At 39.4% G+C, this 144,179-nt stretch overlaps 1 protein-coding gene across 2 annotated transcripts; it reads left to right on the top strand.

Moving 5' to 3' along the window:
- The first annotated feature begins 141,695 nt into the window (after positions 1 to 141,695).
- On the top strand, positions 141,696 to 142,745 carry LOC127119159 (endo-1,4-beta-xylanase 5-like). Of its 2 annotated transcripts, XR_007802683.1 has the most exons (4): positions 141,696 to 141,711; positions 141,822 to 142,044; positions 142,144 to 142,310; positions 142,606 to 142,710. XR_007802683.1 is itself a non-coding variant. In XM_051049343.1 (3 exons), exons 1-3 carry the CDS (start codon positions 141,816 to 141,818, stop codon positions 142,711 to 142,713), a joined length of 504 nt encoding a protein of 167 aa, XP_050905300.1. In that variant the 5' UTR covers positions 141,801 to 141,815; the 3' UTR covers positions 142,714 to 142,745. The 2 variants fall into 2 exon arrangements, 1 of the variants encoding a protein (XP_050905300.1); XM_051049343.1 differs by lacking the exon at positions 141,696 to 141,711 and having other exon boundaries at positions 141,801 to 142,044; positions 142,606 to 142,745.
- Positions 142,746 to 144,179: the final 1,434 nt, after the last annotated feature.

The raw sequence follows: 144,179 nt of genomic DNA, 5'->3' as shown, positions 1-144,179 counted from the left end.
TAGGGATGAAAATAAATCATCCAACTCTGAACATATCAACTCTGGCTGAGAAAGTCATGGAGAATATGCCTCCAATCAATCACAGCAAACTCTACGGGGAGAGAGATCACTTGCTGAAGGATAATAAACCAAACATGTCGAGGATAGAGAAAAGATCTTCTGAGGATCAAAATTGTCAATATTGCGGGGAATTTTAGGTCAACACCATATCAAATGGGAGATAACCCTGTAGGGGAAAAAAATAAATACTGCTCAGAATCCAATACTGACGAGAAGAAGGGATCTTCATGTCAGAAGATGAACTTTGTCGGGGGACACAAGAGATAAAACTCTTCATGGAAATTGTGAAATAAACCAATTCCAAGGGAAAGATAACCGGATCTGATTCACATAAAGGAGAAACTGCCAAAGTTATGCAACACAATCAAATGCAAAATGGAAACTAAATATAGGTTTCGGATCTCTAGGGTCTAATCACAAGATTGGGGAATACCAAACATGAGCACCACATCTGGGGAATACAGATTTGCAAAAAGGGATCAATCATCAGCTCAATTGGAGATGAGGCCCACTGAATTTACCGGGGATGATGAAATATTCAAGGAGAAACTCATCAACTAAGTCGAAGATAAATGACGAACTGTTGGGGAAAAGGAGTTACCAAAACAACTGCTTGGGGGAAGACCAACAATGCTTCACACTTCAAGACTTACCTGCTCTCAGATTGTTGTTGACATTCCTTGCCGAAATTGATTATTCTTAAAGTGATTATTTTTATTATTTTATTCATTAATTTATTTTAAAATTATCATCATAAAAATTTTATTTTATTTAGCAGAAGTAAATAAGAATAGAATCAATTGGATAAAAGCCCAACTCTATTTAAAAGAATGGTAGTCCGTAAATGACGAGACTCCATGGATCTTTACAAAGTTTGAAAATGGTAATTTACATGGAAAAGGGCTACATTGAATACAATGATCACTACTCTCCCTACCAACTTCAAAATCCATTTTCCTTGTCTTCATTTGAGAATGATGAATCAGAAACGAATGACTTGCTCAAAATTGCTTCTAGGACCAAACGTATGCAGTTACTTGCCATGATCCCTAATTTTTGCCTAGATTGCCCCAAGGTGGGGTACTCAATCTACCGGGATAATTTTTCTGTTTTATGTCTCTAATTTTTGCTTGGATCTCCCTTTTAGGTTTTCAATCCACCGAGACACTCCTTTTTTGCCTAAGCCGCTCTTTCGGGTTTTCAACTTAGCGAGCTGTTTTTTTTAGGCGAAGTATTTCTTGACTGCATCGGCGCTCACAGGATGCGTGAACTCTTCACCATCCCTAGTTGTAAGAATCAATGCACCGCCTGAAAAGGCTCTCATAACAACATATGGGCCTTCGTAATTAGGAGTCAATTTTCCCCTAGCATCGGGTTTGAAAGGTTAAATGTTCTTGAGCACGAGGTCACCTTCTCTAAACACACGAGGCCTGGCCTTTTTATCAAATTCTTTCTTCGTTCTCTGCTGATACAACTGACCATGAGACTTGGCAGTCAATCTTTTCTCTTCAATTAAATTCAACTGATTATATCTGGTCTGGCACCATTCAACTTCTGTCAACTTGGCTTCCATTAGCACACGCAGTGGCGGGATCTCAACCTCCACGGGGAGCACAACTTTCATACCCTAAACAAGAGAGAAAGGGGTTTCCCTTGTTGAAGTGCGGATGGATGTACGGTACCCATGCAAAGCAAATGGGATCATCTCATGCCAATATTTGTATGTCACAACCATCTTCTGGATGATCTTCTTAATGTTCTTATTTGCGGCTTCAACAACCCCATTCATCTTGGGCCTGTAGGGAGAAGAATTATGATGTGCAATCTTGAAGTATTTGCGAAGAGCTTCCACCATATTATTGTTCAAGTTCGATCCATTATCAGTAATGATCTTACTTGGCACACCATAACGAAATATAATTTGATTCTTGATAAACCTTAGAACAACTTGCTTGGTCACATTTGTGTACGATGTCGCTTCAACCCACTTTGTGAAGTAATCAATAGCCACCAGAATAAAACCATGTCTGTTTTAAGCTTTGGGCTCAATCATGCCAATCATATCAATTCCCCACATGGAGAAGGGTCGTGGAGAGGAAATGACATTCAATAGTGTCGGAGGAACATGAGTCTTATCTGCATAGTAACCTGCTCTCAACATCTTCTTTGCCATAGCATGTCCATTGGAATGGGTACGAAAGGAACCTTCACGGACTTCAGTCATAACAGGTATGCTTCGTGTCTATCCCCGCATATGAGCAAAACCATATCGAAGTTTCTCTTGTAAAGCATATCACCATTCAGGTAGAAGTTGACAGTTAATCTTCTCAAAGTCTTCTTATCTTGCAAAGATTCCCCATGCAGGTAAATTTGACTTTGGAGGAAACACTTCATATCATAATACCATGGTTTTTCATCTTTGACTTCTTCAACAGCAAACACATGAGCTTTCCTATCAAGACGCATCACGATCAAATTGGGAACTTCATTCCAAAATTTCACCATAATCATTGAAGCCAACTTTGCAAGAGCATCTGCCATCTGGCTTTCATCTCGAGGGATATGATGAAACTCAACCATTGTAAATAAAGTTGAAATCCTCCTCGCATAGTCTCTATATGGTATTAAACCGGGTTGATTTGTCTCCCATTCACCTTTGATATGATTCACAAACAAAGTTGAATCTCCATAGACGTCAAGATATTTAATTTTTATATCAATGGCATCTTCAAGCCCCATAATGCAAGCTTCATACTTAGCCATATTGTTTGTACATTTGAAGGTCAACCTAGCTGTAAATGGAAAATGAGTTCCATGAGGAGTAATAATCACTGCCCCAATGCCATTACCATATGAATTAACAACTCCATTAAATACCATGCCCCAACGAGAACCGGGCTCTGGCCCTTCTCTAAGCAATGGTTCATCACAATCCTTCATCTTCAAGTAAAAAATCTCTTCGTCAGGAAAATCGTACTACACTGACTGGTAATCTTCAATCGGTTGGTGAGCCAAATGGTCAGCCAAGACACTACCTTTAATAGCTTTCTAAGATCAGTATTCAATATCATACTCAGAAAACAACATCTGCCAACGGGCAATTCTCCCAGTTAAAGCAGGCTTCTCAAAAATGTACTTGATTGGATCCATTTTGGATATGAACCAAGTAGTATAATTCAACATATATTGGCACAGACTCTTAGCAGCCCAAGCCAATGCGCAACATGTCTTCTCAAGCATAGAATACCGAGTCTCACAGTCGGTGAACTTCTTACTGAGGTAGTAAATTGCATATTCTTTCTTTCTAGATTCATCTTGCTGACCAAGAACATAGCCCATAATATCATCAAGTACAGTTAAATACATGATCAAGGGTCTTCCTTCAACAGGCGGAGACAGAATCGGAGGCTCAAGCAGATACTCTTTAATACTATCAAAAGCTTTCTGGAAATCTTTGGTCCAATCACAAGACTTGTCTTTCCGAAGAAGCTTGCATATAGGTGCATTGTGGCAGTCATATGCGATATGAATCTTGAGATATAGTTCAAGCGGCCAAGAAAACCTCTAACTTGCTTCTCAGTTTTGGGCGCATGCATTTCTTGTATTGCTTTTACCTTGGCAGGATCAACTTCAATACCCTTCTCGCTGATAATAAAGCCCAACAACTTACCAGAACGAACACCAAAAGTACACTTATTGGGATTCAAGCGGAGTTTGTACTTCCTCAAACGCTGGAATAAGTTCAACAGATGCTCAACATGTTCTTCTTCATCACTTGATTTGGAAATCATATCATCAACATAAACTCCAATCTCTTTATGCATCATATCATGAAAAAGAGTGGTCATAGCTCTCTGGTACGTGGCACCAACATTCTTTAAACCGAAAGGCATCACTCTATATTAGAATGTGCCCTAGGGTTTAATGAATGTGGTCTTCTCCATATCTTCAGGTGCCATCTTGATTTTATTATAACCGGAAAATTCGTCCATAAATGAAAAGACTTTGAATTTAGTTGTATTTTGTTTACCAAAATACCAATGTGTGGCAGGGGGAAATCATCTTTCGGACTAGCTTTATTCAAATCTCTATAATCAACACACATGCGTACTTTTCCATCTTTCTTCGGAACAGGCACAATACTGGCCACCCATTGTGGATACTCGGAGGTAACAAGAAAACCAGGATCAATTTGTTTATGCACTTCCTCTTTTATCTTTACTGCCATATCAGGATGAGTTCTCCTCAACTTCTGCTTGATTAGCGAGCATTCTGGCTTCAACGGCAATTTATGCTCCACAATCTCAGAATCCAAACCAGGCATGTCTTGATAGGACCAAGCAAACACATCAGAATAGTCTCGAAGAAGATCAATCAACCCCTTCTTAGCTTCTGGACACAGTTAAGACCCAATCTTGACTTCCTTCACATCATCCTCGGAACCCAAGTTGACTAATTCAATCTGCTCTTCAAATGGATGAATGTCTTTTTCCTTATGCTCAAGTAAATGGGATAACTCATCAGATACTTCTTCATCATCAATCTCTTCCTCATCTTCAAACACAGGGAAATCAAAGTTTGGTTAGGGAGTAGGATCATTGTATTCAATGGGTTTGAGAACCAACCTGCATAATGATTTGATATTTTGATTTTAGAGAAGTGGAGTACGATCAAATATTATGCATATGGAAGATTATTATTTATTTATGTTTTTTGTGATTACCATTTTCAGAAAAAGCAAAAAGTAAAAATAAAAACATCATAGATGTGGATGAATAAAATTGTCTTTTATTGATGATAATAATAAAAATTCCCAACAATGTTCACTTCTCCCTTAGGCATAGGAGAAGGATTTTTCTTAAAACGAAAGAAAACAAATTACTTAGAATGATGAATGACGACAGGAACATTAACAGCAACCCAATTGTTGAAAGTCTGGCCACGCGTCACAAAGTTGGCGCAATTTTCATCTTCATCACCACTGTCTTCAATAATGGCAGCTGAGTGTTGATCATTCTCGTGAATGAACCCTCTATTGCAAAAAATTGGTTGCATGACTTTGTCTTTGGCGTTGAACGGCCCTGGTTGAAATCCCAGTCCTGCTCTATTCCTTTTCTTGGCAATCTCCACCACATGACCCCATTTGTCAGTGTTGCCAACTTGAATAGCCTTTTGTGCATCTTTCAAAGAAGACATGGGTGCCCTAGTTTTATTTAACTCATCAGCAATAGATAAGGCTTGGAACGGTGTTCCAACCTCCTCCTTAACATCAACGTACATGAAATATGACAAATGGCTCACCAACAATGCCTTCTCTCCACCAACAACAACAAGCTTGTCGTTCTTCACAGATTTCAGCTTCTGGTGTAGAGTAGACGTCACGACTCCTGCTTCATGAATCCATGGCCTTACCAACAAGCAACTGTAGGCCGGGTGGATATCCATTACCTGGAAAGTAATTTGGAAATCACTTGGACCTATCTTAACCGGAAGGTCCACTTCACCAATGACAGTTTTACGAGAACCGTCGAACGCTTTGATAATTACGCTGTTATACCTCATCGGACGCCTTGATAAGAGAGTCTTGATAATGTTTATTTCAGAAGCACATTCAAAGATGACCCAATGTCAACCAACACATTAGACAGAGCGTCCTCCTTGCAATTCATCGAAATATGTAATGCCAAATTGTGATTCATGTCTTCCTCAGGGAGCTCATCATCACAAAAACTCATATTGTTACAAGAAGTGATGTTGGCAACAATATGGTCAAACTGATCCACGATCACATCATGCTCAACATAAGCCTGCTCTAGCACTTTCTACAATGCCTCCCTATGTGCTTCAGAATTCATCAGTAGTGACAGCACAAAGATCTTTGACGGAGTCTGGAGCAGCTGCTCCACAATATTGAATTCACTCTTTTTAATCAACTTTAAAACATCATCATCATTGTCAGCCTTCAATTTGCTGGATTCACCAGACTGACACCTTGAAGCACTAACCAGATTCGCTACTGGAATCTCTGCCTTCTTGCTTGTGGAAAAATCTTCTACTTCTTTTGGGAACACTGGACCGAACACAGGACCGTTACGGGTTACCTTCGTAATATCTACAATATTCACCATGGAATATGTGATTGGTAGAGGAACCTATTGACCATCTTCGATCATTGTGGCACAACTTTATCAGATGCATACGAAACAAGGCTCGTTAACCGTATAACCAACGGTGATACCGATCTATTGACATTGTTGTTGTTGCTACTATCAAATTGAATAATTACCTGCTCAAGGGTCTTGAGCACTGGCACAATCACATTCATATCATCTATATCCCTCGACTGTTGAATCTGGATTACATTCTAATCCATCAACTTCTGGATATCTCTCTTAACAATGATACACCCACGGGGGTTCATGCTACAGATTGCACAACCATCATGGTCATGTTCACAGTCACTGATTAAACACAAGATCTTATGTATTTCCACCAACGACCTACGGATATGTCGCACATTAAATAATCATAAATTTCCCGGATAGCCGTCCACCATGTTGACAGAGGCGTTACCATGAGCAGGCAACGAACTGGCTTTCACATCCGGCGCTCTATCCTCAAAGGACATTGTTCCACTCTTCATAAGTTTCTGAACTTCATACTTTAATTCATAGCAGTTCTCTACATCATGGCCAGAGGCTCCCTGGTGAAAAGCACAATGAAGATCAGGCTTGAACCACCATGGTAATGGCTCAGGAATTTTCGGAGGATTTCATGGTTGGATGAGATTTTTTAGGATTAATGATGGATATAATTCTACATATGTCATAGGAATAGGGTCAAAGGATAACTTTTTCCTCTCGAAGCTTTGTTGATGATTATTCTTGTTATTGTAGTTGGTTCTTTGTTGTGGTTGTTGATGTTGTTGTTGTTGAATTGGAACTGGTTGTTTGGAATTGTTGGGAAAAACCGGAATTATTGAAGAAACTTGATACTGATGTTGACGAGGTTGAGTACTCTTTCTGACATGAGGCCTCCTCTACCTCCCTATTAACACTGAATTAGTTTCTCCTTCCTTCTTCTTGGAGAAACTCCCACCATATTTCTTGTTGGATGATGTTTCTTCTTTAGACATACGTCCTTCACGGGCTCCTTCTTCTAGCCTCATCCCCATGTTTACCATTTCGGTAAAATCATTGGGGGCACTCGTGATCATACATTCGTAATAAAATGAACTCAACGTCTTTAAGAAGATCTTCGTTATCTCTTTCTCTTCCAAAGGCGTCCTCCTTATCTTTCTGAGACATAGACCTCAACTGGTCTCTATCAGGCGCCATATCCATGTTGTACTTATGCTTCTTGACAAAGGCCTCGCCTAAGTCATTAAAAGTACGGATGCTTGCACTATCCAAACCCATATACCACCTTAAAGCAGCTCCAGTCAAACTGTCTTGGAAATAGTGAATCAGCAACTGATCATTATCAGTCCGAGTAGACATTTTTATGGCGTACATCACAATATGGCTTAGCGGGCAAGTATTCCCTTCGTACTTTTCAAAGTTGGGGACCTTGAATTTCACCGGGATCTTAACATTAGGGACCAGGCAGAGTTCAACAACACTCTTCCCAAACAAGCATTTCCCTTTCAGGCTTTTCAACTCTTTACGCAACTTGAGGAATTGATCTTTCATCTCATCTATCTTCTCATATACATCTGGGCCCTCAGACGGCTCAAAATGGTAGATAGTATCCTCAACACGAGGCATAATGTGAACAACAAAAGGTGGCACTGACATGACCGGGCTAGATGCCGGCAGAGAGACAAATGTGGGCGCATACCCCTCAGGCATAAAATTTGACGGCATTCCCCAAGGGAATCTAGCAGGCATAGAAGGAATGGATTGACTGGCAACAGTAACATGAACAGTTGAGGTAGCAACCTTAGAAATAACAGTCCTCTGGGGAGGAGTTACAGGAGTTGGTGAAGACTGATTATGTGCAACAATGACAGATTCCATCAAAGTTGTTAATTTGGGGATCTCGTCCTTCAGCTCTCGGTTCTCTTGCTCTAGATACTCCATGATTCTTGATTTATTAGTGCGAGTATTGTAACGGTGAGTCAGCTTGGCTAATGCATGGAAGAAGAACTGATAAGACATCTGGAGGAAGAAAACCTGCTATGCAAGTGATGCATGAAAATGCAACATTTTTTATTTGTTTTTAATTTCAAGGAACATACGAAGTTCTATTTGCAAATAATAATGATTATAACAATTTGATTGACCATAAAAATCTCTTTTTATTCATAAAATTTGGAAGGATTACACTGAGTACAATTTCAGAAACCAAAATACAAATACAAGAGAAAAGGAAACTATCATCCTAAGGATCCCTTAGCAACTGCATCAGACGATCTGGATGTGGGTGCAGACTTCCTTCGGGTGCGTCGAATCTTAGACTCAAAGGATGTCTTCATCTGAGCCTTCTCAAGAACTAGTTGATCAACAATCTTCTTCCAAGCACCAGAAGGTTGCGGCATACTAGAGGAAGATAGACCATCTGGCTCTCTCTTTCCCTTCACTGCTCGGTCTTCAAGAATCTCAATAAGTGCATCCTTGTCTTTCAACTCGAGCTGCAACTCTTCATGCTTTCGGCTCAAAGCATGGAACCACTCTTCCCACATGTCTTTCTCTTGCTTCATCTTGGCAAGTGCGTCTTCCAACTCCTCTACATCTTGGTTAGGGAGAGTTGATTGCTCAGCCACAACCAAAGACATAAGTCTTTCAGAAGCGTACGACATCTTGAGCTCCGAAGCTCTCTTCTTCATCCAAATAGTGTAAGCTTTCAAAGTTACACAATTGCATGGACCAAGCTCGGATCTTCCTCTTCTATACACATTATGCCAAGCATGTATCATCCTTTGCTTCAAATGTTGGGGATCTTTACCCTCTTGATAGAATATACCTTCTAACTGAGTGTTATTAGGATTATCTCTCAAGGGGATCCCAAGATAACGACGAGGCAAAACAGGGTTGTAGTTGATTCCTCCTTGTGTACCAATGAGAGTCACATTATAGAATTCACCAAAAATATCAATAATATCCACACAACTCAATGCAGAGTCATACCAAACAATATCATCATTATTGAGAGACATAAGTCTCTGAGACCACCGTAGACATTGCTTGCTCTCCAAGAAAGCAGGCGTCTGAGGCAAGTGCGAAATAAACCACTTATACAGAAGAGGAACACATCACACAATTGTCCCACCGCCTTTAGAATTACTTAAATGCAAAGAGAAATACATGTCACCTAACAGAGTCAGAATAGGATTCCCAATCAAGAAGATTCTAATGGCGTTAACATCAACGAAACTGTCAATGTTAGGGAACAAAGCTAAACCATAAATGAGCAAAACAAAGATGGCTTCAAAATCACCCATGCTACCGGCTTGAGCAAAAACAATAGCTTCACCAATGAGAAACTCAAAAGTCAACCCAAGAATACCTCCTTTCTTCACCAAATGAGCATCAATCTCAGATTTCTTCAAATGAAGAGCTTCAGCTATAACATGAGATCTGGGAATCTCTTCCAATCCCCTAAAGGGTACTTTGTCAGATACGGATATTACTAAGAGATGGGCATATTCTTCTAACGTAGGCACAAATTGATAATAGGGAAAAGTGAAGCACCGGTAGAGAGGATCATAAAATTGAACCAACACACTCATAAGTCATTCAACCATATCAGCAGATAACACAGATAAAAGCTTCCCGTGACGTTGCTTGAAGTCCAACGGATCTAACACAAAGGATGACAACTTCCTTAGCTCTTCCGAATCATGACGTCTGATACCGTACTTCTTAGTTTTTCTTCATCCACAATCCATGGTCTGAAAATATTTGCAAATAAGACCTCAGTTCCTTAAAATTTACTTTTCTGTGATAAATGTCATAATGCACATGTATGCATGAATGCAACAATCACAAGCAAGAGATCACACACAAGGCAATCATAAACCAAGGTCAAGGGATGGATCACGTCATCATCAAGATCAACCATCCATTTTGGTGGATTATGGTTTTCACCTTATCAACACCCAAGCTCCATTGATATTGACAAGACTTGATCTAATCAACTGCGAATCAAAGGGTTTGTTGTGAGTCACGAGCATGAAGTCAGGTTAAGAACCACCCCAAAGGAGTGTACTAAGGATAAAAACCTGTAGATCATGTTCTAAGAAGTTCCCAGAGTCTTAATCCCATCTATCGGATATTATAGGTTAGGATGACTAACTCATCAACCCATAATATTCTCAAGAGAACCTCGTCTGAGTGTAGTATCGTGTAACAACTGTTATCAGGTCTACACCTGAACAGTCTCCTCACTACGTCTTAAATAGACCAAGTTGGGTTAAATGTTCTACGGTCCTCAGCTTCTCGGACCCTAAATTATTGAAAGTAATGCCTATCCACAAATAACTTGTGTGACATTAGTAAATCCAAAAGGGTCTCCACTGAGTAGATGGGTCTCAAGCCAACTTGTTAAGGACTACTCTACACAAGTTGAACATGACTACACCATCCTCCTATCTTAATTGCACTCAAGTTCGGGTTAAAACTTATCTCACCACTCCGAGGTCACCAAGCACAACAGACATATTATATCACACAAACAATATACAAACATCAAATATACACATATATACACACATAAAAAAAGTAGGCTAAACCCACCGAGGACTACTCCCCAGTAGAGTCGCCATTTAATTTCTGTAGTAGTAAATTCATGACCATCAAGTTATGGATAAGTTTAACATCAATAAAACCAGAGTCGCCACCGTGCTTTTATTGTTTTTAAAGAAAAAGGGAAAAGTATGAACAAAAGCCAAAGATAAGAAGTTGTCAAATCAAAACTAATAAAACGCCGGAGATTGTAGGTAAGGGGGTTGGTTACACATAGGGAAGGTGTTAGCATCCAAAGTGTCTTGGGTACTCCTAGGGAGCCCTTTTTTATGTGTGCATATGTGTTTGGTATAAAAGATGTGTGAGAAAAATAGAGTGTCGGGATGAGAAAATAATTCATTGATTATATTTTTGTGTTTGACAAGACCTTCGTACTTGTGCCTACGTACCAACATAACAATGAGGGATCAAAACCTCGTAGTTCGTGGTAAAAATTTCAAAGAAGTTGGTGAATTGCTTTTAACAAAATTTTAATAAGAAAAGGCACAAAGGGCCAAAAGTTTGAATGGAGTGGTTAGTTATTTTTGTCTTTTGAAATTTTAAATCAATATTATTAAGTTTATTTACAAATTTTATTTAAGAAAGAGTTTTAAAATTCAATGGCATAAGGCCAAAGTTTCTAAGTATTAAAACAAAGTCTAAGTTTGAAACCATAAGTAAAGAAGTTTTTGAAAAGGGGGAGAGATTTTGAAATTTAAGAAGTGAAAGGAGATGAAGAGGTTATCCTAAGCATAAATTAAAATTTAAGAGTTGAAAATATCTGACCAATGGGATGCAATCCAACAGAGAAGAATGTCATATAGAAACTCATTTTCATTTGGACTTTAACAAAACAATAAGCAACAAGCAATAATTAATATCCAGACATCATGAATATCAAAGCATCAAATAAATATAGCCACATCCAAGCAAGCCATCCAAAAGCTAGCAGTCTTCTTTGTCTTCCCATGTATCAAATGAAATATTCCTTGATCAACTCAAAGAAAAGCATCAAACACAAGATCAAAATAACAATTAAGTACATAGATAGAGTAGCGGATAAATTCAAACAATTCCCAAGGCTTGAATCAGATAAAGACTCAATTGAAGATAGCTCAGTCTCAAAGTGTTGGCATTGGCCAAGTCCTTTTTGCACCAGGAATGTTGCCTAATCCTAAGTCCAAAGGTTCAGATCAAGATCAATAGTCCACCAGATGTTTTTTTGTGTTTTTGTTGTTATTAAGTTTTTTACGGTCCTAAGACCATAAACAAAACCAAAATACATAAACAATATATACAATCACAAGATATGGCTCAAATGAGCAAAGTGAAAATGACATAAACATAAACAAGTTAAATAAAATGTAAATGGCAATGAATGATGAATGTCTGAGATTTAAATTGCATAGAGTAAATGACTTCAAAGTAAAGCAATATTAACAAGAATTGGTCAAATGTTAGTCAAAAGTTAGTCAAGTGTTAGTGGTGTTAGTAATGTTTTTTAATTGATTAAGTCATTCTTTGGAGAACACTCAACCATTCATTCACAAGTATGAATCCTTAAACCAAGACATCTTGCATGAGAAGGGCTCCAACTTGGATAATTTCACAAGTATGCCACTAGCTCCCATGAAAGGAAAAAAGGTCAAGTCTCCACATAATGCCATGAAGAATGACAGACATACAATCTCACTTACTAGAATGTTATGCCTTGAGGGTCAAATTTAGCTCTATGTTAAGCAATCGTAATTGGACTTATGTAGAAGTCACAACTATCTGAGGCTGGGCAATAAAACTTTAGGTGTTAATGCATAAAGTAAATTACTTGAAAGTAAAAGCATAATGAATAAGAGTTAGTCAATGGTTATTCAAATGTTAGTGTTATGTTTTAATTGATTAAGTCATTCTTTAGAGAACACTCAACCATTCTGAAATTTTGGTATCAGATATGAGATATCGAAGGTAATGTCACGACACTAATATCTGAGTAAAACAAGCAGGATAAAGATTAAGAATGACAAAGCAAAAGACACAAGCAATTGTTAACCCAGTTCGGTGCAAGTCACCTACGTCTGGGGGCTACCATGCCAGGAAGGAAATCCACTAAATAGAATCAGTTCAAAGACTCTCAGTACACTTCAACAAGTTACAGTCTTTCTCACCTAATCTCTACCCGTGCAATTTCTACCTAAGCACTCTTAGATTTGAGAACCCACTCACTCCCCCTCAATCACACCTGTGATTTTAAACAACAATTCCTTGTGAAAAGAAGACACTTTTCAATAACATACACTTAATCTTACTTAGCAGTTTCAATCAAGTAGACACACACTTGATCTTGCTTAACAGCTTTGATCAAGTAGACACACACTTGATCTTGCTTCACAGCTTTGATCAAGTAGACACACACTCTTGCTTACAAGCTTAGAGTGACAAATTACAACCCACAAATCAGACCAATTCAATCATCTATGGATGACTTGAATGGCTTACAAGTCTCACGACTAAACAAGACACAAACCCTTATATTCTCTCAATATTTCGCTCAGTATTGGTTGTGTATTCAATCAGGTTTTCCAAGTTTTTTATAGAAGCTTTCAGCTGGGCTTGGACATCTTGAAAACCCTAAATCTATTTTCCAATTAAATCTTCTCATAACAGCTGGTTAGATCTCCTTGGAAAATAAGTAAATCAGGTTGTAATCAATGATTGAATGCGCCTGCAAATCATATCTTCAATCATACATAGATTGCCATTAAATGTGCAATCACATAACACATAACATTCACCCTGAATGTTCTGCGTACATGATGTCATGACGTCGGGTATGACATCCTGGAACAATCCTGCATAATTGCATAATTCCTTTTATAATTTCCAGCAGGTACATAATATCAGATGTCATGACATCGTGTATGACATCCTGAAACAATCCTGCATAATTATGTTTTCCATTTAAACTCCAACAGGTACATAGATATCTTATGTTAAGACATCACATACAACATCTTGTGAACACTATTTGTTTTACCAAAATTGCTGCCAACACTTAGAACCAACAAACTCCCCCTTTGGCAAATTTTGGCTAAAACATATATCTGTCCTTTTTGTTCACAAGAAAACTATCAGCAGTTAAACAACAGTTTAAACAGCAGCAGAAGCAAACGCAGAATTACTAGTTATAGAAGCAACTAGTAAAACACACAAATGCACAAGGGTACTTCTTCTCCCCCTAAGTCTGTACAACACAGACATCTCCTTTGACAATAATATCACTTGTAATAACAACACCTATAACAATCAAAATATCATTTTGACATCTGCTTCAACATCACCTGTGCACCACATAACATCACATGTGCAGACATCTGCTTCAACATCACCTGTGCACCACATAACATCACCTGTGCACCACATCAGACACCCCCGTTGACATCTGTAAACAGAACAACATTTTGTCTTACATCAAAAACATCTCCTTCAATAATAGTTGTTCATCTGTTCAGCTACACCAGCACATACATCTCCACACAGCTCCACATACTTAACTGCTCCACATAATCACTTCTCCCCCTTTTTAGTCAAAATTTTGACCAAAGGTGACCAATTAGACAAAATAAATGTCAATTAGCCTAGCAGAGAATGTCACAACAGATGTCATAACATATAAAATGTTAAAACATAATTGTTAGGAGATACAAACCATCATCATACACAGTTGTGACAGCTGAGACAATGAGAAATCCATGGAACTCATTAAGAGCCCAAATATTACATAAAGGCATAAGTAAGGACTGCCACAAATACACACATTTCAACAAAAAAAACAAATTCTTCAGCATCCAAAGTAGTCAAAACAGCAGGGGAACCAGTCTTCATAACAGCATGCGCAACAGCCAACCAACCCAGTCTTTATCACAACACATAGAGCCTTCATAACAGGGGGAACCATTACCATTTAATCTGAGGAAGAAGTATCATCTCCACCTTCAGAATCAGAGTTGCCACTAGATTGAGCATTGGACCTCTCACTTGAGGTATTGGCATCTGAATCTTTGATCTCACCAGCCTTCTCCATCTCTTCCTTCTCTAGGCTACTAATAAGAACCTCGAAAGCCTCTTTTCTTGCCTTGGCAACCCTAATACCATTATCCAGTTCTTTACAAGTTTCCTTTAGTTGATCAATCAAGCTACCTTGAGAGGCAGGCTCCTTTCTGGCATATGTCATGACAACATCATTGACATGGCTTCCTTCAAACAACTTGTAGTGAACGGATAGTGGAGGCTTTCTTCTACTAGGAATGTCACTTGTGTTGAGAATGCCTGGTTGCTGGCTCAAGATAATCCCACAGATGATAGATGGAAAGGCAATGGGCAGCTTCACTGCATTAGTGGAGGCATGTCTGACAATTTGATCAAACATAAACCTTCCAAAGTCAAAGTTTATCCTGGTTCCAATAGCATGAATGATTCTTCCAAGACCAATAGAGATGGTTGAGATATGATTAGTAGGCACCCAGTTGGCTGAACCAATCTTATGTAAGATGACATATTTGACAGTTAGCTCGCCAGCTGATAGGTGATTCCTACTAGGCCACTCCTTAACTTGGCCAACAGTAATAGTCCTACAGACTTCATTGTCTGTAGACTCTAAATCCACACCTCCTTCAGTTCCTCTCTATTGATTCTAAGTGTTGGCAGCAATTTTGGTAAAACAAAAAGAGTGTTCACAAGATGTTATGTGTGATCTCTTAACATGAGATATCCTATGTACCTGCTGGAGTTCAAGAACATATTCATGCAAGATTGTTTCAGAATGCCACATACAATGCCATGGCTTCTGATATTGGATGTACCTGCTGGAGCTTAAATGAAACACATGTTCATGCAGGATTGTTTTAGATGACATACACAAGGTCATGGCATCTGATATGGCTGTACCTGCTGGAAGTTATAAAAGGAATTATTGGATTATGCAGGATTTTTCCAGGATGTCAGACCCGATGTCATGACATCCTGTACATAGAACATTCAATATGAATGTCTGGTGTTTTGTGATTGCACAATTAATGTCAATCTTTGTATGATTGAAGATATGATTAGCTGGCGCATTCAATCATGGATTACAACCAGATTTACTTATTTTCCAAGGAGATCTAACCAGCTGTTATAAAAAGATTTGATTGGAAAATAGATTTAGGGTTTTCAAGATGTCCAACCCCAGCTGAATGCTTCTATAAATAGGACATGGAAAACCTGATTTGTTACACAACCAAGACTGAGCGAAATACAGAGAGAGGGCTAGGGTTTGTGTCTGTTTAGTCGTAAGACTTATAGGTCATTCAAGTCATCCGTTGATGATTGAATTGGACTGATTTGTGGTTGTAATTTGTCACTCTAAAGCTGTTAAGCAAGAGTGTGTGTCTTCTTGATCAAAGTTGTGAAGCAAGATCAAGAGTGTGTCTTCTTGATTGAAACTGTGAAGTAAAATCAAGAGTGTGTAATTGAAAATTATTTTCTTTTCTCAAGGGATTGTTGTTTAAAATCACTGGTGTGTGATTGTAGGGAAGTGAGTGGGTTCACATATCTAAGAGTGCTTAGGTAGAAATTGCACGGGTAGATATTATGTGAGAAAGACTATAACTTATTGATGTGTACGGAGAGTCTTTGAACTAATTCTATTTTAGTGAATTTCCTTCCTGGCTTGGTAGCCCCCAGACGTAGGTGAGTTGCACCGAACTGGGTTAACAATTGCTTGTGTTATTTGCTTTACCATTTTGTATTTTTTATCCATTGTGTGTTAACAGATATTAGTGTCGTAACATTACCTTCGACATCTTATATCTGATACCAGAATTTCAATTGGTATCAGAACAGGCATCCTGCTCTGGTTCTGGGTGAGATCTAGGGGCAATACTTTCTGGTACAATGGAGAGAGATGGAGGATCTGTTCATAGGCCACCAATTTTGGATGGTTCTAACTATGACTATTGGAAACCTCGAATGGTAGCGTTTCTGAAATCGCTTGATAACAAGTCTTGGAAAGTTGTGTTAACAGGTTGGGGGAATCCTGTCATCACTAAAGAAGGAGAAGCCACTACTGAGAAGAAACCTGAAGAACAATGGTCCAAGGAAGAGGATGATCTTGCTCTTAGAAACTCTAAAGCATTGAATGCAATATTCAATGGGGTAGACAAGAATATTTTCAGGCTGGTAAACAACTGTGAAGTGGCCAAAGATGCTTGGGACATTCTCAAGACCACTCATGAAGGCACCTCTAGGGTAAAGATGTCTAGACTTCAGCTGCTTACCTCCAAGTTTGAAAACTTAAGAATGAAAGAAGATGAAAATATTCATGAATTCTACATGAATATCCTTGAAATTGCCAATGCCTCTGGAGCCTTGGGTGAGAAGATGTCAGATGAAAAGTTAGTAAGAAAAATACTCAGATCACTCCCCAATAGATTTGCTATGAAAGTAACAGCCATAGAAGAATCTCAAGACATCTCAAATATGAGAGTTGATGAGCTAATTAGATCCCTCCAAACATTTGAGATGGGAATATGTGATGGAGCTGAAAAGAAAGCCAAGAGCATAGCATTTATGTCAAACACTGAAGAGGAAGATGAGGAAGGTGGTCAAGATATTGATGAAGACCTGGCAAATGAGATAGCAATGCTGGGAAGACAGTTCAACAGACTGATAAAAAAGGTAGATGTGAGAGCAAAGGGCAATGTCAAGAACATCACATCTGACATCAGTAAATCCAACAGCTTTGGTAAGAAACCAAAGTCTGAAGAAAAGCCCAAAGAAGTTTAGTGCTATGAGTGTAATGGGTATGGTCATATTAAAACTGAATGTGGGACCTACCTCAAGAAACAAAAGAGGAGTCTTGTGGCCTCTTGGTCTGATGGAAGTGAAACAGAAGAAGCCACAAACCATGTGACTGCATTGACAGGAAGATGGGGGTCTGAGGAAGAGTCAATTGATGATGAAAGAACCCTTAAAGAGTTGTGCCACAGAAGGGCATGAGTGTGCAGACAAGCTTAGAGCCAGAAGAAAGTGATAGCTCAGCTGGAAAATGAAAAGGTAGAGCTTGTGGAAACCATCTCAAAATTGAAGGTGGAAGCTGTATTCTTGAATTCCAAACTAGATTAGATGACTAAGTATGTAAAAATGCTTAACAATGGATCTGCCATCTTAGACAAGATTCTCCAGACTGGCCAAATAACAGGAAATAAATTTGGTAGTGGATTCAAGGCTGAGTGCAGTTACACTGGTTGCAAACCAAAATCCAAACCTAAGTGCAGCCATGTTAAAAGCAAACCTGAGATGTCACATCAGATGTCACAACAACAAAAAGGGAAGCATCAAAGATGGAAATGCCAATATTGTGGAAAATTTGGCCACCTGAAGCCCTTTTGCTATAAGCTATGTGGCTATCCTGGCCCTGTTCAGTCTCAATACCAATCAAGGTCCAAGCATCACAAGACTATCAACAAAAAGCAATGGGCTCCTAAGACAAAGGTCACAAGTCTCATAGCTCACACTTCCCTCAGAGTTTCAGCCAAAGAAGATTGGTATTTTGACAGTGGTTGCTCCAGACATATGACTGGGCACAAAAATCTGCTAACTGAACTTCATCCTCATGCCATGAGTTATGTTACCTTTGGTGATGGTGCAAAGGGGGAAATCAAGGGAATGGGTAGGCTGGATTGCCCTGGAGTTCCTGACCTTGATGATGTCCTACTTGTTAAGGGATTAACTGCTAATCTTATAAGCATCAGTCAACTATGTGATCAAGGTCTGAATGTAAACTTCACCAAAACTGAATGTCTGATTACTAACAAAGAAAATAAAGTAATCATGAAGGGAGTTAGGTCCAAAGACAACTGCTACATGTGGAGCTCTCAAGAAACTGGATACTCTTCAATATGTACCTTAGCCAAAGAAGAAGAGGTGAAGATATGGCATCAAAGATTGGGCCATCTGCACCTTAAAGGTATGAAAAGGATCATATCTGTTGAAGCTGTTAGAGGAATTCCCAACTTAAAGATTGATGAGGGAAAAATCTGTGGAGAATGTCAGATTGGAAAACAAACAAGGATGTCACTCCAGAGGCTTAGACATGACACAACTGCCAAAGTCCTGGAGCTACTTCATATGGACTTGATGGGACCCATGCAAGTAGAAAGCCTCGGTGGGAAGAAATATGCATATGTGGTGGTGGATGATTTCTCCAGATACACCTGGATCAATTTTATAAGAGAAAAATTTGATGTATTTGAAGTCTTTAAGGAGCTTTGTTTGAAACTTCAAAGGGAAAAAGAAAGTCCTGTTGTCAAAGTTAGAAGTGATCATGGGAAGGAGTGTGAGAACAACAAATTTGCTGAATTCTGCTCTTCAGAAGGAATTCATCATGAGTTCTCATCCCCCATCATTCCCAGCAAAATGGTGTGGTAGAAAGAAAAAATAGGACTCTTCAAGAATCAGCCAGAGCTATGATTCATGCTAAGAAATTGCCCTATCATTTTTGGGCTGAAGCCATGAACACAACCTGCTATGTTCACAACAGAGTGACATTGAAGAAAGGAACTCCCACAACCCTTTATGAAGTCTGGAAAGGAAGAAAACCCACAGTCAAATATTTCCATGTATTTGGTAGCAAATGCTATATCCTGGCTGATCGTGAGCAAAGAAGGAAGATGGATCCCAAAAGTGATGAAGGAATATTTCTGGGCTATTCAACAAACAGCAGAGCGTACATGGTCTTTAATTCCAGAACTAATGTATTGATGGAATCCATTAATGTTGTGGTTGATGACCAACAGACGGATGTCACAGACGATGTTGAGACATCTCTGAATGATTCTCCAGTTAACCTCTCTGACAAAAATAAGGAAGAAGAACCTCCTCAAGCTGAACCTGAAGATGACAAAATAAACAAGGGACCCTCTATCAGAATTCAGAAGGATCATCCCAAAGATCTTATCATAGGATATCCAGATAAAGGAGTCACTACTAGATCAAGGGAAGTGATCTCACATGGCTGCTTTGTGTCAAAGATTGAACCCAGAAATATCAAGGAAGCATTGACTGACGAGTTCTGGATCAATGCAATGCAAGAGGAGTTAGTCCAATTCAAGAGGAATGAAGTATGGGAATTAGTTCCTAGACCTGAAGGAGTAAATGTCATAGGAACAAAGTGGGTATATAAGAATAAATCTGATGAACAAGGGGTTGTTACTAAAAGCAAAGCTAGATTAGTAGCTCAAGGGTATACTCAAGTTGAAGGAGTAGACTTTGATGAAACATTTGCTCCTGTAGCTCGCCTGGAGTCCATTAGACTATTGCTTGGAGTGGCATGCATTCTGAAATTCAAGCTGTTTCAAATGGATGTAAAAAGTGCCTTCTTGAATGGCTACTTAAATGAAGAAGTATATGTTGAACAACCTAAAGGATTCACAGATCCAAATCTTCCACAACATGTGTACAGATTAAAGAAAGCCCTTTATGGGTTGAAGCAACCTCCCAGGGCTTGGTATGAGAGACTCACAGTGTTCCTCACTGACAATGGATATAAAAAGGGAGGTATTGACAAAACTCTGTTCGTGAAGAATTAAGTAGGGAAGCTCATGGTGGCACAAATATATGTAGATAACATTGTTTTTGGTGGGATGTCAGAACAGATGGTTGAACATTTTGTTAGACAAATGCAATCTGAGTTTGAGATGAGCCTTGTTGGAGAACTAACCTACTTTCTTGGGCTACAAGTCAAACAGATGGAAGACTCCATCTTTTTATCTGAAAGCAAGTATGCCAAGAACATTGTAAATAAGTTTGGAATGGAAAATGCAAGCCATAAAAGGACACCTGCTCCTACTCATGTGAAAATCTCCAAAGACGAAAATGGTGTCAGTGTAGATCAGAGTCTATACAGAAGCATGATAGGAAGTCTGCTATATCTCACAGCAAGCAGACCTGACATTGCAATTGTTGTAGATGTTTGTGCTAGGTATCAAGCTGAACCAAAACTCAGTCACATAAACCAAGTGAAGAGAATACTTAAATATGTCAATGGCACTAGTGACTATGGGATGTTGTATACTCATGGATCTGGATCCATGTTGACTGGTTATTGTGATCCTGACTGGGATGGAAGTGTTGATGATAGGAAAAGCACATCTGGGGGATGCTTCTTTTTGGGGAACAATCTGATTTCATGGTTTAGCAAGAAACAAAACTGTGTATCTCTATCCACTGCTGAAGCTGAATACATAGCATTTGGGAGTAGTTATTCTCAACTGGTCTGGATGAAGCAGATGTTGTTTGAATATAATGTCACACAAGAAGTCATGACATTATACTGTGATAACCTGAGTGCCATAAATATTTCCAAAAATCCTATTCAACATAGCAGGACAAAGCACATTGACATTCGTCATCACTTCATCAGAGAACTTGTAGAAGAGAAGATCATAACTCTGGAGCATGTTACTACTGAAAAGCAATTAGCAGACATTTTCACTAAAGCTTTGGATGCCAATCAATTTGAATGTTTAAGGGGGAAGTTGGGGATCTGTGTTCATGAGAACCTATAGCAAGTAAAGGAGTTTGTGGTTATCCCAGAGGATATTTCTGACTGGGTAAACTATGCTGAGGCAAGGACTAGACTGTGTGGCCGGAAGTTATTCTGATGCTGATGTTTGAAAGATTAAAGTTTTATTTTATCTAATTGGTCACCTTTAGTCAATTTTGACTAAAAAGGGGGAGAAGTGCTGATATGGAAGCTGTTGGGGAAGTTGTGATATGTATATAGCTGGAGGACAACTATTATTAAAGGAAGTGCACAGGTGTTAAAACAGAATGTTGTTCTGCTTACAGATGTCAAAGAGGATGTCTGATATGGTGCACAGGTGTTGTTGTTGAAGCAGATGTCTGAATGAGATTCCGGCTGGTACAGGTGTTGGACTTACAGTAGCTGTTATGTTCATGGAAACTGTTTGTTGTGTGCACAAATTTAGGGGGAGAAGGAGTACCCTTGTGCATTTGTGTGTCTTACTAGTTGCATCCATAACTAGTAATTTTGTTTCTGTTGCACAGATTTAGGGGGAGGAGAAGTAGCCTTGTGCATGTGTGCATTACTAGTAGCCATAGCTAGTAATTATTTTGCTTCTGCTGCTGATTAAACTACTGTTATGTTGTTTAACTGCTGATAGTTTTCCTTGTGAAAAAAAAGGACAGATATATGTTTTAGCCAAAATTTGCCAAAGGGGGAGTTTGTTGATTCTAAGTGTTGGCAGCAATTTTGGTAAAACAAAGAGTGTTCACAAGATGTTATGTGTGATGTCTTAACATGAGATATCCTATGTACCTGCTGGAGTTCAAGAACATGTTCATGCTGGATTGTTTCAGAATGCCACATACAATGCCATGGCTTCTGATATTGGATGTACCTGCTGGAGCTTAAATGAAAGACATGTTCATGCAGGATTGTTTCAGATGACATACACAAGGTCATGGCATCTGATATGGTTGTACCTGTTGGAAGTTATAAAAGGAATTATTGGATTATGCAGGATTTTTCCAGGATGTCATACCCGATGTCATGACATCCTGTACACAGAATATTCAGTATGAATGTCTGGTGTTTTGTGATTGCACAATTAATGGCAATCTTTGTATGATTGAAGATATGATTAGCTGGCGCATTCAATCATGGATTACAACCAGATTTACTTATTTTCCAAGGAGATCTAACCAGCTGTTATAAAAAGATTTGATTGGAAAATAGATTTAGGGTTTTCAAGATGTCCAAGCCCAGCTGAATGCTTCTATAAATAGGACATGGAAAACCTAATTTGTTACACAACCAAGACTGAGCGAAATACAGAGAGAGGGCTAGGGTTTGTGTCTGTTTAGTCGTAAGACTTGTAGGTCATTCAAGTCATCCGTTGATGATTGAATTGGATTGATTTGTGGTTGTAATTTGTCACTCTAAAGCTGTTAAGCAAGAGTGTGTGTCTTCTTGATCAAAGTTGTGAAGCAAGATCAAGAATGTGTCTTCTTGATTGAAACTGTGAAGTAAAATCAATAGTGTGTAATTGAAAAGTATTTTCTTTTCTCAAGGGATTGTTGTTTAAAATCACTGGTGTGTGATTGTAGGGAAGTGAGTGGGTTCTCATATCTAAGAGTGCTTAGGTAGAAATTGCACGGGTAGAGATTAGGTGAGAAAGACTGTAACTTGTTGAAGTGTACGGAGAGTCTTTGAACTAATTCTATTTTAGTGAATTTCCTTCCTGGCTTGGTAGCCCCCATACGTAGGTGAGTTGCACCGAACTGGGTTAACAATTGCTTGTGTTATTTGCTTTACCATTCTATATTTTTTATCCATTGTGTGTTAACAGATATTAGTGTCGTAACATTACCTTCGACATCTTATATCTGATACCAGAATTTCACTCTCCCTAGGAACTTGTTGATTATGGTTGGGGAGAATCTCACACATCTACCTCTTACAAAAACCTTGCAGAATTCCTTGCTGCTCTTTTCAGAAATATCCTCAGGGATATTTACAACAAACTTTTTTACTAACCCCTCATAACATTGGGGCAGAGCAACCACAGTCTTCATCTGTCCAACAACCCTAATCAATTCCATGACTTCCTTCACCTCTACAGCCTCATTTCCCAGCTCCCTTTCAATAGCAACCCTCCTTTGAATAACAAACTTCCACTTGGCAGCCCCATCTTCTAGATGGAAAGAGATGTTATCTAAGTGCACAACTGCAACTTTGCCTGGAGACTTCTTGACAGTCTGTCTTTTAGAAGGAGAGATGTCTGGGACATCGTCTTCGATATCATCATCAGAGTCAGAACTCTCTCTTGCTTTCCTCTTCCTAACCTCAACTTTACTCCATGATTTGGAGGGTCCTACACCAGCAGTCTTCTTCCTAGTCCTGGCTGTCATCATTTCAGCCACAGTCTTCCCTTTTCTGGTCTTCAATTTCCTAGCAGCACTTGGTTTACATGATGAACCAAGGTGTCATCCTCTGAACTCTGAACTCTCTTCCTCCAAATTAATAACATTCTCAGCAGGCTCATGAGAACCATCTATTGGTTTCTTACTAGGCAAGGTTTTACCTAGAGAGCATAATCCTTCAGCAGCCCCTTCTTTCTCTGATCTAGATGAGTCATCATCTTTCTCAGCTTGGGGTTCCACCTCAGGTGAGGGGTCCCTTCTAGACAGAGGGGTAGAAACACCCTTGACTGCATGCCCTTCATTCAGAATCCTAGTAACTAGGTTCCTAATGGTACAATCAATAAAGTGCATGTCATCTTTATGAGGGGATTTTTCAGGAATGTTACCTTGCTTACTTCCAGCCATGGAAGAAGGGCCAGGGGCGTCACCTGGTATCACACAAAGAGGAGTAACGTCCAACACGTCTTCATCTAGAAACTCCATGGAGGGAGTTCTTCCTTTGTGAGTGGGTTTTGATCCTGATGATGAGGGATGTTGTGACATTTTGTTGGACTTTTGGAAAGAATTTCTTTTCCCTAGCAGAGGTTTTCTGAGAAGTTGGATGAAGATGGAAATAGTTGTGTTTAGGTAGCGTGCGGAAATGGCATAGATACTAGTTCCAATACTAGGTAATGATTCATCATTAATGTGGCTCTTTCTTTTAAGTGGGCAGACAATATTTTTATTTCCTTTTCCACTCCACTTTAATTGCCATAATTTCACAAGAATCCAAATCCCCAATTTTCCTCTTACATATTCAAACTGATTATCATCTAAACCCCTTGCAAATTTGTTAGCTGATTTCATTTCATGCTTTAGAGCTATGAATTTGTCTTCCACAAATTTTCTAATGGAGTGATGACAGCAATTAATGTGCTTGGTCCAACTGTACTGAATAGGATTTTAGGACATAGTTGTAGCATTCAGGTTGTCATAGTACAATGTCATGACATCGTTTGTGACATTGTATGCAATCATCAGTAGTTTCAACCAACCCTGTTGAGAACAGCTACTTCCATCTGCTATATATTCAGCATAAACACCATTTTCATCTTTCAAATGTGTAGGAGTAGGTGTCCTTTCACTCTCCATCCCAATCTTCTCAACATTGTTCTTGGCACTTTTTCTTTGAGATAGACACATAGGCCCTTCTATCTGCTTGACTTGTAGCCCAAGTCCAAAAAAGCTCTTTCCAACTTCAGACTGCATATGACTAGTAACATGTTCAACCATCTGATCCAACCTCCTATCTATTTGAGCCATCATGAGCTTTTCTCCTTTGGAAGTGATGTTAAGTCTGAGTTTCTGGTGTGACATCCTTGTCTGACATTTCCCACAGACTTTTCTTTTAACACTCTTGAGAGTTCCTCTAGCTGATATACTCATCTTCATCCCTTTTTCTTTGACAAAGGTACACTTTGAGGAATAATCAATTTGAGAGCTCCACATGTAACAGTTGTCTTTGGTTCTGACTCCTTTCATAATCACTTCACTTTCTTTGTTAGTAATCAGACATTCAGTTTTAGTGAAGTTAACATTCAGACCTTGATCACATAGTTGACTGATGCTTATTAGATTTGCAGTCAAGCCCTTAACTAGTAGGACCTTGTCAAGTTCAGGAACTCCAGGACAATCAAGCTTACATATCCCCTTGATTTCACCCTTTGCTCCATCACCAAAGGTTACATAGCTTATGGCATGAGGATGAAGACCAGTTATCAGGTCTTTGTTTCCAGTCATGTGTCTGGAGCATCCACTATCAAAATACCACTCTTCTTTGGCTGAGACTCTGAGGGGAGTGTGAGCTATTAGACTTGTAACATTAGTCTTAGGAACCCATTGCTTCTTGTTGACAGGCCTGTGTTGTTTGGGTCTGGGTTGATAGTGAGTCTGATGATGAATAGGGCTAGGATAACCATACAACTTATAGCAGAAGGGCTTCAGGTGACCAAATTTCCCACAGTAATGGCATCTCCATCTTTGGTGTTTCCCTTTCTATTATCTTCTCTTCTGATGTTGTGACATATGATGTGACATCACAGGTTTGCTTTTGCTATGGCTGCACTTAGTTTTGGCTTTAGGTTTACAACCAGTGTAACTGCACTCAGGCTTAGATTCATTATACCCAATGCCAGATTTGTCTCTTATTATTTGTCTAGTTTGGAGAATCTTGTCTAAGGAGTCAGATCCATTGTTTAACATTCTTACATACTTGGTCATCTCTTCTAGTTTAGAATTCAAGAACATAGCTTCAATTTTTAACTTGGAGATGGTTTCCACATGGTCTGCCTTCTCATTCTCCAGCTATACTATCTTCTGGCTTTCAACTTGTTGACTTTCATCTAGCTTGGCATTCAGAATCACTGCTTCTATTTTTAATTTGGAGATGGTTTCCAAGTGTTCTACCTTCTCATTCTCAAGTTGAGTTATTTCCTTCTTCTGGCTTTCAACCTGTTTACACACCTCTACACTTTTGTGACACAGCTTTCTGTAGGTAGTGGCCAACTCTTCAAAGGTTACCTCATCATCACTTGAGTCTTCATCAGAACCCCATCTTCTAGTCAAGGCAGTTACCAGATTTGCAGATTCTTTTATTTCACTCTCATCAGACCAAGTGGCAGCAAGACTCATCTTCTGCTTCTTGAGGTAGGTTCTACATTCAGTTCTAATGTGTCCATACCCATCACATTCATAGCACTGTACTTCTCTTCCTTCTTTGGGCTTATCATCTGACCTTGCTCTTCTTCCAGCATTGTTGGATTTACTGATGTCATATGAGATGTTCTTGACATTAGCCTTAAATCTTACATTCATCTTTTTCAACAGTCTGTTGAACTGTCTTCCCAGCATTGCTACTTCATTGGCCAAATCTTCATCAACATCCTGACTATTTTCCTCTTCTGTGTTTGACATGAAGGTGATGCTTTTGGTTTTCTTTTCAGAACCATCATTCAATCCCATCTCAAATGTTGGGAGGGAACCAATTAGCTCATCAACTCTCATGTTGGAGATGTCTTGAGACTCTTCTATGGCAGTCACCTTCATAGCAAATCTCTTAGGGAGTGACCTGAGTATTTTTCTTACCAATTTTTCATCTGACATCTTCTCTCCTAGGGCTTCTGAGGCATTGGCAATTTCAAGGATACTCATATGAAATTCATGAATATTTTCATCTTCTTTCATCCTTAAAATTTCAAACTTGGAGGTGAGCAGCTGTAGTCTAGACATCTTTACTCTAGAGGTGCCTTCATGAGTGGTCTTTAGAATGTCCCAAGAATCTTTAGCCACTTCACAGTTGTTTACCAACCTGAAAATATTCTTGTCTACTCCATTGAATATTGCATTCAATGCTTTAGAATTTCCAAGGGCTAGATCATCCTCCTCCTTGGACCATTGTTCTTCAGGTTTCATATCAGTTGTGGCTTCTCCTTCTTTAGATATTACAGGATGTACCCAGCCTGTTAGCACAGCCTTCCAAGCCTTGTTATCAAGAGATTTTAGGAAAGCTACCATTCGAGGTTTCCAATAGTCATAGTTAGATCCATCCAAAATTGGTGGCCTGTGAACAGATCCTCCATCTCTCTCCAGAGTACCAGAAAGTATTGTCCCTAGATCTCACCAAGAACCAGAGCAGGATGCCTGCTCTGATACCAATTGAAATTCTGGTATCAGATATGAGATGTCGAAGGTAATGTCACGACACTAATATCTGAGTAAAACAAGCAGGATAAAGATTAAGAATGGTGAAGCAAAAGACACAAGCAATTGTTAACCCAGTTCGATGCAACTCACCTACGTCTGGGGGCAACCAAGCCAGGAAGGAAATCCACTAAATAGAATCAGTTCAAAGAGTCTCAGTACACTTCAACAAGTTACAGTCTTTCTCACCTAATCTCTACCCGTGCAATTTCTACCTAAGCACTCTTAGATATGAGAACCCACCCACTCCCCCTCAATCACACTTGTGATTTTAAACAACAATTCCTTGTGAAAAGAAGACACTTTTCAATAACATACACTTGATCTTACTTAGCAGTTTCAATCAAGTAAACACACGCTTGATCTTGCTTAAAAGCTTTGATCAAGTAGACACACACTTGATCTTGCTTCACAACTTTGATCAAGTAGACACACACTCTTACTTACAAGCTTAGAGTGACAAATTACAACCCATAAATCAGACCAATTCAATCATCTATGGATGACTTGAATGGCTTACAAGTCTCACGACTAAACAAGACACAAACCCTTATATTCTCTCAATATTTCGCTCAGTATTGGTTGTGTATTCAATCAGGTTTTCCAAGTCCCTTTTTATAGAAGCTTTCAGCTGGGCTTGGACATCTTGAAAACCCTAAATCTATTTTCTAATTAAATCTTCTCATAACAGCTGGTTAGATCTCCTTGGAAAATAAGAAATCAGGTTGTAATCAATGATTGAATGCGCCTGCAAATCACATAACACATAACATTCACCCTGAATGTTCTGTGTACAGGATGTCATGACATTGGGTCTGACATCCTGGAATAATCCTGCATAATTGCATAATTCCTTTTATAATTTCCAGCATGTACATAATATCAGATGTCATGACATCGTGTATGACATCCTGAAACAATCCTGTATAATTATGTTTTCCATTTAAACTCCAGCAGGTACATATATATCTTATGTTAAGACATCACATACAACATCTTATGAACACGCTTTGTTTTACAAAAATTGCTGCCAACACTTAGAACCAACAAATTCATTCACAAGTATGAATCCTTAAACCAAAACATCTTCCATGAGAAGGGCTCCAACTTGGATAATTCCACAAGTGTGCCACTAGCTCCCATGAAAGGAAAAAAGGTCAAGTCTCCACACAATGCCATGAAGAATGAGAGACTTACAATCTCACTTACTAGAATGCTATGCCTTGAGGGTCAAATTTAGCTCTATGTTAAGCAATCGTAATTGGACTTATGTAGAAGTCACAACTATCTGAGGTCGGGCAATAAAAATTTAGGTGTTAATGCATGTTAGAGATTTGGTAAGAAGAACCAAACTCCTAAAACATACCACACACTAAAAGAAAAAGATCCAAAGGGAAAGACCTATCTCAGTCACATTTGTATTGGTTCATCTGACACAAGGTCATTGATGAACCAATTAGCCTTTAGACATTAGAGATTTCATTGGTCAAATGAGGGAATGGGGAAGAATAGGGATGAAGTTGAAGAGGGAGGGGATGATAGAAACACAAATTGGTCATGGGAGGAACTTTATCAAATCAAAACCATCCATTCATTTTGGGAGATGAAATGTACATTTCATCAATCCCCTAAATCCAATGGTTTTGATCCAACAAAAGTCAAATCAACCTTGACTAAGGCCCAAATAGAAAGTCAAACATCACAAGACCAAAAAAATGGCTCAACACCATTTTTAAACATTTATTCAATTAAAAATTACATTAAAAATGAATTAAACTACATTTTAATTTGGACAAATCCTAAAATCCCTTTAAAACACCAAATGAATGGCCAAGGGATTTATCCTAGGTCAAATAAGGTCAAAGGACCTTAGACAAAAAAATTCACTATTTTTAAAAGGTCAGAAGTATTTTTAAACAATTAAAAAAATATGCATAAAAACATTTAATTCATGAAAAATATCAAAATTAATCCAAAAAATAATTTTAATTCAGAATATGGAACAGAAAAATATTTAAAATTTTTGGTGAAAGTCCCACATTTTTTGGATTAAAAGTGAAATTTCTATGAATTAAATAAATTAAATCAATTAAATAAAAATTTAGAAAATAAAAAGAAATTGGAAAAAACGAGGACCATCAGATCTCCCTCATTAATTGAGGTGGCAGATCCGACGGCCACACGCACGATCCACGATGCACCTCAGTCAAAGCATCACACGCGTGGTAATCAAAAAGAATTGCTCAGATTAAAACATTTGAACATTATCTGATGGTCAGGAGGCGTGCCAAAACACCACCGGAGCTAGGGTTTCGGTCTTCTTCTCAGGTGGACCTCACCGGACTGGTCCACCATCAACCACCACCAAAATGAAAAACAAGGACATGGATTTAAAGGAAAAATGCTCAGGAGCTCAAATCTAGCCTCAATTTTCTCCAATTCCAAGTATATTAAAAGATACAGGGATTTGAATTTTGAGGATCATGAACTAAGTTGCTTCGATTTGACCTTAAAGCAACTTAATCTTGTTGCCTACATTGGTAGGACTTCAGCCAACCAAAAATCAAAGAGAATGGTTAAGAATTGAGAGTGAATCGAAGAGATGAAGTTTCTGAAAAATCACTTTCGAAGGAGCTTGAAACTTGCTTGATCTTGCTTCCACTTGGCCTTGGCATGACTTCAGATGCTTGCATGAGCTCAATTGAATCAAGGAAGGGCTTGGATTCTTGGAGTTTCAACTTAAAAATTAAAGTGAAATTGAAAATCGATTTTCAATTGAAAACCTTCAAGTTTATCCTCTAATGGTGAAGGTTATGGTTACAGGATCAAATCTTGGGCAATGTGTCCCCAATTATGAGAAGAAGGGGTTGTATTTATAGGCTATGTACTTTCTTTCTACACACTTCCTTCAAAATGCCAAAAATAGAAATCCTTACTTGCATGGATGCATGGGCGTGTCATAGGCCCATCAAATGATGTCAAAAGATCCAACATTATATTCTATCCAACCTGAAATGATGTCACATAGCCATGCATAAAGGAAATGAATTTTGACCATAAATCTTACCAAATGGAACCTTGTGAAGAACTCATGTGAAAATCCCTCAATCTTGGTCCAAATGAGGTGATCTTGGACTTTCTGGAAATGTGAGATCAAGGGGAACACATTTCATGTTGAACACGTTACCATTTTAATCTTGGATCTTAATGAATTTTGATGTGGAAGTTTGGAAAATCAAACATAAATGAAATTTTTCTGACTACCAAGTCAAATGTTCACTTCTTCCACCTTGAATAACTTTTGCTATGAGCTTCAAATGGAAACTGCTTCTTCATCAAAGTTGTCTCTCTTTAAAACCTATTCAATTTGGTGACAAATATGACCTCATTTGGATTTGTCATGAAGGAGTTATTCATTTTATAAGTTGAGGAAAATCTCTTGTTCAATGGTAATGGGCCAAAATGACCTATAATGTTTCGTCTTGGCACATGCCCTTGCATGTTGAATTTGAAGTTTTTAAAAGAATAAAAGTTGAAAAGGACATATTGAAATTGATCATGAAAGTTTAATTGCCTTCATCTCAAAAAAATTGAGAAAGTTATGGTCCTTAGAAGTTGACCTCCTAACCAGGCTCAGATAAAATTACCTTTAATCTTTCACAATAAAAAATGACTTTCCCAGCAAAAATAGCTCTTGACCTTGTAGTACCTCAAATTTGCACCTACCATTTGTATATACATTTTCATTTTAGGTCATTAACATTGCATTGTCATTGGAGGGTTGCTGTATCCCCAGCGGAGGTGTCAGGTTGCTGTATCCCCAACGGAGGTGTCAGTGGAGTATTTTATTCCTCAGCAGTCTGGATTGAAGTGCTGATGTCCCCAGCATGGTCTGGTTTGTTATTTCCCCAACAGGGTTGTGAATGTTAACCCCCATCAGGATTGTGAAAGTTTTCCCCTAGTGGATCTCCCTAGCAGAGGGTTTGTGTTGATGGTTATCCCCAGCAGGTTCCCCGAGTGGATCGGGTTCGATGGAAATTATCGCCAGCAGTGGTTATCCTACCTGTGGATCGGATAGGTCGTCCCCAGTAAGTCGCTTTTGTTTGTTTCCTTAGCAGAGTCCCCGAGTGGATTGGGTCCGATGAAGGTTATCCCCGGTGGGATCTTTCCTTTCTCCAGCAGCAATGCTATTCTCCAGCATGAGTGAAAAGTTGGTGTTACTCCCCCGCAGAGCATTCCTCAGACAGAGTATCCCCACAGAGTTGGAGAATTTATTCAGTTTGTGGCTCAGCAGAGCAATCTGTTGGCTCCTCGGCAGGAGTTCATCATTTGCATTTTGCATGTAGTGATCATTGCATCCTCAAAACGCGTAGTATTTCCATTCAATATGGAGCATTACGCCATAGAAAAATTCAAACATATGCATTCATGTGTTGAAACCTAATCAGACCATATCCCCGGCAGAGGCGGATCAATGTTCAACACCTGTACGGCACATTTGCTACAGTTGCTCCTGACAGCATTCAGGATTGATAACCCCCCATAGAGGTTTATTTCCTCACTCGTCCGTGAAAGGAAGCTTGATTCTCCCCAGTGAGATCCCCAGCAAGTGTTTAGCCTTGCCTTGACGTGTTAAAGATGTCGTTCCTGTGATACCGGTAGGTGTCGTGTTTGCACCCGTGTGTGTCCTTTCTTTGGTGTCGGTAAACACCATTGTTTTGGTGTCGGTAAACATCGAGTCTCACCCCAGTCATCGGTAAATGTCTGGTCGTTCTTTTTTGGTGTCGGTAAACATCGAGTCCTATTCCAGTCATCGGTAAATGCCTGGTCGTCCCTTTATTGATGTTGGTAAACATCATCTTTCGATGTGCGTAACATCTATCCTTTCCCCAGGTCATCCGTTGATGTCTGGTCACCTCTCCGTTGGTGTCGATAAATGATGAGTTTTTCCCAATCGTCCGTTGATGTTTGGTTGTATTAAGCTTTTTTCCCCAGGATTCACCTCTCCGTTGGTGTCGATAAACGTTGAGTTTTTCCTATTCGTCGTTGACGTCTAGTTGTATCTCTTCCCCACAGGTCATCTGTTGATGTCTGTTCACCTCGCCGTTGGTGTCGATAAATGTTGAGTTTTTCCTATTCGTCCGTTGACGTCTGGTTGTATATCTTGTTCCCCAGTCATCGGTAAATGTCTGGTCGTCTTTTGTTTGATGTCGGTAAACATCATCTTTCGATGTCGGTAAACATCGAGTCTTATCCCAGTCATCGGTCAATGTCTGGTAGTTCCCCAGCTAGAAATCCCCAGTAGAGTCGTCGGTAAACGTCCTATCGGGTTTCCGGTTGCAAGTATTTGTTTTCCTTCCCCAGTGAAGTGTTCACCTCTCCGTTGGTGTCGATAAACGTCGAGCTTCTCCCGTTCGTCCGTTGACGTCTGGTCGAGTCCCTTCCCATTCATCCGTTGATGTCTGGTCACCTCTCTGTTGGTGTCGATAAACGATGAGTTTTTCCCTTTCGTCCGTTAACGTTTGGTTGTATCTTTCTTTTGATAACGAAATCAAAATCCCTAGTAGAGTCGTCGGTAAATGTCTTGTCTGGTTACTGTTGCAAATATCTTGTTCATACCCCGCGGAGTGCAAATTTCTACGGTTCTTTGGTATTCAATCCTTGTTTACCCTGAAGGTCTGACAGCCGTTGCTCTCATCCATTCAGGTTCCCAGTTGATTGAATAGGGGAAGTTGTAGTACCTCAAATTTGCACCTACCATTTGTATATACATTTTCATTTTAGGTCATTAACATTGCATTGTCATTGCATTGTCCATCATGTCATTAGGCAAGACTGGTCAGGAGATTCAGTTGTGCAAGGCAACCAGAGCATTCTCCATGAGATCAAAGCCCTAGGGTTGGTACAATGAGTTCATGTGACCCAAGGATCATTTTGAAGTGATTTGGCCAAGTGTTGAAGGCTCAGAATTCATCAGTCCATGTACAAGTCATCTGAAACCCTAAAAAGTCAACAAAAGTCAACTGTCAAGTTAATTGTGGATTTGGAGGTGGGAAATGGTTAGAGATGCCTCATTCATGTGCAAACAAGTCTCATTTGACATTTCAAACATCAACATTGAAGAATTTGAAGTCAGATCAAAACTTTCCAAAAATAGCAGGTGACATGTAATTTGAACTTTCCAAAAATGGAAAGGTTTTTGACCAACTTCAACTCAAGATTACATCATCAAGAAAGCTTCAAATGAAATTTTGTCCAACATGAAAGTTGAAGATCTTTCTCTCCCATTTCCAAAAAGTCCAAGATCATGGATTTCTCATGTGTGGTTGAGGAGATATGGTTCAATCATGGCAAAGTGTGGTTTAGACTTCAAATGAGCATAACTTCTCAACCAAAGCTCCAAATTGGATGGCTCTTTTTGCATTCTTCTCCTTTTGACCTCTAGTTTCCAAACCATGCCTTGCATTGCACAAATTATATTCACATGAGCATTTGGTAAATCATTGGATTTTTGGAGGGAAAATATGAAATTCAAATTTTGTGCACCATTTGAATATTTCACCATTGCCATTGGCTCCAAACTGATTTTTTAAGTGAAATTGAAGCAATTTTCGTGCACTATTCATGCATGCATTTCATGCATAGGGTGAAAAGGCCAATTTGCACTTACACTCCAAAATGACTAATCCACTTTGCATTTGAGTTAAGCATGATTAAAAGAGGATTAGCATGGCAAATATAAGCAAAACCCTAACAGTTTTCAGCATTAACAACAACTCATTTTTCAGATCTAGATCAAATTTCATCAAATTTTCTCTCAAAATTTTCTTGTAAATCTTCAAACAAGAACCATTTCCATTCCTTAATCCTTGGTCCTAAGGTGTTGTGGAGCAAGATTGCACGTGGAATCAAGAGAATTCATGCAAGATGGAAGCATGCTCGAAGCTTTGAACAACAATGGTGATTTCGGATTTTGTTGAATGCAAGCACAATTGAGCTTCAATCTTCCTTCCAATCACCTCAATAATCATTGTAGAGGAACTGTAAAGCATTGCCAAGGCCTATAGCTCGCGAATTCCAGATCTTCTCTTCAAGAGGTTACAAATCAATCCTCTTAATTCTCAAAATTCTTGTGATATTATTGTAGATCTTGTTGTTGTGGTCATGCTGAGCTTTAAATCGTGTGAAATGATGCATTGTACATGAAGATATGCTTGATTGAATTTTTGATGTTGATTCTTATTTCCTTCGATTCATGTGTATCTTGATGTTTCTTGATGGAATATTTGTGGATTCATGCTCTACGTTAAAGGACCTACACGATGCCATGCTTGTTTTTATTTTCTGGAGAATTTGTTCTTGGTGTTCTTGATTGCATAGTACTGTTCATGAACATGCGAGGAAGAAGATGATGATTTAGCTTTGGCCACGGTTTTGATTCATCAGAAACATTTTCCTGCGTTCTGCATGTGTTTAGTTAGGGCAAGGCCATGTACTGGTCCACATAGGCATGTGCGTGGAATTTTAATTGGCTCAGGTTCATTTGACTTGCACGCTCAGCATTGACCGTGCCAATTGGATAAATGAAACGCAGAGTTTCATGTTGGCGCTTCTTTTCATTCAAATTGTCACCTAGTTCGATTCCCAGCCACGCCAGTTTTTTCAAATGCTTTCATGATCTTCTCACTTTCCTTCCTATTTCATATGCTTGCTTCACATGCATTTTTTTATTTTTTCTTCAACTTCACAAAATCATATCAAATTGAAAATTGATCAAAAAATTATGAGGTTTTTTGCATTGTATTCTTTATTTTGTCTATTATTTTTTGATCATTAATTTCAAAATTGTGCTTGGCTGGATTATTTTTGGTGCTAGGATGTTTGAACATGTTTGCTTCCTTGACATTGCCTTGCTATATCATTTGTGAAATGCTTGATTTTTATCCAATGAATTTGAAAATTTGCATGCTATAACTAGACATGTTGCTTGACAATTTGGTGTTAATTTGGCATTTTTACCATTTATCATTTCTGTTTTATGATCATGTTAAGTTGGTGTGACAATTTGTGTCACACCTTTTGATGTTCAACTTATGTGATGTGTTTGCCATGCCAAATGATCTCCTATTGTCCTGATTTTATTTGTGTGATGCATGCTATAGATGTTGTGATTGGTCATGATTTTTTTTGGAATTTTTGGGATCATTTCTTATTTAATTGAGATTTTTCATTCTGGATGGTCACATTTGAGCTTCCAAATTGCCTTGAACTTCATTTGATCATGAAATGCTTTTTCCTTATCCAATGCTTATGAAATTTTGCATACTATTTCTAGAAATGTTGAGTGTTGTTTTGGCTTTGGTTTGAGGTTTTTACCATGATTCATCCCTGTTTTATGCCTATGCTAACTTGGTGTGACAATTTGTGTCACACATGTGCTTGTTGTGCTTGTCTTGACTTATGATATGTGATTGCCATGCCTAATGATGTCCAATGCCTCTAATTTTTTGTGTGATGACCATGTTGCATGTCCTGTTTACTCATGAATTTTGCCAAGATTATTTGAATCATTTTTGATTTAATGTACATTTATTTCTTCTGATGTCACAATGTGGTCACAATTTGCATACCTTGCCATGTTTGGTTCATGAAATGTTATTGGTTAATGATATTGATATGGGACCTTTTGAAATGTGTTCTTGATTGAATGAAGTTGATTCATGTTAAATTTCATGTTCTGTTTTGAATGTTTGACCTACTTTTGACCCTAGGCTTTGACCTAGTGGTTTGGACTCATTGTTTGGATTGTGGATTTCAGGTTAAGAAGCACATTACCATGGTTGAAGTGGTTCACTCATTTGGATTGATTAGTTGATTGATGTTGGCTAACCTTATGTTGCTTTGTAGGTTGATGCCAAGTCATTTGTGTTGTGCCAATTGGCTTGTGGCTTGCACATTGTTGCCTAATGCCTTATCTGTCGGATTGTATGGTTGACTGTTGTCTGTCTGTTTGTTTGAGTTGTAAGCTGATTGGTTTAGACTTTTTCAGGTACCTAAGTTGCTTTGAGTTATTTTGAACTTGCTTTTGCTTTGCTTGGTTGCTTAACCATTGAGGTATGACTCTCTGACTTCATGTAGTCTGGAAGACCTGTCCTGTTATGTGGGCAGGCACATGTCTGAAGCCCTCCTTAAGAGGCAATGCTTGTGTTTGTTTACTTTTGTGCCAAGCAGGAAAAGTCCTCTTATGAGGCAATTGGCAGATAAAAGAGATGTGCAATCCATCTCCTGCTATTCAGTGTGTCATCCACTTTGCTCACACATTGTGTTGATGCATTGTGGATATTAGCCCAAGATCTTTGTTGTGTCAGTCATATGTGGAGAAGAGTTCCTACTTTCTGAACTCCCACACCTTCTATTGTTTGAAGCTCTCCCAGGCCAGGGATAAGAGTTGTGAGGTCTTACCCTCACTTCCTATTTCATCTGCTTCACCCTAACTCTCAATGTTAGGGTTAAGAGCTAATCACACCCCATTCCAGTTGGCTTGTGTTTCACAGCCTAACCTTGTATGAGCCCAATTGTTTGCATATAGTGTGTGTGCTTGCCTTTTGTGCTTGTAAGTATTTGCCTGTGCTGTTTAGGATAGCTTGCTTCCTGTGCAAGTTAGATAGAAACCTTAACTTAGGGATTATATGCATGACAACTTCTAGGCTCGAGTCGTAGTCTCCCTAGTAGTTTGTGTCTCCCTTTGTATCTGGTTAGGCTAGTCCTTTTTCCCTGCGTAGGGGAACTACGTCGCCCTGATCCTCATACCAGATGAGGTACATAGGCAGGAGATGAGCTGATCTCTCTGGGCGCCCTTTTTGTTTTTTTCAACCCCTTTGTTGGTTCGGAGTCTGATGTAAGTCCATCGATTGGCATTCGGTTTCCATGTTTGCCTGTTTGTGTGGAGTCTGACGTAAGTCCAGCGATTGGCAGTCGGTTTCCTGTGTGGTTTTGTTTGGCGTGCGTTAGCCGAGCTACGAGTGCTCTGATTCTTCTTCTGTCAGAGAAGATACGTATGCATAGGATGCGACATCCTAGCGAGCACGTTTTCCCTTGTCCCAAACTACGTCAACTCTGATGTCTGTGCCTTACAGACTACGTAGGCCTAGGATGCGATATCCTGCCGAGTTAGTTTCTCTTGTCATTCTGTGTTTCCTTCCAGCCTTGTGTGCAGTTTGTGTGAGCAGTTTCTAGCAACCTTATCCTTTCTTTTGTGCGTGGATCCCGTCGAGTACGACGGATGCGTAGGGGTGCTAATACCTTCCCTTCGCATAAACGACTCTCGATCCCATCTCTCTCTGGTCGTGAGACTATGTCTTTTCTAGGTTTACTTCGAGCGTTTCCTTTCCCTCTTTTGGGATAAATAACGCACGGTGGCGGCTCTGTTGTTTCTTTTTCCCGCCGGTTTTTCGCGTAATGCGACAGCTGGCGACTCTGCTGGGGGCAAAAGAAGTTGACCTCTTGCTGGTCCATCTTCCCTAAGCGAGTCTCTCCTAGCGCTCTCTAGGATAGGGTTTGGTTGCTTTTGCTGTTTCATTTATTGCATTCATTTATTTATTATTTTTATTTATTGTTTGCATTTATGTTTGCATTTATGTTTGCATTTATGTTTGCATTCATTATATGCATCTGTGCTGGCTGTGCTGTGTTTGTCTCTCTGTTGGGGTGGGAGTTACATGAGGTAAAAGGCCCAATACCCAGGCTATGAGTGAAATCTAGGACACCTAGGAATAGAGTGATTCATGGAAAGCGGGTGGTATTGCGCCACTTAGCGGAACATTGATATCACGAGCAGTTCAGACTCTGATGGGGTATTATCGTTACATACTTCGGGTGTGTATATGATGATATTCTATGAAAGGGTTATTTATGTTGCGTTTCTCTCGACCTTACCCTGGCCTAGATGACACCCGTGAGTGGGGAGGGAATGATCATTATTACAGGTACAGTTGGTGACTTGTCGGTGACTTGTTGGTGACTTGTGGTCCTGTTGGTGACTTGGTTCAGATATTGGGTCTCAGATGACTTTGGGTCTCAGATGATTTTGTGGTTCCGAGTACAAGCCGAAGCTTTGATCCTGTGCTCCGAGATACACAGCCAGCCAGTCTTGTCTGCATCATTTGCATCATAGCATGTTTATTTTCGAAAAAATAATGCAAAAAAAATGGAAAAAATAGAAAAAAGAGAAGAAAGCTAATCTCTGCATGCATATCATTTCTCAGGTTCATTCAGGAGTCTATTCATTGTGAGAGATGGCATCCGTTCCAGAGTTGAAGCGGAAGACTTACACCTACAGTTTTCACCGTGAGCCTCTGACGTCTTTGATAGAGTTGAGCAACTTTGTGCCCGGTGGTAATCAGAAGGGGTTTGTTGATCAGTATGGGGATTTGTTGACACTGTTGAAGATGGTGGTAGACCCAGTGCCGTTGCAGACTCTTCTACAGTTCTACGACCCAGAGCTTCGTTGCTTCACCTTTCAGGATTATCAGCTAGCTCCTACTCTGGAGGAGTACTCCATTCTGATGAATGTCCCGATCCGGTATCAGGTTCCTTTCTTGGATGTGCCTAAGGAGGTTGATTTCAGAGTTGTTGCCAGAGCTCTTCATCTGAGTGTCAAAGAAGTGAGTGATAATTGGAAGTCCAGTGGGGATGTTGTAGGGTTGCCTCTGAAGTTTCTGTTGAGGATTGCTAAAGAAGAAGCTAAGAAGGGAAATTGGGAGGCTTTTCATGCTCAGTTGGCTATCATGATTTATGGGATTGTCTTGTTCCCGAGTATGCCCAACTTTGTGGACTATGCTGTAGTCACTATCTTCATTGGAGGAAACCCAGTTCCTACCTTGTTAGCTGACACTTACTATGCTATTCACAGTAGGCATGGTAAGGGTGGAGCTATCAGATGTTGTCTCCCTTTATTGCTCAGATGGTTCTTGTCTCTCCTGCCAGTCAGCGGACCTTTTGTGGATGCTCAGAGCACTCACAAGTGGACTCAGAGGATTATGTCTCTTACCTCTTATGATATCAGATGGCAATCTTACCGGATGGATGTGCGTAATGTCATTATGAGTTGTGGAGAGTTTCGTAATGTGCCACTTGTGGGGACTAAGGGTTGCATCAATTACAACCCGGTTCGTTCTCTTCGCCAGTTGGGGTTTGTGATGAATGGAAGACCACTTGATGCTGAGATAGCCGGAAGTGTGTATTTTGAGAAGGGAAGTGACCCTGCTAGATTGGAGCAGATAGGAAGAGCTTGGAAGACCATTGGTGTCAAGGATGGAGCTGTCCTGGGGAAAATTTTTGCCATAGCTATGCCTGACTACATTGATTGGGTCAGGAAGAGAGTGGAAACTTTGTTGTTGCCCTATGATAGGATGGAGTCTTTGCAAGTGCAACCACCTTTGATCCTTGCTGAGAGTGTACCTGCTGAGCAGTATAAGCAAGCCTTGATGGAGAATCGTCGGTTGAAGGAGAAGGAACAAGATACCCAGATGGAGCTTTACAAAGCCAAAGCTGATAGGTTGAACCTGGCTCATCAACTCAGGGATATGCAGGGTGAAGATGTTGCTAAGAGCAAGAAGAGGTCCTATGAGGAGATGGAGACCTTGTTGAATGCAGAACATCATGAGTGCTTGAGGTTGCAGAGAGCTGAAGCCAGCTACCAGAAGAAGATAAGAGACTTGGAGAAGCAACTCATAGACAAAGACATCCAACTGAAGAAGGAAGTTGACTTGAGACATGCATCAGAGAGCCAACTTGGAGGAGAAGTTGTGGAGCTCAGAAGACAATTGAAGGAGAAGCTCACTCCCTTGCCAGAATGTTCAGAGTGTGACCTGTTGATAGACCAGTGTCAGTACCTGAAGACGCTCATTCCTGGAAGCCATTTGTCTTAACTTGTATCTCTGTTGTGTATGTTGAGAATCACCTCCAGGCTTGTTGGATGGGATTCATTGTTGTACTCTGATCATTTGGATCTCTGAATATTGTTGTATGATCCTTGTTGCTCATATCTATAGATGAGATTGTTGATGTTTCACCTGGTGCTCAGTTATCTTGTGTTGCTTCCTTGTTGTTTGCTGCAGGTTGCCATTTCTTGAAAGTGAATAAGGCACTTGAATGCCTGAGAAATGAACATATCATGTGCATCATACGCATCATTAGCATGATACACATATCATTTTGCATAACAGGTGTTCTTGCTCGTGACTTCTCACTTTGGTTCCTGTGTTCAGGCAGGATAGCTGATCAACGACCGCACCGCTACGCAACCAGACTAAATCAACAGAGGAACATGGACCAGGTTCAAGCAGAATTGGCTGAGATGAGGGCTAACATGGCCCAATTTATGACCATGATGCAAGGGGTCGTTCAAGGGCAAGAGGAGCTGCGTGCCTTAGCCCAGAGACAGGAAGCCGTGATTCCGCCGTCCAACCGTGCTTCACCAGTGGGTGTACCCGTTCATGAGAATGTTGTTGCTGCCGCTCCCGTCAATGACTACACTGTAGGGGATGAATTGAGGGGTATTAGAATCAACGGACAACCTCTTGCTGCAGAGACTGTTAATGCCAGAGCTACCCGGGCTCCGATTCGCCATCCTGCTCCCCTGGTTGACAGGCAGGAAGACATGTTCACATTGCTTAGTGAAGACGATGATGTTGGAAGAGTTGAAGAGAGGGATCGGAAGGTTGATGCCCTTGTTGAAAAGATCAGAGCCATAGAGTGTCAGAACTCTTTGGGGTTTGATGTGACTAATATGGGTCTGGTGGAAGGTTTGAGAATTCCCTACAAATTCAAAGCGTCGTCTTTTGATAAATACAACGGTACATCTTGTCCTCGCACCCATGTGCAGGCCTACTACAGGAAGATCTCTGCTTATACAGATGACGAGAAAATATGGATGTACTTCTTCTAGGACAGCTTGTCTGGGGCTTCCTTGGATTGGTACATGGAATTGAAGAGAGATTCTATCCGAAGTTGGAGGGATCTAGGTGAGGCCTTCTTGAGGCAGTACAAACATAATATGGACATGGCGCCGAGCCGGACTCAGTTGCAGAGTCTTTGTCAGAAATCAGGGGAGAGTTTCAAGGAGTATGCCCAGAGGTGGCGTGAGTTGGCTGCACGAGTCCAACCCCCTATGCTGGAGAGGGAACTGACTGATATGTTTATCGGTACTTTACAAGGCGTGTTCATGGACCAGATGGGAAGTTGCCCATTCGGTAGTTTTTCAGATGTGGTGATTTGCGGGGAAAGGACTGAGAGTTTGATTAAAGCTGGGAAGATTCAGGATTCTAGTTCCTCATCTTCCAAGAAACCATTTGCTGGGGCACCTCGCAGGAGAGAAGGTGAAACCAATGCTGTGCAACACCGGAGAAGTACGAATAGAGGGCAATATCGCCAGGTTGCTGCTGTAACCATTCCAGCACCTCAACCTCGTCAACAGCAACAACAGAGAGTTCAACAACCACCACAACAACAACAACAGCAACGTCCGTATCAACCTAGACAGAGGATGCCGGATCGACGTTTCGACCCGTTGCCGATGACCTACGCTGAGTTATCGCCTGAATTGCTCAGATTGGGATTCGTGGAGTTGCGTACAATGGCTCCGTTGACAAAGATACCACCTGGGTATGATGCCAACGTGCGTTGTGATTTCCATTCTGGTGCACCGGGGCACCACATTGAGAACTGTCGGGCTTTTCATCATAAGATCCAGGACTTAATTGACGCCAAAACTATCAATTTTTCTCCTGTGCCTAATGTTGTGAACAACCCTATGCCTCAGCACGGTGCGCATAGAGTGAACAATTTGGAAGGCGGAGAAGCTGAAGACTTGGTGGTCAGTGTTGAGGAGATTCAGACTCCGTTGGGTGTTGTGAAGGATCGTTTGTTGAAAGGGGGAGTATACCCGGGTTGTGATCAAGACTGTTCAGATTGTGTCGGGTCAGAGAATGGTTGTGTACAGTTGAGGGCTGGTATTCAGAATCTGATCGATGAGGGTTGTTTACAGTTTGCTCGGGCTGATAGAGATCGTGGAGTGGTGTCAACCATCACTATCTATTTCAAACCGTCCGAGGGACGTGGCTAGATAATTGTTAATGCGCCTACAAGCAGTGGTACTCCTGTTACCATCTCTGCTCCTGTAACCGTCAGTGCTCCAACTACTATTGTTGTGACCGGTAGGAGGGCTGTTGAAAATAGTAGGGTTGTGCCATGGAAGTATGACAACGCTTATCGCAGTAACCGGAGGGCTGAAAGTCGGGTCAGGCCAGTGAACCAAGCTCCTGTGACGATTGGTGTGCCAGCTAGAGCTCCTGTGGTTGCGAGTCCAGTTGTGGACAATGTTGGGGGACCCGGAGGTTTCACCAGAAGCGGTCGTCTGTTTGCTCCGTAACCATTGAGAGATAACAATGCTGAGGCACTCGCCAAGGCTAAAGGTAAACAGGCCGTGGTTGATGAAGGACCTACTCAGAAGGAGGCGCCTAAGGGTTCGTTTGAGAAGGACGTGGAGGAGTTCATGAAGATTATAAAGAAGAGTGACTACAAGATTGTAGATCAGCTGAATCAGACTCCGTCCAAGATTTATATCCTCTCGTTGCTACTGTGCTCTGAGGCACATCGTAATGCCTTGTTGAAGATGCTGAATTTGGCTTATGTGCCTCAGGAGATTTCTGTCAACCAGTTGGAGGGTGTGATTGCCAACGTCAGTACCAAGCATGGTTTGGGGTTTACAGATTTGGACTTAACGCCTGAAGGTCGCAACCATAACAAGGCCCTGCATATCACTATGGAGTGTAAGGGTGTAGTGTTGTCACATGTGTTGGTAGACACTGGGTCGTCTTTGAATGTGCTGCCTAAGAAGACTCTAGGCAAGATTGATGTTGAGGGGGTTGTACTCACTTCGAGCGATCTGATTGTTTGTGCATTTGATGGATCCAAACGGTCCGTTTTTGGTGAAGTCACGTTGCCGGTGAAGATTGGCCCGGAGGTGTTCAGTATTGTCTTCTATGTGATGGATATCCAACCAGCATATAGTTGTTTATTGGGGCGTCCTTGGATTCACGCAGCTGGGGCAGTTTCGTCAACTCTCCACCAGAAACTGAAGTATGTCTGGAATGGTCAGATTGTGACTGTGTGCGGTGAAGAAGATATTCTGGTGAGTCATCTATCCTCTTTCAAGTATGTAGAGGTGGATGGCGAGATCCATGAAACTTTATGCCATGCATTTGAGACTGTTGCTCTTGAGAGGGTGGCTTTTGCTGAGTAGAAGAAGCCAAGTGCCTCAATTGCATCGTATAAGCAAGCTATGGAGGTTGTCAACTCCGGTAAAGCAGAAGGCTGGGGCAAGATGGTGGATTTGCCCGTGAAAGAAGACAAGTTCGGTATTGGCTATCAACCTCTGCAGGCGGAGCAGGGTGTGCGGACAGGTCCGAGTACCTTTACCAGCGCTGGGCTGATGAATCACGGTGATGTCTTTGCAACCAGTAGTGAAGACGGTGACAGTGATTGTGATCTAGACAACTGGGTTCGCCCGTGTGCACCAGGGGAGTCGATCAACAACTGGACGGCTGAAGATGTGGTCCAAGTTACTCTTCAAACAGAGTAATTTTCTTTTGTTTTTTCATTTTGCACAAAACCCTACGTTCTGCCCAAGGCGTAGTGGTTCATTGTAGGGCCTCATCATGTTTTTCAATGACATCATTAATAAAGGATGTTTTGCAAACAATTTTGTGATCCCTGTCTTTCTATTTTTGTTTTCATTTTTCAAAAAAATAAAAATGGCAATGTTTTGTTTTTTGTGACTTTCTTGAACTTTTTTTTCTAAAATAAAGCATTAAACATGCAGAAGTGATCTCACGGAAGCCACTATGAACAGTTCTGTTATGGCCCAGTATGATTTCAATAATCCCATCTACCAAGCTGAAGATGAGAGTGAGGAAGACTGTGAACTCCCCAAAGAATTGGTCAGATTGTTGAAGCAAGAGGAGAGGGTCATCCAACCTCATCAGGAGGAGTTGGAGATTGTTAATCTTGGTACTGAGGACGCCAGAAAAGATATTAAGATCGGGGATGCTTTGAAAGAGGATGTCAAGAGAAGGTTGATTGAGATGCTGAGAGAATATGTGGAGATATTCGCCTGGTCGTATCAAGATATGCCTGGGTTGGATACCGATATTGTGGTGCATAGACTACCTCTCAGGGAAGATTGTCCTTCAGTCAAGAAGAAGCTTCGGAGAACGAGTCCTGGCATGGCTGTTAAGATCAAGGAAGAAGTTCAGAAGCAATTGGATGCGGGTTTTCTGTCAGTAACTACTTATCCCCCGTGGGTGGCCAACATTGTTCCCGTGCCGAAGAAGGACGGTAAAGTCAGGATGTGTGTCGATTATCGGGATTTAAACAGAGCCAGTCCGAAAGATGATTTCCCATTACCTCACATTGATGTATTGGTTGATAATACGGCTCAGTCCTCGGTTTTCTCTTTCATGGATGGTTTTTCTGGGTATAATCAGATTAAGATGGCGCCAGAGGACATGGAAAAGACGACATTCATTACACCTTGGGGCACTTTCTGCTATAAGGTGATGCCATTTGGGCTGAAGAATGTCGGTGCTACCTATCAGAGGGCTATGACGACTCTCTTTCATGACGTGATGCACAAAGAGATTGAAGTGTACGTGGATGATATGATTGCGAAGTCGCAGACAGAAGAGGAGCACCTGGTAAATTTGCAGAAGTTGTTTGACAGATTGAGAAAGTTCAAACTGAGGCTGAATCCAAACAAGTGTACGTTTGGTGTGCGATCCGGGAAGCTGTTAGGCTTTATTGTTAGTGAGAAGGGGATTGAGGTTGATCCAGTGGAAGTAAAAGCTATTCAAGAGATGCCTGAACCAAAAACAGAAAAGAAGATTCGTGGGTTTTTAGGGAGATTGAACTACATTGCAAGGTTTGTATCTCACCTAACTGCCACGTGTGAACCGATGTTCAAATTGCTAAGAAAGAATCAAGCAATCAGGTGGAATGATGACTGTCATAAAGCTTTTGACAAGATAAAAGAGTATTTGCAAAAACCTCCAATCCTTATACCTCCAGTTCCAGGGAGACCTCTGATAATGTACCTGTCAGTAACTGAGAACTCGATGGGGTGTTGTCGCATCCGCGAAAAACAACCGGCGAGCTGAAACAAAAACAACACAGATCCGCCACCGTGCGTTATTTATCCCAAAAGAGGGAAAGGAAACGCTCAGAGTAAACCTGGGAAAAGCATGGTCTCGCGACCAAAGAGAAAGGGTACGGGAGTCGGTTACGCAAGGGGAAGGTATTAGCACCCCTCACGTCTGTCGTACTCGACGGGATCCACGCTCTGAAAGAAAGAAAAGGTTGCTAAACAAACATCACACACACACACGCCGAAGACAAACACAGATGGGGTTAAGAGGAAGAGGGCTCGCTAGGACATCGCATCCTATGCCTACGTATCTCGTCTGGAACGAGAATCAGAGCTGCCGTAGTTCGGCTCACGCACGCCAAACAAGACACATACAAACACCGGCAAACTTGGAACCCGAATGCCAATCGCTGGGCTTACATCGGCTTCCGAACCAAACAAACACAATCAGGATACGTACAGCCAATCGCTGGGCTTACGTCCATATCCTGACACACAACAAGGTTACAAGCAAACACACACAAAAAGAAAAAAAAGTGCCCGGAGAGACCTCGCACGGTCTCCTGCCTACGTACCTCATCTGGTATGAGGATCAGGGCGACGTAGTTCCCCTGAAATGGAAAGAAATTCTAGCCAGAGACAAAGGGAAGACACACTACCAGGGAGCTGTACTCGAGCCTAGTGTTATCATGCATCATTGCCCTATGTTATGGTTTCTACCTACTTGCACAACAGCAAGCTAATCCTATCCAGGAAAACAAGCATGCAAGCATCCACAGATCAAAACAAACATTTCAAACAAATATTCACAAAGCACACACTATATCCAGTCAAGTGGGCTCAAACAAAGGGTTCGACTGCCGAGGCAAGTCACCTGTACAAGGGTAGTGTTAGCTCTTAACCTTGCCATTGAGGGGCTAAGGTGAAGCTGATGAAAGGTGAGTAAAGATTAGACTTCACAGCTCTTATCCCTGGCCAGGGAGAGCTTCAGACAAAGGAGCGTGGGTTCAAAAAGGTGGAACCCTTCTACGCTCAAAGACTCTGACACAACTGTACAAAGTACAAGATCTTGGGTTTGTGTCCCAATGCATCAACACAGTGGTGTGAGCAGAGAGACGACTCAACAGAATAACGGGAGATAGATTGCTTATCTCTTTTATCCGTCAATTGCCTTAATCAAGGACTTTTCCTGCTTGGCACAAAAAGTAAACAAGCACAAACATCGCCTCTTAAGGAGGACTTCAGACAGTTGCCTGGCCAAGTAACAGGCCAGGTCTTCCAGACTACATGGAGAATAGAAATTCTACCTCAATTGGTTTAAAAACCAAGCAACAGCAAGCAAGTTCTCAAGGAACTGTAAGCAACTTAATGTACCTGAAATCAATCAAGTATCATCAGTACTCAGACAAACCAACAGTAAACAGCAAATGTTAATCTGTACAGGCAAACACAAGTTAATGCACACAAGTGCAAGCCATGAGCTCAAACTCAAGCATCAAACCCTACAACACAAAGTCAATGTTAGTCAAAAAAAATTCATAAGTCAACTCAAATTGACTTGAAGCAATCTCCTTAAGCATTGTGCATTTCATCCTGAAAATCCACACCAAACATGAGAAACTAGACCACTAGGCCAAGCCTAGGGTCCAAAGGAGATAAAAAATTCTAAACAGCAAGTGAAAACCAACCAAAATCACATTCAAACAAATTAGAAGCAAATGCAATTGGTCCCATACTCATATCAATCACCATTATCATTTCATGCACAAAATAGCATCAATCATGCAATTTGCAACTTCAAATGACCAAACAGAACTATCTCAATCAAAAGCATATCAAAACAATTCAATTAATTCCACAAAAATTCAAACCTAAACAGGACACATCCAAGGGATAGCACATCAAATTTCAGCTCAATTGGACAAAAGGAAGTAGGTCAATGAAAATCAAAAAGTTCAGACAATTCCAAGCAAGCCAACACAAGGCATCAACACAAGCATCAACTTCCGAAAATCATAAAACAGTGACAACAATTGAGAAATGAATGGGATCAAAAGCACAATGTCCTACAATGTGTTTAGAATGCACATGTCAAGTTTCATCTTCATCCAATACACCATGAGTATTTCACAAATGAAATACAAACATGTGTCACACAATGTCACAAAATGAGCACACAGAGAAGAAAATTATCAATCAATTAGAAAATGCAACCAATAAATCCAGAAAAATTCACATGTTATCTTGACATTCATATGTTCATTCATGCAAAATTTCAGCTCAATTCAACATCCCTAAGCCAGGCAAATAAAATCAGAAAGTTGACCTAGCTTGGTGTGACACAAATTGTCACACCCTTAATCAAAAATTCATATATTCTCAACCAAGTATCCAAAAATCATAAACTCTACATGAAAATCACCATCAAGATGTCCAGAACAAGCACAAAAATTTTCATCCATTTATTTGAAGGCATCATCATTTCATGAGAGATATGGCATGGCATACACAAATGTGACACATACAATCCAACCCTAGGCATTTTAATTTTCTACACATGCAAAAAATCTACAAATTTCATGATTAAATTCTACACATCATCAGGAGTATTATGAAAAAAATCTCACCAAAATTGGATAAAAAATGAGTGAGTTATGAATTTTACAAGTTCATGTGATCAAATGAAATAAAATAAGAAAAAGAAATGAAATAATAAATAAATTAAATCAGGAATGGCAAACTTGTAATTTCTGGAACGAAAGCCAAAACGACGTCGCTCCCATTTTTTCAGTGGCACGCGCTTATTGGTTAGAAACTAGCGGGAAACAACTTTCAAACGCAGGCAAACGGAATTATGGATCAAACGCATGTTTCATCGTGTTCTTCCTCAAAAATCTCCAGAAAATTTCCAGCAACGCTCAAGAACATTTTTCAACGAAACGCATCGTGCTTATAACCAATAGAACCGTCTTCCAACCTAGATTAAGAATATGCAATCTATTTCTCCTAACTCTCACTGTAGCGACGGGATCGAGCGAAAATAGAAACGAACACAAAACTTCAAATCGCGATTACTCTCTCCATACTCAACCAAATCATAAACTACAACTTGCATGATGTTCTACGTTGAATGATCTTTCTAAACCCTAGCTTAATTAGAGCAATGGTGAGATTCGAAAACTGACCTATTGGTTATGGCAGTGCTTGATCTTGATGTTTCAAGGTGTAAAAGCTCCAAACAGATTGAGATTGATGTATAGGAAGTTGAATGCAATGCCTAGCTCGATCCAAAACAGCTCCAATTGGAAGAAATCTCACTTTGCCATTAATGACCTTGCTTTGAACCGTCCTTGATCTTGAAGCTTTTGGCAATGATATAGCAAAACAGTTGCACAATGAGGTTTGTGGAGAATGAATCAAAGAAGAATCGTGCCAATTGATGAAGATTTGATGAAGAAATCTTGAAAAATGCTTGATGAAATTTGAGAGGATTTTGCAATTTTGGAGGGAAAGTTTGTTATGATTCTTGGAATATGAAATGTCATTAGCATTTCTGTTATGATTAGTGATTTATACCAATGCCTTAATCCAATTCTTAATCTCAATCATCAAAATTAGAAGTGATTAGTGAAAATGAGTTTCTTAATGCAAGGGTAAAAGTGACCTTTCCAAATTGTGCACTATGACAGCTCATGACAGCTCACACAACTTCTAAATGGTATTTGGAGTGTGTTGGAATTGGTTTCATGTCCATAGGCCTTGTTTTTCTCAATTTCACTATCTCACACCAAAAATGCACTTAAATCCACTTGAAATTTGACTTTTTGCATTGACCATTTTTGATGAATTTGGACCATACACCATGAAAGTACATGTGAAATGGGGTTTGCTCATAAAAAGATCACTCAATTTGGACATTCCATGTGAATGTTATGCCACTTTGATTATAGGCATTTTTGGAAAATGAATGGACCATAACTCGTCAACCATACATGGGAATTTCAAGTTCTTGGACTTTTTAGAAAGGTGAGAGCAATATCTACAACTTTCATGTTGGACAAATTTTAATTTGAGGCTTTTTTGGACATGTAATTTTGTGGTGAAAAACTTTCCATTTTTGGAAACTTCCATTACAAGTCACTTTCTATTTTTGGCAATTTTTGTCCTGACTTTATTTTCTTCATTCTTGAGCTTTGAAATGTCAAATGAAACTTGTTTCAACATGAATGAAGTGTATCCAACTCTCTCCCACCTCCAAATCATTAAAATCAAGCACAGTTGACCACAATTGACTTTTCAACTGATAGATGAATCTGGCAATGCACTGATCCAGTTGAACCCCAATTCTCTGATGAAATGGCTCGATGGTGAAACCCTAGCCTCCATAAGCTCAATACAATCATGAAATGATCCCCATATCCATTGTAGACCCCATCTCCTTGCTATGTGTAACACCCCGATAATAATAAAATAATTATTTAAATTGAGTTAATAATTTATTTATTAATTTAGTTAAATAATTGGAAATTTTATTATTATTATTTTTGGATTATTATTATTATTCGGAAAATATATATATGTTGGAAATAAGAGAAAGAATCCCATTTTGGTAAAAAGAAAGTTTCACGTGAAAACAGAGAGACGATCGTGAAAGAGGAAAAGGGCAAAGAGACAGAGCAAGGGCTGAAGGTTGAAGAGAGAAAAGCTTGGAGCTCAAAGATTTGCCGGATTAATCAGGTAAGGGGGTTTATCGTCGATTAATGGGTATTATGGGATAATATGTGATGGGTAGTGATAAGCCGTTAATTTGACCCTAATTGGGATTGTTGATGCTGAAGAATTATGTGGGATAAACTGTATTTAGACTGTAATTGAATCTGTGGTTGGGTTAGTTGTGAAATTCCGAACGTATAGCTTTTTACGGAATCGGAATCGGAGGTCCGGAAGTCCTCCAACGGCGGGAAATGCGGAGAATTCTGCATTCTGCCTTGTGTTAGCGCAGGAACTGCTGTTTTGTCTGCGTTAACCGGTTAACCCAGGGTGTTAACCGGTTAACACTGTTATAATTGGTGAAAATGTACTGTTTTGCCTGCGTTAACCGGTTAACCCAGGGCGTTAACCGGTTAACGCTGTTGCGTTTTGCCAGAAAATGTGTTTTTGCCTGCGTTAACCGGTTAACCCAGGGCGTTAACCGGTTAACACTGTTGCAGAGTGGAAAAATTGGCTTTTTAATGTTGTGTACATAATTGAGAGTTGGCCTATGTTGGCGTATGATGTAATAGGGATTAGATCCCGCTGTTTTGAGCAGTATCGGTATTAGTAGAGTGTGTTAATACTGTGTTTAATTGATTTACATGATAATGATGTGTTGATACATGTGTTGATGATGTATGATGATATGCATACTGACGTGAATGTATATATTATGCATGTATGTGTGAATGGACTGTTGTATGGCTTAGAGTGTGAGCATATGTCTATTCTTGAATTGTTGTTGATGTTGCATTGCTAGATGATTAGCGTGCATGGCATAGCCTCTGGGGCTGTAGCTAATTCCCATGGTGAGGAATTAGTGAGTGAATCATTGTGGATTTGTTGTTGATGTTTGCATACTAGATGATTAGTGTGCATAGTCTAGCCTTTGGGGCTGTAGCTAATTCCCATGGTGAGGAATTAGTGAGTGAGTCATTAGATCTCAAATGAGTGGGACTAGTGAGCTTAGTAGCCGCATCTGGATTGATCGGTGAGCTTGAACTATATGTTCAAGAATAGTCGGTACCGCATGCGTTGAGTCTCATTGCATAATGTATGTATGGCGTATAATATGAATGGATGTATTCCAACATTATACGTGTATTTGTGTTGTTGTAGAGTATGATTTGAGATTATACTTGTGTGTGATGGAATGTTGAGTATGATGTGAGCTGATGTGCTGTTACTGATTGTATGTTGTGATTAGGGTGATTAATGTGTTAAATTACTTAACATGACATTATATTCTATAATGCTTATTATATTGATTGAGGAACTCACCCTTACAACTATTTTTCAGGTAACGAGCAATGAGTTGAGTAGAAGCTAATGCTTGGAGTCTAGTGTAGTCTCCGTAGTGGGTCGTGCTCTGATAGATGTAACATCGGGATGGGATGTTTTAACTTGTTTTAAATGTTTTATTGTTGGTTGTGAACCATTTTACATGTAATATGTTACATGTTTTGAATGATCGATTTGATCTCTATCCGCTGTGTATTGTGCAATACTTTATGTTTTGAGTTAAATAATGAGCATGACTGAATATTATGGTGATTAGTGTGAAAGTAATTGTGTGACACCCTTGATTGCATATTTCTCTGACTGATATGTTGTTATTTTAATTAAATATTTGGGGTATTTTAGAAGGGTGTTACATTAGTGGTATCAGAGCCTGGTTGGTCGAGTCGAGTCGTAATTATTCTGTTTCCCCTGTACGGTATAGGTGTTGTGTGACCCTATCAGTACTCATTGTTTTAGTTTGTTTGGGTTTTCAGAATAGAGATGGCTGGAAGAGGTAGAGATGATGCTGCGATTGCTGAGGCTCTGGGTATGCTAGCTGGAGTACTTGGAGGAAATCCGAATGTTGTGGGAATGGGAGCTGCTCGTCAACTGAGTGAGTTCCAGAAGAACAATCCTCCAATGTTCAAGGGAGCATACGATCCAGATGGTGCTCAGAAGTGGTTGAAGGAGATAGAGAGAATCTTCCGAGTAACTGAGTGTGCCGATAACCAGAAGGTCAGGTTCGGTACGCATATGCTGTCAGAAGAGGCAGATGATTGGTGGGTTGCTACCCGCACTGAGTTGGAAAATGCTGGGAATGCTGAGATCACTTGGGCTGTATTCAGAGAGAGATTTCTAAGGAAGTACTTTCCAGAGGATGTCAGAGGAAAGAAAGAGATAGAGTTATTGGAATTGAAGCAGGGTAACAGGTCTGTTACTGAGTATGCTGCTAAGTTCACAGAGCTGTCAAAGTATTATACTCCCTATAATGAGGCTGCTGGAGAATTTTCGAAATGTGTGAAGTTTGAGAACGGGTTGCGTCCCGAGATCAAGCAGGCTATTGGATATCAGCGGATCAGAGTGTTTTCTGACTTGGTTGACTGTTGCAGGATTTTTGAACAGGATTCCAAAGCCAGAGCAGAGAGCTATCAGCAAAGGGTTGATAGGAAAGGCAAGAATCAGAATGATCGTGGAAAACCGTATGCAGCTGGCAAAGGTTTCCAGAAGCAGAGTGGGATGAAGAGGCCTAGTGGGGGAGACTCTAGTGCTCCTGCTAAGTGTTATAGATGTGGTCGGGCTGGACATCGTGTCCATGAGTGTACCAGTGCTGAGATGAAGTGTTTCAAGTGTGGCAAAGGTGGTCATTTGGCTGCAGAGTGCCGGTTGAAGACTGTAACTTGTTTCAACTGTGGAGAGTTGGGTCATATCAGTCCACAGTGTCCTAAGCCGAAGAAAGAGAATCAGTCAGGAGGCAAGGTCTTTGCTTTATCGGGTTCTGAGACTTCTGCAGATGATCGTTTGATCCGAGGTACGTGTTATATTAATGGCTTTCCTCTTGTAGCTATTATTGACACCGGTGCTACTCATTCCTTTATATCTTTGGATTGTGCTGTGAAACTTAAGTTAGAGATATCTGAGATGTATGGTAGTATGGTGATTGATACTCCTGCGAAGGGTTCAGTGACTACTACTTCAGTTTGTTTGAATTGTCCCTTGAGTATTTTTGGTAGAGACTTTGGGATAGACCTTGTGTGTCTTCCACTAGTGCAGATTGATGTTATTCTGGGTATGAACTGGTTGGTGTGTAACCGAGTTTATATCAACTGTTTTGATAAGACTGTGGTATTTCCTGAGATTGAGGAAGGTAAGGATTTGTTTCTATCAGCAAGGCAGGTGAATGAGGAAGTAGCAGGTGGGGCAGAGTTGTTTATGCTGTTAGCGACTTTAGAGGCTAAAGATAAACTGGTGATTGGCGATCTAGCCGTGGTGTGTGATTTTCCTGATGTGTTTCCGGAAGAGGTGAATGAATTGCCGCCAGAACGTGAAGTTGAGTTCTCGATTGAATTGGTACCTGGTACTAGACCGATATCGATGGCTCCGTATCGTATGTCTGCTGTTGAGTTAGCTGAATTGAAGAGTCAGCTGGAAGATCTGTTGGATAAGAAATTTATTCGTCCGAGTGTGTCACCGTGGGGTGCACCAGTGTTATTGGTTAAGAAGAAAGAAGGTACTATGAGGTTGTGTGTGGACTACAGGCAACTGAATAAAGTGACGATCAAGAATCGGTATCCTTTGCCGAGGATTGATGATTTGATGGATCAGTTGGTTGGTGCAAGTGTGTTCAGCAAGATAGATTTGAGATCGGGATATCATCAGATACGTGTGAAAACTGAGGATATTCAGAAGACTGCTTTCAGAACAAGGTATGGACATTATGAGTATTCTGTAATGCCTTTTGGTGTGACTAATGCGCCTGGAGTATTCATGGAGTATATGAATAGGATTTTCCACCCGTACCTAGATAAGTTTGTTGTGGTGTTTATTGATGATATTTTGGTGTATTCGAAATCTGAAGAAGAGCATGCTGAGCATTTGAGAGTGGTTTTAGAAGTCCTACGAGAAAAGAAGTTATTTGCTAAACTCTCTAAATGTGAATTTTGGTTAGAAGAGGTAAGTTTTCTTGGTCATGTGATTTCAAGAGGTGGTGTTGCTGTGGATCCTTCTAAGATAGAAGCGGTATCTAAGTGGGAAGCTCCGAAGTCTGTTGCTGAGATTCGAAGTTTCCTTGGTTTGGCTGGTTATTATAGGAAGTTTATTGAGGGATTTTCTAAGTTGGCGTTACCGTTGACGATGTTGACTAGAAAGGGGCAATCATTTGTTTGGGACTCAAAATGTGAAGGAGGTTTCCAAGAGTTAAAGAGAAGGTTGACTACTGCTCCTATTCTGATATTACCGAGTTCGTCGGAACCATTTGAGGTTTACTGTGATGCTTCATTGTTGGGTTTGGGTGGTGTGTTGATGCAGAATAAGCAGGTTATAGCTTATGCTTCGAGACAGCTGAGGGTTCATGAGAGGAACTATCCGACACACGATTTAGAGTTGGCAGCTGTGGTATTCGTTCTGAAATTGTGGAGACATTACTTGTACGGGTCGAGATTTGAGGTTTTCAGTGACCATAAAAGTTTAAAGTATTTGTTTGATCAGAAAGAACTGAATATGAGACAGAGGAGATGGTTAGAATTTCTAAAGGATTATGACTTTGGTTTGAATTACCATCCGGGTAAAGCAAACGTAGTGGCTGATGCGTTGAGTCGGAAATCATTACATATGTCTATGTTAATGGTTAGAGAATTGGATTTAATTGAGCAGTTTAGAGACTTGAGTTTAGTGTGTGAGAGTACTCACAATAGTGTTAAATTGGGAATGTTGAAGTTAACAAGTGGTATATTGGATGAGATCAGAGAGGGTCAGAAATCCGATGTGTTTTTGGTTGATAAGTTGACCTTAGTGAATCAAGGCCAAGGTGGTGAATTCAGAGTTGATGAGAATGGTGTTTTGAAATTTGGTAATCGGGTGTGTATTCCGGATGTTACCGAACTTAAGAAGAGTATTCTTGAAGAAGGACATCGTAGTGGCCTGAGTATTCATCCTGGAGCTACGAAGATGTATCATGATTTGAAAAAGTTATTTTGGTGGCCGGGGATGAAAAGAGAAATTGCGAGTTTTGTTTATTCCTGTTTGACTTGTCAGAAGTCAAAGATTGAGCATCAGAAGCCGTCTGGGCTAATGCAACCGTTGGCTATTCCAGAGTGGAAGTGGGATAGTATCAGTATGGATTTTGTTTCTGGTTTGCCGAGGACAAATAAGAATTTTGAAGCCATTTGGGTGATTGTTGACAGATTGACGAAATCGGCTCATTTCATTCCGATCAGAATGGATTATCCGTTAGAGAGATTAGCTGAGTTGTATATTGAGAAGGTTGTAAGTTTGCATGGTATTCCGTCGAGTATTGTTTCGGACAGAGATCCTAGATTTACATCGAAGTTCTGGGAAGGTTTGCAGAGGGCTTTGGGAACTAAGCTGAGATTGAGTTCTGCATATCATCCGCAGACTGATGGTCAGACTGAGAGGACGATTCAGTCATTAGAGGATCTTTTGAGAGCTTGTGTTTTGGAAAAAGGAGGTGCTTGGGATTGTTATTTACCTTTGATTGAGTTTACCTACAACAATAGTTTTCATTCGAGCATTGGTATGGCACCGTTTGAAGCTTTGTATGGTAGGAGATGTCGGACACCTTTGTGTTGGTATGAGTCCGGTGAGAGTGCTGTGGTTGGACCGGAGATTGTTCAACAGACTACGAAAAAGATTAAGATGATTCAGGAGAAGATGAGGATTGCTCAGAGTCGTCAGAAGAGTTATCATGATAAGAGGAGGAAGTCACTTGAGTTCCAAGAGGGAGATCATGTGTTTCTTCGTGTTACTCCGATAACTGGTGTTGGTCGAGCTTTGAAGTCGAAGAAGTTGACACCTCGATTTATTGGTCCTTATCAGATTTTGGAGAGGATAGGGGAAGTAGCCTATCGTATCGCTTTACCGCCGTCGCTTGCGAATTTGCATGAGGTTTTTCATGTGTCTCAGTTGAGGAGGTACATCCATGATCCGTCGCATGTAGTCCAAGTAGATGATGTACAGGTGAGAGATAACCTGACTGTTGAGACATCACCTATGAGGATCGAAGATCGAGAGTTGAAGCAGTTGCGGGGTAAAGAGATTGCCTTGGTGAAGGTAGCTTGGGGAGGACCAGCAGGTGGCAATGTGACTTGGGAACTGGAGAGTAAGATAAAGGAGTCTTACCCAGAGTTGTTCGCTTGAGGTATGTTTTCGAGGACGAAAACTCTTTTAGTGGGGGAGAGTTGTAACACCCCGATAATAATAAAATAATTATTTAAATTGAGTTAATAATTTATTTATTAATTTAGTTAAATAATTGGAAATTTTATTATTATTATTTTTGGATTATTATTATTATTCGGAAAATATATATATGTTGGAAATAAGAGAAAGAATCCCATTTTGGTAAAAAGAAAGTTTCACGTGAAAACAGAGAGACGATCGTGAAAGAGGAAAAGGGCAAAGAGACAGAGCAAGGGCTGAAGGTTGAAGAGAGAAAAGCTTGGAGCTCAAAGATTTGCCGGATTAATCAGGTAAGGGGGGTTTATCGTCGATTAATGGGTATTATGGGATAATATGTGATGGGTAGTGATAAGCCGTTAATTTGACCCTAATTGGGATTGTTGATGCTGAAGAATTATGTAGGATAAACTGTATTTAGACTGTAATTGAATCTGTGGTTGGGTTAGTTGTGAAATTCCGAACGTATAGCTTTTTACGGAATCGGAATCGGAGGTCCGGAAGTCCTCCAACGGCGGGAAATGCGGAGAATTCTGCATTCTGCCTTGTGTTAGCGCAGGAACTGCTGTTTTGTCTGCGTTAACCGGTTAACACTGTTATAATTGGTGAAAATGTACTGTTTTGCCTGCGTTAACCGGTTAACCCAGGGCGTTAACCGGTTAACGCTGTTGCGTTTTGCCAGAAAATGTGTTTTTGCCTGCGTTAACCGGTTAACCCAGGGCGTTAACCGGTTAACACTGTTGCAGAGTGGAAAAATTGGCTTTTTAATGTTGTGTACATAATTGAGAGTTGGCCTATGTTGGCGTATGATGTAATAGGGATTAGATCCCGCTGTTTTGAGCAGTATCGGTATTAGTAGAGTGTGTTAATACTGTGTTTAATTGATTTACATGATAATGATGTGTTGATACATGTGTTGATGATGTATGATGATATGCATACTGACGTGAATGTATATATTATGCATGTATGTGTGAATGGACTGTTGTATGGCTTAGAGTGTGAGCATATGTCTATTCTTGAATTGTTGTTGATGTTGCATTGCTAGATGATTAGCGTGCATGGCATAGCCTCTGGGGCTGTAGCTAATTCCCATGGTGAGGAATTAGTGAGTGAATCATTGTGGATTTGTTGTTGATGTTTGCATACTAGATGATTAGTGTGCATAGTCTAGCCTTTGGGGCTGTAGCTAATTCCCATGGTGAGGAATTAGTGAGTGAGTCATTAGATCTCAAATGAGTGGGACTAGTGAGCTTAGTAGCCACATCTGGATTGATCGGTGAGCTTGAACTATATGTTCAAGAATAGTCGGTACCGCATGCGTTGAGTCTCATTGCATAATGTATGTATGGCGTATAATATGAATGGATGTATTCCAACATTATACGTGTATTTGTGTTGTTGTAGAGTATGATTTGAGATTATACTTGTGTGTGATGGAATGTTGAGTATGATGTGAGCTGATGTGCTGTTACTGATTGTATGTTGTGATTAGGGTGATTAATGTGTTAAATTACTTAACATGACATTATATTCTATAATGCTTATTATATTGATTGAGGAACTCACCCTTACAACTATTTTTCAGGTAACGAGCAATGAGTTGAGTAGAAGCTAATGCTTGGAGTCTAGTGTAGTCTCCGTAGTGGGTCGTGCTCTGATAGATGTAACATCGGGATGGGATGTTTTAACTTGTTTTAAATGTTTTATTGTTGGTTGTGAACCATTTTACATGTAATATGTTACATGTTTTGAATGATCGATTTGATCTCTATCCGCTGTGTATTGTGCAATACTTTATGTTTTGAGTTAAATAATGAGCATGACTGAATATTATGGTGATTAGTGTGAAAGTAATTGTGTGACACCCTTGATTGCATATTTCTCTGACTGATATGTTGTTATTTTAATTAAATATTTGGGGTATTTTAGAAGGGTGTTACACTATGCCCTGATTGGCCCAATGCAACTGACTAGGGTTGACCAGTGGTCAAAACCCTAATCTCAAGATATCTGATCAATCTTCTGAACCTCTTGGATGATATCAAGACCATGATGATGATGATGTACCATTCCACCCAAGATCAAGACCAATCTCCCTGAGAAATCATGAAACCCTAATTCATAGCCCAATCCTCAGATGGCTAATGATCAGTCAAATGAAACCCTAGCTTGCATCATGACCTCTTCATCTTCTGATCAAGACCTAGGAGGATGACTTGCACAATGTAACCACATGATATGCAATTATGCTATGCCTAATGACCTAAGAAATGATATGCCATATGTTAGCTAGTCCCAAGAGAGGAGGGCAAATTTTGAGGTGTTACAGCTGCCCCTATTCAATCCACTGTGAACCTGTCGATATGAATAGCCTCGGCTTTCAGATGATCAGGATGAAGAGTGATTGAATACCAAGAACAGACGAACAATTTGCACTCTGATGGGAAAATAATTAACAATGCCTGTCAGAATCGGCAAAGAAACACAATCTTCTGAAAGAATCCGTCTGGAACGGAGAAAAGTCGGCCTGATCACCGAAACAACAACATCGACCTGGATACCAAAATAATTGGTAGCGCAGGGATAACCATGGCCTGAACACCACACATCCGCTGGGGATTATTATTTCTTTTTATGCTTTTCTTGAACCCCGAAATTTTTCTGATAATCTTTTTTATTTCATTTTCTTGAACCCTGAAATTTTTCTTTTTCCGCAAATGATCCCCGATCACTGCATTTGAACCCCGACATCTTGTTTGCCAAAATAATGAACCCCATTCTCCAGAAAACACCTCGTGTCTCCTTTTCTCCATTTGAACCCCAGTCGCCTGACGATAACTCGTGATCGCCATCGTGAACCCCATTCTCCAGAAAATGTCGCAACATTCCCCTTTCTCCATTTGAACCCCGATCTCCAGAAAATGCCTCAACACTTCCCTTTCTCCATTTGAACCCCGATCTCCAATTTCTCGTGATAATCCCGCTGGCACCGTCGGAAATAACACCAAACACCACTCTGAGGGCGACATATCAGAGGGTACACCTTCAACCAGGCACTGACTGATGACTGGGAAGAAACTCGACGTTTACTGGACATCGAACGATGATGTTTACTGACACCAAAGAAAACTCGACCAAACATTAAACAATGACTGGGAGAAAACTCGACGTTTACTGGACATCGAACAATGATGTTTACAGGCATCAAACAATGATGTTTACAGGCATCAAACAATGATGTTGACAGGCATCGAACAATGATGTTGACAGGCATCGAACAATGATGTTTACAGGACATCGAACAATGATGTTTACAGGACATCGAACAATGATGTTGACAGGCATCAAACAATGATGTTGACAGGCATCAAACAATGATGTTGATAGGACATCGAACAATGACTCGACCAGACATTAAACAATGACTGGGAAACAACTCGACGTTTACTGGACATCGAATGATGATGTTGACTAGACACCAAAGAAAGCTCGACCAGACACTTACTGATGACTGGGAAATACTGTTGCTCCAAAATCCCGATGCTGAACTCCTCAGAGTAACACCTTCCAACTTCTGTCGAAACCAAATCTCAAACGGTAACCACGGCTTGAGTCGCGCTGATCGCGTAATGATGTTAAACTCATCCGAGTAACATCTTCACCAACCAGTGAAACCAAATATCAAGCGGTATCCACGGCTTGAATCGCGCTGATCGCGTAACCTTTCCATCTCTGTCCGACGAAAAAAAATCTCCTCCAGTGTCGTACTACTGGGGAAATACCTTTGATCAAATCATGAGGCTAAACTCCTCGGAGTAACACCTTCAATGTCTGATAAAACCACCTCTCAAACGATAACCACAGCTTGAGACTAGCTTATGCGTGCAATATGATGCATGATTGATTTTTATGCGTAATGCTCCATACTTATGGAAATGCTACGCGATTTATTATGCAATATGCTATGCTTATTCTACATGATGAATGCATATAAAGTATCCCCCTCAAGGGACTCTTCCGGGGAGCTCGAGGCACTCTGCTGAGGAACTCGACCATACTCCAATTCCACCCTGATGGGGAATAACACTGTTGCTGGGAAAAGGTAACCCTTGCTGGGGAAAAACCTCCTTTGCACCCAATCCGCTTGGGGAATTGCTGGGGACGAACCACCAACACTCTGTGGGGATACAACTGTCTTTGACTTGCTGGGGATATAAATCCCAACTCTGCTTGGAGAACCCTCACAGATACCTGGCAACTTCACTGGGGAAATGCTCACAAATAGCTCCACTGGGAAACAACAACCTCCCGGCCTGTCGACTGGGGAAGCATCGATCTGACACCTGCCAGGGATAACCATCCTGACCCTGCTAGGGGAAACGAATGCCACTCCGCTGGGGACGGCCCATCCAATCCACATGTAGGATACACTGCTGGAGATATATTTCATTGAAACCCGCTCCACTCGGGGATAGCAACCTTCAGGCCTAGTTGCTGAGGAAACACCGTTTTAAACCTTCCTGGGATAACCATCCTGACTCGGCTAGGGGATCCACAGACCTGGGATCTGCTGGGGAGTTGGTTCTCACGACTCTGTTTGGAGATATAGTTGGGGAAATGAGAAAAGTTGGTACAGAACACCCGTCGACTCGTCGAACCAGGGTATCCACCTCCCAATCTCGTATCAGCTTTCCACTTTTGAGAACTCCCAGACTCGTCTGGACCTTTTCTGCTCCATCATCTTGTACTCCCAATCGCTCCACGCTCGACGGAGGTCGAACTCCTGGGATTTATACAGATTTTCAATCTTCCGACTTTGAAGAGTCTTCTTGATTAATTCCAAAGGTCGTCGTACGTCTCGACGTCTTCTCATCGCTCCTCTACCCATTCATTCGTCCTTGATTGGACCCTGCGGGGAATTTCTACAGACTTTCCAATCTTCCGACTTTGAAGAGTCTTCTTGATTATCATTCAAGGATCGTCGTACGTCTCAACGTCTCTTCGTCACCCCTTCATACTCATTCGTCCCTGATTGGACTCCCTGGGGATTGCTTTGCCAACAACTTCCACATCACAACCTGCAAGTGAGTGAAAAATATCTAACAGTTCCTGCAAAACAGATCGTTAGATAAAACCATGCCCCAGGCGTGTCAAGATTTCAACACTTGGGTCACTCAACCTTCCGAATAAGATTTCAAGCTTTCAATCTTATAAACATGCATTGGAAAGGACCTGTATGTCTTAAAATGCAAGATTCGTTATCAAAATAATCGGATGTTTTTGCAATCGAAGCGGTAATGAAAACAAAAAACAAAATTATTTGACTGAATATGCATTTTATTTGATTGGAAAAGTGTGGCTCAGATTGAGCGATACAAAGGAAGCAATTCCTGAAAAGAGGTAATTGCGCATAAAAGGAAAAATCTATCCTAATGGCAATGTGAACCCGTGATCTCATCGAGTTCCAACTCGATTACACCCCATATGTCCTCAGACTCTCCGTGCTTTCTGCCTTCTGAACAAGACGTTTCTGATCGATCCCCACCGGGTATTATCCATGATGCTTTAACCAAAGCGCAAACGATCATGCGGGACGCAGTTGTTCGTTTCAATCCCTCTTTTGCCTGGACCGCCCTTTCGGGTTTTCAGTCCACCGGGATACCCCTTTTTTGCCCAAGTCGCCTTTTCAGGTTTTCGACTTGCCGGGTGTATAATTTTTCATTTTATCCCTAATTTTTGCCCGAACCTTTTTCTGTTTCTTTGGTTCGCCGGGATGCCCATTTTTGCCTGGACTATTTTATTCTTTTCGTCCAGCGGGTCTCTTTATACGAAGTATTTTTTTAACTGCGTCCGCATTCACAGGGGATGGAAAATCCTCGCCATCCATGGTCGTTAACAACAAGGCTCCGCCAGAGAAGACCTTCTTGACCACGAATGGACCTTCATAATTGGGTGTCCACTTGCCCCTTCGATCGTTTTGAGGAGGAAGGATCCTTTTTAGCACCATATCACCCACGTGATACACCCGAGGTCGTACCTTTCAATCCACAACCCGCTTCATCCTTTGCTGGTATAACTGCCCATGACAGATGGTCGCCAGCCTCTTTTCCTCAGTCAGGCTCTCTGAGTGAGAAAGGCGTTTACCCCAGTTGATGCACACATCGAGGTCCGGCACCCAGGATACAAACTTCGTACTCAGCCACCATCGTTGGTGCATTCAAATGCTATCCGGGCAACAAAAAAACATGGGATTCTTTCGGCATTACCAAAGCAGCACTAACCCCTCCACATTAACCCCATCAGACATCAGAATCCGTTCGGATTCAGGGTCAGGCCCCTCCTCCGGGATCGGTTACTCTCAATCTTTCGATTAGAGCACCTCGAGATGTCCTCATCAGGGAACTCAAACTTCATCGGTTGACAATCCTCAATGGGTTGCAGAGCGATGTAATCAGACAATACACCCCTTTATTGCTTTCTGAGAGTATCACAAATCAGTCAACATTCTTTTGCACTCTCACAACCCGTCCGGTCAATGCTGGTTTATCAAACACATACTCGATCGGATCCGTCTTGGAAATCCACAAAGTGGTATGAACCAGCATACACTGTCTCAGTCGGCGAGCAGCCTATGCCAAAGTATAGCAAGTTTTCTCGAACAGTGAATGTATGGTTTCACAGTCGGTAAACTTTTTGCTAAGGTAAATTGCATGCTCTTTTCGACAAGACTTGTCATGCTGACCAATACACACCTCATAGACCCCTCGAGGCCTGTCAAGTACCAGATTAACAGTCTCTCTCCATAGGGAGGCAACAGAATCGGAGTTTCCTGCAACTTATTCTTTAATTTTTCAATGCCCCTTGGCAATCATTATTTCACCTGACCGTTTGATCTTTTTTTTTTCAACATCTTGAATATGGGTTCACACGTGGCCGTTAGATGAGATGTGAACCATGACATGTAGTTCAATCTATCTAAGAAACCACGAACCTCTCTTTTTTTTTCTCTCGGTTCAAGCGCTTTTTTTTTTAAGCAGGATCAACCTCGATTCCTCCTTTCCGCTTACAATAGGCCCAGCAGCTTACCGGATCGCACTCTGATATTGCACTTATCTGAATTCAACCTCAGTCTGAATTATCTCAACCAGTCAACCGACTTGCCCCGGTCTACCAAATGCCCCTCCTCTGTTTAGGACTTTGCTATCATGTCATCATCATAGCATTTGATTTCATGATGAATCATATCATGAAACAAAGTCACCATGGCTCCCTGATACATGGCACCGGCGTTCTGCTTCTTTAGAGGACAGTCTTCTCTCCATGGTAGCTCGTGGCACAACGACATCGGTATCCTACCCTGGCATATCCTGACATGACCAGGCTAATGTATCCACATGCTCTTTCAACAAGGCTACCATCTGCTCTCGACTCGCCTCTGAAACGACCCCAATTTTCACTTCCTTTCCGACCTCAGCGGCGCTTGGAATAACCATCTCAACCCGCTCCTCATGCGGCTGAATCACCTTCTCCTCTAGTTTCAACAACCTGGCTAATCCCAGTAGATCACAATCTTCTTCGCCTTCTTCTTCGGCATGATAGATCGGATTGTCGAAGTCATATGAGGTGTAACCAAATTGTTATCAACGAGATCCGGAGAATTATTTTTGAATTCGGAACGAGACAAATCAAAAAGGAAAAAAACAAACATTGCCATTTTTATTTGTTTTTAAACTGCAAAAATAAATGAAAAACAGGGAACACCGCTTTTTGACTGAAAAACATCCATTTATTTATGATGCAAAATGTTGCAAAATGAAACATGAGGTGGCCCTTACAATGAACCATTACGTGTCGGGCAACACATATGGCTTTCATGCAAATAAAGCTGAAAACAAGAAACATTACTCCTCAAGTAGAGTGACAGTGATGATCTTTTTTAGGCCTTCCATTTCTGGACTTCCATCCCTGGTGCGCACGGCTTTATCCAACCACTGAACTTGCAGTCACTGTCAGTCTCTCCACCTACCGCACAGGCGTAATCTGAATCTTCAGCAATTGCACCCACCATCGCCTGACCATGTGCCGGCATGGGATTAGCATTAACATTCAGAGATGGTGCAAAATTGATGGCCTTGGAGTCTACCAGATCCTGGACAACATGCTTAAAAGCTCTGCAGCCCTCAATGTTATGCCCCGGTGTACCAGAATGGAATTCACACTGGGCGTTCTCATCATAATTAGGAGGCCTCTGATCTGATCTCATCGGAACCATCGTCCTCGGCTGAACCAACCCAAGATCCATCAATTTCTTAAACAGCACAGCATATGTCACGGGCGGCCTGTCAAAATGGCGATCAATCCCTTTTCCTTTCACTTGATATCCGTCTCTCCGTTGAGGTGGCTGACGTTGCTATCGTACTGACTGATTACCAACAGGGGTGGTTACCGCAGCAGTGTGCTGGTAGTAACGATCCCTACCGTATCCTCTCTGAGCATACACAGCACTTGATTCACCCTCATTCTTGTGCTGACCATTCCCGAATGACTTCTTCGATCCTGATGACGAAGCATTACCTTGTATTTTCCCCATCTTCAGCCAACTTTTAATTCTCTCCCCTGCCACCACAATGTCTGCAAAGTTGGTTACCGGATAATCCACCATCCTCTCAGCAAAAACCCCCTGCAGGGTACCCATGAAGAGATCAGACATCTCTCTGTCCACCAGTGGAGGTTGAACTCTGGCAGCCAACTCCCTCCACCTTTGTGCATACTCTTTAAACCCTTCACTTGACTTCTGAGACATACCCTGCAGCTGGGTACGACTCGGAGCCATATCAGCATTGAACTGGTACTGTTTAAAGAATGCATCTCCCAGATCCTGCCAACTCTTGATGTCAGAAGATTTCAGCTTGGTATACCATTCCAAGGATCCTCCAGACAGACTGTCTTGGAAGAAATACATCCAGAGCTTCTGATCTGTTGTATAGGCAGAAATCTTGCGGACAAACGCTTGCAGATGGGTTTCGGGGCAGGAACTCCCATTGTACCTATCAAATGTGGGCGCCTTAAATTTCTGCGGGATCACAATCCCCTCGACCAGCCCCATATTTGACATATTGACCACCCCGGGAGTGGCATAGCTTTCCAGAGCCCTTACCTTCTCTGACAGCAACTGAATTTCTTTGCTTTGTGGTTGGACACCATATTGCCCAAATGGCTCATTCAGCATGGAGAATTGATCAGCCTCTTTATCCTCCTCTCTATCATCATCAGCCCCGAAGAATGGAGGGAATACACTATCCTTCAGGTTATTGCCCATCTGACCGGGTTGACCACCTGTAGCAACACCAAATCCACCAGCATTATTATTCATCACGCCTATAGTTTCTCTTTTTCCACCGTCTCTGGATCCCAGCCCCTGGTTGGAGACACCATCCAGGTTCACACCGCTGTTTGCTGCTGAAGCCCGCTCGAGCTTCTCGACCTTGTCAGCTAGAGCTTTCTGACCAACTGCAAAACCCTGCATGATGTTGATCAGTTCATTCATCTTCTCTTTCAGCTCGAGAACATCTGCGTTTGGGAGATCCATCAGTCTGGGTGTATTGCGCCTGGTGAAGTATCTGTGAGGACGGGTTGAGTGCAAGGGTACAACTCTACGAGCTCGAGCAATGGTTCCTGAAACAGTCAAGCACGTTAGCAACCCGACACCTGCAAAACAGCAAACAGGTTAATATGCATGAATGCAACGTCTGTCCATATGAGGAACATTCCATCCTTTGATTCTGGTTTCATCGAGACAGATAATATTTCACCAATAACATTCTGACATTCAGATGTCTCTCAACCAGATTCTCAATCCATAATACTCCCCATATGACTAGACGTAGGCTTGATGCAGATGAATGCAAAATGAGAATGATGTATGAATGCAATGCACTGTGCCATCCTCCGAGTCATCTGATCGTCTGTTGCACTGAGTTACGGCCTCTGAACCGATCACAACCATCTGAGGGAATATGTAACCACAAATCCAACTCAAGGGTTCCGAAATAAACGAAACCGACAGATACACCATCATCATCATCACCAAACAATCTCTGAGCAGATACCCTGAAAACCTCTGGATCGGCCCGGGGAATCCTGAAATAAACGGATCCCCACTGATAAATAGCACGGACAGCACTCCGGCGTCTCAGCAATAAGTGGCCATAAATTCGACTTATAAATATGACCCTGATCAACTGAACCAATAGTCACCATCTGAGTCACCAACAGAACATGCATCTGAAAGAATCACCCTCCCCTCACAGGTAAATTCTAATCAGGTTATCCTAAGGCGGATAATAGTCTCGACAATCGGGCAGAGATACAAAATGGGTTTGCCCTTTCGGGTGTGCCATTGTAGCTCTCCTGAGATCGTCCAAACCAAAGATCCGGGAAATGATCGGTCACCAGAGTCAATAGCCCAAAAGAAGTAACCCAACCAAAGTGGAAAACCCCACTGAGGAAGAGCACTCTCAGATGAACCTCGTCCGACTTGTGGTATGTCACGTCGCAACAACATGCTCAACCAACATGTGAGGGATGCGAGACCACACTAATCCTAGGTGTATACTCGGGCCTGGGTTTTAGCCCCACTCAGAACACCCACCCCAAAACAGAGGAACCACCTGCACAGAGGATAGCGGAATGATAGTATGATGCATGCAAATATTTATGCAAATATATACACTGTTAGAATAATAAATGCAATAAATAAAGCAAAACAAGCAACCTAACTATCCTAGAACGCTAGGAAGGACTCGCTTAGGGAAGATGGACCAGCACAGGTCAACATCCGTGGTCCCCAGCAGAGTCGTCAGCTGTCGCATCCGCGAAAAACAACCGGCGAGCTGAAACAAAAACAACACAGAGCCGCCACCGTGCATTATTTATCCCAAAAGAGGGAAAGGAAACGCTCAGAGTAAACCTGGGAAAAGCATGGTCTCGCGACCAAAGAGAAAGGGTATGGGAGTCGGTTACGCAAGGGGAAGGTATTAGCACCCCTCACGTCCGTCGTACTCGACGGGATCCACGCTCTGAAAGAAAGAAAAGGTTGCTAAACAAACATCACACACACACACGCCGAAGACAAACACAGATGGGGTTAAGAGGAAGAGGGCTCGCTAGGACATCGCATCCTATGCCTACATATCTCGTCTGGAACGAGAATCAGAGCTGCCGTAGTTCGGCTCACGCACGCCAAACAAGACACATACAAACACCGGAAAACTTGGAACCCGAATGCCAATCGCTGGGCTTACATCGGCTTCCGAACCAAACAAACACAATCAGGATACGTACAGCCAATCGCTGGGCTTACGTCCATATCCTGACACACAACAAGGTTACAAGCAAACACACACAAAAAGAAAAAAAAGTGCCCGGAGAGACCTCGCACGGTCTCCTGCCTACGTACCTCATCTGGTATGAGGATCAGGGCGACGTAGTTCCCCTGAAATGGAAAGAAATTCTAGCCAGAGACAAAGGGAAGACACACTACCAGGGAGCTGTACTCGAGCCTAGTGTTATCATGCATCATTGCCCTATGTTATGGTTTCTACCTACTTGCACAACAGCAAGCTAATCCTATCCAGGAAAACAAGCATGCAAGCATCCACATATCAAAACAAACATTTCAAACAAATATTCACAAAGCACACACTATATCCAGTCAAGTGGGCTCAAACAAAGGGTTCGACTGCCGAGGCAAGTCACCTGTACAAGGGTAGTGTTAGCTCTTAACCTTGCCATTGAGGGGCTAAGGTGAAGCTGATGAAAGGTGAGTAAAGATTAGACTTCACAGCTCTTATCCCTGGCCAGGGAGAGCTTCAGACAAAGGAGCGTGGGTTCAGAAAGGTGGAGCCCTTCTACGCTCAAAGACTCTGACACAACTGTACAAAGTACAAGATCTTGGGTTTGTGTCCCAATGCATCAACACAGTGGTGTGAGCAGAGAGACGACTCAACAGAATAACGGGAGATAGATTGCTTATCTCTTTTATCCGTCAATTGCCTTAATCAAGGACTTTTCCTGCTTGGCACAAAAAGTAAACAAGCACAAACATCGCCTCTTAAGGAGGACTTCAGACAGTTGCCTGGCCAAGTAACAGGCCAGGTCTTCCAGACTACATGGAGAATAGAAATTCTACCTCAATTGGTTTAAAAACCAAGCAACAGCAAGCAAGTTCTCAAGGAACTGTAAGCAACTTAATGTACCTGAAATCAATCAAGTATCATCAGTACTCAGACAAACCAACAGTAAACAGCAAATGTTAATCTGTACAGGCAAACACAAGTTAATGCACACAAGTGCAAGCCATGAGCTCAAACTCAAGCATCAAACCCTACAACACAAAGTCAATGTTAGTCAAAAACAATTCATAAGTCAACTCAAATTGACTTGAAGCAATCTCCTTAAGCATTGTGCATTTCATCCTGAAAATCCACACCAAACATGAGAAACTAGACCACTAGGCCAAGCCTAGGGTCCAAAGGAGATAAAAAATTCTAAACAGCAAGTGAAAACCAACCAAAATCACATTCAAACAAATTAGAAGCAAATGCAATTGGTCCCATACTCATATCAATCACCATTATCATTTCATGCACAAAATAGCATCAATCATGCAATTTGCAACTTCAAATGACCAAACAGAACTATCTCAATCAAAAGCATATCAAAACAATTCAATTAATTCCACAAAAATTCAAACCTAAACAGGACACATCCAAGGGATAGCACATCAAATTTCAGCTCAATTGGACAAAAGGAAGTAGGTCAATGAAAATCAAAAAGTTCAGACAATTCCAAGCAAGCCAACACAAGGCATCAACACAAGCATCAACTTCCAAAAATCATAAAACAGTGACAACAATTGAGAAATGAATGGGATCAAAAGCACAATGTCCTACAATGTGTTTAGAATGCACATGTCAAGTTTCATCTTCATCCAATACACCATGAGAATTTCACAAATGAAATACAAACATGTGTCACACAATGTCACAAAATGAGCACACAGAGAAGAAAATTATCAATCAATTAGAAAATGTAACCAATAAATCCAGAAAAATTCACATGTTATCTTGACATTCATATGTTCATTCATGCAAAATTTCAGCTCAATTCAACATCCCTAAGCCAGGCAAATAAAATCAGAAAGTTGACCTAGCTTGGTGTGACACAAATTGTCACACCCTTAATCAAAAATTCATATCTCCTCAACCAAGTATCCAAAAATCATAAACTCTACATGAAAATCACCATCAAGATGTCCAGAACAAGCACAAAAATTTTCATCCATTTATTTGAAGGCATCATCATTTCATGAGAGATATGGCATGGCATACACAAATGTGACACATACAATCCAACCCTAGGCATTTTAATTTTCTACACATGCAAAAAATCTACAAAAATCATGATTAAATTCTACACATCATCAGGAGTATTATGAAAAAAATCTCACCAAAATTGGATAAAAAATGAGTGAGTTATGAATTTTACAAGTTCATGTGATCAAATGAAATAAAATAAGAAAAAGAAATGAAATAATAAATAAATTAAATCAGGAATGGCAAACTTGTAATTTCTGGAACGAAAGCCAAAACGACGTCGCTCCCATTTTTTCAGTGGCACGCGCTTATTGGTTAGAAACTAGCGGGAAACAACTTTCAAACGCAGGCAACCGGAATTATGGATCAAACGCATGTTTCATCGTGTTCTTCCTCAAAAATCTCCAGAAAATTTCCAGCAACGCTCAAGAACATTTTTCAACGAAACGCATCGTGCTTATAACCAATAGAACCGTCTTCCAACCTAGATTAAGAATATGCAATCTATTTCTCCTAACTCTCACTGTAGCGACGGGATCGAGCGAAAATAGAAACGAACACAAAACTTCAAATCGCGATTACTCTCTCCATACTCAACCAAATCATAAACTACAACTTGCATGATGTTCTACGTTGAATGATCTTTCTAAACCCTAGCTTAATTAGAGCAATGGTGAGATTCGAAAACTGACCTATTGGTTATGGCAGTGCTTGATCTTGATGTTTCAAGGTGTAAAAGCTCCAAACAGATTGAGATTGATGTATAGGAAGTTGAATGCAATGCCTAGCTCGATCCAAAACAGCTCCAATTGGAAGAAATCTCACTTTGCCATTAATGACCTTGCTTTGAACCGTCCTTGATCTTGAAGCTTTTGGCAATGATATAGCAAAACAGTTGCACAATGAGGTTTGTGGAGAATGAATCAAAGAAGAATCGTGCCAATTGATGAAGATTTGATGAAGAAATCTTGAAAAATGCTTGATGAAATTTGAGAGGATTTTGCAATTTTGGAGGGAAAGTTTGTTATGATTCTTGGAATATGAAATGTCATTAGCATTTCTGTTATGATTAGTGATTTATACCAATGCCTTAATCCAATTCTTAATCTCAATCATCAAAATTAGAAGTGATTAGTGAAAATGAGTTTCTTAATGCAAGGGCAAAAGTGACCTTTCCAAATTGTGCACTATGACAGCTCATGACAGCTCACACAACTTCTAAATGGTATTTGGAGTGTGTTGGAATTGGTTTCATGTCCATAGGCCTTGTTTTTCTCAATTTCACTATCTCACACCAAAAATGCACTTAAATCCACTTGAAATTTGACTTTTTGCATTGACCATTTTTGATGAATTTGGACCATACACCATGAAAGTACATGTGAAATGGGGTTTTCTCATAAAAAGATCACTCAATTTGGACATTCCATGTGAAAGTTATGCCATTTTGATTATAGGCATTTTTGGAAAATGAATGGACCATAACTCGTCAACCATACATGGGAATTTCAAGTTCTTGGACTTTTTAGAAAGGTGAGAGCAAGATCTACAACTTTCATGTTGGACAAATTTTCATTTGAGGCTTTTTTGGACATGTAATTTTGTGGTGAAAAACTTTCCATTTTTGGAAACTTCCATTACAAGTCACTTTCTATTTTTGGCAATTTTTGTCCTGACTTTATTTTCTTCATTCTTGAGCTTTGAAATGTCAAATGAAACTTGTTTCAACATGAATGAAGTGTATCCAACTCTCTCCCACCTCCAAATCCATAAAATCAAGCACAGTTGACCACAGTTGACTTTTCAACTGATAGATGAATCTGGCAATGCACTGATCCAGTTGAACCCCAATTCTCTGATGAAATGGCTCGATGGTGAAACCCTAGCCTCCATAAGCTCAATACAATCAAGAAATGATCCCCATATCCATTGTAGACCCCATCTCCTTGCTATGCCCTGATTGGCCCAATGCAACTGACTAGGGTTGACTAGTGGTCAAAACCCTAATCTCAAGATATCTGATCAATCTTCTGAACCTCTTGGATGATATCAAGACCATGATGATGATGATGTACCATTCCACCCAAGATCAAGACCAATCTCCCTGAGAAATCATGAAACCCTAATTCATAGCCCAATCCTCAGATGGCTAATGATCAATCAAATGAAACCCTAGCTTGCATCATGACCTCTTCATCTTCTGATCAAGACCTAGGAGGATGACTTGCACAATGTAACCACATGATATGCAATTATGCAATGCCTAATGACCTAAGAAATGATATGCCAATTGTTAGCTATTCCCAAGAGAGGAGGGCAAATTTTGAGGTGTTACAGGTGTGTATTGGGACAACATGACGAGTCTGGTCGAAAAGAGCATGCCATATACTACCTTAGAAAAAAGTTTACCGACTGTGAAGTCAAATATTCACAGCTTGAGAAATCTTGTTGTGCTTTGGCCTGGGCTGCTCGCCGACTGAGGCAGTATATGTTGAACCATACCACTTTGTTGATTTCTAAGATGGATCCAGTGAAATACATCTTTGAGAAGCCGGCTCTCACCGGACGTGTCGCCCGTTGGCAGATGATCTTAACAGAATATGATATCCAATACACGTCGCAGAAGGCCATCAAAGGTAGTATTCTGCCAGACTACCTTGCCGAGCAACCGATTGATGATTATCAGCCGATGATGTTTGAATTCCCTGATGAAGACATCATGTATCTGAAGATGAAAGATTGTGAAGAGCCTCTTGTCGAGGAAGGACCGAATCCTGATGACAAGTGGACACTGATGTTTGATGGGGCTGTGAATGTGAATGGCAACGGTGTTGGGGCAATGCTCATTAATCCAAAAGGGGCTCATATACCTTTTTCTGCCACACTGACTTTCGACGTGACCAACAACGAGGCTGAGTATGAGGCTTGTATCATGGGGATAGAAGAAGCCATTGATTTGAGGATTAAAACTCTTGACATATATGGAGATTCCGCTCTAGTGATCAACCAGGTCAATGGAGATTGGAATACCAACCAGCCGCATTTGATTCCTTACAGAGATTACACCAGAAGGATATTGACGTTCTTCAAGAAGGTGAAGTTGTATCATGTCCCCCGGGATGAGAATCAGATGGCTGATGCCTTGGCTACTTTGTCGTCTATGATCAAAGTTCATTGGTGGAATCATGTGCCACATGTTGCGATGAATCGACTCGAGAGGCCTGCGTATGTGTTTGCAGCCGAGTCTGTTGTTGATGAGAAGCCGTGGTACTATGATATCAAGAACCTCCTCAAGAGCCAGGAGTATCCTGAAGGTGCGTCAAATAATGACAAGAAAACCCTGAGAAGGCTAGCTGGAAGCTTTTATTTGAATCAGGATGACGTGTTGTACAAGAGAAACTTTGACATGGTTCTGCTCAGATGCGTGGATAGACACGAAGCAGACATGTTAATGCAAGAAGTGCATGAAGGATCTTTTGGTACCCATGCTGGTGGTCATGCAATGTCCAAGAAATTGTTGAGAGCCGGTTATTACTGGATGACTATGGAATCTGATTGTTTCAAGTACGCTCGGAAGTGCCATAAGTGTCAAATTTATGCTGATAAGGTGCATGTACCACCAAGCCCTCTGAATGTCATGAATTCGCCTTGGCCGTTCGCCATGTGGGGGATTGATATGATTGGGAATATTGAGCCTACTGCTTCTAATGGACATCGCTTCATCCTGGTTGCGATTGACTACTTCACCAAGTGGGTGGAAGCAGCTTCCTATGCTAACGTCACCAAGCAAGTGGTTGCCCGGTTTATTAAGAAGGAGATCATCTGTCGTTATGGGGTCCCTGAGAGAATCATCACTGACAATGGTTCGAATCTCAATAACAAGATGATGAAGGAGCTTTATAAAGATTTCAAGATTGAACATCACAATTCTTCTCCTTACAGACCGAAGATGAATGATGTTGTAGAGGCGGCAAACAAGAATATTAAGAAGATTGTGCAGAAGATGGTCGTGACGTACAAGGATTGGCATGAGATGCTGCCTTTCGCTTTGCATGGGTACCGTACCTCAGTACGTACGTCGACCGGGGCAACCCCGTACTCCCTTGTGTATGGTATGGAAGTTGTCCTACCTGTTGAAGTGGAAATTCCTTCTCTGAGAGTCCTGTTGGATGTCAAGCTTGACGAAGCTGAGTGGATTCGAACAAGGTTTAACGAATTGAGCCTTATCGAAGAGAGACGATTAGCAGTCGTGTGCCATGGGCAGTTGTATCAGAGAAGGATGAAGAGAGCCTTTGATCAGAAAGTGTGTCCTCGAAGCTATCAGAGGTGGTGATCTAGTTTTGAAGAGGATCCTTCCTCCCGGTACAGATAACAGGGGAAAGTGGACTCCTAATTATGAAGGTCCATATGTTGTTAAGGAGGTTTTCTCTGGTGGAGCCTTGATGCTTACAACTATGGATGGTGAAGATTTTCCATCCCCTGTTAACTCATATGTAGACAAAAACTACTTCGCATAAATTAACCCGCTGGACAAAAAGAACAAGAGAGTCCAGGCAAAAAAGGGCATCCCGGCGAACCAAAAAAAAAAGAGAAAAGGTTCGGGCAAAAGTTAGGGATAAAAATGAAAAGATTGTACACCCGGTAAGTCGAAAACCCACAAGGGAGGCTTAGGCAAAAATGGGTACCCCGGTGGATTGAAAACCCGAAAGGGCGATCCAGGCAAAAGAGGGATTAAAGCGAAGACTACAGTCTGAGTTATCTGTACTTTATCGCGCTTCATGGTCTACTATCTCGAAGGCTATGATCGGTCCAGTCATTCTTCTCATAAAGCAAGGAATTCGGGAGAAAATTGAGGATCTGTGAGTCATAACAGAATTGGGAAATACTGGATGTCGTGTTCACATTGCCATTAGGATAGTTTATTTTCCCTTTTGTGCGCAATTACCTCTTTCTAGGAATTGCTTCCCAATGTATTCGCCTTTTCAGGCCCATTTTTCAATCAATAAAAGTCGTTATTCAGATAAATTGCTCTCTTATTTTATTTTTAATGTTTTGTTTGCAAAAACGTCCGAATTTTTGATAAACATTGCATATAAAAACATGAAGGCTAGACAATAATGTGCAGAAAGATAAAACATTTGAAAATCATTTTGAATGTTGAGGACACTTGGGTGTATCTTATCCATGCGATTCCCTGGGGCATGTTTGCCTTGTTGTTTGTAGGATGTCACTTTCGGTTCCTGGCTGAAGCAGATAAGCCACGGTTTGTTCAGGGATGTTGTCAGCACTGTCCAGTAGTATGAGATGGGGATCTTTCCCAGGAGTTGAAGTAAGTTCAGGACTTGTCTCCCCGGCATTTTTAGAATCATGATTTCCTCAGCCGGATTGAGGATGATTCCCCAGCAGGCTTGGAAGTGACTGTTTCCCCAAGCAAGTCTGAAGGCTATCAGAACTATTTGTATCCCCTGCAGAGACGTTTGTGGAATTTCTTTCCCCAGCGGGTATAAAGTTTTAACTCCCCAGCATGCCTGGAAGTGGGTGTATCCCCAAGCCAGTTTGAGATCGTTAGTCCCCACTGAGTCTGAAGATTGTTAATCACCACCGAGGTGGAAGGTTGTTGTATCCCCAACGGAGGTGTCAGTGGAGTATTTTATTCCTCAGCAGTCTGGATTGAAGTGCTGCTGTCCTCAGCATGGTCTGGTTTGTTATTTCCCCAACAGGGTTGTGAATGTTAATCCCCATCAGGATTGTGAAAGTTTTCCCCTAGTGGATCTCCCTAGCAGAGGGTTTGTGTTGATGGTTATCCCCAGCAGGTTCCTCGAGTGGATCGGGTTCGGTGGAAATTATCGCCAGCAGTGGTTATCCTACCTGTGGATTGGATGGGTCGTCCCCAGTAAGTCGCTTTTGTTTGTTTCCTTAGCAGAGTCCCCGAGTGGATTGGGTCCGGTGAAGGTTATCCCCGGTGGGATCTTTCCTTTCTCCAACAGCAATGCTATTCTCCAGCATGAGTGAAAAGTCGGTGTTACTCCCCCGCAGAGTTATCCCCCGAGTGGATTGGGTCCGGTGAAGGTTATCCCCGGTGGGATCTTTCCTTAGGAGTTCATCATTTACATTTTGCATGTAGTGATCATTGCATCCTCAAAACGCGTAGCATTTCCATTCAATATGGAGCATTACTCCATAGAAAAATTCAAACATATGCATTCATGTGTTGAAACCTAATCAGACCATATCCCCGGCAGAGGCGGATCAATGTTCAACACCTGTACGGCACATTTGCTACAGTTGCTCCTGACAGCATTCAGGATTGATAACTCCCCAGAGAGGTTTATTTCCTCACTCGTCCGTGAAAGGAAGCTTGATTCTCCCCAGTGAGATCCCCAGCAAGTGTTTAGCCTTGCCTTGACGTGTTGAAGATGTCGTTCCTGTGATACCGGTAGGTGTCGTGTTTGCACCCGTGTGTGTCCTTTCTTTGGTGTCGGTAAACACCATTGTTTCGGTGTCGGTAAACATCGAGTCTCACCCCAGTCATCGGTAAATGTCTGGTCGTTCTTTTTTGGTGTCGGTAAACACCATTGTTTCGGTGTCGGTAAACATCGAGTCCTATTCCAGTCATCGGTAAATGCCTGGTCGTCCCTTTATTGATGTCGGTAAACATCATCTTTTGATGTGCGTAACATCTATCCTTTCCCCAGGTCATCCGTTGATGTCTGGTCACCTCTCCGTTGGTGTCGATAATCGATGAGTTTTTCCCAATCGTCCGTTGATGTTTGGTTGTATTAAGCTTTTTTCCCCAGGATTCACCTCTCCGTTGGTGTCGATAAACGTTGAGTTTTTCCTATTCGTCCGTTGACGTCTAGTTGTATCTCTTCCCCACAGGTCATCCGTTGATGTCTGTTCACCTCTCCGTTGGTGTCGATAAATGTTGAGTTTTTCCTATTCGTCCGTTGACGTCTGGTTGTATATCTTGTTCCCCAGTCATCGGTAAATGTCTGGTCGTCTTTTGTTTGATGTCGGTAAACATCATCTTTCGATGTCGGTAAACATCGAGTCTTATCCCAGTCATCGGTCAATGTCTGGTAGTTCCCCAGCTAGAAATCCCCAGTAGAGTCGTCGGTAAACGTCCTATCGGGTTTCCGGTTGCAAGTATTTGTTTTCCTTCCCCAGTGAAGTGTTCACCTCTCCGTTGGTGTCGATAAACGTCGAGCTTCTCCCGTTCGTCCGTTGACGTCTGGTCGAGTCCCTTCCCATTCATCCGTTGATGTCTGGTCACCTCTCCGTTGGTGTCGATAAATGATGAGTTTTTCCCTTTCGTCCGTTGACGTTTGGCTGTATCTTTCTTTTGATAACGAAATCAAAATCCCCAGTAGAGTCGTCGGTAAACGTCTTTTCTGGTTACTGTTGCAAATATCCTGTTCATACCCCGCGGAGTGCAAATTTCTACAGTTCTTTGGTATTCAATCCCTGTTTATCCTGAAGGTCTGACAGCCGTTGCTCTCATCCATTCAGGTTCCCAGTTGATTGAATAGGGGCAGCTGTAGTACCTCAAATTTGCACCTACCATTTGTATATACATTTTCATTTTAGGTCATTAACATTGCATTGTCATTGCATAGTCCATCATGTCATTAGGCAAGACTGGTCAGGAGATTCAGTTGTGCAAGGCAACCAGAGCATTCTCCATGAGATCAAAGCCCTAGGGTTGGTACAATGAGTTCATGTGACCCAAGGATCATTTTGAAGTGATTTGGCCAAGTGTTGAAGGCTCAGAATTCATCAGTCCATGTACAAGTCATCTGAAACCCTAAAAAGTCAACAAAAGTCAACTGTCAAGTTAATTGTGGATTTGGAGGTGGGAAATGGTTAGAGATGCCTCATTCATGTGCAAACAAGTCTCATTTGACATTTCACACATCAACATTGAAGAATTTGAAGTCAGATCAAAACTTTCCAAAAATAGCAGGTGACATGTAATTTGAACTTTCCAAAAATGGAAAGGTTTTTGACCAACTTCAACTCAAGATTACATCATCAAGAAAGCTTCAAATGAAATTTTGTCCAACATGAAAGTTAAAGATCTTTCTCTCCCATTTCCAAAAAGTCCAAGATCATGGATTTCTCATGTGTGGTTGAGGAGATATGGTTCAATCATGGCAAAGTCTGGTTTAGACTTCAAATGAGCATAACTTCTCAACCAAAGCTCCAAATTGGATGGCTCTTTTTGCATTCTTCTCCTTTTGACCTCTAGTTTCCAAATCATGCCTTGCATTGCACAAATTATATTCACATGAGCATTTGGTAAATCATTGGATTTTTGGAGGGAAAATATGAAATTCAAATTTTGTGCACCATTTGAATATTTCACCATTGCCATTGGCTCCAAATTGATTTTTTAAGTGAAATTGAAGCAATTTTCGTGCACTATTCATGCATGCATTTCATGCATAGGGTGAAAAGGACAATTTGCACTTACACTCCAAAATGACTAATCCACTTTGCATTTGAGTTAAGCATGATTAAAAGAGGATTAGCATGGCATATATAAGCAAAACCCTAACAGTTTTCAGCATTAACAACAACTCATTTTTCAGATCTAGATCAAATTTCATCAAATTTTCTCTCAAAATTTTCTTGCAAATCTTCAAACAAGAACCATTTCCATTGCTTAATCCTTGGTCCTAAGGTGTTGTGGAGCAAGATTGCACGTGGAATCAAGAGAATTCATGCAAGATAGAAGCATGCTCGAAGCTTTGAACAACAATGGTGATTTCGGATTTTGTTGAATGCAAGCATAATTGAGCTTCAATCTTCCTTCCAATCACCTCAATAATCATTGTAGAGGAACTGTAAGGCATTGCCAAGGCCTATAGCTCACGAATTCCAGATCTGCTCTTCAAGAGGTTACAAATCAATCCTCTTAATTCTCAAAATTCTTGTGATATTATTGTAGATCTTGTTGTTGTGGTCATGTTGAGCTTTAAATCGTGTGAAATGATGCATTGTACATGAAGATATGCTTGATTGAATTTTTGATGTTGATTCTTATTTCCTTCGATTCATGCGTATCTTGATGGAATATTTGTGGATTCATGCTCTACGTTGAAGGACCTACACGATGCCATGCTTGTTTTTAAGTTCTGGAGAATTTGTTCTTGGTGTTCTTGATTGCATAGTACTGTTCATGAACGTGCGAGGAAGAAGATGATGATTTAGCTTTGGCCACGGTTTTGATTCATCAGAAACATTTTCCTGCGTTCTGCATGTGTTTAGTTAGGGCAAGGCCATGTACTGGTCCACATAGGCATGTGCGTGGCATTTTAATTGGCTCAGGTTCATTTGACTTGCACGCTCAGCATTGACCGTGCCAACTGGATAAATGAAACGCAGAGTTTCATGTTGGCGCTTCTTTTCATTCAAATTGTCACCTATTTCGATTCCCAGCCACGCCAGTTTTTTCAAATGCTTTCATGATCTTCTCACTTTCCTTCCTATTTCATATGCTTGCTTCACATGCATTTTTTTATTTTTTCTTCAACTTCACAAAATCATATCAAATTGAAAATTGATCCAAAAATTATGAGGTTTTTTGCATTGTATTCTTTATTTTGTCTATTATTTTTTGATCATTAATTTCAAAATTGTGCTTGGCTGAATTATTTTTCGTGCTAGGATGTTTGAACATGTATGCTTCCTTGACATTGCCTTGCTATATCATTTGTGAAATGCTTGATTTTTATCCAATGAATTTGAAAATTTGCATGCTATAACTAGACATGTTACTTGACATTTTGGTGTTGATTTGGCATTTTTACCATTTATCATTTCTGTTTTATGATCAAGTTAAGTTGGTGTGAAAATTTGTGTCACACCTTTTGATGTTCAACTTATGTGATGTGTTTGCCATGCCAAATGATCTCCTATTGTCCTGATTTTATTTGCGTGATGCATGCTATAGATGTTGTGATTGCTCATGATTTTTGTTGGAATTTTTAGGATCATTTCTGATTTAATTGAGATTTTTCATTCTTGATGGTCACATTTGAGCTTCCAAATTGCCTTGAACTTCATTTGATCATGAAATGCTTGTTCCTTATCCAATGCTTATGAAATTTTGCATACTATTTCTAGACATGTTGAGTGTTGTTTTGGCTTTGGTTTGAGGTTTTTACCATGATCCATCCCTGTTTTATGCCTATGCTAACTTGGTGTGACAATTTGTGTCACACATGTGCTTGTTGTGCTTGTCTTGACTTATGATATGTGATTGCCATGCCTAATGATATCCAATGCCTCTAATTTTTTGTGTGATGATCATGTTGTATGTCCTGGTTACTCATGAATTTTTCCAAGATTATTTGAATCATTTTTGATTTAATGTGCATTTATTTATTCTGATGTCACAATGTGGTCACAATTTGCATACCTTGCCATGTTTGGTTCATGAAATGCTATTGGTTAATGATATTGATATGGGACCTTTTGGAATGTGTTCTTGATTGAATGAAGTTGATTCATGTTAAATTTCATGTTCTGTTTTGAATGTTTGACCTACTTTTGACCCTAGGCTTTGACCTAGTGGTTTGGACTCACTGTTTGGATTGTGGATTTCAGGTTAAGAAGCACATTACCATGGTTGAAGTGGTTCACTCATTTGGATTGATTAGTTGATTGATGTTGGCTAACCTTATGTTGCTTTGTAGGTTGATGCCAAGTCATTTGTGTTGTGACAATTGGCTTGTGGCTTGCACATTGTTGCCTAATGCCTTATCTGTCTGATTATATGGTCGACTGTTGTCTGTCTGTTTGTTTGAGTTGTAAGCTGATTGGTTTAGACTTTTTCAGGTACCTAAGTTGCTTTGAGTAATTTTGAACTTGCTTTTGCTTTGCTTGGTTGCTTAACCATTGAGGTATAACTCTCTGACTTCATGTAATCTGGAAGACCTGTCCTGTTATGTGGGCAGGCACCTGTCTGAAGCCCTCCTTAAGAGGCAATGCTTGTGTTTGTTTACTTTTGTGCCAAGCAGGAAAAGTCCTCTTATGAGGCAATTGGCAGATAAAAGAGATGTGCAATCCATCTCCTGCTATTCAGTGTGTCATCCACTTTGCTCACACCATGTGTTGATGCATTGTGGATATTAGCCCAAGATCTTTGTTGTGTCAGTCATATGTGGAGAAGAGTTCCTACTTTCTGAACTCCCACATCTTCTATTGTTTGAAGCTCTCCCAGGCCAGGGATAAGAGCTGTGAGGTCTTACCCTCACTTCCTATTTCATCTGCTTCACCCTAACTCTCAATGTTAGGGTTAAGAGCTAATCACACCCCATTCCAGTTGGCTTGTGTTTCACAGCCTAACCTTGTATGAGCTCAATTGTTTGCATATAGTGTGTGTGCTTGCCTTTTGTGCTTGTAAGTATTTTCCTGTGCTTCTTAGGATAGCTTGCTTCCTGTGCAAGTTAGATAGAAACCTTAACTTAGGGATCGTATGCATGACAACTTCTAGGCTCGAGTCGTAGTCTCCCTAGTAGTTTGTGTCTCCCTTTGTATTTGGTTAGGCTAGTCCTTTTTCCCTGCGTAGGGGAACTATGTCGCCCTGATCCTCATACTAGATGAGGTACGTAGGCAGGAGATGAGTTGATCTCTCCGGGCGCCCTTTTTGTTTTTTTCAACCCCTTTGTTGGTTCGGAGTCTGATGTAAGTCCAGCGATTGGCATTCGGTTTCCATGTTTGCCTGTTTGTGTGGAGTCTGACGTAAGTCCAGCGATTGGCAGTCGGTTTCCTGTGTGGTTTTGTTTGGCGTGCGTTAGCCGAGATACGAGTGCTCTGATTCTTCTTCTGTTAGAGAAGATACGTATGCATAGGATGCGACATCCTAGCGAGCACGTTTTCCCTTGTCCCGAACTACGTCAACTCTGATGTCTGTGCCTTACAGACTACGTAGGCCCAGGATGCGATATCCTGCTGAGTTAGTTTCTCTTGTCTTTCTGTGTTTCCTTCTAGCCTTGTGTGCAGTTTGTGTGAGCAGTTTCTAGCAACCTTATCCTTTCTTTTGTGCGTGGATCCCGTCGAGTACGACGGATGCGTAGGGGTGCTAATACCTTCCCTTCGCATAACCGACTCCCGATCCCATCTCTCTCTAGTCGTGAGACCATGTCTTTTCCAGGTTTACTTCGAGCGTTTCCTTTCCCTCTTTTGGGATAAATAACGCACGGTGGCGGCTCTGTTGTTTCTTTTTCCCGCCGGTTTTTCGCGTAATGCGACAGACCTAAACATGAAAGTTGTTTGTAATGTCATAAGGAGTAACTTTTCTCTTGGAATCATTTTAATATGATAAACATTGTAGGAGATAGGGAACCCCAGTTTTGACTAGTTGACTTTCTCTGGTCAACCACCATGAACCATCTTGCAAACTTGAAGCTATCTTGATCTCTTGTACTCATGGAGGATCATATATGTATAATATTATGTATGATGAATTATCCCTTTATATCTTTGAGCAATTGTTGAAGAAACTTGTTGGGGTAGTCATACAAGATACCCAGATGAATTAGGGTTTCCAAGGCAAACAAACTTCAAACTCTTGATGATTTCTTGATCAAAATGATAAATGAAGATCATGGGGATCCATATATGATGTATAGAAACAATGTGAACCATCTCTTGATTAATCGCCTTGCATTGAAGGTCTCAAACCCTAGATATGAGCTTGATGAGGCCTTGGTGGATGCACACACGACTTACAAAAGAAATAAAGCTATACATAGACATATTTTTGGTATTTTGGTTAGTAAACAAAGAAAAAAAAGTATGATACAATCCAATGTGCTTGGTGATCTCTCCAAATTCAAACCCAATGAATGAGGGGTGAGGAAGATACCAAGGTGTGATCCCAAAGCCAATGCATATGATGAGTTAGCATGAGGGATCTTAGGGTCAAATTTGGGGTATTACAAGTGAAATCTAGAATTCAACTGCATGTAATGTGTTGGTTTACCCCCTATTTTTTTTTTTTTTTTTTTTTTTTTACATTACATTTGTAATGCCCCAGTTTGACTGCTTTGTTGATTCTCATGATACAGCTGAATGAGCCTCTTTCGGTGCTCAAGAAGACGGGTAATCTCGTCAGGAATCCCCTTCAACATCATCTTCCTCTGCCTCAGATACAAGGACTTCAAGATTGGGAGATGGCGTTAGATCATTATGTTCAATGGGTTTAGAAGTCCCTGCATAATGATTCTGGATAATGAAAAGCTTTTGATATTTAAACAAGCAAATCATTTATGCAGATGAAAAAGATTGTTTTCTTGTTTTTCAGGGTTTTTTGTGATCACTGATTTCATGCAGAAAAGCAAAAAGTGAAAACAAATGGAAAAACAAATGTTTAACAATGCATTAATTGAATGAAAACATCATTGTGTATTAAATGCTGCCAACAATGTCATCACTTCTCCTTTTGGCATGGGAGAAGGGTTTTGAACAAAGTGAACAATTACTCTGATCTATGGATGACTGTAGGAACATCTACAGCGACCCAATTGTGGCAGACACCACCAGGAATGACAAAGTTGTTCAAGTCCTCTGCGTCCTCTTCAATGATAGCAGCAGCTTCCTCTTCAGGTTGATCAGCATGGATGAAACCTCCACTTGCGAACAAACCTTGCTCATTATGTGCCCCAGAACAGTAGCCAATGCCAGCCCGGGATTGGTTAACCAGGAATAAATCCATCAACAGTACTAAGTCTGGCGAATTATCTCCCTTGAGTTCACAACTCTCGCTCAGGATGATCCATCGATCTGGCAGAGTTGGCTCTGGTATAGTACCGGCAAGGTGCGTCTTCAAAATGAATGAAGATCACAGGGTCAGACCACAGGACGGGAGACCGGAACAAAACACCTGCTTATGCAAATGATGCATGAAGTGTTTATGCATATGCTTGTTTTTATGTCAAAGGAACCCGAGGGTTTTATTTGCAAACTTTGAAATATTTAAGCATTTTGATCATACATGAGAATATCTCATCAGATATATCAGGTGAAAAAATTTTCCCGGTTTTTTCATGTTTTGAAAATTTTTGCAAATAAACTCCTTTGAGTTCCTTGAAAATTTTCTTTTTTCTGATGATATGGATGCTGATGAATGCGTGAATACATGAATGCAACAATCACACTCAAGGATCAAGCAATGCACACCAAACAAAGGTCGTGGGAAAGCTCTATGTATCCCTAATATCAATCATCCATTTTGGTGGATTTAGGTTTTCACCTTATCGACACCCAAGTTCCATTGATATTAACGGTACATGAACCGGCTCGAACATTCTTAATATCAACCAGCCGCTTTGGTGGATTTTAGGTTTTACACCTGATCCGGGATCCATTGATATTAACAATGTTTGAACGACTCAACCACGAATCACGGGTTTGTTGAGAGTCATGAGCATGGAGTCTCGGTTAAGAACCACCCAAAGGGAGTGTACTAGGGTTTAAACCTGCCAGACATGTTCTATCAGAGGTTCCCATAATCATCGTTCCATCTTTCGAATATTATCAGAGGAACGAATACTCGTATTCCAAGAATATTCTCAAGAGAAACTCTAATGAGTGTAGTATCGCGTGACAATCGTATCAGAACTGACATCTGAACGACCTCCGCACTACGGTCCTAAAAATAAGCCAAGATGGGTTTGGTAAACTAAGGTCCTTGGCTTCTGCGGAACATGATTGAAAGAATAATGCCTAACCACAAATAACTTGTGTGACATTATTAATCCAACATGACCTCCACCAAGTGAATGGGCTCGCAAGTCAACTGGCTAAGGAATACTCCACACCAGTCAACAAGACTATGCCATTCTCCTATCCTAGAGTGCACTCGAGTTCGGGTACAGAACTCATCTCACAGATCACCAAAGCAAACAGCAATTATATATCAAGCAATTCACACATTACAATCAATACAGTGATCCCAAATTGTACAAAAATATGTCATATAACAAATAACAATATAGCACAACAAGGGTGAAAAGTAGGCAATACCACCAAGGATCGATTTTCCCCAGTGGAGTCGCCACTTTTCCTGTAGCGGTGTATTCGTCGCTATATGATTTATCGATTAAATCATAAGCAAAGCATACAATGAAATTTCGAGTCGCCACCGCACTTTTATTTATCCAAAGGACTGGCTAAAAAGCGAACAAAAGCCTAAGAAGTTTTACACGTAGAAAACTAATAAAAAGATCAGAGAGTCTGGGTAAGGGGTAAATTACGCAATGGGAAGGTGTTAGGCACCCACTACGTCCTAGGTACTCCTAGGGAGCCCTTTTCACACATGTTGTAAAAGATTGTTATTTGTTATGACATAAGTATTGTGCAAACATGATTGGGATGATGAGAAAAGAATATACAATTTTTATTGGGGTTTGAACGGATGAACCCGCTGCCTACGTACCTTCCATCAAAGGTAAGGATCAAAACGCCGTAGTTCGGCTAAAAGATTTCCAAAAGTTGGTGGATTCAGTTTTAAACACAAGCACTGAGGCTTTTCATTATCAATGGGAGAAAACTCGACCAAGACCAACATCCACCATGCGAGGATAGCTTCGACGTACTAGAGGGGTTAGCCCTGTTTTCAGTACGGAAGTCTTACTGTCGACTCACTAAGGATAGGCAAGATTTACATCAACCACAAAGATAATTGAAACCTATGGCTAATGCATGAAAAGATTAACAATGGACAAAGCCAAAACAAGTGAGTGAGTGAAGTTAATTGATTGTGATTATGAAAGTGGAGTCAAAGTATGATTAAGATTAATTCAAAAGAAGTATTATGAAATGGAGTTTGAAAAAAGTCAAGGACTTGGGGTCCAGGTTTTTAGTTTGAAAACATGAAGATGTTTGCACAATATCTATGTCAAGTTTGAAATCAAAGTGTGAAAAGGTTTAGGACATAATGAGGATGAATGGATGGAGATGGATTGTAAAACTTCTTAGAAGGTTCACCTCTTGAAATCATATAGGAGATGATTCAAGTGTGTCCTTTGGAATAGCAATGGATAATAACAAACAAACAAAGAAGAAAGCAAAAGCGGATATCGGATGCCAATCACTGGGCTTATACCAATCTCCTAAAATAAAACTGGATATCAGATGCCACTCAATGGTCTTACACTAATCTCCTCAAACAAAGAAATAAAAGGTGGATACCGGATACCAATAGATGGATTTACACCAGTCTCCTGAAACAGAAATGGATATCAGAGGCCACTCAATGGACGTACACTAATCTCCTCAAAAGAAAACAAAGATGAAATATGGAAGTCAACTGCCAATCTATCTGGACTTAGGTTAACTCCACATATGCTCATAGGAAAACCAATGCCACATTACAGGGACTTACAATGGATCCTCACATAAACAAAGAAAAGCAAAACATGGACGTCAGATGCCAATCTGTCTGGGCTTACTCTAACCTCCACAGTATGGTCCTAGGAATACAAATGCCAACTTGCAGGGACTTACAGTTGTATCCTCACATACAAACAAACAAAACAACATGTGATCATAGGAAAGCAAATGCCAACTTGCAGGGACTTACAGTTGCAACCTCACATAAACAAAAAAATGCATCAGGCAAAGATAAGATGAGTGGCCAAGGTGATGGTCTTATACTCACTTCCATATCATAGGAGCAATGGCCAATGAATGGTCTTACAATTGTCCTCAATGGGCAAACAACAATGACAAGTCATGAAGACAAATGAGATGATTATGCACTAATGGGCAATTAATGATGATGATAAATGCATGAAGCATACAAGCAAACATGTGTATATGAAGCAATCAAGCAATCAATGAGAATCAAACAGCACACTCTATAGCCAAACAAGGAGGCTCACACAAGAGGGTTAGGCACTGAGGCCAACTGGAATAGGGTCAAAGAGTTGCTCTTAACCTTGCCATTGAGGGGCTAAGGTGAAGCAGATGAAAGGGGATGAGGGGTGTGCCTCATTGCTCTTATCCCTGATCAGGGAGAGCATTTAAATATCAGAAGGTGTGGGAGTTCAGAAAGTAGGAACTCTCTCCACATATTAGACTCGATTGATCTTGGGTTTTGATCTCAGTGCTACAACCATGTAATGGGAGCAATGAGAAGACTCACTGAATAGTAGGGGATAGGTTGCTTATCCCTTTGATCTACCAATTGCCTTACTTGAAGGACTTTTCCTGCTTGGGACAAAATTAAACACACACAAGCATTGCCTCTTAAGGAGGACTTCAGACAGTTGCCTGGCCAAGTAACAGGCCAGGTCTTCCAGACTACATGAAGAAAAAGGAATTATACCTCAAAGCAAATTGCTAAATAGCAAAGCAAAGCAAGTTCAAAGAACTTAAGCAACTAAGGGTACCTGAAATAGTCAAACAAATCAGTACACAGTTCAAGAGTTCAAGCAAAAGGAAAGGAGGCAACAGTCAACACAGAGAAACAAGTGTGCAAAGCACAAGACTCAAATCAAATGAGTCACACCACCTACAAAACAAAGGTTAGCTCATAATAAACAGATAAACTCAATCAAATTGGCAATGGTTTCTTTGAAGCACTTGTAGCTTAACCTGAAACATGAACTCAATCATAAGCCCAAAGGACCACTAGGACAAGCCTAGGGTCAAGAATAAATGAGAAAGTCAAAACAGCAAGCCATATCCAATCAAGATCAAATTCAAACATTTAAGAAGCAATCCCAATTGGTTTCAAGTTCATATCATGCATCATCATCATTTTATAGACAAAAGAAGGCAAAGCATGGCAAATTGGTGCACATAGAAGTCAACAGAAAGACTTGCATCAAAAGTCAACTCAAACATTTTCAAAAATCACCAAATAATTCATGATCAATCCTAACACCTAGCATGGTAAGCATGTAAAATTTCATCACAATTGGACAAGTGGAAGGCAGTCAATGAAAATCATGAAGTCAAAGCAAATTTGAATATGCTCAATGAAGTCAAACATACATGCATCAACTTCAAAAAATCATAACTAAATGAAAAAAGATGAGAAATGAATGGGATCAACACCAATGCAAAGCTCAAGATGTCTAGTATGCACATGTAAAATTTCATGATCATCCAATAAGGTATGAGAATTTCACAAAGGAAATGGCAAGATGTATCACACAAGTCAACATTTTGGGTCAAACAGGGGATAAAATCTCAAACAATTTGGAAATGCCATAATTAATTCCAGGAAAAATCACAAGTGAACTAGACATAGAAGAGAAGGTTCATGCAAAATTTCACATTAATTGGAGGTCAGGAAGCATGTCAACAAAAATCATGAAATTGCATATCATTGGTGTGACACAAATTGTCACACCCTACTTCAAAAATTCATATCTTAACAACCACATATGATAAATTCAAGAACTCTACATCAAAACAAACATGAATGAGTGTAGATTAAGCACAAAAAATTTCAGGGGCATTGGATACATCATCATCATTTCACAAAAGGATTGGCAAAAGGTACAAAATGTGCATACATGTCAAGAAACCTAATACCATTTAAAATTCAGCCATCCAAAAAATCAATAAAAATCATGATAAAATAGTAGACATTCTCATGAACATGATGAAAAAAATTCCATGATTTTTGGAGTTGAAACGAGTGAGAAATGATTTTTGTAAGATGAGGAATGAATTTGGAATAACATGAACAAAGTAACATGGTTCAATGGTCAAAGTGTTGACCGAGTGGCATTTTTGTGAATACGTGCATCATTTATCAAAACGCAACGTTTAGCACACGCAGAGGAAATGTTGTGATTGGCTAGTTCTCAATGGAACAGTACACATGCAGACGTGAAACCCAGAAATCTGGAAAATAATTAGGGTTTAGCACAGTGTTTAGGGTTCAAGCTACAGTATTCATCTTCATCAACCAACAACCATCGTGAAATTCAAACATGCCCAGAAACATCAATCGAGCACACCATTACGATCAGCAAGCAACACATAACACGAATATGGCATCCATTTTCACTAATTCATCTTGAACAAAACAAATCGAGCAAAAACTTATTTGAGCATAAAAAATGAAATCCAGATTTCTCACAGCATAGTTAACCAATTCGATTGATACAAGGTTCACAATACTCAGCAAGGCAAGAACTACACAAAACATGGCAACATTTAGAGAAATGAGAGATTCGAAACTTTACTTGATTTTGAAGAAAAAGTGAAACAGTGGTTCTTTGGATGCTTCAAGCTCAAACAGGTGGAGATTATAGTTGGAAATGATGAATACTCGAGGAAGCTTAGCTCAGTGATGCTTGGAAACCCTCAAATTGAAATTCACCATTACTGGTCCATGGAGAAAACAGAACAAGATGTTGCAGCACAGTTGGGGAATGGTGCTTGAAATGAGCTTACAATGTTGGCCAGATGATGAAGAAACCAAGAGCTGCTCGAGTCTTTTGAAGTTTTTGCTCAGAAAATGCAAATCGTGAAAATGCCAAATTGAGAGAATGAGAGCTTTTTTGTTGTGTTAGAGGCTGCAGCTAGGGTTGGAATGAGCAGAAAATGTGCTCTTATACTTCTGTTTAAGGTTGGCTAAGCATGTGCTAATCAACATTTGGTTAAATGAGCAATTTTGCTAATTGTCCCATTTTGGCTTATGTGTATGGTGTATGAGCAACAGCTGCGAAATGGGCTTGCAAACATGACCAAAACAACATTTCTGAATGTTTCCAATTGGCCAAAAGTGTTAGAAATGGTTATTTTGAAAAGTCAAATTTCACCTTCACTTGAAATTAAATAATGCAAGTCCAAAAAGGCCATTTTGAATGGTGAAGTTTTGGTGAATGAGGATGATATTTTTGGAAAGAGGGGATCAAATAGGACTTGTAGGAATAAACCCCACCAAAATTGGCCAAATGGTTTGAGAGATATGGCCTTTTGAAGTTCAAGAAATTTTGAAAATGAATTGATCATATCTTGCCAACCATACATGGGATTCGAGAGTTCTTGGACTTTTTGAAAATGGGAGAACAAGGTCTTCAACTTTCATGTTGGGCAAAAATTCATTTGAAGCTTGTATCATGATGTAAGATGAGGATCAAGAAGTTTCCATTTTTGGCAGTTGAAATTACAGGTCAAGTTTCTATTTCTGGAAATTTTCTGTTTGACTTCAAATTCTTCCATGATGAGGTTTGGCATGATATATGAGGCTTGTATAGACATGAATGAGCTCCTTCAAATCAATTCCATCCATCAAATCACTGATTAAATCCACAGTTGACCAAGTTTGACTTCTGTTGACTTTTCTAGGGTTTTGCATGATTGAACCACTTCTGATGAATTCCAAACCCTAATTACTTGAGAACTTGATTCCAAATGATGTCCCAAGTTGTATGAACTCTTGATTATTGATCATGGTGCCCAAATTCTGCAAGAATGGCCACCAGGCACTGCAATGACTGACTGTGACTGATTTTGACCTAATTGCTGATGATTGCTTCAGCTGCAAGTAACATGGTTAGATGACAATATTTTTGTACTTTTTGGTTAATAAACATATGAAAGGCAAAGATATACAAATGCAAGGCATGCTTGGTGATCAAGAATCAACCCACAAGGCAATCTACCCACTAGGAGGGAAGCTAAGGCATGCAATGATCCTTGAGGCCATGATATGATATGCTATGGGCCATGAGGGATCTTAGGGCCCAAAATTGGGGTCTTACAGATGCCCCTATTTAAGGTCATTCTAGCCGGAGAAGTGAAGTTTATAAATCTTCATCTCGACGCGGTAGAATGGGCTTAAATAACAGTAATGAGACAAATTTTGGTCCCTAAGAGACCTCATGATGCAAATGTATGCATGTAAAAGACACAAATTTTGTGGGGAATATGGTTCACACAGAAGAAAAGACGATCCATCGGAGTAATACGCTCACCAGGAACAGAGACTCTAATAAGACTCTAGTTGGGGATAAACAAAACTGACACAACGTGAACAAGACACGACTCTGATTAGGGAAAACAGAAAACAGACTGGAGAACTCACTGGGGAGTGAAGGACTCACACTGGGGAAGAGAAAAATTTCCAAAGGAAAATAAATCCATTGGAGAGACACAAGCTGACTCCTGGGGAGAAGCAAAAGAAAACTTCACTGAGGAAGCACCAAACAATGAGGTATTACCGGGTATAAGGGAAACAAACTCAGGAAGGAACACCAAGGATACCGGGTTGTAGGTATGTAACAGGTGACCGACCAAAGACGTGAATTGGTGTGTGTTCCAAAACACTCATCATCCTGAAGAGAGCGAAAGCAAACTTGTTTATAGGATGGATATTTGATTCTGTAAAGAATGCAAATCTTACTCAGTTGGGGAAACAAACAAAGTGTTCGACAAAAGAGTGCATGAGATATATTATCTATAGCCGTCAAAACGTAGATAATGTACTCGCATGGAAAGTTATCCTGAACCGGGTTGTAGGTTGTTTATAGGATAAGATCCGAAATCGTGAATTGGTTTGTGTTCCAAGACACTCATCACCCTGAAGAAAGCTAGAACAGCAGACTTGTTTATAGGATGGCTATTCGACTCTACAAAGAGAAAACGAATCTTACTCAACTGGGGAAGATCAACAAAGGACTCCAACCAAAGAGCGCATGAGACATATTATTCATTATCGGCAGACCGTGAATAATATACTCGAAAGGAAAATTATCCTGAACCGGTTACTGGGTTGTTTATAGGATAAGATCCGAAATCGTGAATTGGTTTTCACTTCCAAAACACTCATCATCCGAAAGGAGGGCTTGAAAAAGCAAATCGACTTACAGGATGGGCATTCGAATCCACAACGGGAAAACGAATCTTACTCAACTGGGGACACAAACCCAAAGAGTGCATGAGATATAATATCCATTACCGGCAGACCGTGGATAAGATACTCGCATGAGATATATTATCTATTACCGTCAGAACGTAGATAATAAACTCGCATGGTAAGAAACACCAGAGATACCGGTTACTGGGTATATAATAGGTGATCTACCGAAACGTGAATTGGATTTCACTTCCAAAACACTCATCATCCAAAACACAAACTGGTTAAAGGATGGATATTCGATTCTACAAAGAATACGAATCTTGCTCAGCTGGGAGGATCAACAAAGGATTCCAACTAAAGAGCGCATGAGACATATTATTCATTACCGGCAGACCGTGAATAATATACTCGCATGGAAGATTATCCACAACCGGTTACTGGGTTAATAAAGGATAAATCAACCGAAAAGAAAGGCATCGGGATACCAAACTAGGTATATAATGATGACCAATCAACAGGAACAACAGACATTACCAACAAAAGGGTAAATGAAAGGCGATCTGCTGAGGATTGCATTGATGAAAATCAATGATCCGGGGAACACAATCACTGACAAAAGGTGAAAGGACCCGCTGGGGATAAAATTGCTAGCATACGGCAATTATCCACAAAAGACTTGCTGGGGATATAAGTGCTGATCTGAGCAACTTATCCAAGCAAAGGAAAATCAACATCAAGAACTAGATGAAGATACCCACAAGGGAAATTGTCATCGGTTGGGATGAACAACAAAGTTAACTCTGCAAGGAGAGAACAGGGTTTGCAACTACCGGTTCGTAGGTAGAAAAACCGCAAAGATAGGACTTACGACTGCTGGTTTGTAGGCAGAGGGCCAAAAGTGGTAGTGGGGGTAACCACAAAATTAGGGTTTACATCTACCGAATACGGGGTAGAAGACCAACAACTCCGCGTGGGGATAGAACAAATCACAAATCCGCACGGGAAACCAAAATAGGGTTTATAACAAACCACAAACTGCTGAAGAGCAGAAAAATAGGATTTACAACTACCGGTATGAGGGTAGAAAACCAAAACTCTGGCTGGAGAACAAAAGGTGTATAACCACAAATTCTGTTAAGAAAGCCAGGAAAATAGGACTTATAACTACCGGTATGGGGGTAGAGGCCCAAAACTACTCCGCTGGGGAACAACCCACTGGGAAGCACAAGACAATTGACGAATAGCCAATTCGGGAATAATCCGAAAAGACGGACTGAATCAAGACATGTCCTAATGAGGATGTAACTCAAATAGGAAAATCCATCCCAATATATGTGTTGGGAGGAAACGGAAGAAACCGTCGTCCACGAGGATATATCTCGGTGGGGAACTGCAGAAGGAAAGACAACATTTTCTGCTTATGGGGTTGACTCTATATGGAGAGATTTATAACACCCGACATCTGCTTGGGGAGATCCGTAAAGAGATCTATATCACCATAGCAGGAGACACGACAAACAAAAGATATATGGCGAGAAATGCAACATGAATATCTGAATGTTTTATGAATATGCATGAATATGCGTGATTTATGTTTGATGAATGCTGACAAAACAGACAATTCTAACACAACAGGTCCAGGAATCGAACGCCCGGTATTATACTTCCAGAGGAAAAACCAGCTGGAGAGCCATTCTGCGGAGATCTACATGCTGTAAAGCGAAGATCTGCGGGTACTGCTGATGAAGCAGCGGGTCAGAGATATCAGGAAACAACCCAATCAGGGTACAGAAAGTCACAACAGGTAAAGCAGCCACCAAGACGAATCTGTAGGGGAACAAGAGAAGTCCCAAAGTATCTGCAGGGGATCCCAACATCAACTGCGAAACAAAGGGTGCGTATTGCACAAGCACGAACTGCTGTAGAAGCAACTCCATATAACTCCACTGGGGAACAACCCACTGAGGAAGAATGATATCATCCAAATAGAATCTGACTGCATAAGCAACTCTATTGGGGAAAACTGTCAGCTACTCTCTTGGGGAACAAACCACTGAGGGAGGACAGATCAAACCAGTAGATTCTGCAACGAACCACTCCACTTGGGGAGAATATACATAGCAAACTGATCACAACAAGTAGGTTCTGCAATATAAGCCACTCTACTGGGGATCACAAACAGTTAGGAAATCAATCTGTTCTCTGGATGCTGGAGCCATCATCCGACCATACTGGGGATTGAAGGAGTATTCAACAGGCGAAACTGCCACAACAAACATTCTGCAGACTAAGCTGAGGAAAAGATGGTTGCAATATACTGGGATATCAACCCATATCAACCACTGCATAGGAAAATAAATCCTGCTCTGCTGAAGAGAAAAACTCTGATGGAGAGATAACAACAACTCCGCAGACGACTTCGCCGGGGGAAGGGGTAAAGTACCGGGTATCAAACCACTGACTTACCGAGTCCTTCAAAAAGAAAGCGATCGTGCTGAGGAAACAGACAATTCCGCTGGCAACTGCACTGGGAAGAGTGATAACAACTCTGCTCGCAAATCCGAGGGGAATATCAATAACAGCTCTACTCGTGGCTGCTGAGGAGACAAATAAAGTCTGGGGCAGGCGACCCACTAGAGAAAGTGACGGGGCACCAGGATGACAAACCATTAACCACCGAAACTTCTACAAGAAAAGCACTCGTGCTGGGAGAACTGCTGCTGGAGAGAACGAAGCCTTCAACAACACTCTGCTTGCGACTATACTGGGGAACAACCCCCCCACAACCCTGTTTGAGAAACAACCCCAACAAAGATCTGAAGAAAGAAGATACAACCAAACCAGGAATATGAACGAATGTCTTACCTGTTGGGAATCATGCCACCCTTGGGAGAGCACTGAGATATTCTTGAGTATCCTTTCAACCTTGTGAATGTTCACTTCGTTTAAAACAATATAATTTTGAAAAATTTGATTTGTTTAAAACAATGACATTTTATCAATTTAAAACATGCAAAACATTTGTTGAATTGAAACAAATAAGAGTGCAAATAATTGGATAAAAAGCTCAAATTGATTTGATGGAATGGTAGCCTGCAAATGGCAAGACTCCATAGATTTGTACAAATTTGAAATCAGTGATATATATTGGAAGAGGGCTACATTGAACATAATGATCCTTTCTCTACCAATTTGAATCTTGATGTATCCGAAGCTTCAGTTGACGACGCATCGAGAATCTTCTGACGAAATGACGACTGGTGAACAGAAAGTCTTGTCAGGATGCAGTTACCTGCCAAATCCCTAATTTTTGCCTAGATTGCCCCAGAGTGAGGTACTCAATCTAGCGAGATGCAAATATTCTCTTTTTTTCAAGTCTCTAATTTTTGCCTGGATTACCCTTGCGGGTTCTCCACTGAGACGCTCATTTTTGCCTAAGTCGCCCTTTCGGGTTTTCAACTTAGCGAGCTATTCTGTTTTTCATTTGCATATACTTTTTTTTTTTTAGGCAAAGTATTTCTTGACTGCATCTGAATTCACAGGACGAGTGAAATCCTCCCCATCCATTGTTGTAAGCATCAAAGCTCCGCCTGAAAAGGCTCTCTTAACAACATATGGACCCTCGTAGTTTGGAGTCCACTTGCCCCTGGAATCGGGCGCGAAAGACAAAACTTTCTTGAGCACGAGGTCACCTTCTCGGAACACACGAGGCTTGACCTTCTTATCAAATGCTTTCTTCATTCTCTGTTGATATAGCTGACCATGGCACATGGCAGTTAATCGTTTCTCTTCAATCAGATTCAACTGGTCATAACGACTCTGAATCCATTCAGCATCAGTCAACTAGGGACTTGAGGGTATAATTTTTCTTTTTCTTCTTGGAAAAAGTTTTGAAAATTTTTTCCTGATTTTTGATTTTTCATCTTTTTTCACCCTCCTTTTTTTTTTTTTTTTTTTTTTTTTTACATTACATTTGTAATGCCCCAGTTTGACTGCTTTGCTGATTCTCATGATACAGCTGAATGAGCCTCTTTCGGTGCTCAAGAAGACGGGTAATCTCGTCAGGAATCCCCTTCAACACCATCTTCCTCTGCCTCAGATACAAGGACTTCAAGATTGGGAGATGGCGTTAGATCATTATGTTCAATGGGTTTAGAAGTCCCTGCATAATGATTCTGGATAATGAAAAGCTTTTGATATTTAAACAAGCAAATCATTTATGCAGATGAAAAAGATTGTTTTCTTGTTTTTCAGGGTTTTTTGTGATCACTGATTTCATGCAGAAAAGCAAAAAGTGAAAACAAATGGAAAAACAAATGTTTAACAATGCATTAATTGAATGAAAACATCATTGTGTATTAAATGCTGCCAACAATGTCATCACTTCTCCTTTTGGCATGGGAGAAGGGTTTTGAACAAAGTGAACAATTACTCTGATCTATGGATGACTGTAGGAACATCTACAGCGACCCAATTGTGGCAGACACCACCAGGAATGACAAAGTTGTTCAAGTCCTCTGCGTCCTCTTCAATGATAGCAGCAGCTTCCTCTTCAGGTTGATCAGCATGGATGAAACCTCCACTTGCGAACAAACCTTGCTCATTATGTGCCCCAGAACAGTAGCCAATGCCAGCCCGGGATTGGTTAACCAGGAATAAATCCATCAACAGTACTAAGTCTGGCGAATTATCTCCCTTGAGTTCACAACTCTCGCTCAGGATGATCCATCGATCTGGCAGAGTTGGCTCTGGTATAGTACCGGCAAGGTGCGTCTTCAAAATGAATGAAGATCACAGGGTCAGACCACAGGACGGGAGACCGGAACAAAACACCTGCTTATGCAAATGATGCATGAAGTGTTTATGCATATGCTTGTTTTTATGTCAAAGGAACCCGAGGGTTTTATTTGCAAACTTTGAAATATTTAAGCATTTTGATCATACATGAGAATATCTCATCAGATATATCAGGTGAAAAAATTTTCCCGGTTTTTTCATGTTTTGAAATTTTTTGCAAATAAACTCCTTTGAGTTCCTTGAAAATTTTCTTTTTTCTGATGATATGGATGCTGATGAATGCGTGAATGCATGAATGCAACAATCACACTCAAGGATCAAGCAATGCACACCAAACAAAGGTCGTGGGAAAGCTCTATGTATCCCTAATATCAATCATCCATTTTGGTGGATTTAGGTTTTCACCTTATCGACACCCAAGTTCCATTGATATTAACGGTACATGAACCGGCTCGAACATTCTTAATATCAACCAGCCGCTTTGGTGGATTTTAGGTTTTACACCTGATCCGGGATCCATTGATATTAACAATGTTTGAACGACTCAACCACGAATCACGGGTTTGTTGAGAGTCACGAGCATGGAGTCTCGGTTAAGAACCACCCAAAGGGAGTGTACTAGGGTTTAAACCTGCCAGACATGTTCTATCAGAGGTTCCCATAATCATCGTTCCATCTTTCGAATATTATCAGAGGAACGAATACTCGTATTCCAAGAATATTCTCAAGAGAAACTCTAATGAGTGTAGTATCGCGTGACAATCGTATCAGAACTGACATCTGAACGACCTCCGCACTACGGTCCTAAAAATAAGCCAAGATGGGTTTGGTAAACTAAGGTCCTTGGCTTCTGCGGAACATGATTGAAAGAATAATGCCTAACCACAAATAACTTGTGTGACATTATTAATCCAACATGACCTCCACCAAGTGAATGGGCTCGCAAGTCAACTGGCTAAGGAATACTCCACACCAGTCAACAAGACTATGCCATTCTCATATCCTAGAGTGCACTCGAGTTCGGGTACAGAACTCATCTCACAGATCACCAAAGCAAACAACAATTATATATCAAGCAATTCACACATTACAATCAATACAGTGATCCCAAATTGTACAAAAATATGTCATATAACAAATAACAATATAGCACAACAAGGGTGAAAAGTAGGCAATACCACCAAGGATCGATTTTCCCCAGTGGAGTCGCCACTTTTCCTGTAGCGGTGTATTCGTCGCTATATGATTTATCGATTAAATCATAAGCAAAGCATACAATGAAATTTCGAGTCGCCACCGCACTTTTATTTATCCAAAGGACTGGCTAAAAAGCGAACAAAAGCCTAAGAAGTTTTACACGTAGAAAACTAATAAAAAGATCAGAGAGTCTGGGTAAGGGGTAAATTACGCAATGGGAAGGTGTTAGGCACCCACTACGTCCTAGGTACTCCTAGGGAGCCCTTTTCACACATGTTGTAAAAGATTGTTATTTTTTATGACATAAGTATTGTACAAACATGATTGGGATGATGAGAAAAGAATATACAATTTTTATTGGGGTTTGAACGGATGAACCCGCTGCCTACGTACCTTCCATCAAAGGTAAGGATCAAAACGCCGTAGTTCGGCTAAAAGATTTCCAAAAGTTGGTGGATTCAGTTTTAAACACAAGCACTGAGGCTTTTCATTATCAATGGGAGAAAACTCGACCAAGACCAACATCCACCATGCGAGGATAGCTTCCACGTACTAGAGGGGTTAGCCCTGTTTTCAGTACGGAAGTCTTACTGTCGACTCACTAAGGATAGGCAAGATTTACATCAACCACAAAGATAATTGAAACCTATGGCTAATGCATGAAAAGATTAACAATGGACAAAGCCAAAACAAGTGAGTGAGTGAAGTTAATTGATTGTGATTATGAAAGTGGAGTCAAAGTATGATTAAGATTAATTCAAAAGAAGTATTATGAAATGGAGTTTGAAAAAAGTCAAGGACTTGGGGTCCAGGTTTTTAGTTTGAAAACATGAAGATGTTTGCACAATATCTATGTCAAGTTTGAAATCAAAGTGTGAAAAGGTTTAGGACATAATGAGGATGAATGGATGGAGATGGATTGTAAAACTTCTTAGAAGGTTCACCTCTTGAAATCATATAGGAGATGATTCAAGTGTGTCCTTTGGAATAGCAATGGATAATAACAAACAAACAAAGAAGAAAGCAAAAGCGGATATCGGATGCCAATCACTGGGCTTATACCAATCTCCTAAAATAAAACTGGATATCAGATGCCACTCAATGGTCTTACACTAATCTCCTCAAACAAAGAAATAAAAGGTGGATACCGGATACCAATAGATGGATTTACACCAGTCTCCTGAAACAGAAATGGATATCAGAGGCCACTCAATGGACTTACACTAATCTCCTCAAAAGAAAACAAAGATGAAATATGGAAGTCAACTGCCAATCTATCTGGACTTAGGTTAACTCCACATATGCTCATAGGAAAACCAATGCCACATTACAGGGACTTACAATGGATCCTCACATAAACAAAGAAAAGCAAAACATGGACGTCAGATGCCAATCTGTCTGGGCTTACTCTAACCTCCACAGTATGGTCCTAGGAATACAAATGCCAACTTGCAGGGACTTACAGTTGTATCCTCACATACAAACAAACAAAACAACATGTGATCATAGGAAAGCAAATGCCAACTTGCAGGGACTTACAGTTGCAACCTCACATAAACAAAAAAATGCATCAGGCAAAGATAAGATGAGTGGCCAAGGTGATGGTCTTATACTCACTTCCATATCATAGGAGCAATGGCCAATGAATGGTCTTACAATTGTCCTCAATGGGCAAACAACAATGACAAGTCATGAAGACAAATGAGATGATTATGCACTAATGGGCAATTAATGATGATGATAAATGCATGAAGCATACAAGCAAACATGTGTATATGAAGCAATCAAGCAATCAATGAGAATCAAACAGCACACTCTATAGCCAAACAAGGAGGCTCACACAAGAGGGTTAGGCACTGAGGCCAACTGGAATAGGGTCAAAGAGTTGCTCTTAACCTTGCCATTGAGGGGCTAAGGTGAAGCAGATGAAAGGGGATGAGGGGTGTGCCTCATTGCTCTTATCCCTGATCAGGGAGAGCATTTAAATATCAGAAGGTGTGGGAGTTCAGAAAGTAGGAACTCTCTCCACATATTAGACTCGATTGATCTTGGGTTTTGATCTCAGTGCTACAACCATGTAATGGGAGCAATGAGAAGACTCACTGAATAGTAGGGGATAGGTTGCTTATCCCTTTGATCTACCAATTGCCTTACTTGAAGGACTTTTCCTGCTTGGGACAAAATTAAACACACACAAGCATTGCCTCTTAAGGAGGACTTCAGACAGTTGCCTGGCCAAGTAACAGGCCAGGTCTTCCAGACTACATGAAGAAAAAGGAATTATACCTCAAAGCAAATTGCTAAATAGCAAAGCAAAGCAAGTTCAAAGAACTTAAGCAACTAAGGGTACCTGAAATAGTCAAACAAATCAGTACACAGTTCAAGAGTTCAAGCAAAAGGAAAGGAGGCAACAGTCAACACAGAGAAACAAGTGTGCAAAGCACAAGACTCAAATCAAATGAGTCACACCACCTACAAAACAAAGGTTAGCTCATAATAAACAGATAAACTCAATCAAATTGGCAATGGTTTCTTTGAAGCACTTGTAGCTTAACCTGAAACATGAACTCAATCATAAGCCCAAAGGACCACTAGGACAAGCCTAGGGTCAAGAATAAATGAGAAAGTCAAAACAGCAAGCCATATCCAATCAAGATCAAATTCAAACATTTAAGAAGCAATCCCAATTGGTTTCAAGTTCATATCATGCATCATCATCATTTTATAGACAAAAGAAGGCAAAGCATGGCAAATTGGTGCACATAGAAGTCAACAGAAAGACTTGCATCAAAAGTCAACTCAAACATTTTCAAAAATCACCAAATAATTCATGATCAATCCTAACACCTAGCATGGTAAGCATGTAAAATTTCATCACAATTGGACAAGTGGAAGGCAGTCAATGAAAATCATGAAGTCAAAGCAAATTTGAATATGCTCAATGAAGTCAAACATACATGCATCAACTTCAAAAAATCATAACTAAATGAAAACAGATGAGAAATGAATGGGATCAACACCAATGCAAAGCTCAAGATGTCTAGTATGCACATGTAAAATTTCATGATCATCCAATAAGGCATGAGAATTTCACAAAGGAAATGGCAAGATGTATCACACAAGTCAACATTTTGGGTCAAACAGGGGATAAAATCTCAAACAATTTGGAAATGCCATAATTAATTCCAGGAAAAATCATAAGTGAACTAGACATAGAAGAGAAGGTTCATGCAAAATTTCACATTAATTGGAGGTCAGGAAGCATGTCAACAAAAATCATGAAATTGCATATCATTGGTGTGACACAAATTGTCACACCCTACTTCAAAAATTCATATCTTAACAACCACATATGATAAATTCAAGAACTCTACATCAAAACAAACATGAATGAGTGTAGATTAAGCACAAAATATTTCAGGGGCATTGGATACATCATCATCATTTCACAAAAGGATTGGCAAAAGGTACAAAATGTGCATACATGTCAAGAAACCTAATACCATTTAAAATTCAGCCATCCAAAAAATCAATAAAAATCATGATAAAATAGTAGACATTCTCATGAACATGATGAAAAAAATTCATGATTTTTGGAGTTGAAACGAGTGAGAAATGATTTTTGTAAGATGAGGAATGAATTTGGAATAACATGAACAAAGTAACATGGTTCAATGGTCAAAGTGTTGACCGAGTGGCATTTTTGTGAATACGTGCATCATTTATCAAAACGCAACGTTTAGCACACGCAGAGGAAATGTTGTGATTGGCTAGTTCTCAATGGAACAGTACACATGCAGACGTGAAACCCAGAAATCTGGAAAATAATTAGGGTTTAGCACAGTGTTTAGGGTTCAAGCTACAGTATTCATCTTCATCAACCAACAACCATCGTGAAATTCAAACATGCCCAGAAACATCAATCGAGCACACCATTACGATCAGCAAGCAACACATAACACGAATATGGCATCCATTTTCACTAATTCATCTTGAACAAAACAAATCGAGCAAAAACTTATTTGAGCATAAAAAATGAAATCCAGATTTCTCACAGCATAGTTAACCAATTCGATTGATACAAGGTTCACAATACTCAGCAAGGCAAGAACTACACAAAACATGGCAACATTTAGAGAAATGAGAGATTCGAAACTTTACTTGATTTTGAAGAAAAAGTGAAACAGTGGTTCTTTGGATGCTTCAAGCTCAAACAGGTGGAGATTATAGTTGGAAATGATGAATACTCGAGGAAGCTTAGCTCAGTGATGCTTGGAAACCCTCAAATTGAAATTCACCATTACTGGTCCATGGAGAAAACAGAACAAGATGCTGCAGCACAGTTGGGGAATGGTGCTTGAAATGAGCTTACAATGTTGGCCAGATGATGAAGAAACCAAGAGCTGCTCGAGTCTTTTGAAGTTTTTGCTCAGAAAATGCAAATCGTGAAAATGCCAAATTGAGAGAATGAGAGCTTTTTTGTTGTGTTAGAGGCTGCAGCTAGGGTTGGAATGAGCAGAAAATGTGCTCTTATACTTCTGTTTAAGGTTGGCTAAGCATGTGCTAATCAACATTTGGTTAAATGAGCAATTTTGCTAATTGTCCCATTTTGGCTTATGTGTATGGTGTATGAGCAACAGCTGCGAAATGGGCTTGCAAACATGACCAAAACAACATTTCTGAATGTTTCCAATTGGCCAAAAGTGTTAGAAATGGTTATTTTGAAAAGTCAAATTTCACCTTCACTTGAAATTAAATAATGCAAGTCCAAAAAGGCCATTTTGAATGGTGAAGTTTTGGTGAATGAGGATGATATTTTTGGAAAGAGGGGATCAAATAGGACTTGTAGGAATAAACCCCACCAAAATTGGCCAAATGGTTTGAGAGATATGGCCTTTTGAAGTTCAAGAAATTTTGAAAATGAATTGATCATATCTTGCCAACCATACATGGGATTCGAGAGTTCTTGGACTTTTTGAAAATGGGAGAACAAGGTCTTCAACTTTCATGTTGGGCAAAAATTCATTTGAAGCTTGTATCATGATGTAAGATGAGGATCAAGAAGTTTCCATTTTTGGCAGTTGAAATTACAGGTCAAGTTTCTATTTCTGGAAATTTTCTGTTTGACTTCAAATTCTTCCATGATGAGGTTTGGCATGATATATGAGGCTTGTATAGACATGAATGAGCTCCTTCAAATCAATTCCATCCATCAAATCACTGATTAAATCCACAGTTGACCAAGTTTGACTTCTGTTGACTTTTCTAGGGTTTTGCATGATTGAACCACTTCTGATGAATTCCAAACCCTAATTACTTGAGAACTTGATTCCAAATGATGTCCCAAGTTGTATGAACTCTTGATTATTGATCATGGTGCCCAAATTCTGCAAGAATGGCCACCAGGCACTGCAATGACTGACTGTGACTGATTTTGACCTAATTGCTGATGATTGCTTCAGCTGCAAGTAACATGGTTAGATGACAATATTTTTGTACTTTTTGGTTAATAAACATATGAAAGACAAAGATATACAAATGCAAGGCATGCTTGGTGATCAAGAATCAACCCACAAGGCAATCTACCCACTAGGAGGGAAGCTAAGGCATGCAATGATCCTTGAGGCCATGATATGATATGCTATGGGCCATGAGGGATCTTAGGGCCCAAAATTGGGGTCTTACACAAGGTCGGGAATATCATAATCAACACAGAGGAATGCTCCTCTGGACCCAACTCCTGTGACATATAGTAAACTTCTACCATATCTGATTCAGAGCTCACTAGTGGTTCCCAAATCTATGAAGCCTCCACTATAACCACTCCAACCTAGGTATGATCCCAACGTGCAATGTGGATATCATGTTGGGGCGGTAGGACATTCGTTCAAGGAGTGAAACGCTCTCAAAGCTAAAGTACAACAATTGATTGACAAGAAGTGCTTAACCCTTCAAGGAGGAAACCAGTTGGTGAACAAAAATCCCTTGCCCGAGTAATTTCCAAGACTGCAAAAGCAACCCTTGAAATAATCAATCAAGCTTGAGAGGGCCTTCTTAACACTAACGATCATTATGTCATTACATCGTTTCCATTTGTAATATTTATTATTTGTCAAGCACTGTTCTTTTGTAAACTTGTTTGTTTTTGAATGATAATAATAATGAAATGAATATGCATGTTTCAAATAAATCCATTTGTGTTCACTCATATTTTATTCATCGGTATCAAACTCTTGTTTAAGAAAAAATCAAAAGGATAATGATGAAATCGAAATACATGAAACTATCAGTTCTATGCTTTTGAATAAAACTTTGTTGACGATGTAACGCATTGTGGCAAATCCCCAAACACCGGAGAAATAAGGAAGATAATACATACTCAACCCCTTTGAGCCTAGTAGTAGGAGTTTCTTTCTGTGTGTAAAACTCCAATCTTAAACAGGGGAAGTGTAGTCTTCAGTTAGTTTGACCATGCGTTCAAATTTCAAAAAAGGAGGAGTATCCCATTTGAGGAACAACCACATCTTATCCCTCATGCAAGGCCGAGAATCAAAAACCCATAATGGCTATCCCTCACCAACAAAAGGAATGAGGCAGTCACAACCCCTTCAGCAAATCAAACGAATAAATGTCACACGATTTTTTCCAAAAAAATGAGAAATTCGGAATCAAGAAAAAGAAAAGAAAAGAGAAAGCCCGCTAAGTCGAAAGCTTGAAAATAAGTGACTTAGGAAAAAATTAGGACATCCCGGTGGACTGCAAACTCGGAAAAATCAGTCCAGGAAAAATTAGGGAAAACAAAAAGAATAAGAAAGAATCGAAGGAAAAATCCTCAACAAGAACAAACTCGTGTGACTACATGAAAAAACAAAATAAAAAAGTGGGTGACTGCGACTACAAAGATCTCATTGGTTCCTTTACCATCACTTTTACTATTCCAAATCCTTTTGAAAAATGAACGCTTGTGTTTGAACTAACTAAACATATGACTGGAGACCATCAAGGAGAATGGGTGGGTTAAAATAAATTTTGAGCCATAAATCCTTTTCTTTATGAAACTGTGAACCATTCCATGTTACAACCCTCAAAAGACCTAATTGAAGCAAGGTTTATTTCAAAAGCATACTACGACAAGATCACGTTAAAACCGACTCCTAAAGTTTTTCTTATCATATGTGTTGGTATCGATATGATATTCTAACTAGTGATTCATTCACTATATGTCATTATCTTAGTGAACAAACTTGGATTTCGAAACTGACATAAGTATAACATTAGAATTATCATTTTCAAAATGAAAAATTTTATTCGCGGGTAAGCATTTGACATCAAGAAACTTTCAACAATGAGAAGTTTGATCACACTAAGGGGAAAAATTCCTGAGGGCTCCATTAAATAGGGTAGAGTCACTTTAAATGATCACACCAAGGGGGAAAAACATCTGAAAACTTCGTTAAGCAAAAGGGCAACTCGCTTCAAGATTCAGTCAATCTGGGGAAATCGCGTCGAGATTCGATAAATCTCTCCAAGATTAGTTAGGCAGGGGCACTCCCTTAAAGATCAGTCGACCATGGAAAAAATTACTTCAAGGCTCGTACTTAGATATGCCACCTCAAGAGCACAAGAAGTCAACCGCTCTAAGAGATGGTTAATCAGGGGCATACGATTTCAAGACACCGGGGTAAGTCAGATCGAGCTCGTCCTATTGCAGTACTTTTTCATGACTTATGAAGGGGGGTCATCCATGCAAATATCCAATAGACTGGGGTATATATAGGCTACAAAGGTACAAGTTCTCTCCATGTTTCAAGTTATTTAGGCAAATGGAAAGGTGTATCAATAACCATTGAGCCTAAAACAGGTGTCGGGGAATCATATCTTTACAACCATTATCCTAGCCTCAAATATTCCATCTTCCGCCACATTAGCATTTGGTAAACCAATGCACAAATCATTCTCATGCATTAATCATGTTGCTTCACTCATGCATATCATTTATCTGGCATAACATGAAGCCTTGTAAAGCAAACAAGAAAATCAAGCCCAATCATACTTGACACCTCCATTAAGCCCAACCTTGCTTGGCCTCTCGAAAAGCCCAACTTGTTTGGCATCTATCAAATCGCAATCCTTATTGGCACCTTCAAAGCCAATCTTTATTGACACCTCCAGGAAAAAATCAAAGTCCAAAATCTACTTCGCCGGTAACTCAAAACCTTGATTTCAATTGTTAAACCCAATCAATGGTCATTGGTACTTTGAATTTTCAATTTTCCTCCCCTTTGACAAAAAAAAGGCATCTGGCCCTGCATAGCTCATACATACCACAAATCCTAACAATGTTAGCATTCTGCATATAGTAATCATCATTACATAGCACTACATCCTTAAAAAATGTGTAGCATATCCATCAAGATGGAGCACTACGCCATACAAAGCATAGGCTAGACTTGGTACCCTATACGAAAGACCATATTTCTTTCAAACACTCGTTCGTGTTGACTCTACTTCTTCCAACACCCGTCCATGTTGATCTTACCTTTTTAGTGCTCGTTCGTATTGATTTGCGACACTCGTTTGTGTTGATCTTACCTTTTCAATACTCGTCCTTATTGACTTTCAACACTCGTCCATGTTGATATTACCTTTTCAATACTCATCCTTATTAATTTCCAACACTCGTCCGTATTGATTTCTAACACTTGTCTGTGTTGATCTTACCTTTTCAATACTCGTCCAAATTGATTTATGACACTCGTCTGTGTTGATATTATCTTTTCAATACTCACCCGTATTGATTTCTAGCACTCGCCCGTGTTGGTATTCTCTTTTTAGTACTCATTCGTATTGATTTCCAACACTCGTTTGTGTTGACATTCTCTTTTCAATACTCGTCCGTTTTGATTTCCAACACTTGTCCGTGTTGACATTACCTTTTCAATACTCGTATTTATTGACTTCCAACATTCGTCTGTGTTGATCTTGCCTTTTCAGTACTCGTTCGTATTGATTTCTGACACTCGTCCGTGTTGATCTTACCTTTTCAATACTCGTCCATATTGACTTCTAACACTCGTCCATGTTGATATTACCTTTTCAGTACTCATCCGTATTGATTTCCAACACCCGTTCGTGTTAATCTTACCTTTTCAATACTCGTGCGTATTAATTTCCAACACTCATCAATGTTGATCTTACCTTTCCAATACTCGTACGTATTGATTTTCGACACTCATCTGTGTTGATCTTACCTTTTCAATACTCGTTCGTATTGACTTTCCACACTCGTCTGTGTCAATCTTGTTTCGTCATTGTCATACCCCAATTTTGTCCGTGCATTTTTAAAACTTTCATACATTCGATTTTATCTTTAATTTGCTTAGCATAACATTTCTTTTATCACGCATAATGTCTAAAATATCGACTAGAATAAGTTTTCGGATATACAGACAAATCGGTTGAATCGTTTCTCAAATATATGCAAAATTAGCAGACGAAAAACTTAAAGATCGGGCGTGCAGACGCCAGTTTTATTAATCTATATTTCGTGTAGTTTAACCTAGTGTGCTCGTTTTAATTTTTGACTACTTTTTAGTCGTATTTTGATCAGCCTGAGCCTTTTTAACCAGACATTTTTTACTTCAAAAATTAATAAAAACCTGTATGTTTCTGAGAGATTTATTTCACACTGATCATGCATTCATTTAAATTTATCGGGCACTTTTGCACCCGATTTTTATTCGTATTTAATCATTTTTTTATCAAAATAATCAATAAATTTAAATAGAGTTATGTGAGTAGTTAATTTAGGTTTATTTTAAGTAGTTTATTTTATTTTCAATTTAATCATTAAATAATTTTTTTATATATATCCAAAATAAGAAGAAGAAATAAAGAGAAAAAAAACAAATTGAAGAAACCCCAACAGGTCTCTTTTAATTTAAAAAATGGAGACCATTTAAAAACCGTTTAATATCTCTTTCTAGCTAGCATTCTGAACCTCTCTAATGATAAATCACGTGACAACTAGAAAATCCAACTCACATATACAATACTCTAGGGGTGGACGGCGGTCGGTTATGGGTGGGTTCGGGCTCGAAATAGCTAACCCGAGCTAATCCACGGTTGAAAAAGTTAAATCCAGTTTCACCAAAAACTAAGTTCGGTTTTATCGATTGATGGATTATCGGTTTATACGGTTCATTCGGTTGGGTTGAATCGATTTGGACCAATAAATTCTAACCTGAATTCTATCATTCCTATAACACTAATCACATGAATACTCATTAAACTTCATTCTATATAATTAAAAGAATTAATAAACCATAAACTATTTTCATTATATTACATTTTCATCATCATCTAAGTGATAAAGTATTAGCATTATATTACAATTACATTATCATTCAAGTAATAACCTGATATACAAGTTCATTATAAGCCAAAATATTCTCAATATATTTAAGAAAAGTTAGTAGTCTAAATCATCCATATCTGCCACCCTTTGAGGAGGTTTGTTTTTATCACTCATATTTTCTACAATAGATGCCTCGGTTGTCGTCAGTAACAACGATACACTGCAATAGAGCAAAAACTAGTTTAACATATAGTAATGTGTGAAATATAAACAGAGAAAAAATTGCATTGTAAGATATATGATTTTACCTGGCAGCATCTACCAAAGTTGTTCTAACAACTTTAACAGGCTTCACCATATCAACATAAGTTCCTGTTTTAGCAGAATAAGCACCATAGTTAAACAACCTTCTTTTTACTACAAAATCATTTTTAATGTTAAGGTATCATAAACAATACAGCATCACAACCTTCACTGTTACTAACCTTTAGCAGCATCGAAACCCAAATTAAGATTATCTTGTTCCAACAATTTGCTGTAAATTAAAGAACCATCAAAACCAGCATTTGCAGCTATTGTAAACAGCAACACCGCCGGTTTTTAAGAATGAATGACAAAACTTTGAAAACAGCAACACCGCCGGAGAGTTTTGATAGTCGTTCTTGTGCCTTTTCTTTATCAAATGTTGCAGAACTTCTCTCCATTGCTTCCCTTAGCTGCACAAAGTTATAACTTAAGAACCGGTAATATTTTTATTTAAATCAAAGTTCTGTGATAAATTCATACATAGAAATAAAATCATTAGGCTTAATGGCAATTTTTTCAAGATCAAAAGAAAGTAAGAGTAAAAATTTAGTACAATATGAGATTGACAAAGAAAAGTTACATGATGTTTTAAGAGATAAAAGAAGAAGACACGATAATATTAAATTAAGATGTTGTAAGGTTGTAGCCTTGTGTAAGTTCAGTACAATATGTGAGGAAGGTTTGAATCTCGTTGGTGTTAACAATAAAATGTGAGGAAGGTTTAAATCTACTAAGCCATAGCATTTATATTTAATCAAAAATTGCCACATCTAAATTAAAGTGACAGGACGAAGAGGACACTTCAAAATCAACAATTCAATCATAAAATAAAAACTTATACTATATACCAAAGATGAACTTGATCGTTGTGTCTTAGAAGCTTTCACAAGTTCTGATTTTGCTTGGGCAGTGGCTTCATGGGAATGCTCAATGTTGGATCCAATATCATCTGCAAAATGGAAATTCTCAACAGCAACTACTATAAACCAATCTAGACATATAAAACGACTTGATAGAGGATGCATAAATAACAAAAGTAAATGAAGGGTGGGGGTTGGGGGGAACTAGTTACCAATCATTGCTCCTTGCTCATGAACAAGCACGGCAAGATCTTTGAAGATCTCATTTACTTCCCCAATCTGCTGCTGGACTTCTTGAATACCTTGTTCTCTTTCCTCGATGATAGCCTCATTGAAGGAAATCTCATTATCTAAGGATATTACCTCCTATCTGCAGCATGAACAATTTAAGAGCTAAGCAACAAAAAAGATGCCCAGAAAACTTAGGATAATATAGATGCAAGTTCAATTTTTCAACAATTTAATTTCCCATGGAAGAATGTCGCCAGTGATCATTTCACAAATCTTTTGCACCACCCAGAAAACTTACAAAGAAGAAGACACGCCTTTTGGATCAATTCTTTCAACACTGCCTGAAAATCTTTGGCCAATTTAGCATCTGCTATCTTCTTGGTTGCCTGCAGATATAAATTTTTTTTGAAAATCTCTTCTTATTTAACTTTCAAGTAAAAAGAGTTTGAGATCAAGTCACTAGTACATCAATAAATAACTACAACAAACATGGTTATTAGTATCTTATCATACATACAAATCGTATCTCAATTCAATACAAAACTTTACCCAATCGATACAAAGCTCTAGTGTGTATCTATTATGGACATGAATCTCTTCCTGAATTTCGATTCATCATGATCAATTAGATTCACTAGTATAAATCATGGTCTATGATAATGAATTGCTTCCTAAACTAAGCATAGTCCACAGCTCTTTTTTGTCAACTTTGTATAGTGAGCCACTGTTATTCATCATTTTGATTCCGATTCAATAGGTCTCCAATTCACTATTTTATTTGATAACCATACAACAAACATTCATAATACAAGCATGGTTTTGGTTTTATTGCAGTTTAAAACCGCAATGGCAATCAGCGCGATTACATCAGTCTCAGCCATATTTTATCCATAATTTTTCATAAGACTAGAATTACAATGCAAATGCAACCACTACTGTAACAGTAAATAAAAAACTCGATCATAAGATTCATTTAAAGAAACTCATGGTTTTTAAAAATAGATCATAAAATACCAATAAACTGATTTGTTTGCGCATGCAATCGAAATAGATAATAGAACTTCAAACTCACATTAACATCAACATGATGATCAATTTCACTAGCTTGTTTAAGTTTATCCGACGTATCCTTCACCAATTGTCCAATGTGGAGTCTGGTCTTGTGTCTGTAAGTTACAAAAATAGAGAAGGAATCATTGTGATCATTTTCAGCATAATATGCAGTAATCCACAATTCCATAAACAGTACAAACCTTCCATGCTTTTGCAGCAAAGATCGACGAACCGACTGCGTAGGATGAGCAGTTAAAACCAGATCCACAGTCTGATTCTTCAAAGCATCAAAAACCTCTTCAGGACTATTGGTTGATATATTATCACAAAAAAAATAACTGTTGAGGATATTAGCTGATAGATAAGCTGATTATCCATAATAATCAGTAGCCTAAAATAAGGTCATTTTCACAAATGACTCCAAAAAACAAACTGAAACGAAACACAAAAATATATTAATACATGTAAAAAACATAGATATAAGTAAATCAAATGAAAAAATACAAAAACCACAACCATCATCAAAATAATCAGTAGCCCAAAATAAGGTCATTTTCACAAATGACTCCAAAAAACAAACTGAAACGAAACACAAAAATATATTAATACATGTAAAAAACATAGATATAAGTAAATCAAATGAAAAAAAATACAAAAACCACAACCATCATCAAGTATGTGATTGAGATGAACCAGCAACTGGTTCATTTCCGTTTCCAACAGCATTAGATCCATCACCAGATGTTGATCCACTAGTAGAGGGACCACCAAATTCTGCATAAAATTAAACAGAAACCAAATAATTAAATCAAAACCAAAGCTAATACATTAATACACTAAATACTCATACTCAAATACTTACATACCTGAAACAATAGTGGCAGACAACTCAAATTCTTCATTTATATTCAAGTCCTTGAATTGACTAAGTGTAGGTTTCAACCAGTCCTGTGCACAAATCAAAGCCTCTGCCATTTCAGGGGTTAGTGAACTTCTATATGTGTCTAGAACTCTGCCCCCGGTACTAAACGTGCTTTCAGAAGCGACAGTGGATACTGGACTAGCTAAAACATCCTTCACCATTTTTGATAAAATAGGGTATCTACAAGAGTTTTGTTTCCACCACATAAGGATGTCAAAGTTAAAATCATCGGCACAATTATCATCTAGATACCTCTCAAGATCATTTTTTTTATCTATTGAATCTTTTTGTTTAAGGTGCTCTTTAAAAGCTTCAACCCTTGCAAAATGAGATGGAACTTCAACATTAGGAACACCATCACCAAATGAACCACCCTCATTAGGACTAGTAGAGGGTCCATGTTGCTTTTCATGTATACCCTTGTACCAATTGAATAGTTTAAACAACTCCTTTTTTATCACATTAATCATATTAGTAAAAGGCACCGACTCGCCATTATACATATCATTAAAACACCACTCTACATATCCTAACTTGTATCTAGGGTCAAGAATCACGCCAAAATAAATAAACTTGTTGATGTTTTTAATTTCCCCCCAATATTTGTCATACTTCTTCTTCATTTCATATCCCATTGAGGCTAAAATTGTGTTCAAATTCATGGATGATCTTTTAAGCTCACAATGTATTGAAGCTAGTTGGTGGAATGACTTATGAAGGGATTGTTTTGACGAAGAAAATTCCATAGTAGCATCATAGAAAATTTTGAAAAAACTTACTAGACACCTAACATTCTCCCAATCATTAAGAGTAAGGGGGGCAACTAATCCAAAAAATTCCAAATAGCTAAAATCTTCACCTTCCATTTTCTCAAATGCTGCTTGATACTTTTCAGCAGCATCTAGCATCAAATAACATGAGTTCCACCTTGTCGGAACATTTAGACAGAGAAGTTTCTTGCAATTAATTCTAGCAAACTCAATACATTCTTTGAACTTTGTAGATCTTTGGGGTGATGACCTAACAAATCTAACAGCATTTCTAATGGCAGAAATGGATAAATCATTCTGTTTTAAACCATCACGAACCACCAGATTTAAAATGTGTGCACAACAACGAAGATGAAAGAAAGATCCATCACTCATTAAACCACCCATATTATCAATCCTCTTCTTCAAATAAGCAACAGCTACATCATTAGATGTTGCGTTGTCCACAGTGATTGTGGACACATTCCTTATTCCCCATTCCCTTAAAATCTCTTCAACTTTTCTACCAATTGTCTCCCCCTTATGATTAAGAACTAAACAAAAACTTAGAATCCTATTTTCATACTTCCAATCATTGTTAATGAAGTGTGCAGTTAGGGTCATATAACTAAGATTCTGAATGGATGTCCAACAATCTGTGGTTAAGGCTACCCTATTGCAATCAGATTTGAAATAACCTTTTAATCTTGCTTTTTCATCAACAAAAAGTTGAAAACAATCCCTCGCCACAGTTCTCCTTGATGGAATAGTTAATTGGGGTTGTAATTGTTTGCATAACAACTTAAAGCCTTCCCCTTCAACTACCCTAAAAGCATGTTCATCTAGGATCACAAAGAGAGCAATAGCCTTCCTACAAGCTACCAAATTAAATCGTTGGCTTGCGGCAACCAAGCCACCACCCTCTCCACCGGCAAAGGAGAGGGCAGTTTGAGTAGGATCATTTTGTGGCATCTTGGTACATACTTTTGTATGAGCAAGCATGTTAGATGTCCCATGGGTTTTTGGATCACACAAATATTTCTTATGACAGTGTTTGCAAGCAGCTACTGCTTCAATTTCATTAGGCAATTTAATAAAATGGTCCCAAGCAGGAGAGGATTTCCTAGGACCATTAGCATTTTGTTTTCTCTTCTTTCCAAGTGGAGGAAGTCCAACAACATGAATTTCATTGGCAGCAACATCAGTTGCACCAACACCAGATGTTAATGAAAAAGGTTGGTTTTGAGTAACATTCTCCATTACTGAAAATTAATGAAGATTATAATCAACACACAACCAACATCATCAACTCGTTAAGTGTTTATAGGCTTAGTGTCAAAGTTTGTTAATCTTATTTTTATGTAGTCATATGTCTTAATCTTAAAGGACCTATTACCTTAAACTTTTAATAAGGCATACAAAACAAATGGAGTTACTGTTATTATGCAAAATATTCAACATGATATATCGACATAGGCATACAAAACATACATAAAATAAACTAAACTTACTGTTATTATGCAAATTTCCAGCTCCTTGCATTTCTACAGCCTCTTCCATATCTCGATAAAAATAAAACAAATGGAGTTATTAAAACAGTATATAAAAGATTAAAGCTCTTAAAAACATAAACAATGATCTAACCTTCCATTAACTCAAAGAACTCTTGAAATTACAAAACCTGAAAATACAAAATCTGAAATCAAGAACAAAGAAAGACTTAGTGTTTAGAAAGCAAATACGAACACAAAAGAACGTGATTAAGAGGGATAAGGATACAAATGATTCTCTGTTTAGTGATGATGAAGGAGGAAAGGACAGTGATGACGGCGGAGGAGAGACATAGATAGCGATTTTGTTTTACTTTTGGAGATGAAGCAAGGTGACGGCGCTAAAGCTTTAGGGTTCAGAGGGGTGGACGGAGCTTTAGGGTTCAGAGAGGTGGACGGCGCAAGCTTTAGGGTTCAGGGTAGACGGCGCAAGTTTTGGAGGAGCACTCTGATTTTGTTGGGCCAAAATTCTACTGGGTGCCAAAATTCTCCTTGATAGTAATGGAATGGATTATGTTTGAATATAATATCGGTCGGGCTCAGATTTTGTTGGCCAAAAAATCAAAACCGAACCCGACCACACACCCCCCTCTGAACCCGTTTGCAACACCCGTCCAACCCGTCAAACCGAATTAACCCGACCCGAAACAGCATCCTGCAACCGGTTCGGTTGGTTATTCTCGGGTGGTTTTTTCTTGTCCACCCCTATAATACTCCCTCTCTCTAATAACAGACACACAACCAGCAAGCTAAAAGGGTCGGTGATTTTCATTTTTTTCTAAATTGGGACCTCACTAGAAGGACATGTGGCGCGGAGTGAGCAGCTGAAGAGACAGAGGACTCTCCTCATTTGCGAAAAAAAGGATCCACGCGAATATTATAGATGATTCTTTTTCTTCTCTAAAATACTTTTTCTTCTTCTGAAAATGAACCCTTAACAACGATTATCCAAACACGACCCATCCTTAAAACCGGTGACTCTCTCTTCTTCGTTGACACTTCTGTCTAACAAACTTCTACCTTCCTCTTTCCCTCATTTCCATTAATCTCAAATCACTCACAAAACCAACGAAAACTGCACCGGAAAACCCACCTCCATTTCCTCTCATCACTTCCACTAGTTCAGATCTAAACCTTTGCTCATAACCTTCAAGCCATAATCGTTCCCTCTGTTCCCAGCTTTACTCCTTCCAAACTACCACGCCGGACGTACCACAAAACACCCTCAACCTTGAAAACAACTCCACAAAACTAACACTGCACGCCATGTGTTCAAAGAAATGTCCCCAAAAAGACATATATCCCTTCATCTTCTCACACAACATATCACAATCTTAACATTGCACGCCATGTGTTCAAAGAAATGTGCCCAAAAAGACATCGTCACGCTGATTTCCATCATAATCACTGTTGTCATACACTTCTTCTGATTGCGTTCACCAACTCTACAACACCAGCTGACCCCAAACTCAACATTTATGAACGTATTATTTTACTAACTAAAGCCTTTAATAGCGAAGTATGCTTCCGATACCATTCATGGGTTCTAGCGATATGTAAAAATGGGTGAAATCAATGACAACGATGGAAGCTTCTTCTGGTAGATACAACTTGTAGCCTGACCTCTCAAATCCACCAATGTTCTTCTGGGATCCAATTTTGGGGTTTGCATTGTAGATAATTGTTTGTCTATGTTGACTAATCCATCAATCTTTGATGAGGTTGTCGATTTTGCATCCTATAGAACTCCACTGACCAACTATGCTACACCATAAACCGATAATTTCAATCTCACGATTACGACCTTTTCTTCTTTGGCTTCTTTGTTTATTATAATCTGTTATATTATTTATTTTGTTTATTTTCTAATTTGGGTCATATTGATTTCATTTAGCAGCGTCAAAGTTTCAGGCATTTATTTTAAAATCTTATTCTAGTTATAATAATGAAATCCTTATTTTGATATTGTTTTGTTTGTAAAATTTGTTTATTATGCAGCTGTTTATATCTTAATATATAGTTTTGGGTGTATTGACCATATATATTTGCAATCGGTTGGTTACTTGTTTGCATTGATGTGCATATTTCGGTTATTGATCGCGTTTCGATTACAATGTGTTTATGTTGGATTTGGATGGTGTGGTATTGAAGCAATGTTGTAAATAAATTTGTGTTGGTGTTGTTTACTATACTCCATTTTGTTTTAAAATCGGATTTTGATCTTAGGATTCAACAATTTTATGTTGTTATGCCACCGAAATTTTAATACATCAATATGATATTTTTGCTGCGTTTCAATTCTTACATGCGACACTTCGATTCCGTTGTCACTATGTGCAAATCGGCTTTGAGCATATTGAGACTAATTCACCTCAATCATTTTTAAACAGACTTTGTCATTCGTTTTAATTAAATTAATTAATTAACTAAAATTTGTTTAAATTAGGTAATTTTAATGATTAATTTAAATTATCTTGAATATTTGATTTAATCAAATAATTTTTTTAATATTAATTAAGTGGTTTAATTAAATTTTAATTAATTCATTTTGATAATTAAATATTGATCGACTTATATGGTTTCAATAATCATTTTGAAACCATCAATTCGATTTCATAATTACTTTAACTTCAAACCATTTTCATAATTCAAACCAAATCATTTTCACTAATGCGAGTACTTGATCCAACGTTAAGAACTTCCTTTGTGCGATTCAAGTTTTCCCCGATTAAAACACAACATTGAAAACCCTTTCATTAATCAAACACGAAAGACGAAGGTTCTTGGAGTGTCACATTCCTTTCCTTGAGTTTTGGAATGAATGCTCTCAAGAAACACGTCTTGAGTTAACTCTTCATTCACTCTTTCGTTTCTTAAACACATAAAAACTTGAACAAAAAGACGGGCCATTGGAATCTAGTATTCCGGTGAAACCTTTGAACCATCTTTTGAATGCTCATTGTCCATCAAACAAATTTTCGAATATATTGAATGAAAAGGGTATTGTTGGAGTCTAGTGCCCCGGTAGTATCCCGAATACTTGGTTCCGAGGCTCATGTCTCGTTTTCATCAAACATTCGTCATTCTCCTAAAAAAATTCAACACAACTTTAACCTAATTTCTCGCCCCCGTGTGAACAACAACTTCTTTTCAGAAGAACATTTGTTTAATCCTTTCTAACGCGTACAAACTTGCGCTTAAGCCTCCGCCGCGAGTAAGCAAGACATGTTTTACCTTTAGAATGTGATCTAGACACGTGTTCAACCCTAACAAACTTTAATCAATCAAGCTTTTCTTTTTTCAGAAGAACATTGCTTAATCCTTTCTAATGAGTATATAACAAGCGCTTAAGCCTCTCATGCGCAAACATAGAGCTAAATGTTTAAACTGCTAGAACGCGAACAAACAAGATCCCTTCAACTGCAAAAACAATAAAACGCTAAGTCTCCCATCAGCGAGCAAACAAGCCAATGTTTAAACAATTAGAATGTGACCTAAAAATCCGTCAATTAAAGTCAATCAACCCACTCTTGGCTACCAAGAACTACGTAGCTTTGATTTTTCCATCGCACCTTGAGATACGTATGAGTGAGATTCACGTCTCGCCAAACACTATAATAGAAAATACCAAAAAAATCTTTTTATCTTGCCACGAACTACGAGGCTTTGAGTTCCTCATACCCGAGGATATGTAGGAGAGAGACCCGCAATCTCGTCAAGCACCTTAATAAAAACATTTTTGCGACCATTTTTATTTTCCGATTACATCTGTCATAAATCGAAGAAAACAATTAACATAAGCCAATATTCAATCGCAAGTTTAAATAAAAGGTTTATGTTGAGTACAACGAACATGAGAGGTGTTAATACTTTCCCTTTGTATAACCCACTCTCAAACCCTGAATATGGTTGCGACGACCATTTTCCATTTTTAAAGGGTTTTATCGATATTTTTCCTTTCCTTCATTGGAATAAATAAAGTTCGATGACAACTCTGTTGGAATCATTTTTTCCGCGACCATCGCGAAATATCATATTTTTCGAGATGCGACACCCAACACTCGTCTATTTTGACTAACTTTTCATCCCCATAAAAAATTCCCTACAATAAACTTATTTTCCCTACATTACATCACTTCACCCTCAAATGGATTTTTTTTGGATATTTTTTTTATTTAATCTCTTCCACCTTGAATGTCGAAAAAGTTGTCACCACTCATACATTCAAGTCCAAGATGATTAAATAGGGGCAGTTGTCATACTCCAAAATTTTCCTTACCTCCTCATTCCATTCTAATGCCTTATGGTTTTGTTCATATGCATACATTTGTCTATATGATCATGCATTTAGGTCATTCATCAGCATTTGCATATTGTAATAAATTTAGACCAACAATTCGACAATAATGGATTTATTTAGTTTAAGTGGATTTTCGATGTGGATAATATTTGTTAATTATTCAGGTTTATTTCCCATATTGCTTGTGGTGCGGATCATCTCTTTATTTGAGATTCATGTTCAGTAGGGGATTTAGAATGATTGTCACTTAATTTGGAAGATTGATTGAATTCAAAGAAAAGGGCAAAATTGAAATAAAAGGAAGATTTCATTCATTCACCGGAAGTTCATGGTACAATGCATATTTCTTGAGATACAAATCAAAATAATAGATTACAAGGAAAGAAGGTAAAAAAAACTACATCTTTCGGGTATAATTGACTTTTTGGTCAAACAATTGACTTTTTGGTCAAACAATTGACTTTTTGGTCAATTGTTGACTTTTGGTCAACTGTCGACCATTGACTCAGGTTTGACTCCTAAATTTTCCTAGACATGTTCTACAAGCATTTGATCAAGGGATTCATTACCATTCATAAAAAAATGGCTTATGTCATGATTATGTCAAATGCTAATTTCCAACAAGTTCTATCTTCTATCAAACTTCACTTCCATGACTTGTTCTTCACTTTCCAAGGTTGCTTCAAGCTCATTCTTTCACCAAAATGCTCACTTTGCTACAAGGAAAAAGGAGGATCAAGTTAAACATTCATATCATGAAGCTAAATCATCAAAAAGTCATGAAAAACTCAAGAAACTTAGAAACATTCTACAATACGTACAAAATTCAATTTTGTTTTTTTCAACACTCTCCAACATTGATTCAAGCCAAAAAATTCAGAATTTAATTTATGAGTTTACACCATTCAAAAGTGATTATTTTCAACACAAAATTACATCTTAAAAGCACTTAAAGTCATGAGATAATTCACAAAAAATTCAAGGAAAAAGTGGTGAAAAACCAAAGGCAAGAGCATTTAAATTCAAATCAATTGTTAGTGACTTTTGCCTTACATTCCAACTTGGTACTTTTGCAAACTTCAAGCACCATTTGTCTCTAGCTACCTATGCATGCACAAACCCTCAATTACCCAATTAACCCCTAACCACCATAACTTCCAAACTAACACAAAAACTACCAAACAAACCCAAATTCTAACTTCCATTTTCAATCAAATTTCCATTCAAGCTTAACCATTCTTAACAATCAATCCAAGGGTTGAGATTAGTGATCCGCAAATAATGTCTAAATTAATTTCTAACCATTGATAAACCCATTACTTGGATCACAATCCAAGGGTGTTAATTGACTTACAAACCTATATAAACATGTCATTTTCCACCATTTTGGACTTGACAAACCTAACTAGAAAAACTATCATCAACCCCTTTAACCATTATTCTCCCACCATTTTTCTCTCAAGTTCTCTCATAATTCTCTCTTTTCTTCACTCTCTCACCATCACCAAAGTTCATATTCATCACTATCTAGAACTTTACATTGAAGTTCTAAGTTTGGTGGAACTTAACCACAATCCAATTTCAACATAATCAGCAATCAAGCTTTCAACAATTCACACATTAGCATCAACAATCATCATTCAAAGATCGTCAAGATTCAAGCATGTTCATTAATATTCTACATTCAAGATTCATCTTCCACATTCATCATTTATATCCAACCATAATTATCAAGCAAAGTAATTTGATTGAAGGGGCTTACTTTAAAGTTTTTAGAGTTTCTCTTCGGTATATTCGCCGACGAATCTTTGCTACAATAACTAGAGGAATCCTCCCCTCCTTTGGTAAGCCTTAAACTTCTTTCTGATTCGTTGCATGTTTATTATTCTTGAACTTTATCTTCCTTGTGATGAATGCATTAATTATGCTTCTCTTCTTCTTCTCCTTTCTACTAATTTAATCATGCATCTTAGAGAGAATTAGATAATTTCGATACCAACAAACCGTTCACGATCCAAAACAGCCCCTTAGTTATCCATATCATAAACAAACAAACAAAATCCAATTTCGAGTAGCATAAAAATTCAAGTGGCTAAACAAATTGCATTGGAATCAACATAGCATAATTTCTAGCATAACTTAGCATAGCATTGAATCAGACATTGTATTATTATAGAGTTTAGACATAGAGCATGAAATGACTTATTAGAATAATCACTTATTTATAGCCAAAAAGAAAAGAAACTTGGTTGAAACTTTTATCGAACACCTTGCATGCAATAGCGAATTCCACATTTTTCTCCGATTTTTACCGGTAATCTTGTGATGTGGTTGTTGTAGTTCTAATTTAAGTTAAAACTTGTATCAAAACTGAGTTATCAGACCACAACACAACTGTAATTATGTCGAAACCAAAAAATAGCAAAATTATACCTTAATTATTTTGCACAAAGTCATATACCATTTGAATCGATTTTTCATGCTGATTATTAAAATATAATTAGTTTTTTGTTTCGATGCATATTTTAGCTGAACCGACCAATTCTTTAGTCAAAAAATTTACCCACTTTTTGCTTTTGTTGTTATAATTCGTAGATTGCTTTGCAATTTGCAGTATATATTTGGTTTCTTTATAAAATTATGATTCCAATGATATATTAACTCGTCGAATTCGGTTCCATTAGCTATTACCGAAAGCTTGCTCAAAGCTGGTATTTTCTTCTTTTCTACTGCTAAGAGTTTCAACGGTACTGCTATGGGAAGAATAACATTGGTATCATTGGTGCATCAACAAGAATATGTTGGTACTGTCTATTTGCGTGATATCTTAATGTATGTTAGGATACAATGTTTCCTAATTTCCTTCATATTGTAACTTTTTCTCTCTATTATATAATTATATTATTATGTCGGTGTAAGACCCCAATTTTGACCCTAAGATCCCTTATGCAATCTCATCATATGCATTAGCATTTGGATCATACCTTGGCATCCTCCTTACCCCTCTTTCATTGGGTTTGTTTTGGGAGAGATCACCAAGCACTATGTGATTGTATCATACTTGTATTTTATCATTTTACTAACCAAAATACCAAAAATATATCTTTGCATTTTGCCTAACTCTTTTATAGGTAGGGCATGATCACCCTTGATCTATCAAGTTCACATCTAGGGTTTAAGACCCTCATTGCTAAGAGAACAACCAAGGAGTGATACACAATTACTCTAAGCATTATGTATGAGTCCCAATGATCTCTACATGTTATTTTCATCAAGCATTCTTCAAGAGTTTGGAGTTGATTTGTCTTGGAAACCCTAATTCATCTGGGTATCTTGAGTAACTTCTTCAACAAGCTTCTCCGCCAATTGATCAAATATCTCAAGGGGAACTACAAAATTCATCATCTTATACATATATAAGCTACCATGAGCCTAAAAATTCAAGATAATTGCAAGTTAGCAAGTTGGTTGATGGTGGTTGGTCAGATGAAGTCATCTGATCAAAACTAGGCCCCCTAGACCCTATCTCCTACAATTTTCATTATATGAAAATAATTCCAAGATCAACGTTACTCTAAGTGACATTACAAACAACTTTCATGTTTAAGTCTAGAGCTAATTTTGCTTGAAAAGTCATTTTCTATGTTGAAACATTATAGGTCATTTTGTCTAAACCCTAATTTGAAAGTCAACTTCCCAAAGTCATAAATTGCTCAATTTTTATGATATGAAAGATTTAAAAGTTTCACAATCAAATTCAAGATTTCTACTTCAACTTTTATGTTTGGAGTGATAGCTAAAACAACTTTTATGAACATGTGATATGAGGATACATTATAGGTCATTTTGGACCAATACCATTGATTAAGTGATTTTTCTCAACTTCAAAAATGCATAACTCACTCATCCTAAATCCAAATAATGTCAAATTGGTGACCATTTTGAATTTTTTTAAAGATCTAAACTTTGATGAAGACACGTTTCTCATTTGGAGCTCACATAAAAAGTTAAGCAAGGTGGAATAATTGAACATGTGGCTTGACACTTAGAAAATATTTTGACATGTTGAAATTTCCAAACTTCCACCTCAAAATTCACCATGATACAAGTCCCAAATGGAGAAGTGTTCAACATAAGAGTTGTTCCTCTTTTCTCTAATATTTCTAAAGAGTCCTAATTCACTAATTTTGTACGAAGTTTGATGGGTCTGCGCATGGCTTAAACAGGCATGTATCAGTTGGCAAGATTCATGCTTCAAATGTTCAAATAACTTTGCCTTGCCATCCAAGCTTCATGCAGACCTCATTTCAGTTGATTGTGGACCTAATTGGATTGCTTCATAGGCCTGCATACGCCCATGCAAGCATGTGCATTGCACTGCCAATTTTGGAGAATTTTTCAAGTGTGCAAATAACACTTCTCATTGATATAAATAGAGGTCCAATGCCTCAGTTCAAAGGACCTTACGCGCCAACTTTTCCCCCAATCATTCAAACCCTCTTAATTCAAAGGAAAACATGAGAAATTTCAATTGAAATTTGAGTTAGAATCTCACTATTTGGAGATTCAAAAACTCCAGGATCTAAAGCTTTGCATTACTCTTAACCTACTTCCACAGGCTCCATAAGCAAGATCAAGCACAAATTGAAGCAAGAGAGATCCATTTTTGCACAACATTGAAGGTATTTTTCCAAAATTTTCTTCTCTTCGATTCTTTCTCAATTCTCTTGGATCCTTGGTTGTCTGAAGTCCTACCAATGTAGGCAAGAAGATTGAGTTGCTTTGAGGTCAAATCGAAGCAACTCAGTTGACACACCTCAAAGTTCAACTCCACGTATCTCTCTCTATAGTTGGAGTTAGTTAAAATTGAGGTGATATTCGTGATCTACGCCATTTTTTCTTTAAGATCATGTCCTCTTTTTTCATTTATGATGTCGTGATGATTGAACCAGTCCGGCCAAGGTCATCGAAGAAGATGACCGGCCTTTGGCTCCGGTGATACACTTGAAGTGTTCAGAGCCATTAGATGAGTTCAAAATGTTTTAATCAAGAGCATACATTGTGATTACCCAGCGTGTGATCAGTTGACTCAAGCGCATCATGGAACGCGCGCTCTCCACCACTTGATCTGCCACCTCAATTAATGAGGGAGATCAAGTGGTCCACGTTTTTTTGATTATCTGATTTTTATTTTTATTTCTTTGATTTTCATTAATTCAGATTAATTTTAATATTGATCCAAAAAATATGAGAGTTTCACCAAAAAAATTTAAATATAATCCTCTTTCATTTTCTGAATTAAAATTATTTTTTGGATCATTTTTAATATTTTTCATGATTTAATTGATTTTGTGATTATTTTTAATTGTTTAAAAATACTTTTAAGTTTCCAAAAATTCTAAAAAAATTCTCCAAGGTCCTTTGATTGTTCGACCTATGATAAATCTCATGGCCATTTCTTTGGTGTTTTGATGAGGTTTTAGGAAATTGACCAACCATATTTAATTTAATGCATTATTTTTAATATTTTTAATTATTTAAGTGTCAAATTAATTGTGTAGAGCCATTCTAATTGCCTTTGTGAGTTTGACTTGTGTTGTTGGGCCTTGGTCAAGGTTGATTGACTTTGTTAGGTTATGATCATTGGATTTAGGGGATTGATGGAATGTACATTCCATCTCCCAAAATGAATGAATGATCTTAACTTGGTAAAAGTCCTCCTTTGTCCAATTTGAGTTTGGTCCATTTCCCCTCCCTCTTCATCTCATTCCCCTTCTTTATGCATTCATGCCATGGACCTATGATATCTCAACATCCTAAGGCTAGTTGATTGCAAAATCAACATAAGTATGGATGAGATTAGTTCCCCCACTTTGCATATTCTTTTTGTGTGTGGTATGTTTCATGAGCATAGTTCATCATACTATGTCTCTAACATGCATTAACAACAAAATTCTATTGCCTGACCTCAAATAGTTGTGACTTCTACACAAGTCCAATTATGATTGCTTAACATAGCGCTAAATTTTGACACAAAAGACATAGCATTCTAGTTAGTGAGATTGTAAGTCTCCCCTCTTTCATAGTATTGTATGGAAACTTGGCCTTTTTTCCTTCCTTTGGAAGATGTCTTGGTTCAAGGATCCATGCTTGTGATAAGTGGGTTGAGTGTTCTCCAAAGAATGACTTAAACAAAAGAGCAAAAGCAAAAGCAATACTAACTTCTAACTCATTGACAAGTAACATTTAATTTTAAGTCATTTACTTTTAATGCAATTTAATTTTTGAGCTTTATTCATTTGTCATTATTCATACCATTCTAATTGTTTATGTTAATGTCATTTTCACTTTGTCCATTTGGACCATATTTTATGATATATTTTGTTTGTGTATATTGTGTTTGTTTGTGTGGTCTCTGACCATTAACATACATAATAAGAACAAAAACCCTAAAAAATATCTTGTGTGAACTGTTGGTTTAATCTGAGACAATTGGACTTAGAATTTAGGCAACATCCCTTATGCAAAGGACTTGGCCAATGCCAACTTTCATGAAATCAAGTGCTTGTAATCTGAAACTTCATCTGATACATATTGAAGATCCATTTAAGTTCATCTGCAACATGATTATTGTGAAGCTGTTATTGAACATGTGACTTATGCCATCTTGGAATTCAACTGTTACATGGGGAAAATTTGAAGAAGATCATGGAGTTTCTAAGCTTGGATGAGGCTATCTTTATTTGATGCCTTTGTCTTCAAGTTGATATTTTGTGCATTGTTTATTTCTTGATTCTAAAGTCCAAGGGAATTGTGGGTTTCTATATGACATTCTTGTCTATTGGATTGCAACCCATTGGTCAGATCTTTTCAACTCTCAAATTTTAATTTTATGCTTAGGATTAGTCTCTTCATCTCCTCCCCACTTCTTTAATTTCAAAATCTCTCCCTCCTTTTAAAAAAAAACTTCTTTGCTTGTGTTTGTTGATTTCTAAACTTTGACCACTTTTGCAAACTAGAAACTTTGGCCTTATGCCATTGCATTTTCAAACTTATTTTCTTAATCAAACTTGTAAATGGACTTAACTATACTTGACTCAAATTTTCAAAAGCCAAAAAGAACTAACACTCATTCAAAACATTTTAGGACTTTGTGCCTTTCAAACTTAAATTTTTGTTAAAAGCAATGCACTCACTTTAAAATTGATACCACGACCTACGAGGTTTTGATCCCTCATTTTTATGTTGGTACGTTGGCACAAGTCCGAAGGTCTTGTCAAACACAAAAAATATAATTAATTAATTCTTTTCTCATCCCTCCACTCCATTTATTACAAGCATCATTTTGTATAAAAACACATATTCACACAAAAAAAAGGGCTCCCTAGGAGTACCTAGGACACTTTGGATGCTAACACCTTCCCTCTGTGTAACCAATTCCCTTACCTGTAATCTCGGGCATTTTATTAGTTTTGATTTGAAAACTTCTTATCTTTTGGGTTTTGTTTGTACTTTTCCCTTTTCCCTTGGAAACAATAAAAGCGTGGTGGAGACTCTTGTTTATTTGATGTCTAGCTTATTCATAGCTTGATGGTCATGAATTTACCGCTACAGACATTAAGTGGCGACTCTGCTGGGGAGTAGTCTCCAGTGGATTTAGCCTACTTTTGTGTGTGTATATAACTGTATATTTGATGTATGTATATTTGTTTGTATGATATAATATGGTTGTTGTGCTTGGTGATCTCTGAGAGGTGAGATAAGTTCTAACCCGAACTTGAGTGCAATTAAGATAAGAGGATGGTATAGTCATGTTCGACTTGTGTGGAGTAGTCCTTAACAAGTTGGCTTGAGACCCATCTACTCAGTGGAGATCCTTTTGGATTTAGGAATGTCACACAAGTATTTATGGTTAGGCATTACTATCTCTAATTTGGGGTCCAAGAAGCTGAGGACCGTAGAACATTTAACCCCTCTTGGCCTATTTAGGACGTAGCGCGGAGACTGTTCAAGTGTAGACTTGATAACAGTTGTTACGCGATACTACACTCAGACAAGTTTCTCTTGAGAATATTATGGGTTGATGAGTCAGTCATCCTAACCTGTAATATCCGATAGATGGAATTAAGACTCTGAGAACTTTTTAGAACATGATCTACAGGTTTTTATCCTTAGTTCACTTCTTTGGAATGGTTCTTACCCAGACTCCATGCTCTTGACTTACAAAAAACCCTTGATTCTTGGTTGATCCAATCAAGTCTTGTCAATATCAATGGAACTTGGGTGTTGATAAGGTTGAAATTTTGGTATCAGATATGAGATGTCGAAGGTAATGTCATAACACTAATATCTGAATAACAAGTGAAATATGAACAGAATAAAATCCAGGAAACAATTTAAAAACGACACAAGCAATTGTTAACCCAGTTCGGTTTAAACACACTTACGTTTGGGGGCTACCAAGCCAGGAAGCAAATCCACTAAACAGAATTAGTTCAAAGACTCTCAGCAAACAACTTCAAGTTAGAGTCTTTTCACCTAATCTCTACCCGTGTGATTTCTATCTAAGAACTCTTAGACATGAGACCCTACTCACTCCCCCTCAATCACAACAGTGATATTAGAACAAATACTAAAAAGAAAGAAAACACACTTCAAGGACACACACTTGATCTTGCTTAAAAGCTTCAATCAAGTAAACAAATACACTCGTACTTCAAAGCTTAGAGTGGACAAATTACAACTCAAAAACTCAGTCCAATTCACACATCAACAAGATGGATGAATGGCTCACAATTCACAAACGCACACAAGACTAAAACCCTAATACTCACTCACTTCACCGTTCGTGTTTTTTGTCTCTAAAACAGGGTTTACAAAGTCTTTAAATAGAAGCTTTCTAAATGGGTCTGGGCAGCATGAAACCCTAATTCTATTTAATGTGTATTCCCTAAGAAATAGAAGCTAATCATTCCTTTTTGGGAAACAGACTATTCTGACTTTAAATAGAATTACTCCTTTAATAATGCATGCAATCTCCACATAAGCATACAAAGACTTGCATGAAAAGCGCAACAACAAAATACATAACATTCAGACTGAATGTTCTGTATGCACACGTCGTAACATCGGGTCTGACATCTTGAATAAATCCTGCACAACCATATTAAACAACCTGCAGAAAGCTGATATCACATGTCAAGACTACAAGCGTGACATCTTGTGATAACACTAAGTTTTACCAAAATTGATGTCAATTCATAGAACCAACAAACTCCCCCTTTGGCAAATTTTGGCTAAAACAAACAACAGATCACACGTTCACAAGAAATCAATCAGAGCATCAGTTCAACAGTAGAAGAAAACATACACACACATCACTAGCAAAAATAACAACTAGTAAACACACAAGCACTTGCACATACAACACTAGCAAGAACCAACTAGAAAACATCAGAACACAAAAGTGCTTGTACTCTCCTTCAAGTCCATGCAACTTCCCAGAACACAATAACTCCCCCTTAAGCCAGTCCACAACAAGCAACAACCACACTACTTCACACAAACAGAACACAGAGAATTATCCCCCTATACCAAACAAATAAACACCAAAATTCTCCCCCTGTATCAGACAAGCAGCGTGTCGCATTACGCGAAAAACCGGCGGGAAACAAGAACAACAGAGCCGCCACCGTGCGTTATTTATCCCAAAGGAGGGAAAGGAAACGCTCAGAGTAAACCTGGAAAAAGCATGGTCTCGCGACCAAAGAGAATGGGATCGGGAGTCGGTTATGCGAAGGGAAGGTATTAGCACCCCTACGCATTCGTCGTACTCGACGGGATCCACGCACAATAGGAAGGAAAATGGTTGCTAAAACACTGTTCATAAACAAACAAATCGGCTGAAAGAGACACAAGAAAACAAACAAGACTGACTCGGCAGGAAATCGCATCCTGGGCCTACTTAGTCTATCAAGCATAGACATCAGAGTCAAAGTAGTTCAGACGGGGGGAAACACATGCTCGCTAGGATGTCGAATCCTATGCATACGTATATTCTTGGACGAAGAAGAATCAGAGCATTCATAGCTCGGCTCACGCACGCCAAACAAAACCACACAAACACGGGCAAACATGGAACCCGAATGCCAATCGCTGGACTTATATCGGCTTCCGAACCAAACACACCCATACTGGAACCCGAATGCCAATCGCTGGACTTACATCAGCTTCCAAGCATACAACCAGAGGATATGGAATGCTAATCGCTGGGCTTACATCCATCTCATAACACCAACACAGGAAGAAGAAGGGTCTCGATTGCAACTAGGGCAAGAGAAAGGGAAGGACTCAATCGCAACGAGGGCGAGAGAAAAGAAGTTAGTGTTAGTTGTTAGTCAAACTCGACAAGACATCGCATCTCGTGCCTACGTATCTCATCTGGACATGAGAATCAGAGTTGCCGTAGTTCGGCTAAACTATTCCTGTTGGTTTGTGTTTTTTAAGTGGACAACGTCACTACACAATCTACCGGATGCTCGACCTTTGGAGACTTACTCACCTGTAGTAGAAGGAGTTGACGTATCCTTAAAAGGGGATAATGTTTGTTTGTGTTTTAGGAAAGCTCAAGCAAGAAAGGAAGTCCTATACGAAGGAACCGTGCTACCTTAATTAACATGCAAACGAGACTACGCGGAGTCTAGCAAACCTAGGGGATACAATCACACCACACAAACACATACAGCATGAAATAAACACACCAACAAGGGGCTCAAACATCAAGGTTAGGCTTTAGTCGAGGGGTCATGTCAACCTCGACAAACAAGCCTCTGTATCAGGGTGAGGTTAGCTCTTAACCTTGACATTGAGAGTCAAGGTGAAGCCAGATGAGAGGTGAGTGAAGATGAGACTTCACAGCTCATATCCCTGGCCTGGGAGAGCTATAGACAAAGAAGTGTGGGTCCAGAAAGTGGGAACCCTTCTACACTTATGACACCGACTCAACTGATCTTGGGTTTTTACTCACTATGCATCAACACATGTGGTGTGAGCAAGGTGAGTGACTCACAGAATAGTAGGAGATAGGCTACATATCTCTTTTGTCTACCAATTGCCTCATATGAGGTCTTTTCCTGCTTGGGGACAAAGTAAACAATCACAAACATTGCCTCTTAAGGAGGACTTCAGACAGTTGCCTGGCCAGGTAACAAGCCAGGTCTTCCAGACTACATGGAGACAAGAGATTCTACCTCAATGCTTAAGCAAAGCAAAACAATAGCAAGTTCTCAAAGAACTAAAGCAACTATGGTACCTGAAATCAATCAAATATAATCAGTATTCAAGTCACAAAGTCAAAACAAACAGCATAAGAACCAACAGACACACAATCAATCACATGTGCAAAGCACAAGCTCAAGGCAAGTGAGCTAAGCATCCTACAAAATAGAACAAGTTAGTTCATAACAATCAACCAAACTCAATCAACTTGCATTAATCTCCTTAAAGCATTTGCTTCCTAACCTGAAAAGCAAACTCAAACATGAGAAACAAGACCACTAGGACAAGCCTAGGGTCAAAAGGAGGTGAAAAATCCAAAACAGCAACTTAAAATTGATCAAAACCAAGATTAATCAAGCAAGAAAAGAATCCAATTGGTTTCACATCAAAACTATGCACCAAATCCATTTTATGAACAAAACATGTCAAACTATGCATTTTGGAATCACAAAGGACCAAACAGAATGATCACAATCAAACCAATACCAAAATAGCTCAATAAATTCCCAGAAAATTCAAGCTCAAACAGAATACATTCAATGAGCAATATACAAAATTTCATGGCATTTGGACCAGAGGAAGTAAGTCAATGAAATTCATAAAGTCAACACAAGTTCAAGCAAGCCAATACAAGGCATCAAAACAAGCATTCACTTCCACCAATCATAAAACAGAAATAAAACATGATAAATGAATGGGACTAAAACCAAGATGTACCTCAAGATGTCTACAATACACATGCCAAATTTCACATCCATCCATTTAATAACCAGAATTTCCCAAATCAAATACAAACATGTATCACAAATGGTCAACAATTGCTCAAGCAGCAAATAAAATCCCAATCAAATAAGAAATGAATTCAAAAGATCCAGAAAAATTCACATATATTCTCAACATTCACAAGTATTCTCATGCAAAAATCCAGCTCAATTCAAGTTCAACCAACATAGAAAATAAAATCAAGAAGATGCACAAAACATGGCATGGCATAAAATGTAACACCTCCAAGGATCATGTCATAACTCTCAATCCAGGAACTCAAAAATTGCAAACCACATATCAAAATGACCAAAAACATGTCTAGAATATGCACAAAAAATTTCATGAATATCTAATGAAGCATCATCATTTTATGAATGAAAGAGTAAGCATGATGCACAAAAAGACACATTCAATCAAACCCTAGCCAAATATTTATTCCACACGTGCACAATTTTATTAAAAATGTTCATAAAATCAAGCTCATCATAAGGAGAAGGATGCAAAAAATTGCACATTATTTGGATTATTTTGAAGGAGTTATCATTTTTTAATCATGGTGATAAAATGAAAAAATGAAACAAAGATGATGAACACATGTGGAAATAATTGCCAAGCCAAAAAGTGAAAGTGTTATGGCACGGGATCGAAGTGAGTGTCAGTTTGGAATTCATGGCGCGCGCAAACACAATTAAGTATGAACAGTAACGGGAATAAAGATCAAAAGGCCATTTTCGGAAATTTTTTCAGCCTTCTTCACGCGTTCAACAGTCCATCTCCAGAAATCAACAAGAACATTTACTCACGAAACTTAGCAAATCATATATCAATGGAATCGTCTAATCAAGCACAACAACAATATCCACATGATTTAACCTAATTCGAACCACACAGCATGAATCGATCCAAAGAAGTTTTCACGTCAAAGCTTCAATTCCAGATTTCTCACTTAATTCTTAACGAAAATCAATTCTACAAATTGCAACAGACTCTATGATCTAAGACCTACAAGATGCATATCACAATTTCATCAATGGTGAAAGTTGAAATCCAACCTTATGAATGTGCAGCTGTTGGATTCGCGCGTTTCAAGATGCCAATTGCCAAAACAGAAGTTGAATGATGCTTTAGGAAGTGAATGGAGTAGATCTTGTAGCTCAATTACGCACTAGCTTCAAGAATCATCAAAATGCCATGGATGAACTTGATGATGACAGCTGCGAATCTTCAATGATTTGGCTAAGGTTTTGTGAAACAGTTCTTCAATAATACCTGTAGAAGATAGATCAAACAAGAACCAGCAAAAAGAGTGAAGAAATTCAATGGAAATGGTGAAAAAAGTGTGAAAAAGTTTGAAGAAAATTGAGAGAATTTTGGTGATTTTCTGTTAGATCTGAGAAATGAGATTGTGATTAGGAGTTTCTGTTATGATTATGAACTTATAACATGTGTTAATCCAAATGCTAATCAAGATTAGGCAAAATTCAAGTGAATTAGCAAAATGAAGTTTATGCACAATTGGCCAAAATGCCCTTTTCACAATGCAGCCAATGCAACAGTAAAAATGCCATGCAAACAAGTCATATTTGATGTTTAGAATGTGTTGGAATTGGTTTGAAGTGCAAATGCCATGTATTTTTCAAAATCACTTTTTTTTCCACCAAAACACAAATTAGTCCACTTGAAAAATGCCATTTTGATGTGTTGATTTTTGATGCAATGTAATGATGCAATGTGATAGTACATTTCAAATGTGACTTGCTCAAAAAAGAATCACCCAATTTGGCCTTATGGTTCATGAGTTATGGCCTTTTGAAGTTCAACATTTTTTGAAAATGATTTGATCATATCTTGCCAACCACACATGAGAAATGCATGTTCTTGGACTTTTTGGAAAGGTGAGATCAAGATCTTCAACTTTCATGTTGGACAAAATTTCATTTGAAGCTTGTATGATGAAGTAATTTTGAGGAGAAGAACTTTCCATTTTTGGCAGTTTCCAATTACAGGTCACCTGCTATTTTGGGAAACTTTTCATCTGACTTTAAATCCTTCAACCTTGATCTTTGAAATGTCAAATGAGACTTGTATGGACATGAATGAAGCCTTTCAAACCATCTCCCACCTTCAAATCCTTGATTTCAGGCGCAGTTGACCACAATTGACTTTCTAGGGTTTCTGATGAAATCCAGCTTGACTGTTGAGCTGAGCATCCAAGCTTTGGCCAAACCACTTCACAATGATCACATAATCATATGAACTTGATAAACCAACCCTAGGGCTTTGTCTCAATGGAAATTGCACTTATTTGCTTGATTGACTGATTCTCCTGATCAGTTGACCTAACCTGTCTGAATGACTTGCACTTAGGCAAAAGGCAATACAATGTTATGCAATGGACTATGTTATGTTAATGACCTAATGATTAAAATGTATGTACAAAGGTAGGTGCAAATTTGAGGTGCTACAGCTGCCCCTATTCAATCAACTGGGAACCCGGACGGATGAGAGCAACGACTGTCAGACTTTCAGGGTAAACAGGGATTGAATACCAAGAACCGTAGAATTTGCACAATGCAGGGATCCAACAACGGAAACGTCCACTGGGATCTGATATTTATTCACTGGGATTTTTCTTTTTCAACGGTACAGTCACATCCAGACATCTCAACACGATGAATGGGAATCGGAATCACAACTAGATGCCAACGGACAACTAGGAAAAACTCGACGTTTACCAAGACCAACAGAGAGGTAACCAGACATCAACGGACGACGGATGAACTGGGAAAGATACAACCACATGTCAGCGGACATAGTGGGAAAAACTCAACGTTTACCAAAACCAACAGAGAGGTAACTCTACTGGGGACGACCAGGAAAAACTCGACGTTTACCAAGACCAACGGAGAGGTAACCAGACATCAACGGACGACGGATGAACTGGGAAGACTCGACCAGACGTCATCGGACGAAAGGGAGAAGCTCGACGTTTATCGACACCAACGGAGAAGGAGACCAGACATCAACGGACGACGGATGAACTGGGAAGGACTCGACCAGACGTCATCGGACGAAAGGGAGAAGCTCGACGTTTATCGACACCAACGGAGAAGGAGACCAGACATCAACGGACGACGGATGAACTGGGAGAAAGCAATACATCTAGATGTCAACGGACAACTAGGAAAAACTCGACGTTTATCGACACCAACGGAGAAGGAGGAGCCACTTCACTAAGGAAGGGGTATAACAACCGAAAACCGCATAAGACGTCACCGACGACTCTACTGGGGATTCTGGCTGGGAACCAACCAGACATTAATGAATGACTGGGAAAGAGGGTATACAATCATACGTCAACGGATGAATGAGAAAAACTCAACGTTTACCGAGACCAACGGAGAGGTAGCTATGCATGGGGAAGGGTACAACTAGATGTCATAGGACGACCAGGAAAAACTCAACATTTATCGACACCAACGGAGAGGAGGAAACTCTGAGGGGAATCATCTGGTATTGCCAAATGATCTGTGGGGAATAAGCAACTATACGTCATCGGACGCATAGGAAAAACTCGACGTTTATCGACACCAACGGAGAGGAGGATTCTTCTGGGGATAATGAACACAACCAAATCATCAACGGATGATCGGGAAAAACTCGACGTTTATCGACACCAACAGAGAGGAGGAAACTTCACTAAGGAAGGAGGACGACGTTACGAACATCGAAAGATGATGTTGACGGACATCAAAAGAAGACCAGACACTACGCATGACTGGGAAAGCACCGAAAGATGGTGTTTACCGACACCAAAGAAATAACACACGCGGGTGCTGACAGGATACTGACATCTACATGTCAGGGCAAGGCTACACACTTGCTGGGGTCTCACTGGGGATCAAGGTCACGACAGCGAGCAAACAGGAAGGAACACCAAGGATACCGGGTTGTAGGCATGAAACGGGTGACCGACCAAAGCGTGAATTGGTTTGTGTTCCAAAACACTCATCATCCTGAAGAGGGCTAGAAAAGCAATCTTGTTAAAGGATGGACATTCGATTCCACAAGGAATACGAATCTTACTTGGATGGGGAGGGACGACACTTCGACCAACGAGCGCATGAGATATATTATCTATAGCCGTCAAAACGTAGATAATACACTCGCACGGAAGTTTATCCATAACCGGGTTGAGGTTGTTAAATGGATAAATCGACCGACATCATCCTGAAGAGAGCAAAGGCAAACTTGTTAAAGGATGGACATTCGATTCCACAAGGAATACGAATCTTACTCGGCTGGGGAGGACGACTTCGACCCAAGAGCGCATGAGATATATTATCTATAGCCGTCAAAACGTAGATAATATACTCGCAAGGAAGATTATCCATAACCGGGTTGTAGGTTGTTAAAGGATAATTCGACCGAAGAAAAGAAAGGCATCGGGTACCAGGACTAGGTATGCAAATATGACCAATCAAAAGGGGAAACCACAGACATTACCTGCAAACGGTGAATGAAAGAGGACCTGCTGGGGATAAAGTTGCTGACTCGGAGCAAATATCCGAAAGGATGAGAATATCAATTCCAACTAGATAATGATAACCACAAAGAGGGGATTACATCTACCGGTTAGTAGGTAGAAAACCACGGAAAACAGTAACCGTCATCAATCAGGATGAGCACAGAGGGTTAACTCCACCAAGGGGAGAACGTGGAGTTTACATCTACCGGGTGACAAGTAGAAGACCACAAAGATATGACTTACAACTACCGGTTTGTAGGTAGAAGCCAACAGACTCCGCTGAGGGACAGAGTGAGAAAACAGGATTTACAACTACCGGGTAGTAGGTAGAAAACCGCAAAATCCGCCAACAATCAGAATAAACCACAAAGGTTACCTCTGCTAGGGGATGAAAGTGGGATTTTACAACTACCAGTTAGTAGGTAGAAAACCACAAAGATAGGACTTACAACTAGCGGTTTGTAGGTAGAAGCCAACAGACTCCGCTGAGGGACAGAGTGAGAAAACAGGATTTACAACTACCGGGTAGTAGGTAGAAAACCGCAAAATCCGCCAACAATCAGAATAAACCACAAAGGTTACCTCTGCTAGGGGATGAAAGTGGGATTTTACAACTACCAGTTAGTAGGTAGAAAACCACAAAGATAGGACTTACAACTACCGGTTTGTAGGTAGAGGCCAACAGACTCCGCTGAGGGACAGAGTGAGAAAACAGGATTTACAACTACCGGGTAGTAGGTAGAAAACCGCAAAATCCGCCAACAATCAGAATAAACCACAAAGGTTACCTCTGCTAGGGGATGAAAGTGGGATTTTACAACTACCAGTTAGTAGGTAGAAAACCACAAAGGTAGGACTTACAACTACCGGTTTGTAGGTAGAGGCCACAAAAAGCCAATTTAGGATCGATCCAAAAAGGCATACTGAATCAAGACTCATCCTAATGAGGAAAGAACTCAATAGGGAAACCCATCCCATTGCGTGTGCAAGGAGGGAACGGAAACAACCGTCATCCACGAGGATATAACTCAGTGGGGAGCGCAGAAGGAATGGTAGACATTTTCTGCTTAAGGGGTCGACTCTATATGGAGAGATCAGACACACCCACATCTGCTAGGGAAAAAGATCCAAGCTGGCAAGATACTACCAATCGGGGAGTAACAATGCTTGGGATACCCACTCACTTGCGGGGTCACTTGTTGGGAAAACACCTTTCTACCCTGCTGGGGAACCCAATTCTAAAATCGATCCAAGCGATGCTAAACTCTTTCCAACGATCCATTCTTGGTCAATTCACCACGGCCTCGGGCTAATGGATGCGTTTGCAATGCTGATGCATGAGTTTTTTTTAGCGTAATGCCCCATGATTATGGAAATGCCACACACTAATGATGCAGTATGCTATGCCTATCTACATGATGAATGCATAAAAACACATCTCCTCCAGAGACAACACCGGGGAGCTCCAAGAACTGCGCTGAAGCTTTCATTACCACGTCCATTTCCACCCTGCTGGGGAAAGACAACCTTTGCTGGGGATGACCTCCATCGAACCCGAACTGCATGGGATTACTCTGCTAGAGGAGGCAACCAGTCCTTACCTCTACTGGGGATAGCCCCGCCGAACCCGATCCTCTTGGGAACCTTGCTGGGAAGACAACTTCAGACTTGGAAAACAATCACAACTCTGCTGGGGATATGGTAACCTTCAGGCTTGCTGAGGAGGCACCGATCTCGAATCTGCTAGGGAGATGACACTCTCAAACCCATTGGGGGAAATACGGCCTATCGGACACGGGCCGCCCTTCGATTCGTCGAACACTGGTGTTCACCACCCTACCACAGAGTTGACTTTCCACTTTTGAGAACTCCCAGACTCATCTAGACTTTTCTGATTCATCATCTTGTATTTCCGACTCCTCCGTACTTTACGGGGATCGAACTCCTGGGATTATACAAACTTCCCGGTCCTCAGACTTTGAAGAGTCTTCTTGATTAAACCTTCCAGGATCGTCGTCCTAATCTTTCACCGTCCTTCTATCCCTTGCCCCTGATCGGGCTCTGCAGGGATCTCCTTTTTTCAAAAGGCTTCATATCACCACCTGCCAGCGAATGAAGATATCTAACAGCACCTGCACAAGAGATTGTTAGATAAAAACGTGACCCGGGCGTGCCCCATATTTCAACACCTAGGTCACTCAAACTTCCGAATAAGATTTCCGGATTTCAATCTTATAAGCATGCATCGGAAGGGACCTCTATGTTTCAGAATGCAAATATTCTTTATCAAAATAAACGGATGTTTTCGTAATCAAAGCGGTAATGAAAACAAAAACAAAATTATTTGACAGAACACGCATTTTATTGACTGAAACAAAAAGGTGGCTCAGAACTGAGCAAAACACAGGAAGCAAACCCTGAAAAGAGGTGATTGCGCATAAAAGTGAAAAAATCTACCCTAATGGCAATGTGAAACCATGATCTCATCGGGTTCCAACTCGGTTACGCCCCATATGTCCTCAAGACTTTCCGCACTTTCTGTCTTCTGAACAAGACGCTTCCAATCGATCTCTGTCGGAGACTATCCAAGTCATATCTCAAGCACAAACGATCATGCTGGACGCAGTTGTTCGTTTCAATCCCTCTTTTGCCTGGACCGCCCTTTCGGCTTTTAGTCCACCGGGATACCCTTTTTTGCCTAAGCCGCCCTTGTGGGGTTTTCGACTTGCCGGGTGTACAATTCTTTTCTTTTATTATCCCTAACTTTTTCCCGAACCTTCTCTTTTTTTTTCTTGGTTCCCCGGGATGCCCTTTTTTGCCTGGACCCCTTTATTCTTTTTGTCCAGCGGGTCTCTTTTTTCACGAAGTATCTTTTAACTGCGTCCGCATTCACAGGGGATGGAAAATCCTCATCATCCGTGGTCGCCAGCAACAAGGCTCTGCCAGAGAAAGCCTTCTTTGACCACGAATGGACATTCATAACTGCTTATCCATTGGCCCCACAATCGTCTTGAGGAGGAAGGATCATTTTCAACACCACATCTCTCCCATGCCACCCACGAGGTCGCACTTCTCGGTTAACAACACGCTTCATGTACTGGGTACAACTGCCCCTATGACAAGCAACTGTCAGCCCTCTTCCTCAATCAGGCTCAACGCGTCATACCGAGTCCTCATCCACTCGCCCTCTTCTCATCCATCAGGACTCTCCATAATGAGATCTGGCCTCCAGCAGGCAATATCACTTCCATCCCATACTGAATGAGGAAGGCGTTGCCCCAGCAGATAGGGGTGTGCATGGTTCAAAACCATAACCAAATTGAACCAAATATATGGATCAGTTTGGTTTTTAAAACCACTTTGATAAAACCGGTTTATATTTTTAAAATCGGTTTATGTTTGGATCGGTTTGGTTAATAACCGGTTTGTACTAAAAAAATTAATTTTTGTTTGGATCAATTTTAAAACCAAATTTCCCTCAAATTTAATTTTCATTCCAACAACTTCTTAACTCTATCCAATCGCTCTTGAAGTTAATCACTATTTTTCCATTCTAAATATACACAAACTTATAAATATTATCAAAAATTCTAAATATTCCATTTTATACCAATTTTCCATTCACATGTGGTTTAGAACATTACATCTGCATTTCATATGCAATTCAAAACAAAAGGTAAAACACGCAAGCTTTCAACATTCACTAGACTATACCTCATTCAAATCTATTTTTCAGTCTTCAATGTTTTTTCTTCCACAGTTCAACCTGATACCGCATTTACACTTACATCATACAAAGCCAAGAGCTCAAAAAAGATTCATATGAAATAACTAGTTTGATCATCACAACTTACTTATAGGAACTAATACTTGATTTTCCACAGCAAAGAAGAATTTTCGGCATCAACGGCAAACTTCAGTTCAGGTGACACAGTCCCAGAAATTCTATGTGACAGCAACTTTGACTTCAAAACTCCAAGCAACTTCTTATGACGTGATTCCTTTCTCTTTAACACTTGTTTTCATCTCTTCACTTCTAGTTCCATAAGCAATTAATCAGCTTCTTCTACAATAAGCTTAATGCTGCATAAAATAAAATGAAATTACAAGAATGTTAGCATATTCAAAAGTGAAAACAGTGAAATTGCAAGTCTATTTTACATTTTAAGACATGGACGACCCGATTTCTAAGACCATGTCTCGAACAAAATCTAACTCAAACTCATTATCTCAAAAAAAAATATATTCAAGTTAAGGAGCCTAGTTTAAAGTACAAAAATATGAGACCCGTGTAAGGGAAGATTCAGTAACACATTAAGTCAAAACAAATCACGCAACAACATAAACCCACAAATGCAGAAAATGCACATATAATAAATTGAGTAGAATATGCAAAAACAAACTTTAGAATTCTTTACCGTTAAATCATCTTCGAGTGTAACAGAAGTTGAAGAGGTTGAACAACTAGCACCATCTTCCGTATAAAGTAATTCTATAAAACATATAAAGAGATTTCATTATACCTCAAATATAATAAATAATAATACATTAGCGAATATACTTAGTTATCATACCTTGCTCAAATCTCTCAAGAATATCAAAATCTTCATTTGTAATCAAAGAGGAAGATGTTCCTTTGAGCCAATCTTGGGTGCATATCAACGCTTCGACTGTTGTAGGTGTTAATGAGCTGCGATATGGATCAAGCACCCTTTCTCCTGTACTGAATGCAGATTCAGAAGCCACTGTGCTTATAGGTATAGCCAGCATGTCTCTTGCAATGTTTGAAAGGATGGGATATCGGCCAGAGTTCACTTTCCACCACTCTAGAACATTTATCTCCATGTTATGCTCTAACTTCTCTCCAAGATAAGTAGTTAACTCATTATCCGCATTGTCACACCCTTCTGAAATATAGAACTCGGCAGTTCCATAAGGATCACTAACACCACCAAAAACTTGCAACTCATCTGAATTACCTTGAGGAGACATAAATCCAACACGATATTCCTCATAAATAGATTTCAAGCTAGACTCTAAATTTGCTTTCAAGGCGTCAGCATCATCCTTATTATAATATCGCCTTACCATCCAATCGACCAATCTAATCTTGCGCCTAGGGTCGAATACTAGAGCAATCAACAACAACATGTTAAGCTTCTCATGATTTCCCCAATATTTATCATATTTCTTCTTCATTTTTTGAGCTACTGAACGTAGATGCTCATCTTCAGACGCACACATATCCACAATGCTCTTTCCAATACCTAGGATCTCAAACATATAAATATTGCTTGTCAAATAAGATGACCCCGATATATGTAAGGTAGCATCATAAAATAACTTCAAGAATGGGATGATTAAGTTAATATGCTTCCAATCTTCTTCTGTCGGAACACCTTTCCCCTTCTTTGTCAACTCATTCACATACTTTTTATCTCGAAAACTTAATTCTTCAAAGGTCCTCTCATGTTTTGATGCGGATACTAACATCAAGTATGTTGAGTTCCAACGAGTCTCAACATCTAGCCAAACTAAACCTTTATAATCCATGTTTTCCTCATCAATACATGCCTTGAATTTAGCAAGCCTCGCAGGAGAAGATCTAACATACCACACAGCATGACGGATTCTACCAATAGAGTCATCAATGTCTTTCAAACCTTCTTTCACAACTAAATTCAATATATGCGCACAACACCGCATATGAAAATGATTTCCACTCATAACTAAACTATTCCTAGACAAAAGCCTTCTCTTGAGACGCTCAACCCCAACATCATTAGATGAAGCATTATCAACTGTCAAACTAAGCACACGGTTTAACCCCCAACTGTTCAAGCACATCTCCATTGTTGCACAAATAGCATCCCCTGTATGACTTGTGACTTGACAAAAAGTTAAAATCTTCTTATGTAAGTGCCAATTATTGTCAATGAAATGGGCTGTCACACACATATAACTCAACTTTTGACAAGAAGAAGTCCACATATCAGTAGTGAGACAAACTCTTCGACAATTCAGAGAGAGAAAATTTTTCAAAATCATTCTTTCACTATCCCATAGTTTCAAGACATCACGCGCTAGTGTTGTGCGTGAACAAATCTGAAATCTTGGTGATGCGAGACTCATAAATTCATGAAAAGACTCATGTTCAACCTTCCGAAAAGGAATCTCCATGTTTATGAACATCTTAACCATTGCTCTTCTAATGGCTTCTTGGTCAAACTTGACAATTAAAGGAGAGCCAACATGTTCTTCAACACTTGTCGTAGAAGATAATGTCCTTTGCCTCTTGTAAACAAGGCATCTCGATACATGAGCATGCATGGAACTAGTTCCATTATTATACTTAATTTTCGTGTCACAGTATTTGCACGAAGCTTTTTGTTCTTCTTCCGACGATACAATGAAATGCTTCCAAACCTCTGAACGATTCTTTCGCTTCTTAGTGTGAGGAGGTGGCATTTCATTAGAGATTGTAGGTGGAGGGGTTGAAACTGTATTCTCGGATGTTGCATAAGTTGTACCAACATTAGTCATCTTGATTCTGTTAAAAATAGGAAAACAAATTATGATAAAAAAACACAATAAAAAATCTGATATGAATATGACATTTCCTTATTCAATTGGTATGTATGATGCATTACTTTTTCACAAGATTCTACAGCTGACTCATCCAACATGGCAATGCATTTCCAATTAACAGAACAACAATTAACTAATAACTAGCAATAGGCAAAAACAGAATGTTGCAGCCATAGCATGAATATCATTCAGCAGTAACAAACTAACAGTCTGAGCATTTTTCACAAAAATTGACTTTTTCCCAACTAAACATTTCTTTTCAACAACAAAGGTGGCACAACTCATCTTCACCTGATAACTGAGATTAAACTGAAAACATTCTAACTAATAACTGAAATCTAAAATCACTAACTTCTGCTACTACTCAGGTAATGTCTCTTCTTTATCAGTTAACATGTTTATGACTAACTGAAATTGGTTTCTGCAAGTTTTCATTCAGCTAAATTACTTGTGTTGCCAATGCTTTGAAATAATGCAGTGTGTGAAAGAACCTCATAGGGCACAATATGGAGGAGGCATTATAGTAAATCCAGGGTTTGATCATAACATTAAGGCTTGGACTGTGTTTGGAAATGGAACAATTGAGGAACGGATATCAAATGACGGCAATAGATTCATTGTTGCTCGCAACAGAACACGAGCATTGGATGGTTTCTCTCAGAAGGTTCATCTGAAGAAAGGACTGATATACATTTTTTCTGGTAACTCGCGTTTATCTTTTGTTAATGGTTATTTCATGAATGTTATACAATGTTGGTGATTCATTAAGTTAGTTTTGTAAAACATTTTGGACATTTCAGCTTGGCTTCAGCTGAGTGAAGGAAGTGAGATTGTTTCGGTTGTTTTTAAAACAAATGGAAGTGAATCGGTACATGGTGGTCATGTCATAGCCAACCATGGATGCTGGTCTCTGCTAAAAGGGGGCATTCTTGCTAACTTTTCAACCCCTGCTGAGATTCTTTTTGAGGTGATTTTGCTTATATTTCTTCAAGCTTCCTCAACTCTGTGTGCCTCTATTACAACTCTATTATTCCTCATGTAGAAAATGAAATTTACATTTTGATACTATTTAAATATTTGTTCAGGATTGTGTTAATAGTCCTACATTTGATGAGATCTAACCTGAGAACGAGTTTATAAGTAGGGGCCATATGCTTGAGTACAATCCAAAATCAGAGAATGGATAAAATGATGAAAGTGGTTGTGTTCATGTATTTTGATATTTGTGAAATTGTGTTATCTGAAACTTACTAGCAATGCAGACTGAGAATCCAACTGTGGAATTATGGGCTGATAACGTGTCCTTACAACCATTCACCAGAAAGCAATGGAGAACACACCAAGACGACAGCGTTGAGAGGGTAAGCTAGTCATAGTTTCCAACACCTCGTTGTCTTTCTAACCTGCAGTGAAAATCAGTAGTAGAAGTGTAGCAGAAAGAAAAATGGTATTAACAAGTTTTGCAATTTATAGCAATTGATGGTTCATATCAGTATTTATCCTGGACAACAAGGCCTTACATTAAGTATAGTGCTTAATGGGAAAAGGTTGTAGTTACAAAAAAAGTATTGCTATCAGAATATTTCTGAACATCATCGTTGTATTACATGTCGAATAAAACCTAACCAGTAAAAAAGCTACAAAGGGAGGTCTTTGCCAATACTTAAACCATGTTTTCACTTAAGTGCAAACTAAATGAACATAATTATATTAAAATAAGTAACCACAGACACTCACCATCAATTTCATTAGGAGTATTAGACGGAGTCCTTTTCTTCTTGAAAGTTGAGGCTCCAAAGCAGCCACAACTCATAATGATCCTGGTATGTAATGTAACAACTCTTCTGTTATGCCTGCATTATTTACAGTATTACAACATAAGCAAAGTGTCACTCATTCATACATTTCAATTCCAAACACAAGGAGATATAAGCACGCAAACTGCAAAGGCATGGGAATTCAGAAGAAAAAAACTCAAAAGACACAGCAACAACTGGGAAAGCAAGAATATGAAGTTTTTCCTAACAAAATGAACCTGGTAAATAGATTCCAGAACAGAAATTTCAACAGAAGTCAACTAATTCAAACAATTCCTTAGAATCAAAGATTATCAACTATCTATCCTTCCTAAGATTTAGAACCAAAAACAACCTGCACAGTGCCTTCAAATCAAAACATCAAACAAAAACCTAAAATCTAGGTTACAAAATTTTCCAATTCCATCACAATTCAAGAACTAATGAAACCATTTAGCTTAAACCCAAAAAAGAAAGGAAAAAAAAACATAAGAGAGTTGATGAACCTAAGCTGATACGAAATCAAAAGACATGAGTGGAAGAAAGGAGAACCAATGACCTTCCCAGAACAAGCAAGGAGGAAAAAATGAATGGTGAAATGTGAAGAGTTGAAATTGGAATAGAGAAAATGGAAGTGTTTAGTCTTGTGAAATGATGAAGAGAAAAAAAAGATGAAAAAAATTTGGATTTTTGAGAATTAGGGATTCTGAAATTTGAGAATTAGGGATTTGAAATGATTATTGAAAAATGGTAACCGTTTACCTGAACCGGTTTGTAATAATGGTTACCGGTTTTTTTTTAATTTGATAAATGGATCACCAATTTCTAAATATAATTTTGGGTTGGGTTTTAATGTTTGGATTAATTTGGATAGGAAATTGGTTCATGGTTATTGGTTATTTTGCACACCCCTACCAGCAGATGCACGTACCGAAGTACGACACTCAGGATACCAACTTTGTACTCAGCCACCATCGTTGGTGCATTCAAATGTTATCGGGGAAGCACTAACTCATTCACTTTACACTCTCCCCATCAGA

Source organism: Lathyrus oleraceus, chromosome 2 (genome assembly GCF_024323335.1).
Source record: "Lathyrus oleraceus cultivar Zhongwan6 chromosome 2, CAAS_Psat_ZW6_1.0, whole genome shotgun sequence".
Taxonomy (NCBI): Eukaryota; Viridiplantae; Streptophyta; class Magnoliopsida; order Fabales; family Fabaceae; genus Lathyrus; species Lathyrus oleraceus.
The sequence above is the reverse complement of the archived record's forward strand: the minus strand, read 5'-3'. Positions and strand labels throughout refer to the sequence as shown.

Excerpts from the sequence above, each read along its gene's own strand:
- LOC127119159 (XM_051049343.1), top strand. The coding sequence starts at position 141,816 with ATGCAGTGTGTGAAAGAACCTCATAGGGCACAATATGGAGGAGGCATT. Across the intron at positions 142,045-142,143 it reads ACTGATATACATTTTTTCTG|CTTGGCTTCAGCTGAGTGAA; the intron begins GTAACTCGCGTT and ends TGGACATTTCAG. Across the intron at positions 142,311-142,605 it reads CTGCTGAGATTCTTTTTGAG|ACTGAGAATCCAACTGTGGA; the intron begins GTGATTTTGCTT and ends CTAGCAATGCAG.